General features: G+C 38.2%; 3 protein-coding genes across 15 annotated transcripts; 1 reads left to right on the top strand and 2 right to left on the bottom strand.

The window, feature by feature from the left end:
- Positions 1 to 1,400: 1,400 nt before the first annotated feature.
- Positions 1,401 to 14,533, bottom strand: ARHGAP11A (Rho GTPase activating protein 11A). Of its 2 annotated transcripts, XM_086749045.1 has the most exons (12): positions 14,408 to 14,533; positions 11,846 to 11,916; positions 11,420 to 11,516; positions 10,593 to 10,843; positions 9,891 to 10,051; positions 9,638 to 9,784; positions 7,856 to 7,930; positions 7,025 to 7,192; positions 5,631 to 5,766; positions 5,176 to 5,284; positions 4,236 to 4,383; positions 1,401 to 3,935 (listed from the first exon to the last, which is right to left on the bottom strand). In XM_086749045.1, exons 1-12 carry the CDS (start codon positions 14,531 to 14,533, stop codon positions 2,356 to 2,358), a joined length of 3,069 nt encoding a protein of 1,022 aa, XP_086605171.1. In that variant the 3' UTR covers positions 1,401 to 2,355. The 2 variants fall into 2 exon arrangements, with proteins under 2 accessions (XP_086605171.1, XP_086605172.1); XM_086749046.1 differs by lacking the exon at positions 7,856 to 7,930.
- Positions 14,534 to 55,985: 41,452 nt separating this feature from the next.
- RASGRP1 (RAS guanyl releasing protein 1) lies at positions 55,986 to 100,389 on the top strand. Of its 3 annotated transcripts, XR_015258599.1 has the most exons (18): positions 55,986 to 56,511; positions 58,901 to 59,070; positions 75,528 to 75,633; positions 77,591 to 77,653; positions 79,482 to 79,613; positions 80,695 to 80,848; positions 84,027 to 84,200; positions 84,957 to 85,073; positions 87,431 to 87,706; positions 89,700 to 89,780; positions 90,395 to 90,499; positions 91,550 to 91,659; positions 92,311 to 92,455; positions 93,181 to 93,217; positions 94,910 to 95,056; positions 95,798 to 96,204; positions 97,211 to 97,742; positions 98,320 to 100,389. XR_015258599.1 is itself a non-coding variant. In XM_086747962.1 (17 exons), the coding sequence occupies exons 1-17, from the start codon at positions 56,480 to 56,482 to the stop codon at positions 97,343 to 97,345; spliced, it is 2,358 nt and encodes a 785-aa protein (XP_086604088.1). In that variant the 5' UTR covers positions 55,986 to 56,479; the 3' UTR covers positions 97,346 to 100,389. The 3 variants fall into 3 exon arrangements, 2 of the variants coding, with proteins under 2 accessions (XP_086604088.1, XP_086604087.1); XM_086747962.1 differs by having other exon boundaries at positions 95,831 to 96,204; positions 97,211 to 100,389; XM_086747961.1 differs by having other exon boundaries at positions 97,211 to 100,389.
- Positions 86,785 to 118,541, bottom strand: TSLIG3B (tRNA splicing ligase complex subunit 3B). 10 transcript variants are annotated; one of them, XM_086747965.1, is made up of 10 exons: positions 118,310 to 118,518; positions 117,343 to 117,491; positions 116,370 to 116,504; positions 115,482 to 115,660; positions 108,785 to 108,865; positions 108,266 to 108,382; positions 106,007 to 106,174; positions 104,501 to 104,606; positions 102,470 to 102,535; positions 101,297 to 101,874 (listed from the first exon to the last, which is right to left on the bottom strand). In XM_086747965.1, the coding sequence occupies exons 1-9, from the start codon at positions 118,372 to 118,374 to the stop codon at positions 102,507 to 102,509; spliced, it is 1,029 nt and encodes a 342-aa protein (XP_086604091.1). In that variant the 5' UTR covers positions 118,375 to 118,518; the 3' UTR covers positions 101,297 to 101,874; positions 102,470 to 102,506. The 10 variants fall into 10 exon arrangements, 8 of the variants coding, with proteins under 8 accessions (XP_086604097.1, XP_086604091.1, XP_086604092.1 ...); XM_086747966.1 differs by having other exon boundaries at positions 101,297 to 101,362; XM_086747970.1 differs by having other exon boundaries at positions 104,513 to 104,606; positions 118,310 to 118,516.
- Between the last annotated feature and the right edge of the window lie 24,295 nt (positions 118,542 to 142,836).

Here is a 142,836-nt window from a genome sequence, read left to right as displayed (position 1 = left end):
TGAACAGCATGTTCTATTTTAGAATAACTGTCTATATAAAAGCTCCACACTTACACTCCGTAAACCACAACACATCCATGAACTACACGTTCAAATGTAATTACTTTCTCTTTTTGTGGGTGTCCAGCACATTACCTATGTCTGTAACTTGCAGGATTAAGCGGTAGGGACCTCCGTTGGGCACCCAGCATTTCTAATCTCTTTCTCCAAAACATGATCAACTTTACGTGAACAGATGTGTGCCCAAACTGTTCTGTAAAACCTCCAAAACCAGAGCCTACAGCTTTCTTTGACAATCTTTCCTGGTGTTGAAGGGTTTGTCAGGCTCCTACCAAAATTTCCCTTTCTGATGTTTAAGTTTTTTAATTCAAGACCAGATTGCATTGACGATCAATAGTTCACTGCTCCATCCATGACACACTGTCAAAACTACATTAGCATTCAAAGTATTGGGTACATATTAACAGAAAAAAACCCTCATGTTTTGCTCTTTCAAACACAAAATTCATGTGACAGCTCACGACTACAGAATGAGTCGGATTTCATTTTCTTCCTGACGTTGCCTTTATCTCCTTCTGTCCTATTTCCATTTCCTATCTTGTTGCATCATCAGCTGTGACAGGTGGCATTTGTTTTGCTGAGCCTTATTTGCCTCAGTGAAATGATCCAGTTTAAAAGTTGGTGCAAAACATGGTGCTCTGGTGCCTACACGCAGCCTCGTGAGGGATCAGGCAGCACCAGCTAAAGGCAGAGTGGGAGCACATAGCTGAGAGCAGGGAGAAGCAGCTTCCTCTTTGGATGGTGGTGAACTGTTAAGCTGGCTCCCTTATTTCATGAAACTGAAGTTTCTAATACTTAACCACACCACCAAGTAATCCTGTTAAGATCTTCCCATGGCTCTTTCCCTACTGTTAGATCTTAACAATTATGGAGCAACAGAGTGAGGCAGCTGAACTGGGATGATGGGGGCAGGGGGTTTCTACAAGACCCTTAAGCTGAACCAACTCAGCCAGTAAGCTGGTGGATATGTGGGGATGGAGGCAGGGAACAGAAAGCAAACAGAACTATTTATTTTATTACCATACCACTCAAGAAGTTTATAAGCATACTCCTGCTCATTTATGTTGCACCATGCCTTTTGCTAGATGTGAGTCACCAACATGTATCTAAGATGTAGAAAAAGGAGAGCCAGAACAGAATGCTTTCTGATGGCAGTATTTTCACTTACTCATTTTTTTATGTCCACAGTCTGCATATGACAACAAAATCTAAATTTCCCAGTCATCAGAGAAGAACAGGCTCAGAAAAGGGACAAAAACCAATGGCTTTATTAAAACCAAAAGTATCCTGCACTTTCAGCTCTTACATCTTGCCAATAAGCAATTCGCACACACGGAAAGTTAATGAACAGTTTCAAGTGTTTACTCTTAAATAATTTTACAACTGATGACAGACAAACAGTTTTAATTTCAAAAGATGTAAACATTTGCTTGTGCAAATCAACTTTTAACACACTATGGCTTCTTACATTCGTCTCTTGCAACATTATCAGCATCTGAAACCTGCTTCTGCATCATCTAGTTAACGCTATCGTACTGCTTTAGAAATAAGTTAAAGTCATCCACTCATATTAAGATAAAACATTCTACTGCTCACAACTGAAAATACTTGGTACCTATTGCAGAACACATTGCTGGATGAAGTTTTAAGACTTTTCACTTCTTGAATAAACCTGACATTTATTTTCCATGTGTTCCAATAATTCTCCAGTGTGGGTGTGTACATGTGTAAAAATATAATTCACTTACCTACTCAACAACAAAAATATGCTCCCAATTTACTCAAAAATAATTAAAAAAAATTGTCTTAAAAGAAGTAGAGCTGGTGTAAAGTCCAATTTAAATATCAAAGTAGTGCTACAATACACTTAAAACTAAAAAGTAAATTTAACTACCAATACTCAGCATCAAAAAATTTTCTTTCATGTCTGTTAATTCTCAGACATGTAAAATGAAACTTCTTAAGAAAAACTTGGTACTTAGTCTCAATACTGCAGAAATTGTTTTGGGAGATGCATCATTTTTAGATATTGAGATAATAAAATATGAGATCTAACACAAACATTTGTAAAAAGAGGTTATTTTTGTTTTAGAAGTCAGATTTGGATGAACTAACATTGCTGTAAATAAAGAAAACGTCAACATAAAACAAATTATCATTTGCACAAGTCCATGACTTGTACACTTAAAATAAATCAAAAAATACAAACAATTAGAGCTAGAAAAACAAACCCATTTTAGATTTTCCAAAGGTTAACCAAGTTACAATAAGCCCATTTAGCCATCATATTTGATCTTATAAGTCTACTGGTTTTGCAGTTGGTAGCAGTTTGACTGTAGATATTGGATTCTTTGGAGACCCTCTATAACGAACTCGTCCTTTTCCTGAAGCACTTCTAGTGACTGTAGATTTTTCTGAGGCAGCACCTGGAATATTCATATTTGCATTAACTTTTAAACTGGATTTCACTGCTTTGTGATTGGTTAGATCTTCTAGAACAGACTTTGATGGATGAACAGTTGCTTTCTGTTCGTGGATTCCAGCAGTTTTGACAGAAACATCAGGCTTGTCTGATGGATTTAACGGCCTGCAACATGATTTGGATGTTAAGTCTAGATGCTTATGAGATACAGAAACTTGGTCATATGTACTTTCATTTTTGAGTGGCAAAGCTACAGAATTCTTTGAGGGCTTTTCTGTGCAGGAGAATAGTGCAGAATCATAGCTCAAAGATTTAACAAGTGGTGAACCAACATCGCTTGCTTTAAGCAGCTGAGAGCTTACAGATCGTCTGTTAGCCTCCAGTAAGGAATTAATTCTTCTTACAGACTGTCTAACAGGAGTACGTTGAAACTTAAGAGGTGGTTTAGCTTTGCTTGCAGAACTTTGATCATTTAATGAAAGCTTGTTGAACCATTGTATGTGGTCAGAAACCTTTCCATGGTCAGAAACAGTTGATGTTTTAGTTAAAGTTTTATCAGAATTTTCGGCTTGCAAGTATTGGTTGCCTACTTCATTTTGTGACTTAGGCAACTGCAAAGTAGGAAGCTGTCCTGCCACAGAAAGTTTAGCAGTATCTTCTTCCAAATTACAGCATTTTACCATACCGTTTTCAGCTATCTGAGAGTGTGTTAATTCTATTTCCTCTTTTCTTCTGAAGGAATCTAATTTGTTTAAGCCGTCTTTTGATGAACTTCTGTGAACAGTCAACTTGTCTTCCCTGGTCAGTACTTGAGGTACAGGAAGTTCAATTACATTTTTTATATCTGGTCTTGGGACCTGAAGTTCAACCTCAATAGAAGTTTTGAAGTTTCTTTTCTCCAAAACTTCTTTTTTTGATTGCTGTTTATCAATAGCATAGGATTGATTAAATTGGTGCAAAAGCTCTCTGGATTTTTTATTTGCTAGATTTTCAGAAACTTCTTCAGCTAACAATTCTTTCTCTGGACTGAGCCTTGTGAGACACAGAGTTTTATCTGATGTTTCAGCTGCTAGATCTGAGAAAGAAGATTTTGTATCACCTATCAAATTGTGAAGATTAGTTCCAGATGCAGAGAAGGCTTGCTTAACTTTCAGTAACGTTTCTGCAGTTGAATTACTTTCCTCTTCACAAAGCAGAAGTTCTGAGCTGTTGCCTTGTTTGCTTACAGTTGTGGGTTTGAATTCATCCGGAACAATTTGTGACTTTCCAAATATCAAAACAGATTCTGAAGAACCGATTCCCGTTTCAGAGCGTCCTGGCAGAATTCCCTCATTCCTGCTGATCCCCTGAGAATCTGTGACAGCAGGACTATTCCATGACATTCGGTAAACTGCTTTATCATGACATTTTGGAGTTAGCAAGTTTTCTTCTGACTTGCTTATATTCTTTGAACCTTAAAACAAATATCACAGTGTGTAAGAATAATGTCTTGTGATTTGAATGATTATAGGCAAAATTATTGCTAAAAAAACCCCCTAATTATCAAAGCAGCACTAAATTTAAAGATGCCATTACTCCCTTAAGTTTCAGAGATGTGAAAAAAAGGTCATAATAGTAAGACCTGTAAAGATGGTATCATCTTCTTTAACTAAGAGAACTACTAAAATACACTAGAAGCAAAACAAGACTTTTATACCTTTATCCATAAAGTTACTTTTGCTTACAAAAGCAGATGTTTCTGTTAGATATTTACCTTTCTTAGGGAATTTTTCATTGACACATGGGCTGAAAAGTATAGCTCCTTTTGCACATTCAGTTCTGCTTTCCAACCCTTGTTGACTTGCAAGACGCCTTCCAATATTTTCAGATCTATTACAAACTGCACATCCTGATACAATATTCTTGAACAAAAAAAAAAAAAAAAAGTGTTAATTACTTTAATATGAACTTGTAATCTGGAATCTCATTTACAGAGAAACCTCCAGGAAAAGGCTGTACAAATCAGTCACAGCAGCCTTTTCTTGGCCATACTTCACCTTCCCTCGATTCTCTGTAGACCTAGGTAGGGAAAAATCCTCCTGCAGTAAGGTAGGCCTAACCACACTCTGAACATCATGATTCTGTGCATAGGCTCTGTAATATCAGAATTTCTGGAATTCTGAGCCCTACTGATCACAAGTGTGATGGGTTGGCCCCAGCTGGCAGGTAAGCTCCCATCTAGCTGCTTGATTACTCCTCTCTACTCCCCAGCGGGACAAGGGAGAGAACTGGAAAGGCAAAAGGAGGTAATAAAAACAACCCCAAACCCACAAGTGATGCAAAAGGAATCACTCACAACAAGTAGCTTGATGCACAGCCAGGCCCCAAGCAGTGGCTGCTTAGCAAAAACTTCCCCCATCCCAGTTTTATCGGTGAGCACAACATTATATGGCATGGAACAGTTCCTTGGTCATTTCAGGTCAGCTGTCCCCTCTCCCAGCCTCTTGCCCTATCCCAGCCAAACCAAGTACAAGCTCATCAGTTACTGCTATGAAAATAAACCCAGGGCTTCTGGTACTTGACAGCAGGTTCAGTTATGCTGTGATACCTCCATTACGAAATAAGTCATTCCTGCTACTGAAAAGCAGTGGCCAAAACTTAAGATTAAAATTTGCACAGTAACAACAAGACTGGGTTAGAAGCAGAATACTTACCATTTCTCTGTTGCTTTTCCCCAGACCAAACTTCAAGCGCAACGACCTACGAACCATTTCTTTTCGGCTAATCTTTGGAGAAAAACAACCTGTCTTTCCTGATTCAACCCTGGGATGACAGAGGGGAAGAAGTGACACAAACTCTTTAGGAGGGCAATGAAAACATCCTGACACTTATGGTTATTTCCTCTAGTTTTATTTCTTCTATTGACTTATTGACAAGCTTTTTTAAAAGGCACAAGAGGCTACTATGCCAGATCTTATTTTGTTTTGAGCTCTGTTTTGCCACATTGGAAGTTCTAATGATTTTAAGATTACTATAAAAACCTGGTATGTTTTAGACATTGAAAAAAGATAATTTTAAAGACAGACTGAGATTTTACACATCATTAGTTAAGGGGTCTAGACCTACCTTTCTAATTTTTCTTTGGTTTCTGAGAGTTAAGGCAAATTACCTGTATATTTTTTTGCTTGCATGTCTTTTACTTCTTCTGGTGCCTGTACTAGATAGATGATTTTCACCACCAATTGAAGGAGACAGTGAGGTCTGTGATGACTCAAGAGACGCACAAGGGCTTGCTTCAAACTGAGCTACAGGAACAAAATCATGTTTACATTATTTTAAAATAGTAACTTTTTTTTTTTCCAGATAAAGACTTAACAGTTAATAAAAAAAAAATAGGTTTTTAAACAGCACAGATTTGTTTGCTTATTTCCTGGAGTGCTGGCATGAAATTACTTTGACTTTTACTTAATATTAAATGAAGCTGTTGCTTGTAACATCCATAGAAGCAGCTAGATTGCAATTAATTGCATGCTACTGATATCACTACCTCAATTAAGTTTCCACATTGCTATCATCAGATCAGTTCCTCAAATTTAAAAGCTTAATAAGAAAGACTAGATTCAGTCTTAATATTAATTTGCAGTGTGCTTTTTTTACATACCTAGCCAAAATATTAAAGCAACAATAAAGGAAAGAGTTGCTATTCTACTAAACTTTTTAATGAAACAGATGCATTGCTACTGTCTTCAGAAAATATCATTCTTTGGTTTGGTTATCCATAGAAACAAGAATTTCATGGTAAGCATAAAATAATGTAATAAACAGAAGCAAGAAGTTTTATACCACTCAACTAGGGGGGGGGCGGTGTGTGGAATTATCTTCAGGCAAAACATAGCCAATCTAGAAATTTCTTTGTACTCTTGACTTTAGTTGCCAGCACATTAAGGAACCAAACAAAAATAAAATAGGATTTTGCAGAAGAGCTTGACAGTTGGAAGCACTCTAGTAGATTGAAGTAGTATTAAAGTGTTGTCAAACAAAATAAATTTTTTTTTCTATAGAATTTTGAGATTATTTAGCATCTAGAGAAAACAAGAGGTTGATTGGATTCAAGAAAAAAACCTTTATAATAACAACAGTTACATCTCACATTCAGCTAAGACCAGCTATTTAAGTATTTAGAAGACAGAAGAGGGCTACACCTTTCAGAAGGTTGGAAGCATAGTCAGTCTTCATGGATGTGTGTGCTAAGACAGAAACGTGAGTATAACCTCTGTGATGCAGAGGGACTGAAAAGGATAAAAGGACATCAGGACTGCAGATTTGAGGGATTAATACAACAGAAAACAAGAAACAGAATTTTGCTTTTGCTCAATTCATGCAACATGACAGTCACTCATGAACATAAACATAGACAATTTACTAAGACGGGAAAGTAATGCAAGAAGCACTTGAGTGAAGATCATCAGTGAGTGCCAACAAGAACAAAAGACTGTACATTTAAATTAAAAGCCATAAACAACCACTTCAAGCAACAAGAAAAAAAAAATGAAGGCACTGTACCTGATGCTGGTGTTGAGCTGCTGTTGAAAATACTACTTGGTAACAACTCAAAAGCAAAACCATGCTTAAAAGATCGTCTCTTCTTGCTGGACAAGCCCTGAGAGCAATCCATTGGAAGTTTACGCTTGGTACTTGGAGTAAGAACCACTGGAGTCACTGATGAAAGGACTGAAATTAAGAAAACCAAATTTGCAATAAGAACTTAAAAGGTTGAGAGTTTATTAAAATATAAGCAGTTGTTTGTTTTGTTTTTTCTGAAAGAAAATTGTTGTAAAAGCTTGGCCAAAGTGCATGCATGATGAACAGGCAAAGCAGTCAGTATAGCTTAGGGGGTTTTAAAAATTTTGTTGTTTTTTTTTGCAAGTTTGAGTACCAGAAAGGAAAATCCAAAACCACACATTAATAAAATAATACTGGGGTGGGTTGGGGCAGAGGGGGAAGTATAGTCATCTTCTGTAAGTTTAAGAAGCAGAGTAAGAGTGAAGAATTTCAGTCCTGGCAGATTCATTCCCAAGATGATAAAATGCCGCACGACTGCACTGAAGCCTTAGTGTGCACTAGATAAAAAGCGCAAGTTCGGTTGTGTAATCCTAGAACCACACAGCCCGCTGCTGCAGTGATTGTAGCTGCTCCAAGAACTACAGTAAATGCAGTATCTTCAATAAATATGTATCTATATTCAAAGTTTTAAACAATTTAAATGTAATCACTTATCTTCAACTAAGTTCTAGTTCTTCAGTCAAAAAAAAAAAATAAAAATTGTGGAATATAGTTGACAAATCCAGAAGATACTGCATGGGCTTTATTTAGTACAAATACACCAATACCTACTGCTTCTGTCTTGTTGAGGTGTAGTGGAGGGTGTTCTTTTAGATTTTAATTTATTCAATGCTCCACTAACAATATCTGAAATGCAAGACACACCGAGCAGTCAAATTTAAATACCAAGTTTGTCTTGCTGTATTTTCAACTCAAGTTTAATTTGTCTTCTTTCAGAGAGAAATAAAGCAAATCAGTTTAAGTGGTTGCTTTACATAAAGAAAACTATAATCCAGATCTTCTCACCAATATAGTTTTTGTTGCTTTCACAACAGCTGAAAAATTTATTTTCCTTAAAAAAAAAAAGTATTCATGCATAGATATCAGAAGTTTCTTGTAGAAAATTCTACTAGTCATTATAAAACTCTATGCCTTCTGATTTCTTGTAGACAAACCTAGAAGGTATCCATTGAAGTCTCTCTCACAGAAAGTCTCTCAGACTTTCTCACTTTACTGGACAGTCATCTTGAAGCTGAAAAGCTCTTAGAGCTTTGAAGTTAGGCCCAAATAGAAATATGAAATTTTGGTCTTGCAAAGAAATAACATACGACTTTTCTGTAAACTATGTGTTTTTGTTTTGGGGTGTTGGTTTGCCTTGCCTTTTAAGGCAAAATTAAACCCAGTGGAGTATATGCATGAAGTTTACTGTTTTTCCTGCTTTTGAAAGTGTAAAATGGAAGTATTTTCATTAAGTGCTATTGCAACCTATAGTTGTATTTGCATGTGTTCAAAGCAAAGTTTAGCAAACTACAAGCCTGCAGTACTACTTCTATGGTATCTTGTAGATATCAGGTAGTTTTTAAAAACTCATCGTTGAAAACAGATAAAGTATAGTAATACTATATTTTACTACATCTAGAGAAAGAGTAGAAGCTGGCTACTACCAGAACCTATTCCACTGAATTAACAAATTCTAACTGCTTCTCCTCAAAATTTTAAACACTCACAACTTTTATCACTTTGCAACTCCGGGATGATCTCCCTTCTTCAGAGTAAAAAAGTATATTACACCCCCACATCCCTCCATGCCTTGGCTAAACACGTGCAATAACAAAGCCTTAGCTTCAGCTGCTGTCAGGTTTAATATTCCAGGTACATAAAGCTAAATACATACTCATATTTTTATAGCAATACATACAAGATCAGCGTTATAGTGGATTTGAACCAAACCAAACATACATGTTCCATAGTATTTCCTCAAAGAGAAGGCAGAAGAATAGAGAATATAGCATTTGATTGTCCATATTTGGCAATATCGAATAGCTAAACTGCAAAAAGCCAGCCTGATCCATATCAGAGCACAGAGTATCCAATAATATCCAATTCAGAGTGACACTTCAAAACACAAGTTACTCTAATTCAAAACACACATGCCATTTATATCTTTGCCTTCTCATGACTTGACTTATCAAAGCATGCAATATCTTTAAGTGTCCAAGTATAATTTCAAAATTAGCCAAAAAGAATAATTAAAAAAAATAATAAAAAAAAATCTTTATCAGTGTTCTGCAACAGGATCTGAAGTTGACTCAACCACAAGCTGGAACCTTTATCTGGCTTCACAAATCCAAACAAAGCAAAATAGCTTCTTTGGTAGACAACACACACACAGGAATAAACTTAGAGTAAATATACAATAAAGTGATGTGATTACTGAAGTCTTATACAGATTTCAAAAATCAAACCCAACAGATTTCACAGGCATCTATTCTGCTGCTGGAAGAAGCAAGTGCTTAGGAGCAGTCTCAAAATAATTCTATTTTAGTTGCTGAAACATTAACATAACATACCTACCTCCAACACTCCGGTGTCTCCTCTTCTTACATTCACTGGGAGATTCATTTTCACTGTCTTCGTGGCCCCACAGCGAGGGAGTAGATTGAAAGGCATCAACACCTAACATTCCAGGAATCTTTTCCAAAATAAATTCTGGTACTTGTCCTGAATTAGTTGAGAAATATTTCTTTAAGTCATTCTAAAAGTTGAAATGAAAAGCTGTATACAAGTATTTACAGCAAAACATTTTGATAAACGTTTCTCATCTTACCAATTTCTGCTGCATGGTCAATAAGTATTTGCACAACAGCAGCTTGCAAGCGAATTTTTTTTTCTGTAGTGGCTGACATCTTTTCATTTTCATTCGAGTGGAAGAGGTTGGGAGCAAAAATCACTGCCAGATTACTGCTATCCATTCTGTTTTCACCGGATCTTAACAAAAAAAAAAAGTATTTTTATTACACAAGTTATCACAGCATAAGCAGTGGAGAGAGAAAAGACCAAAGACAAATGCAGTTAAAAAAACCAAACCAAACCAGAGTCATTCACTTTAGTGCTCACATACTGAGACTGATGTGTCGACTTATGCACCTCAGGCTAGCTAACTGCATGACAGTATTATTGAAATCAAGAGGTTATAGACCCCCGTCAGTTTTGGGGAATGCAAGATATCAGATAGATTATGTTAATTTTATCAGTCACTCCTTTTGCTTTGCAAAGAAGAATGAGGAATACAGCTATGAAAGAACGAAACAAAGTTAAGTCTCCAGCCAAATAAGATTTCATAAAGAAAACACTTTGGATTTATAAAAAAAAAAAAAAAAAAAAAAAACCACGGTTGAATTCTAATGAATGAATGTAGAAAAGAAAGTTTAAAGTCACAAACCACTCACAGAAAGTTACAGCAGTTGCCTGGAAAGGGAAGTCATTAAATTAATTAGGAGCTGTTTACAAGCACCCTCTTTACACTGACCTTAGGGACACAGTTCTCAGAAAGTTGAAAAAGTATCTCAAAGCTTCAATTGTTCTGTCAGCCATCAAACACGACAGCAAGACAGTTGCAGTTTTCTTCTCATTTCCTAGCTGCTGAGCTCTGAAAAGGCCTTCCTGCAGGTAAGGTGGAAGGATGGGTTCTGGCAGCTCCCTGAAGAACTGCTTAAGAAGCCCTGCAACATCACACGGCAGTGCAGCTGAGAGGCAGTTTTCACCTTCATCCAGTTTACTCTGGAATTGTTCATAAGAAACATGATTTGAAGTCTTCAACATACCATCAGATTTCTAAGTTTACGCATTAATCCTCTAGCCTGTGTCAAAAAAGACAGTCACATCTTCCCCACTTTTAGTTTCAGCTCTGTCATGTTTTACCTAACTGCAGTATCTACAAAGAGACACAGACGATGTTGTCAGACCACATGTGTTAATTTACAGGTTTCCCATGTACACATCCTTCTGGGAGAACACTGCTAAACAAATATCCTCAGAGTATCCAGTGTGCATAACTGCTAAGAAGTTTGTTCAGTTACAAGTGTATTCTCACCATCTGGAAAGCTGAAAAATTTCCCGGGGGGGAGGGGGGGGGTGGGGGAAACAAAACAAAACAGAAAGAAAAAAAAAAAGTTAAGTTCACCAGCTTCTGGACTACATCTCCTCTTATTTTTAAAGCAGTTAACGTTACCAGTGTACTTCAAATATTAAAACTCAAATACAACTGAAAAAGAGTCCAAAAACTAAAACATGCATATGATCAAGTGAAATATAGCTTATTAAAACAAAAAATAAAAGAGAAGCTTTAGAGAATACCTTTAAAGCTTTTAAACGAACAAGAGATCCAGACTTTCTGAAGAGTCCCTCAACATGAACATGTTCTTCCAAATATTCACAAGTATCAACAAGAAAGCTGAGGAAAGAACAGTAACACACTTCCAACACTCAGGATAAAGCTTGGTTTTTTTTCCAGAAAAACTATTTAATGATAAACAGATAAAATTTAATATATAGGACAGTTTTCCCCAATGACAAGTATAAAGAAATAGAATCAAATGACAGCTGTGGCTCTGAATTCCCAGTCTAACTTCTGCATCCGTCCTTCCCCAACTGAAACTATTCTTATATCCCCATAAATTTTAGCAGGCCTGAAATAAATATTATGTTCCCTTTTCTCACAAGAGTTCAATACTACAAAGAGTGCAAAGTAAGTGTAAATCTAAGTACACAGTGTTCATTTACCTTGGAATGTAACCATATTCTGGCACAAGTGATTGCGGCAATGCATGAAAAGATACTCCAAAGATTTTACCCTAAAATACAAAATTCAATTGATGTTATTCAAAAGTTGATAGGATTACCAACTACATATTATAGAAAAGCATGTATTCCACAAAGTACAAATAGAAGGGTAGTTAAGACAATAAACCACGCCTTTCAGATAAAAGGTATTGTCAGGAAAACCACTATCATCTCTAGATAACTAAGTCTATGCTGATTCTAGTCACAGTTAACACCCTAGATTACTATGAAAGAATAGAAAGGTTTTCTGCAGTACGTTTTGCACTTCTTACTTTACAAGGAGTCAGTTGTCCTAGAAGGCCACCAAATCAATAAGTATATTAAACAGACTGTTCTGAAACCTCACCTTACCTTCTCAAATTGACTAAATCCTATCTTTCTTAAAAGTAAACACAACACATTTGAAATAACTAATAAGTATTTTTTTCTTCCTCTGAGGCAGTCAAGATTGTTGTTTTCAGGAAGACTAAACTCAACAGAATAGCCTACAAAACTGTTCTAACTCTTGTGTTTAACACTTGTATTTAAGAAACTGTTATAACTATTGCCTTATAGCAAGACATCAGAACATCTGTCAGAAAACTAGCAGTTGCTTCAGTCATTACTACTGATGGTCACCTACAGCGGCTTTTAAAAAATGTTTATCTGAGGTTATTGCACAGTCATTTCAATTATAAAAGCCCACATTCAATGTAACAACCTCTACTTTTATTTCTTCACTCCACCTCTTTTCTATTTATATTTACAGAATATGCAAGGCAACCCCTCCCCTAACCAGAAGGGGATTGGGATCATGCCCAAGTTTGGTTATCAGAGATGAATGCAAACTCTTGGTCATTTATACCTGAAATTCAAAGTGCTGACCATGCTGGGAAAATAGTTAATCAGTAACTAACCCAACAGGCCACCTTGGGCTTATCTGTCCTACAGAAAACAAGCATAACACGATAAGTGAAGAGAAGCAACACGTTTGTCATTGTGTTCCAGGCTACTACTAAAAGTACAAAAAGAAAACTAGCTCCAAGATACAATGTTTTTCTGTATTTACAAGACTATGTAAGAGAGAATTCCAGTGTCTTGTAATTCAACATTCAAAATTCATAACTGATATCCTCACTTTACTAGGTTTTATTTGAAATACCAGAGGTTGTGATTTAAGTTCTTAAAGTTACATTTGTTCCCTTACAATAGTAACAGAATGCCCTCTGGCAAAACATGTGTTATTCTGTACCTTTCCCTACCTTGCACACATTCTCTTTCTTGTATAAAATTTAAGGACTACAGACAGCTATATAGACATCTTTTATTATTACATATGTACATTATTCACTGTTCTTATGCCCCCAACTCCCCATTTCAAGGGAATGTAAAGTCTAGAGCCATATACTTGACATTGACAAGGGGGAAGAAACTAATTCTAACTTTACTTTTGCTCTCTCCCTTTCCAAACAAACCAACTCAAGCCTGTGTTTTTGCAACTTCTTTGGCTTATATTGACCAAGGGTTACCACAGCATTTTATAATATCTTCTCAGCCTTACAGAAAGCTCATTCTGAGAATGCTCTCATATTAGTTGTACAGGGATCTTGTTTAGGACTCGACAGTGGTTCATGCTTTATAAATTAGAGTCTGCCAGAAGATCAGTGTTCTGAAATTGACTTCAATGCCATATAAACTGTCATTCATTATGACACTTCAGTAAATAAGTGTCCCAAGACAGAAAACACAGTTTTTTTTTTCCCCTTCCATGAATTCAAAGTAGGTATTTAAGATAACAGGACAGATTTCAGGCAAATCAAGGCCAGATCTGTCCATACCAAAATACCCATAGTCATGCCTTATACTAAGAAACCATGCAAACAAAGCACTTCAAACCAAAAATCTACGGAATCAAGTAAAAAAAAAAAAGTAAAGATTTTAGAAATTACACAGTAACTATGTATTCCAAGAAATAATACAACGACTAAGATTTAAATTCCGTAGTAAGTGACATTAAGCACAGTAAAGCGCAAAAAGCTCTTGCACAGACCCGCGGCACGCATACGCGCCTGAGAGAACACCAGCCACATTAACAAGAAGAGGAACAGCACCTCTTTCACCATCTGGTCTGCCTTACAGCATCCACGTCCTACACGGGCAGGGGACTTCAGCATCACTAAACCCTTCTCTTGCTACATCACAACACGTCAGGCTATCCTGACGACCGCCTGCAGCACTGGCTCGCTGTGGAAAAGGGGGAAAAACCGCCGTGCCCCGCCGCAGGGGTGAAAACGCTCCCCCCCGCGGGACGTCACGCCCTGCGGGGCCAACAGCGCTACGGTGACGGCGCCGGTGCCAGAGCCGGCGGCCACCCGGCGTCTCTGGGGACAGGAGACCCGCTGCCGCGCTCGCGTACGCTTTGTTCCCGCCGCGGCGGCCGCCCTGCTCCCCCATCCCGGCACCGCTGCCCGCCCCGAGGAGCGGGTGCCCCGGGGAGCGCCGCAGCGTGCCCGCCCCCCTTACCTCCGCGGCCGCCGCTCCCGGCTGCTTGCCCGCCAGGCAGCTGCCGCTCTTCACCTTGATGCCGTAAGAGGCCCGGAGCTCCTCCAGCACCGCCAGCCGCACCAGCCTCCGTCTCTGCTCCGCCATCCCAACGCCCGCCCGCCGCCTTGCCCGACCTCTCGCTCCCCAGCCCCCCGCCGCCCCTCAGACCCCGCTCAGCACCATCACCACCTCCCGACGCCACCAGCTACCGCCTGCCTCAAACCCAGCGCCCTACCCCGCCCGCGCCTCTCATTGGGCCGTTTGACGTTCGAAATCAGGCCCCAGCCGCCCAACGGCCAACTGGGGCTGCCCCAGCGGCGCCTGCCTCCCGCACCGCCTCTCAGTCTCCCTCGGCTCCCCGGGCCCTGCGCGCCGGCTTCGGGCGATCGCGCTGGCTACCTAAGGGCCCTTCCTGCAGGCCGCCGCAGTGGGGTGCTATGGCGGCTGCGGATGGGCGGGGTGAGGGGCGTGCGGCTCCCGGGAGCTCTCGGGGCCGGTGGCCGGGTGGCGTCGGCCAGCGGTTGAACGCTGCCGGAGGCTGCCCTGTCTCTGGGTGGTGGGAGCCGGAATGGAACAATGACGCAGCAAGGGGGAGGGTTCTCATCCCTAAACCCACCGCGTTTCCTTCCCCTCTGCCCCAGGAAGTTTCAGGCCTATGTTACCAAATTTGGGGTTGGGTTGGTTGGTTGTTTACTTAAAAATCAATGTCTGTTTGTTTCTTTACATTTCAATTTAAAATAGTAAACCACCACAGTTTTGCGAATAAGCTGCATTCTTCGAGGAGTAACAAATACACGATGAGAACCTTACTTGATTGTAATGGTGTTGTATAGTGGGGTAGAAAAAAGATTAAAGATCTTCACATTTACTTTGGTCTGTGATGCTACGTTCTCCTGCATTAGCTTTGGTCAGTGTAGATCCATTTAAGATGATTCATCATCTTCTGTGGACAAAACCACAATTTAAGTGGCAGTTACACCATTAGCACCAGGTTGGTTTGTACTAAATTTGAGTGTGCTTACTTTTTCCATACTATGTTCTCATACACCTTTCCCAGAAGGGTCATCTGGGGTTTTGCACTATCTTCTAGGAAGAACTGCTTGGATTTGGTTTGTTTTTTTTTTTCCTTGGTTTGGTTTATTTTTTTTTTAATTTCTATTCCAAAAGTAACTTTTCAAGTGTTAATAACAGTCAAAACAGTCAAATTAATGAAATGCAATCTTCCTGTGTAGAGTCAGAAATAAGCGCTATAGCAAAAACAAGCTTCCCAGCTTTTCCTTTATACATCTTCTGGTACTAGTTCTAAAGAGAGTCATACTTCACTGAGAGAAAAGGAATACCTCAAAGCTTAGGGAATGAAATACCACATTATGGTGCTCTGAAGACATGGATGTGAAAACTAGGGAGTAAAACAAAAGGAGAATAGCTAGAGTTTTTCCAAAAGTCATCAAAGTATAAACAGAAAAAACTTCTAGAAAGTTATGTGAAAGAAAGACCTAGCAGCAATAATAAATACCAGATTAGACATAAATTTTCTTACGTAAACCCCCAAAATTTTGGTTATGAATGTCAAAATCGTGTTGTTGAGCAAAAGTAATATTCCTCTAAATGTGACTTTAGTGCAGCCTTACTGTATTATTATCTGTGCTGGCACTGAAATCACATGAAAATACAAAATTCCAAAACCTGAAATATCATGGATGAGAAAAGTAAAAGTAAAGGAATAAAATAAATAGGTATCATATAATTTAGTTTAAACAATCTCTAGCCAACTTAATTTTCTGTAGTAATGATGAATTACACAAGAGGGAGCTGTGATCTGATAAATATTTTAAAACTTTTAATGACAAGTGTTCCATTCAGTATTTACATAAGAAAAAACACATGATGATAGTATGTGCTGCATTTTTTCCCTCAAAAACTGATGGAGGTCATCTTTTTACATTTTGCAGAAGATATTTAAAGCCACAGTATTATCCAGTTATTTTGTCAAAAACATTTGTCAAATATATTTAATACCCTTTAGGTGACTATTTTAGCACATTTCCGCTTTATTTACAGGTAGAGACTGAGGCAGAAAAACTACTTTGTGAATAAGAACTAGGCACCTAATTTTGGAACCAGTTGTAACATCCCAACTCAAATCTATTACACTCTTTCAAAACTGAGTTAGAATAATGGAAGTAAACAGCGATTTGGGCATTTCCCCTGCCGCAGAATTGTCTAAGAATTGATATTCCAAGCTTCTGGTATCTTAAATAATTTTCAGAGGCTATGGGTGGAATTCTGTCCTGAATGAAGTAAATGGCATGATGTTTGTCCTCAGGAGGGACAGGCTTACACTCCTTTTCACATCCAGCATGGAATAAATACACGAATATATTTGTACACACACAGACGCTCTTTTGCACTATCCACATAGAAGTAAATGTTTATGAAAAACCCTGAACACCTAAATTTAGTGCAGGGTTTTGTGAATTTTGGAAGCAGCTCTAGAAATTAGAGCTTTAATAAGAAGTCAAATGTTTACTAACAGTCTCATTTCAGTAACCACTCAGAACAGTCAGTGGTCAAACCAACCAGAAGCTCAGCCAGAGGAAGCAGAAGCAAGCTACTTCAATGAGCAGAGCAGCATCACGAGGAGTATCGAAACCAGACCTTATTCTGAAGTACCCCTCCCTGAACAAACTCAGAACTCAGTGGGAAAGAGTGTAAGTATCCCTCATTCTGGCAATACAAGGGCTAGTTTTGCCTTACTTCTCCAACCAAACAAGCTGAGGGCAAAAAGATCGTAAGGGCAGATTATGAAAAACAGAGATCATGAGGGAAGAAAGCTAGACCATACCATCCAGGAGAAACTGTGAAAAGTAGCTGCACAAGGGACGTTAATACATTGATGTCCTCAGAGTCTGACTGTTAGTACAGTTTATTCTGAACATCCTTACTTGTTCCTGTCTCTTCCTGGCTTTCTCTCTTAATGAGAAATTATTTACTCCAATTCCCAGTTGTCATCTCTCTGTGCTGTTCAGCCTGCATCTACGTTAGTTATGTCCCTTTTCCATCTCCCACTCCCTCCACTGCTTTGTCTTGTCTTCAGTAAACAATTTTGCCCAGGACTGAAAGTGTTGGGGGAGGATCAGTCTCCTGCAATGGTGTCCCTACTTGCAACCATTCAGAATTATGTCAGAAGCAAAACAATCTGGATACTCGGAATACCTTCAACATTTAAGGTTAACTACATCCCCTTGCTCTGTGACTAGCTTGATAAAAACTAATTCCAGATCAAGAAAATAGTAAGGAAGGGGATTTAAAGTGTATTTGAAGTAAGAAAATAAGAATGTCTTCCAGATTGAGATTCAACATGAATTTCCTCTGAACCACGGTTTAAGGATAGAATAATTTTATTTAACCTATGTTTCATTTGGATTATGAATTTGGTCTCAACTTACCATCTTGTCACGTCAGGTTTTTGAAGAGACTATTGCAGAAAATTAGATACAACAATCTTAAAACCTTAGTGTATCAGTTGTATAAATTGTTAACTCTATATCTGAGCTTCTTCCATATACAGATGATTATCAAAGCTAACTCATTCAAGTTTGAATATTCCACACTAAGAATCATCGGTATTTTCTCTGAAATATTCTAAAACTTAGTTTTGTGAAAAGCAGTAATTGAATTTGTTCTTTACATTCACTAGTGCTGTAGTCAAGTAAGTTTTTCTAATGAAATTTTGGGACAGCTCTTGGAGAACAGCAGTATACAGCATACCTTTCCTCCATTTATTCTGTGAGACCACATGTTAGAAGGAATGGAGGAGTCACCGTGTGAGGGAAAAGATACCTGGATCTCTAATTATGTAGGTGAAACTTTGGAAAAGCCTGAAGATTTCATAGGCAGATTCTAACATATATAATGCTAGGATCTTGTGTCAGTGACTAAACTTCCATGCTTATTGCACCAAGGAAGCATTTTACCTATTTTCCTTTGGGGCTGGAGACAGAACTTCTGATACCTTCAAATGCTAAATCAATCAACTGTGAGCAGGTTTCAGGTTCATCACATCATCTGGAATTCCACTAGAAAATAAAGAATCAGAAAATGACTGAAAGTAACAAGATTTCTTGATTAGGCTGAGAAATTAAAAAAAAAAATCTTTTTGCCATACTAAGGAGAGGGAAATATTTTTTGAAGCTACATACTGTCTTGGAAACTGGCATGTGAAATTTGAAGAGTGCTTCTGATTCAAAGCAGCTTAGCTACTGATGATACCACGCTGGTCAACTCAACTCGATGTAGACACTTTTTGTTGTAAGTGCTTGATGTTTTCAAGCATGGCTGAAGCTAAGATTTTATACTTGACACTGCATGACAGTTTACACTTATAATACATTTAATTTTATCTTTAACAACACTAGTAGGAAGACTGTTCTCTCTTTCCTGCTCTTCTCTCCCTCTCAGTTCTTGTGCTTGAGTCGTTGAATGGTCTGAAACTGGCAATTTACCTGTGATAGAATGAAATAACAACTAGATATGCAATCTTCACCCATTGTTTTCAACCCTAAAGCACAGAATTTAAAATAAAATATGTTAAGATACCTCTAACAAGGACAATGCTTTAAGCTGTTCCTCAATGCAGAATATTTTCCGGTAAAAGCAAAACATGGGTCCGTACATCAAGCTGTGGAATATACCTTTAAAATAAAAGCAGAGTTGAACAAGCCATCTAACAGACACAGACTTTCACATCTGCTGCTTAAACCACAGCTGACTTCATGAGTTAAAGTATAGATTGATAACAACCATAACATACTTAGAATAGTTATAATTTCATGTTTTATTCACATCATAGACTGTGGGACAGCTTAAGCAAGGTGAACCAACTGATGGTCTGCTCAAGATGGAAGTAATCCATGAAGACTAACATTCACCTTAGTAGCTTGCAAATATTGTATTAGAAGTTAAAAGATATAAGAAGCAATTGGTTTGCTTCCTACCTTAATGGTAACATTAAAAAGAACGGAGGTACCTATAAAGAAAAGAGTAGAACTGGAAAGGCAGGAGTTGTATTGTCCAGTTTAGATAAGGTTTATTTAACAGAAATCTGAAAGGCAAAAGGAGGCTAAAGCTAACACAGAAGTTGATGATGTGTATTTCCACCTTAACATATATGTACGATGACTGGGAATCTGGGGGAGGACCTTAGTAACTAAATACATCCAAAACCCCAGGAAAGATTTCCCAGAATTCAAGCATCTATCCTGGAATGCATGCTTTTGATTAATACAAGAAAAAAAACCCTTTAAAGTTTTAGTAGTTCTACGTATAGTAGCCTATAGTAGACAGAAAAAACAGTCAACTGCTTTGTGGATGTCCTAGGCAATATTGATAATTCAGGATAAGTAGCCTTAGGGTGGATAATCTCTTATCCCCATTCCATTTTCCTAGAGTGCTCCATTTCTCAGAGAAGACACTCATAGCCGTCTTTTGTTTCTATTCAGGATGGCAATTCTGTTTAGGTTTTTACTTTCAAGATACACAAAGCAAAACCGGTTTGAAATCCTGGCATGATAGATTTATTTAATAACAATTTAAAATAGTTTCTAACTTTTGGTTTGGATGGGGTTTTGTTTGTTTGCTTGTTTGTTTTTGTAGGGGAGTGGGGGAATAGATTCATACACAGAACTTGGTCTTACAAGAGCTGTTATCTACAAACCTGGTCTAAGGATGTAGGTAGGATAATTACAATTACCCTGCCACTAATGTACAGAAATGCTTTTGTTTGTTTCTATCTTTCAGAGATACAGGCTTATTTGGAAATCTGGGTCTTAGCTGCTGCTGAACCTCTTCCTGCGTCATCAAAGACTGCAGACTTCCCTAGCAAGTTCTCAAGGCATGTATTGCAAGTCTGCTTGTTCTCTAAATGCAAGAGCAAGAGCTTATTCATTCTCAAGCAAGGTCTTCAGGGCAGAGCAAAATGGTAATTACTTCCCCTTCAGAGGGAAAAAAAAAAAAAAAAAAAGGAAGAAGGATGCAGTACCATAGATTTAATACTGCTATCAGACAAAAAAAAAAAACAAACTGTACTAGTTTCCTCTAACCAAGTCTGAATCCATAGTGGCATTCAGAAAAAAAAAAAAAACATCTCTTTCTTTCACTTTTCACCTTCCATTTTCTTTTTAAAATTCTACTTAATACGAGCTCTTTTTTTCAGCACATCGCTTTCATAAATTTCTGGTAGGTAAAGGAGAAATTTATTTTTTTCATCAACTGTCTCCCCCTAATATCTTGTGAATCCTAGAACTTAGGGATAATACTCAGGTAATAGGAATTTTAATTTCCTTTTCTCAACTCTAGGTAAGTAGAGACTGCATTTAGAGGATTACAGAATGATTCTGGTAGAATACTTTAATTTTGAAATAATGAATAGTTAACTCATTGAAGGGTTGGAAATTTTATATCCAAGGCAAAATCTGTGTTTTAAAAAACTCTCTGTGTCAAGAATTCAGTTTGTTTGGGTAACCACAGTTTTAGAATACAATTGTGTGACACTGACTTAAGCTGTAAGGGAAGCAGATGCTGGGCTTTATGAGGTTATTAATGGAGTTAAGTCACTGAACAATTTTGTCAATATTTGCTATGCTGAGAAATTATTTCCCATCTGCTCTCAGGAAAGAGTGATGGATTGTGTATTTTTCTGCTTTTGCATAAGACTTTCAAGTGCCTTAAGTCTGTTATATGTGTACTGTAGTTCAAGACATGTATCTTTCCAGTTCTCCCTTCAGTTGGAAAGATAAGGACACATTGCCTAGCTAGCTTGAAAAATGAACCAAAGGCGGGATGGTTTTGTGGTGTGTTGACGCTGGCTGGACACCAGATGCCCACCAAAGCTGCTCCATCACTCTCCTCCTCAGCTGGATAAGGGAGAGAAAATATAATGAAAGGCTCATGGGTCAAGATAAGGACAGGGAGAGATCATTCATCAATTACAGTCACAAGCAAAACAGACTCAACTGGGGAAAACTAATTTAATTTCTTACCAATCAAATCAAAGTAGAGTAATGAGAAATAAAACCAAATCTTAAAACACCTTCCCCATACCCCTCCCTTCTTCCCGGGCTGAATTTCACTCCCAATTTTCTCTGCCTCCTCCTCCTGAGCAGTGTAGGGGGACAGGGAATGGCAGTTGTAGTCAGTCCAGCGTGGGTCCCTTCCACGGGGTCACAAACCCTGCCAGCAAACCTGCTCCACCATGGGCTCCACTCTCCATGGGTCCACAGGTCCTGCCAGGAACCTGCTCCAGCATGGGCTTCCCACGGGGTCACAGCCTGCTTCAGGCATCCACCTGCCCCAGTGTGGGGTCCTCCATAGGCTGCAGGTGGATCTCTGCTCCTCCGTGGGCCTCCACGGGCTGCAGGGGAACAGCCTGCTCCACCATGGGCTGCACCATGGGCCGCACCATGGGCTGCAGGGGAATCCCTGCTCTGGCGCCTGGAGCACCTCCTTCTCCTTCTTCACTGACCTTGGTGTCTGCAGTGTTGTTCCTGTCACATATTCTTACTTCCCTCTCCAGCTGCAATTGCTGTTGCGCAGGTTTTTTTTTTTCTCCCTTTCTTAAATACGTTATCTCAGAAGTGCTACCACGATTGCTGATGGGCTCAGCCTTGGCCAGCAGCAGGTCTGTCTTGGAGCCAGCTGATGTTGGCTCTTTGGGACACAGGGAAAACTTCTAGCAGCTTCTCACAAAGCCATGCCTGCAGCCCCCACCCGCCAAAACCTTGCCACACGAACCCAATACCAGTTTCTTTTCTGAAGAGATAAGATTTTGATTCACTGAAGTAATCATGCTGAGAATGCATTACTTTACTAAGACAACACATTCATTCTGAAGACCTAGAGTTTAAATGTTAATGAAACGTCCTTGGGAGGAAATAAAAGCTTCAAACTGGTAGAATTCTGTACATGGAAAGGAAATTAAGAGTCCTCTTATATTACTCAACATTTATAGAATACTTGAGATCAGAAGTGTATCACAAATGATATATAGGACTCAGCTCACCTGCTGAAATCCTGGCAGCTGGAAGTACAAAGGCATTGACTTGCGCAGACCCCAAGGAAAAAGTTAGATGAGACACTAAGCATCATGTCTTGTGACACAGAATTTGTCACAAATATTCCAGAAGGACAAGATTTTAGTTTTTCATTGTTGCCTTAGAAAATTGTTATCATATTGTGAAAGTAGTCACAGACTCAGACGCAAAATGCCTTATTTGTTTATTTATTTATGGCAACCCATTAGTTTTCATAGATTATCATAGAGTTTAAAGCCAGAAATTATTCTTAGATTGTCTAGTCTGACCTCTTGTGTATCACAATCCACCAACCTATGTACTAAGGGTGAGAACTGATGGTTAGACTTTTTTTTTCTAATGGGAGAATGATGTGTGTTTGACTCTCCTGGGCAAAAAAAAAAAATGGAAAATTGCATTCCTTGGAAAATGCTGTAATCGTTAGGAAATTGTATAAAAGATGGGTATAAACCTCTCCTCCAGCTACACTGGTAATAAAGCAATAATCTGAAATTCCATTTTGTAGTCTACCCAGTCGTATTTTAGTCATATTTTGAGGAAGCCTGTCAGATCATCACTGGAGGAAGGTTTGGACTCAGGAACTAATTTCTAGATTTCAGACAAACTTTGATATGTGGTAAAGTAGAAGGGGAAAAATGCCTCTTCTTCTGTCATATCTTCTGGGCAGGTTCATATTCTAGATGCCTTGAGAGTATAAAAATCAAAGAGCAGGAAGTTTAGATACTTCTAGTCCTGGGTGGAAATTGAGTGGGGGTTTTAAAGTTGCTATTTTGTACTTGTGCCTGCCGTGGGATCTCAGGTGGAATGCAGCTGCCGAAGTCCTAAATGAGGCACCCAAGTCTTTAGTCAGGTATGCCATAGCGTGTTTGAAGTAGGAGCTGTTCTGAAATCTTTAGAAGTTTAACTACAGGCCCAAATCTTGATGTTTTCTCTCCTGACTTTTGATCTCTCCCTTACAATCGGTGTGGGAAGGAGAGATGGTAAAGCAAGCTGTGTATAGGAAATGAAAATGAGAACAAAAGCCTGTCCAAATTATGCAACAAGGATCATTATGCTATAAAATTGCTCTTCAGATGTGGCTGTCATTGAAAGATATTAAGATTTCAACAGTTATTTTCCTGATGAAGACTTAATTTCTTGCATAAAAAGGTTTTTAAGCTTAAAGCTATGCCTACACAATTAGTGTCCTTGGTTTTTGGAATTTTTGAAGGGTGCTAAAGGATTTTAATGTTATAGAAGTATTTTTCATCACTACAGATCAGTTGTCTCAAACTACTTTCACAATAGCCTTATAATTTAAACAACTTAAAAATGTAATGTATCGCTAGATACAATGATCACTGTATCATTTTGCAATGGAAACTCTGTAGTTTTAGGAACTCTGTGCAGGCTTGAGGGTTGTGCTGCTGTATCTAGGGCTAGAGTTGGGGTTGGACAAAAACAAGCGGTAGCTAGATTTCATCTGCCAATTCAAGGGAGAACTTTGCTGGAATACAGCAGAGAACAGAAACCACAGATTCCCTTTTTTAACCCCATTCTGTTTCTCTTATGGAGTGGGGTTTTCCTGTGTGCAGTGAGGCAGAAATAAGCTGTTTTAACATACCAAGAGTGAGAGTGTTTGAAGAAATAAAATTGGTAGATAATATTCATGATGGCGTTGTTTAGTTTCATAGACTGCACAGTGATGTACGTGTCACTGGAGGGCTCTGCTGTGCATATCTGTAATCAAAGTGCACTCTTTGGCCTAAGAACAACAACCTGACGTGTGGTTTTAAGCAAATTTATTTTGAAGGACACACACAGGCTTTCCTCTCTCGGTTTTCCCCGTAGTCATCCTATACTCATCAGTTACATAGTTGTTTGTTGTGAGGTTGTTATGATACCTCAGTGCTTGGGATGGCAAATCTGCCTTACTCTACTTAACTCTGCCTTACTCCTGCTTTGTGGTCCTGGGCTCCACTTAAAGCTCCATCTGTAAAAGGCTCTCTGTCTACTGAATGTTTAAAGGACAGTAGATAATGATTTTGTGGGTTTATTTAATATATTCCTCCTATTCTTTTTCCATTCTCTTAATCTCTGGAGTTGCTTTAATCTGATTTCTTTATAGAAATTCTTTTTTTTTTCCTCCAGTAGAAAAGATAATTGTATATGTACAAGAATATTCACTGTTGGTTTTTTTTAACTGCTTTTTTCCTCCTTCCCTTTCTTCTTACACATGTATATTGCAGATGTGCCTGCTGGACTTAGCTATCACTTTAGTCTTTCTATGCTAGATGCTACATAAATCCAGTAAGAGACAGGACTATGAGGAATAGTTTGGGATCCAAATAAACAAGGCAGCACGTATTATTAGGAAAAGAGGCACAGATTGATAACATGGTTTGTCTAGGAGGGTCAATGGCTGAGCTAAATATAGAATCCAGCTCCCTTGAAGTTCAGTCTCACTAACCACCCACTGACCTACGCAACCTCTTTTTTTCATAAAGCATCAGTAATTCTAACTGGGTAGAAAGAGTGGTACTGTGTGGCTTAGGCATACATTTCTCCTATACAGCCCAGTCCTGTTACCTGTTACCTTTGTAATAAATATAAAGATTTCTAATGGCTATTGAGCTGGTTGTTTTTTTTTTCCAGCTGATATTGAAGAGCAAATCAGTAAAGGGAGCATACCTTCAAATAGGCTTACGCAAACAGTTCAGCCGATGCACCAAATACCTTTTCACAAGTTAGGACTGGTGAGTAGATATGATGGAGAAAAAACCAAACAGACGTTATTTAGTAAATGGCGACTGCTTTAAGAGACCACAGTATAACTTCTTTATTACCCATTTTTGGATCTGAATAGTCTGCTGACAAACTTTTAGAAAAAAAACGGACACAAACATGCAGTATTATTGTAGGTGGCAGCAGTAAGGTCACATTTATTACTCCTATTTTCATTACAGTTGCTTTTACAAATAACACTGACATCTCACTGCCATAAGGGTTATATGTGAATGTTGCTAGAAACATCTTGTTACCTACAAAGCCACAATCCTGAAACCTCTTACACATATAGATACCTTTCTATTATTTGTGGGTGGATCTTAATCCATTTCACAGACTCAAGATGTTGTGAGTGCAGAGAAGCTCAGGTCAGCTTTCTGTGTGTGACTGTGGGAACTGGATCTCTATACTGCAAGTATGTCTGGTGCTGTCATATGTGTCCCAGCCTTGGGAGAGGGGGTTTGTCCCTTGGGAGTGGCACGACACGACCATGGCTCTGCAGCTTCCCTCACCAAGACACATGTATGTGGCATGCCTCATTGTGTGAGCTTGCAGGCTTTTGAAACTGTCTGCACTTAATAGCTGAGCATTGTTCCGTGGTTAATCTTTTCTTTATTTTATCTCATCCTATGTTCTTCTAGCTTTATTACTTAAGTATTGTATTATTTATGATTTAACTGTGTTATCTCATTCCTCATCACCTTAGATAAATGAAAACTGACCATATTTAATGTTAATGTACTTAGCAATCCTATTAAAATAAACTTGAAATCTCATGTAGCAAAACTGTTTATTTTAAAGGATTAGAATTGTGTCTGCTTATCTATTATTTTCAGTTACTTTAGAAGAAAACATAAAAGAGACTAAAAGAGAAGGAGAATAAATACATCAAGAATGAGAACTGAAGAGAAGGCAGCAACTATGAACAAAAAATAACAGAAAAGTTTTCTGAGACAGCTAATGAAAGAGACAAATAAGAACCTACTGCTGTATACTTAAATTTCCCCTGTTCTTTGTGATCTCTGGAATTTTGCACTGTTTTTAACATAACATTTCCAAATTGCCATATTGGACTTTTTCCACAGCTCTACTCTACTAAGCAAACTAGTTCTAACTATGTATATATAGCTGGTTTTACATATATGTTATTTATATGTTATTTAAAAATTTGTTTATTTTTAGTTACTTACTTTTGCTCCTAAAAATACACATAAGATTAGCACTCATCTAGGAAATGCAGAAATTCTTCTGGGGATTTTTTGTCTCATGACTACTGATAAGTTTAGATTCTTACTGCACCTGAAAAAAATTACCTACCTTCCATTTAAAGGCATTCATGCTGATGTCAAGATGTGTCAAGATCTTTTGCTGTGCCACCTCCAGTGAAAGGCTGTCAAGGTGAAAACACTGCATGTCATCCTAGCTTCCTACGCTACACCCAATTTTAATTTACTCTTAAATTTCCACAATATCTTGTGAGTACTGTATTCTACCAAGTACATGTTTATAATCCATGTTTCCTTCAAAAATAAAAAAATAAAGGAATACAGCAAAATGAAGACATACTTCAGATTGTGGTATTTGTAACTGTTTTGAGCAGAAAGGAAAAGTGAAAATGAGACATTTTCAATAGAAACAGACTATGAATTGCACATGCTCTTGGATGAAATTTTGTCAGGAATGGAAGACTGGTATCCACCAGTTTCAGTGTCAGCTGTAGGACTGCTCTTCCCCTTTTCAAATTAGATAGTTTTCCCTTTACCAGTCAGATACTTCTTTAAATAAGCTACATTGTGTAATCCTCAAGCAAGCAAAATTTCCTTGTTCGTGTTTTAGAGGAAATAATGTTGTTAGCATATTATTGCATAAGCATATTATTTCTTTGATTTGGTTTCAATCTTTCATATATACACAAGCTTTCAAGACAGCTAAATGTAGAATTAAAAAAAAATACTGAAATGTAAAGAAATTCTCATTTCAGTAATTTCTACCTCCATTTATTTATAGCTTTATTCAGATATTTTCAGGTAGCTACAGAGACACTTATCTCTCTCCATTGACTCTACACAAAACCATCCGTTTAAAAACCTGCAAAGATCAAACAATTCCTATGTTGGTTACGTTAGCTGCGGAAAAACCACCACCCCTGAAGCTGATTTCCTGCTTGAGAAACCATAAGCTAATTGCAGAACAAAAGGTATGTTTTGCGAGGTCCTCCACTTTCAGCAGTTACTGTGTTAAAGCGTATCTGATGCAGAGCAGCGTGTAAATGTTTTGCATGTTCTGTGAAGAAGATATTCTGGTTGATGTATGCTGTTAATACGTCTGGATGTGATGGTATAGCATGAAGCAAAGCAAGCTACATCCTTTAGTGTCAAAATGTTCAGTTTCAGCTGCTCCAAAGAGCATGTATTTGGGTAAAGAGTAGGCAGCTGCTTTTTTTCAGTCAACTGTCATCTTACCAAGTCATTTTCCACCTGCTGCTTTTTTTAAAAATTAAAATCCTTCCCACTCTCTTCAAGTCAGTTACCAAGATTCAAATCCGTGGGGCCAGGATAATGTGTGTTACATGACTGACAGTGAAAAGAACAATGTGAAGAGAGCAATAGGTAATTTGTGGTGCTGTGTAATTTTTAAAAAAAAATTAAAATATATTCATTGATATTTATTATTCATTTATTGTCTGGTGATGATGACTCCTAGATTTCTACTCATTTTTTCAAAGACAAATGTTCAGTGTATTTAATGTCTAATTTAAACTCAAGTTTTTCAATAATTAAAATGATTATGGTTAATTAATGAAACTAGCTTAGTCTTTTAACACCTTAAAACATATTTTTTTTCAGAAAACAACTTCATTTTCTTAGGTTCTAAAAGTATTTAGGCAATACTGCGTTCAGTGCTGCTAGGCCTGTGTGATGTTGATGAGGAGTTTTGTTTCTGGAATACAATGCCCTTAAACCCAGACCTTCTAACCATCCACATTAAAGGTCTCTTAATCTAATCCCCAAGAATTTTGCTCCATGCCAGGGCCTGAAGTCAGTCATGCAGCTCTGCCAAGCTGCCTCTGTCTCCTCCCCACTACGTGTTTGAAACCTGTCTGTGTGAGAAGGGCATGAGCACAGGATCCTAGCCAAGTAGGAGTAGCTCCGTGGCTTGCTGGTCCTGGCTTCCCATCCATCTGTGCTTCACTTGCTGCAGCTCTGAAATACAGGCCCAGGATGGAGGGACATGACTGCTTCACGGGCAGGGGTGGCTCTATCAGCATTGCATGGTGAGTTGAGGGACAGGGTACAAAGACAAGGTGCACACAGGAGAGAAGAAAAGGGGTTACAGAGGTTCAGCAGGGCTTTGGGTGTTGAAAATCATCTCACCAACAGTTAGCACAGTCAGAGCGTTAAAGTTTACCTTCAACCACTAAAACCTGGGCCTCTAAGTTAAATAGATTTCATAAAGTTGGCTGGAATAGTACTTAATAATTAAAGGAAGTGCTGTAGGTTTTTAGGAGCTGTTTGAATTTAGATGCCATTTTGACTGATTATCTCAAAATATCTGGGACCTGATGCACAGCAATAGTCAGCACTAAGAGTAACTGGGGTAGTCACTAATGGGCACCCCCAGAGCCCTGGGTTTGCCAGTTAAGTGCAAAGAAAATTGAAATATCCAGAGTGACTGGCACTTTTGCAAGTGCGGATGTAGATTTAAGGTTTTAAACACTCTGATTTAATCAATTTCAAGATTTTAAAAACTTGTGAGTGTGGATATGAAAAAGCTTCTCATCCATTATTATCAGCACTTCCATTTTTCCTGGTTCTTACTGATTATAAGCCTAATTAACTTGTAAATCAGCAGCAACTCCATTAAAATCCTTCTGGCTTTGTAATGTTCTAAGTGGTCTAAGATGAAATAAAATACTGTCTAAATGTCTTTCTTTAAATCTATATTAATATATATTTGTATACATACACATATCTAAGAATTTCAATTTAAGCTTAACAGAACTCATAAAATCCTAATGAAATAACTGTAGACTTTACTGTTATACAACCGTGATTTTCTAGAAGTTATAATACAACTTTTGATACCGATGTAACTTTTGCTGTGGAACTAATATAGTTGTTCACAGGCATCAACATTAGACACCTGCTATCAGGAAAGCCAAGTAAGTTGGTTTATATTAACCAGGTAGGACCAGAATTCCAGTATAGTCTGCTAGACTAGAAAAGCCTAGATTATTGGCCTAGAAAAATATAACTCTTAGCTGAAGTTCTCTGCCAAGTGATGCAAAATCTTGTACAATAAGCAGAAATAAATTAGGATCTTCATTCAGTTCTATTGCAAATGTTTTCTCATCATGGAGATTTCACTAAAACAAGTAAACTCCTTATATACTTTTTGTATGGCAGCTTTCCTTCTAAAAGTTCAAAATATCAGACAAATGACACCTTCTACAAAACTAAGGGTTGTCAGCAAGACTGGTGTAAATATTTTGGGGTTTTGTTGTTTGGTGGTTTTTTGTTTGTTTGTTTGTTTTTGTTTTTGTTTTCCAGACAGATTAAAAAAGCCTGTCTTCCCGTTTTATCCTTTGAATCTTACTACCCTTGGGAATTATTTATACTTTGCTGACAGGACAATCCAAAGAGCTACTAGAATGATGAAAGGAATAAAGAGCATGTATCGCAAGGGGAGACTAAAAGAATTGGCTTGTGTGGAAAAAAGGAACAAATTAAATTGTCTAGAAAGGCATTAGTTAGAGAAACCCTTTGGAGATAAAGTAAGATGTAGATTAAGGCTAATGATAGTCAAGACAGAAGTAGATATACGTAGTATGAACACATTTAGGTTGTAAATTAGAAGAAAATTTCCAACCATCAGGAAAGTAAGGTTCCAAAATAGCCTTACAATATGAGTCATGGGGTAACTAACCTCACCGGCTTTAGGATAGCACCTTATTACTTTACAAAAGAGATTTCATGGTTGCCTATAAAAGGGAACTAGACTAAGTGACTCAAAAAGTCATTTCTAATCCTATGTTTCCAAATTCCACTTCTTTCTTTGGATGGGGGGTGGGGTAGAGAAGGGTTTACATAGAAAACGGAATCATTAATGTCATGTCAGATTTTAAAAGGAGAAATAAGATGATGTGTTTATACTCTTAGCCATCTAAACATAAATATGGAGGAGAGCAGTAAGAGAATATACAAGAGTAGGATCAATTGCAAATAAATACAGTAGAGTGAAAATGATGCAGTGGCTTTTATTATTTCATGTATACCTTGTAAAAAGAAATTTTAATAGTACCATCCAATTTATATGCAGCTACCTTAAGTTTCTATACAGATGAGCAGGCTTCCTAAATTGCATGTATTAATGGGGGAAGATGGGAACCTTCTGTAAGGCAATTCAGACCACCTAAAATGGGGCAGCAATTTGACTTCTGACACAGGTGGTCTGAAGAGCCCCATAGAAGCGCCTTCCTTCTGTCATTGACTGTAGAGCACTAATTTAGTCTTTCGAGTTGGGAGCCTAAAATTGGCACTGGAAAGAATTCTGCTTCATTTTCCTAAATAAAATCTGTACAGACATGAATAAGGAAAGCCCCTGCTCTGAGTATCTTATGATGAGAAGGCTGAGCATTTAAAATATTTTATAGAATCATAGAATGGTTTGGATTGGAAGGGACCTTTAAAGGTCACCTAGTCCAACCCCCCTGCAATAAGCAGGGACATTTCCTAACAGGTTGCTCAGAGCCTCATCCAACCTGGCCTTGAATGTTTCCAGGGATGGGGCATCCACCACCTCTCCAGGCAGCCTGTTCCAGTGTTTTACTATCCTCATTGTAAAAAATTTCTTCCTTATATCTAGTCTAAATGTACCTCCTTCTATTTTAAAACCATTACCACTTGTCCTGTCACAACAGGCCCTGCTGAAGAGTTTCTCCTCGTCTTTCCTATAAGCCCCTTTTAAGTACTGGAAAGCCACTATCAGGTCTCCCTGGAGCCTTCTCTTCTCCAGGCTGAACAGTCCCAACTCTCTCAGTCTGTCTTCATAGGAGAGGTGCTCCATTTTGCTTCTTTATGTTCCAGTATGGCTCCAATTACTCTTTATCAAATTAACTGAACCTATACAATATTATAATAAACAACATATTTTTGTGCAAGTACTCTTGTAACAACATCATTACATGCATACTCATGATGGAGTGAAGATGCAGTTTTATGTATTTTTGACGTGGAGAAGTAGTTTTATATACTCTTACAGTAAATTACCAATTTTGTATGTAGTCAAATAATGCAAACAAAGCAACAAATGCATGTTACTGTTACAGGACTAGAACTCTAGCTTATTAGTATTATTTCTTCCTTCTTTAATTAAAAAAATTATATTTTTAAGCCCCTTTTCCTAAGAAATAGCATCCTATTAAAAACAGTTTGCAACTTAAATAGTTGCTTGTCTTTATTTTAAGCTAACTACCACTGAAAGAGTAGGATGAAAAAGGTTTTCTTTGTTTCGCTATGTGTTACTTGCTGGAAAATCAGATACACCAAGTCCTATCATATATACTTTAGTCAAGTGAGTCCTACCAATTATGTTGTACTTTATACAACAACAGAAAAGAAACAGACATTAAAATTACATTATGTAAAACCATAGAGATAACAGTAAAAGAAAGATAAGTAATCTAATTTTATTTCTAATTTTTTTTTTCAAATAATCTAGATACTAATTCATTTGATTTTCTTAAGTATAGGTGTTTGTGCTTGTGTGTGCTTGTGTGCCTCTTCAGTAGCATTTCATGCCCAAGTTGACTTCCTAGATACTATAAAATGCCAAATAACTGAAAGGAAAATGGATTTCACTCTTGTCATCAGAAATGTCATTCACATCTGTGTCTAGTTATGTTGTCTGATGCACATGTGTTGTTTCTCTGCACAGATTTTTTTTCTTCTTCTTCTTTCTTGTTCCTCAATGGGAAATGAACCCCTAGGTCCAGAGCTCAGAAGGGAATGGAATTTCCACCCTGCAGCATTTCTCTGAAACCACTCTTAGGTGGTGAATCTCTCCTTCTGTGCTGGTAATGGAATCCCACACACAGCCAGTCTATACTAATGATTTTAGTTGCCTCCAGCACCGCTTATGACTAAGTGCAAAACCCTCTCTTCTACCTCACTACCCCCCCACCCTGCTGAACCACAAGTCTAACAAGATAACCAAGCCTTTTTCTTCTCAGAACTTTTTCACAGTGGAGCTAATTATACACAAAGACACAAACACTTCCTTTGAGAGGTAGCAGAAAAGACATCATGCTCGTCTGTGTGCTCAGGAGCTAAAACTGCTGTGCAAGTATGTGTGTCCAAGCTAGTTGTGAGTTCTTCCCAGTATTTTTACAATCTGAGGGCTGGAAGGGCAGAAGATGATAAATTTTAAAAATCTGTATACATATTCTATTTCTTTATAATGTTACATATTGCACAATGCACCCAGTGTTGTCAGAGTATAAGAGCCTGCTCTCAGAAATGTGTTCATTTCAACTACATCTGAGAAATTTACAGTATGAGAGTTTTTGTTCTGCAAACTCTTAACCACGAAGAAAGCTTACCTGGCTTTTGAGATGAAAGTTAATTATTCTGTGTCAACAGAGTGCAACCCCAGTTCTAGACAAGGGATCATTCTGCTGTGGGTGTGTCACTCCTCATTTGCAAGAGCTTGGAAAGCTTTTAAGCATTTCTTCACCCCTCACATATTGCACCAAGGATAAGGTGTGGGTTGCTTCTACAGAGCTTCAGTTTCAGCATTCTTATACTTTCCTAACTCATGTAACTATACTTGGACTTTTTAATTAGCTAGGCTAGCAAAGATATCTTTTCCTGATTTTTTTCCCAATTGATTTTTCTTGTCATTTCCCAGAAAGTATTCCTTAGATGTTTAGGCTGTCTAGTTCACCTATTACTTTGTGTGTGAGAGAACTATGCAGTGAATGATGGGCATTCTGCTCGCCTTGAATGTTGGACAGACTCCTACATCATTGGAAATGCTCTACAAATCCTTTACTTGCTGTGTTCTTAAGGGATGCAAAGCTGCACATACATTTCCTGAGAAGTCTGTAGGACTGGTCCTGGTCTTGGATGTAGCAGCATATTATCTTTCCAAATATTTCAGCAAGGAACCTAAGAATGTCAATGCAGGTTTCCTGCACAAATCTTCACTTTCAAAACTGGAGTTTTTTAACCTCAGCGCATTCTCCCCATTCCTCTTCAGTAATGTCTCACAAAACGGGCCTCAGAATCACCCTCACATCACATTATTGCGTGACAGAGTGTGAATGGATATGCTGCAGAACAAGCTCTCAGTAAAGAAATATATACATATATTAGATCTTAGGGCGAGTAGCAAGGTCTTCATACTCTTTTAGTAACTCACATTGAGATAGTTAATACAGGCTATGACAACAAACACTGTAGCTGTTTTTGTTTTAAACAAAAAGGCTAAAGCAAATAATTTCACGTATCGTGAATCAGCCAAGTTCAAGAAACCCAAGAAAAAGCACCAAGTCTGTCTGGCTGCTGCGTGGTGTTGAACTCATTCCTAACTGATAATCTTTTTGATCTTGTGGACACTGGTCCACATCTTTCTCTCTGGTTCCTAGCCTTTTCTTCCAAGTCAAACAATATTTTGCCAGTTTTGCTCAAGGTGGCCAACGCCACACACAGTTGTGCCTTCTGGTTCCCATATTGCTTGTCCAACTTTGTTCCTTGCTTTTTTATCAAGGTGGAGATGAGATGAAGACATGATATTCACTCTGTCCAATTACTTGGATGAGTCTTGCGAAGAACAAAGCAGTCTTGCACCTCACCAGTCACATGTCACCTGGACCAAAATCAGGAAAATTTTGAAAAAAAAGTATGAGGTTATTTTCATTGTGCAGACCAGGTACCATGTAAAATGTCAATTCTAATCCATCCGATGAGGTGTGTATGCTTTTCAGTATAACATGCATTCAAGTTATTATTGTAAATAACTTATTTCTTTCAGCAAAATATGAGTTGTTGGTCCCCTGGCAAATAAACTGAGCAGCCTTAAAACAGCAATTCAAGACAAAAATCGAACTGAGAAAAATAAATTAGGAATTCACTTCTTTACATTTGTATTTCTAAACACTTTGACATTGTGTATTGATTTTTATCTACAGACTCAATTATTCTGAAATATTGATAATGAAAAAAATACAAAGTTAAAACGTGGCAATATCTAGGAATAATTTTTTTAAAAAGCGGCAATTAAAAATTTTTTTTTCTAGCAGTTAATTGATAATATATCTACTAATATTTGAGTTATTAATGTCCTGATTTACAACCAGACTTACTCTGGATTACACACTTCCCAAGTCCAATATTTGAATTTATTCCTCATTTACTAATGCAATTAATTGTAGCCATAAAATAGCCTATTTTTAACACATCAAGCTCATAGTATAGAAGATTGAGAACTAAATAAAAACCCAATAGATTACAGTATGCTATACAAAAAATATCATGTACCTGATTAGATATTCTTTGTGACTGAATTTTCTAAAAAGCCTACAAGAATGAAGAGCCTAAATGGGCCCTTTCCTTCCTTTTGAAATGTGCCCTGCTGTTCACGCTTTGCATCATGCTAAGATTATTTCAGTGAAGAGGAACTGGCATGCCAAATTCTTTCTTACTGTATTGCAATACTGGATGACTGGATAAAGTTGTGTTTTGGCTGCTTACTAGGTAAAGTATTTAAAAAAAGAAGAATGTGCATCTTAAAATGAGTTGAAATTTCAAATGATATTACAATTTGAAAGAGTTTGGATTTAGGTTCAGAATGATACTTTGCATTTTAGGCCATTTTAAAGTTTTCAATACTTAAAAATTTGCCACGTCAATATGTTCTCAGAGAAGTCATTTTTAGCATAAAGTGGAGAGATACAAGAATATATATTGATAGATTTAACTAGGTTCAATGGAAAAGAATACTGTTCAGCAATAACTTTAAGAAAAAATTTATCAATTAATCTCAGTGTTAAATGGTCTGAGTTATTAAATGTAAAATGACCTCATTAAAGTGATATGACTAAAAGTGGTCATTCTTTTATCAACCAATGTTTCCATATAATTAAAATGTTCTCTTTTTACTAAATCATGTGGAGTTTCCAGTGTTCTTATTCAAATGCATTAAAATGGTAGACCTGCTGAACTCTTTTTATCTATATATTTTTTTCAGCCTAGAACAACCAGATATTACCTATATGCAATATATGAACAATAAATATTATTTTCCATTAAAAGTCATAAATTAATTCAGTGAAGTAAGAAATGCTTATTCTTTGGTAACCCCTTAAAAAATAGCTTTTAACTGAAGCAAAACCATCTCACAGGCAAGTTGTCTACAATTTGAATGTTCTGTTGCTTTGAAAATGTAGTCAGTTAGATCCATTTAATAGGCAAATATTATTCTCTATATAGCAGTGCCTGATCTTTTTGTCATATGCTACTGTCTCCTTTTTAAAAGCTATTTCTCTAATGGCCTTTGATGTTTCCTTACAGAACTTTTTGTTCTTTTCCTGTTTCCATTTAGTTCCAATACACATTCAGACTGTAAAAGAGAACATCTTGTTACGATCTCTTCAGAGCCTACGGACATATATTCATCTTTGGATCAATGCCGAGTGACATAGCTTCTTCTTTAATCAATCATTACAAAGCTCAGAAACACTGCTGATAACATCTGAAACTTTATGTACGTATCTATAGTAATCTCTGAAAATTGCGTCTTCCAAATCATTACTCCTTTGCACTGCTGCTGAAAGGTGTATTGTGGAGATTCTCTCTTGAATATGTAATTAAACATGGAATGGAAGGCAACTAAGGCTCTCTCTAAACCGGCTTTTTTCTGTGACAAATATATACATTACACTTTTCTTGTGAGGGGGAAAGACAATCAAATAGGAGAATGTAACCTATGTCTGTTCTTGTCTTAGTTTTTGACATCCTATAGGAAAATAATATTGAGGCCTGTGCATTATCTCATGCACTCAGCAAGAGATGCACCTGATTGGTTACGGTGTTCACCCAAGAGCAAGACAGAGGTCCACATCCCACATTCGTCTGAAAGCTGGTGTATACATCGGTGTGCAAGTCAGAATACAGATGATTACTGTAGACAGTAGGCTAGAGTTTAAGGCTGATTTTTTAATTGAATTTTTAAATTAGAATTCTTATTTATATGCCTAGGTGGCTAAGTTTAAAGTAATCAGTGAATCATCGAGCTTACAAGGTACAGAACTGTTTAGGGATAGACTTAGGGTAAGAAGGCTGTAGTCTCCCATTAAGCACACATGGCATAACACCTCAACAGAAAGGCCACGTAGGTCCTCTTCCTCTACTCTGATGTTGTTTCCATCTGTTCTTTAAAAACTGTATAATTTCTTTATTTTTTAGTGACTTCTTAAAAGACAGCAAATAAATATTACTGAGAGGAGAGGGACAGCATGGAAGAGAAAGGAGCAAAGTGAAACCAAAGCAGTATTTCTAATAGAATAAATTTTGCATTAGGTGAGCCAATGCTTGGGAATTTTTGCAATAAGAAATGTGTTTTTTTTCTTCTCTACTCAGTGGTGCATGCAGCACTGAACTTTATTCCCTTCTCACCCTCAACTAATTTTTTCAATGAGTTAAATATAATTCTCAGTTGTAGACTTTTGTTAAAAAATAAATGTGTTGCCATACAAAAAGAAAGGTAAAGCCTATCTGTTAAAGAAATGTAGATTTTCCATGACACTTTCTTACTGGATAAGTGTTTACTTCACAGGGAGTCATTCATACTTTACATAATTAAAGTAACTTGAAGGGCTATCCTTTAACTTACTGCTCACTGCTCAGTACTCAGTAAGACAAAAACATGGTGTCGTAGTTCAGTAGTTAAGTCTTACATGATACCTATGAGAAGCATAGGCAAAAAGGAAGAGAATTGTTTTTATTATAATTAACTAATCTGCTAACTTCTCTTTGAAAGGAATGGTAGAAAAAGCAGAATTACCCCCTTGGTTAAAGCATACGTCAAGTGAGTTTGATAGGACACTGTAACATGAAGTTCATGGACATACAAATTCTGGCTTGAATCCAAGACTTCAACAAACATCTGAGAGAAAACACTTCTCAAATGCACCTGTGCAACCTGCAGCACCTTACTGTGTGAGAAAAGTTCAGGTCTGACTGTTCAGGAATTCTGACTAAACAGAAACTACTTGCACATGACTGAGAAAGAAAGTTAAAGAAGAAACTGGTATCTGGTGGTGAGATTAATACTCTCATTTTTGTAATATTTTACACTATCACTACCTGACAGGTGCACAGATTTCCCAGAAGCACACTTTGAAAACACCTATCGTATCACGGTTTTTGGAAGCGCTCATACAGGCTGTGTCAAAATCAAAGCAGAGCATGTAAGGAGAGAATAAAACCACAGCTTAAAAACAACATTCCTGCTTCTTTTTTTTTTTTTTTTTTTTAAGTAGGGCAATAATGCAATGCTTATGAGGTTAGCATTTTGTAAGCATTATAATGCTTATAATTTTCCATAATAAGGACTTGCTTTTTCTTGTTTCTAACTAGTAAACTGCAACTATTTGGGCTGACATTTTTCATGCCACTGTTTGCCACTAGCTGGATATTTCTGTAAATCTCAGCTACCGTAACGGAACCATCTCTGAAAGTAAAATTAAGAGCAAACACATTTTATTGTCTGTGTTAAATGACATTCTAGACTTTTGTAGACAGATTAAATAATAGGATCAACCTATGTACAGAACTAGAGGATATAATATTTTCATGCCTTGTTAAATTCATCAAGATGATAGTGTGGATTTGCTTGTCCCAATTAAAAATTCTATAATCTGATAATTTTGTAATGACTACCACACTTCTACCAAACATCAATTCATACAGCTCCTGTATCTAAGTATCACTCAAGACACAGAAAAAAAAAACTGCACTTGTGGTCTGACTTGCAGCAGAGCTGAGTTTCCTTAACAGAAGTTAATGATAAGTATGATTCAAAAATAAATTTTTTAATACTTGGAAAACCAGATTATAGGTACCTTAGATGGGACACCCAACATTACTTAATTGTTTGGATTTTACTCCAAGTACTTTGGTATTCCATATAGACAGCATAAACAGTTTTTCTTTCAATCTTTACTAAAATTAGTTAAGTGATAACAACAGAAATTGTAAAAAGGAAGCTAATTGTTGTGTATTCAGTGCAGACTGAAAAAAAAAGTAAATAATTCATGGAGCAGCATACTGCCGAAAATAGCAAACTGTTCGTAGGACCATATGACTATCAGACCTAAATTATGCTATGGGTCACTAAATCTAATTTCCTGCAATTGCTGCCAACCACATAATCTAACACTTTTCCTAAATGCTCAAAATTTGACTTAAGGCTTATTTAACTGCTTGCCCACAATAGGAGAAGCCATAACCCAGCCATCTCTGGATTTTACTGACCATTTTTGCCAGAAATTTCTAATACTCAATCTGAATTCATTAATGGGAAGCTTATATCTGTTCTTGTGCTAATGTTTTTCTTTAGAACAAAATTTCATCTATTCAGCTAAATGAACAAAGATTCATTGACAGATTGGAATATCGCAGAGAAATGGAGCACCTCCTTCCATAACATTTTTTTCACTCTGAATTCATCTTTCTTGAGCTTGGATGCCAAGAACTATTGTAGATGAGGTATCCATCTCCTGCACATTAAATAAGAGAACTGCTTTCCAACAGTTCTGTAACCAGTGTCATCTGGTACACTTGCCTCTTCCACAGCCATATCACACCGGTGACTCATAAATCATTCTGCGATCAACCACTCACTACAATTGCCCCCACCACAGCTTTTTCCAGTCAGTGAGCTCGCAAATTAACAGAAACTCTCAGTATTAGTCCTGAAGAGTACTTGTACTTTATACTATTACATTTCATCCTTTGTAGATTATTCCAGTCCTTACAGTCATCCAGGTCTTCCTGGATATTGCAGCCCTTTTCTGTGTTAATCATAGACTTATTTTTTGCTGTTGGCAAACTCAACGATAGCACTGTTGCATCTCCATACTAAGCTTATCAAGGAAATTATTAAACAAGAACTGTTTAAAGACTGACCCTTGCAGAGCTCCAGTAATCATACTCTTGTAACAGCACTTTCCCTTTTAATGCCACTTGTTATCTTCCTTTTAGCTAGCTTCCTCCCTCGCAATATAGTGCTTTCAATAATTAGTGAGCATTGATTATCATGCGCATTGAATGCAAAGTCATTAGGCAGAAGTCCTGCAGAAATAATTTGTTCTTATTTAGGTAAAGACTGTTTAATGATGCATGTTTACCTAGAGACTAAACAAAGGATTTATATAAATCTAGATAATTTTCTAATAATAAAAATTATCTTTTTCTACTGTACTAACACTATTTGCAAACACTATTTGAATCTGATACATAATACTGACTAAGAGGCATAGAATTATAGAATCATAGAATAGTTTGGATTGGAAGCGACCTTTAAAGGCCACCTAGTCCAACCCCCCTGCAAGGAGCAGGGACATCTTCAACTAGATAATATGGAGTATTAAACTCTAGTTTTTTGCTATTATTAAGGCAAAAGTTTTTGTTTCACAAATGATGAAATAATTTTGATTTTTGAAAAATCATGCCTTGTTTCTTTACTGAGCTCAATTAAAAACAATTGAAAAGACCCAAATGTTACATGGAATAAAAGAAAAAAATTCTTAATGACTCACAATGAAGTATTTTTTGTGAATCAAAACTAAGAAAAACATATTTTTAGTTTTAAAAAATAATCTGTTGGATTGACATAAAATGAATGTATTTTCTGATTGTTTTGATTTGGCAACAGAACAAAAAAAAAAGTTCTTTAACCCACCTCTAGTTTATAGGCAGCAGGAATTCTGGTCTCATATGCTGACCGCATCACTTTGCAGGTTTAGTGTGCTTTTAACACAGGTTTTTCAGGACACAATTTAAAACTAAATAGCAGTGTAGCAGAGACAGCTCTGGACTTCAAGCTCAGATTGTGTCACACTATCCACGAGCATAAACTCTGGAAGAAGGTTGGACTAATGGAGGAGCGACAGCATCTGCGCATCTCCCCAGTCTCTGCAAGAAAGCATTTCATTCAGGGACAGACACAGTGTCATGTGTGGAAACAAGCCTGTAGTTCCAAGATGAAGTTACAGAAGCATCTATCAAAAGCCATATGCACATTTGAGGTCATGTTTTTGTACTGGTCCTCAGAAAAAGCTACAAGAAGCTTGAAACAAAGATAAAAACAATTATAGGCAAGCAACAATGTTGACAGAGTGGGCCAACGGGGGAAAAAAAAACTACATCAAGGAAAATCACCCAGGAAACTAGTGCATCACACGTGTATGGCAGAAATAAAAAGCTACTTACTCCAATGGAAAAAAAAAGTCATATGTATCAGTTGTAGGAATTGTGTACAATAGAACCAACTCAGTATTTATTTGAAGGCATAAAATGTCATGCTGTTTTGCATAATTAACTACTGGCAGAAATATTTCTTGAATAAAAACTGCTACAGATTTGTTCATTATATACTTAAAAAAAAAAACCAACCTATTTCTAACAGATACTTTATATGTCAGAGTGATCACATGTACCCTAGCAACCAGGATGTTATTGAAATTCTACATATAAGTGCATGAGTCATTTTAAAAGATGTAGTAAGTCTAATAATGAATGCTTAATGAATGGCAGAATCAGTAAGCTACGAGCTAGATTTTATAAATTTGCAATGCTTAATAAATCAATTTTGTTAATAAATGTGCTGGTAAAAAAGATTAATATTTTTTCAAAACAATGTGAAGTAATATTTTCTATGTTGTCAAGTTATTTTTGTTATTTATCATCTGAAGCTTTTTTACACAGCAACTTTGCTTCTCTCAGGTGTAAGGATTTATTCTAAAAGCATACATCATATCTCTCTTATCCTGCCCAAAACCTGAAAAAGTCTTCTCTACTCCACATACAGCTGTGTGGGTATAAGTGTCATACATCTAAGTTACAGAAAACATCCGTGTGGTGTATTTTATATGCCTTCCCTGACTCCAGTTTCCTGATGCTTTGGCTCTGATCATTCATATACAGAGGCATTACCTGTTTTTTTTTTAAAACAGAATGTTCTGTAGTTACAATTTGCACAATGCAGAGCTTCAAAGATCATCACAAGTCATTAGAAAAAAAAAAAGTGGAAATAGAATTAAGCCCCAAAGTAACATTTCTTTCTACCTGGGGGATCTGAAAAGGTCCTGTTTTCATGACAGTACTGCTGCATTCGTTACAAGGTTGAACCCCAGCTACTTGGGATTCTTTCTGAAGCAGCAGTCTGAGTACAAAAAAGCCTAATATAAAAGTCTACAACACCACATGATGGAAATGTGTGCTTAAGCAAAAAGTAAAAATGCACTTTCTGAAAAGTCTTGCTTGATGTACTCAATGTACTACATAAATGCAAAGTTTGAGGTTGAAAGGAAAGAGCATTGAAGCATTCTAGAATGACAGTTTTCACATTCCTAGCACAGGCAACATATTTGCTTCTCCTTATTCCAATGTCTGTTCATCAGCTTAACTACTCATCGCTACTGCACTTCATGCTAATTTGCATGGAGCATCAGTTAATGTCAGCTTAAAGGGGTTCATTTAGTACTCACCCATTAATTGATGCTGTATATACTAGTCATATCTTGTTGTCAAAAGTTTGTTTGTTTGTTTTTAAATTCCTTTTATGAATCAGGAACAAATTCTGATTAGTTATCAACCAGCTAGGAAAATTAGTCAGAAGTTTATGAACATTGGCAGGTCCTAGAATAGTGCATGAAAGAGAAATAGGCCTTTGTAAACCACGCTGTACATAAGAAGAAGGAGACCTAAAAGTAATTGGAGGAAGGAGGTGGCTTTGTCAATATAAAACTTGTTACTGATTTAACACAAACTGAAAATGATGGACATCTAATGATGGACTTGGCTAAGCCCAGGTTTCATTGACTGTTCCTCATAATTTGCACAGGCTTTGTGGGACCACTGTTATATTAGTCCAAAGCATAGCACACATTTTTCATGCAAAATGAGACTACATCAGTTATGGTTAAGCCAAGGATGGCTTTTTAACAGTTCAGAACTCTTATCTGTAGACGTTAAACTTGAGGCACAAATCCATTCTTTTAGTCTGTGCTGAAAGAAAAGCAGAGATAAACAGCATCTCAGAGAGGCAGTGTGAATGAAAACCTGTCCCTTTTTCTGATGTAACTGAATCTAGGGTGTGGTGCACGCTTACTATCTTATCGTAGAACCCATCCCTTGGTCTGTTTACAGTAAGGTACTGAACAAGCCAGGCTTTTATAGCCCTTTTGAACTCACTTTAAAAAGTCTGCTACAGTTATCAGCGCTTGCACCATCAGCAACATCAAAACTTGACAGAATTTCTCAATGTAGTTTTCATTCTCAATTCAGAAAAATGAGAAATAGTAAGTAAGACCGTAATTCACTCTTAAGATCCTTGTGTTTTCTAAATAGCCAAAGAAACAAGTGCTTAAGAGAAGAAACTAGTAATTTGGATTAATTCTTCATGAGGAGTAATTTATTTGTTTGGGGGTTTTTTTTTCTGCTTTTAAATGATGCAGACAAAGATGTACCAGTTTAAAATTGCCCACAGAGTTGATAAACAAATCCTCTTTAATCTACTGGAAGATTTCAAAAAGTTAGCTGTTAACAGCTGTGTTTTCTGGTGTATTGGTGACTGAACTCCTCCAATGTTGTTTCTGTTCTGGTTAATTCTACAATAATTCATTAGAGGAATGCTGCACTACGTACTTGAATTGATTTTTAATCTTTCATGGACTTCAGCATGCTAAGCACTGTAAAGACACGGATGAAGTGCTTGCTCCTGCCTGACCAAGCTGTGTCTGAACAGGCAAAAGGGGAAATGGGAGATGAGAATTTGACCAAAATTACACAACCGACTAATAGCAAACAAAGGAATCAAGATTTCCTGCATTTCAGCCCAATAAGCAGTCGATCAGGCTGCTTTTTACATGTAGAACTCACAGGGGAAACTAAATACTCAATTTTTCAGTTGCTAAAATGTGGATCGCATATTGGATTAGGAGACACAATTTTGAGCTCTCTGGTTTTGCCTCTTGTTTTCAGCCTGGTTTCCTAAGGAAATGAAACTTGTGCAATCACAGTGGGGGTGTATGGGTGCCTGTACTTGCCTTCAAGGAGTAACTTTTGAATCAGTTGGCAAACTGTAGCAAAATTGGACACAAAGTATTGGTCTCAAAGATAATGTAATTCCATGGTATTGGTCTCAAAGATAATGTAATTGAAAGGTATTGGTCTCAAAGGTAACATAATACAAAAAGGGGAACAACTGTAGATGCCAAACTGTGGCCTGAGAGCAAGAAAATTAATGTGATAAAAATCATACTAATTTAGTTTTGACGTTAACAGAACCACTCACTGCCCTCTTCAGTTAGGTTTTAAAGTTTTTCTTAATTAAAAACCCAACAACGAAACAGAATCTCATGAAACAATGCAATATTAGGAACTGGAGCTTAAAAGAAGAAAGCCAAATACAGTATTATTTATAATAAAATAATGAGCTAGAATAACTGCTCCTGGATGGACAGCATGTAGATCTCTCCTTTCAGCCTGCGGGCATCATGTCTTCATGAATAGCCACAAGACCATTAAGATTTCCTCTGTGCTTCAGAGGGTAGAACTGGTGGTAGCAGAAAGCCCCACTGCTATATTTAAAGAAAGAAGGAGGAAACAGAGATGAAAACTGGGGTGAAGCTATGTTCATGATTGAGAATATTTATGTTAGTGATCTCAGGTGTTATAACCAGGCAAGGTCTAATCAAAAATATCAGTGTAGACAAGGCCTCATTGAAGCTCAGGCAAGGCAATGATTCAGCTTCTAACAGAATATGCAGTTTGAGCATCTGTCTCATATTGGAACTTCTTTGCTCATCCACAAGCACTGCTCCTCTTCCTAGTTGGTGAAATACTCTGCCAAGAGTGTGAATGAAGGTGGAGAGAGGCTACACATTTCATTTGAGTACTGCTGAGCAGCTCAGACATTTTATTTCCCTTTTTAAAACAAGGGTTCCAGTATAATTCTGTTTTCCACCCTCGCTAATGTGGGCAGCCTTCAACCAAACCAAAGCACACAATTTCCACTGTGTCACGCACATTCGCTCAGCATAAGCACAAAATGGCAGGAGAGAAGCTGAAACCTTTTCACGTAGGATGAGCTAGGGAATGTTTTTGTTCTGGTTGCTATAGTAATGCATACTGATAAAGCTGGTTGTGCAATCACGGCAATTACACATTGAGAGGGTGGTACTTTCAAACCATCGCAATGCAGCTGCAATGCGCGAAAGTGATGTAACCAAGGAAAGTTGTAAGCATAAGTCAAGAGCATGCTTATGAAGTGTTTATTGGATTATGATGAAATATTCGACAGAGGAAGGCTGGCTCTTGGTTAAGATGTTACCATCAAATCTTTGACATCTAAATTCAGTATTTTGCTCCTCCACAGCTTGCTTTTGGGGCCTTGACCATGTCATGCAGTTTGGATCCAGTGAAACACAGTGTTGACTAAAAGTTATGAACAGTAACAATCTATTTTAGATGCTTGGCCATGGAGCCGAATCCAGAACCTTAAGTTATTCACATCAACAACAGGCTGCATTCTGAGCTGGAAGCAGCTGAACATAGTTAATAGTAATTCCTTCTGAGAGATCATATCTTAAATTACGTCATGTGAGGTGCGTAAGTGGTCTTTGCTGAAAGGAGACACTTCTTTTACTTGAGGTTCTGGAATCTCTCCTCAAGACAGATTCCCTTCAAAGGGCAAGGAAGTCCACACTGTTTTTATAATGGATTTAAATTCAATGGCTCAGATGCTAGGAGCCCTCATAGAGGTCTTCCGGTACCTCAGGGGGGCCTACAAGAAAGATGGGGAGAGGCTGTTCAGTAGGACCTGTTGTGATAGGACAAGGGGTAATGGTTTTAAAATAGAGGGAGGTAGATTTAGATTGGATATTAGGGAAAAAAAATTTACAATGAGGGTTGTAGAACACTGGAACAGGTTGCCCAGATAGGTGGTGGATGCCCCATCTCTGGAAACATTCAAGGCCAGGTTGGATGAGACTCTGAGCAACCTGATCTAGTCGGGCACGTCCCTGCTCCTTGCAGGGGGGTTGGACTAGATGACCTTTGAAGGTCCTTTCCAACCCAAACCATTCTATGATTCTAGATGCTCTCACTGATAGAGTGTAGCACTCATTGTATCAATATATGAGATGCCTAGGTTCAATTCGTTCTGCTGTCTGTGGAAATTCAAATCTTACCTCCCATGTCGCAGTGGAAAAATGTCCTAAATGCCAGGCTATAGGATATTTAAAAGGAAAGGGTGCTCTCACTCTCTCATATTCAATAATTAAATAACTTTGTGTGCACAGGGAATGCATACAACAAACATTAACACAGTTAACTACCACAACACTTTATTGGGAAGGGGAGGAATTAGGTTCCATTTCTGCTATAGTTAATATTAAGTAGTCACTGGATCAAGCTTTTCAAGCAACATAGCCAGAGGAGCAAACAGCCTACAGATTTTGATTGCTGGGGACTTACTAGCTTACCCAGAAACAGAGCTTTAGTGGCTTTTTTTTTTTGCCACCAGATGGAGGAAGCAGCTATTTCAGGGTATTAAGAATTTTAACTTGGATGTAAAGAATTTGGAATAGAAAATACTCTATGGACTGAGATGTCAATCTTGCTGAATAGTTGTCCATTAGTAAAATGACAATGTTGGTAGTTCCCTACCTGCCCCAGGTTCTGGGGTTTAACTACATTAAAACTGTGAGAAAATCAGACATTACCACTATATGGCCATGGAAGATAAAATACAACTGATGAAGATTTAACAAAGTTAAACAACTTCAAATTAAAAGATCCTTTAAAGCAATTTTTCAAAGTATCAAAAAGATTAAAAGAATAGAGCCTGCAAATAGCAGTCAAAAGATATCACAAGGACTTTGTATAGTAGGAAATTTTTGTTGTTTTTCAAAAAATATTCCATAAACTAATTGCAGAGCACTTTGAATACCTGTCTTGTGGCTACATATTAATCTGAACTGTATATAAGTAAACACAGAGAGTTAAAATAAAACATGAAAACAAAAGAAAAAAAATCAATGGAACAACCCTTTCAGTCCTATGTGGTACTACCTAAGCATGTTTTGCAATCTACACAGCTCCAAGGTAACAACTTCCTAAGGAAGCATGGCAAACATGAAAATTGTATCTGTTTATCTGAGTATCATCACCAGGACTATTAGCATAGCACAGTCTTGGAAATTTGTATGAAAATAAAATGGTCTAGCACATCTACATACTTGTCCAACTTCTAATGGCAATGAACAATGTTGTAAAGTCAGCATGGCATGTGAATGCTTCCCACTGGTGGGTCAAACTGAATCCTCAGTAACTATTGCATAAATACACTGTGTGTCAGAGAAATCATAAAAGCTAGGTAAAAAAGGTATTAGGTTCTGAATCTCAATCAGCAATTACTCCTACAGGGTGCCACTATCTATTTTTTGCCACCTATCCTGCCAAAAAGCTGAGGGATCTACAGACCTATTTTGTTTAAGAATTTGAACCATTTTTTCATCGCCACAACCACAGACTGAGATAAAAGCACTTAAACAACCTTCCTGCCTGAATACAAATAGTTTGAAGCTTGTAAAATAGTGATTTGAATATTGGTAGGCTCTGACATGTCCATTTAAGCACCATTTTCCTTCTTTATTGTAATCTCTCTATACTATGGAAACAGGTATTAAACTTTCTTGTCCACATTCTTAAATAATATTCTGTAACTGATGCTGGGAATAATAGTGTTTGGCATGTTCTAAAAAGCCATATAAACCAATCTGCATTAAGAATATTAGTTCAGTTACTCTGACTCATTAGTCACACAATTTATCGACAATGTTTTTCCCTCCTCCTCTTTGTTTTCTGACCTTTTAATGAGCGATACTACTAAATTGAAACTCAAATTTTAAAATGTGCTTGTTTTTGACAAAGACATAGCACACAACAATTTTTTTTGAACCTGTGAGTCATCCTGAACAAACATTAACAACCCTTCCTTTCGAAATTCCAAAGAAGTGATAAAAAGGACAGGTAGATACCCAAACAACCACTTTTCAGACAGAAATAGATTCTCTAACTTTCACCACTGTATTATTTTCAGGTTGTCATAAAACTTCTCTGTTCATGTTTATGCCACAGGATTTTAGAAGCTTTCAGAAATGTTAAAGAAAGGTACTGTTAACTCTTTTTACAGATGATCGAAGGGGCAAAATAAAAAGCTGCAAACTAATGATTTTGAAAAAAACTTCTAGTTGAGGCTACAAAAAGTTTTGGATACTTTACCTAGCCCTCTTGTAGCCTGCCTACCAGAAATCTTAGCACTAAAGGTGCTCAGCATACCTTGACAATTGTGCATTATTTTCTAAGTTGGATGTTTACAGAGACACTGATAATTAAAGACTAAGTCCTTGAACCTAACAATGTGCTGGGGCTAGGGCTTTAGAAGAACCCCTTAATATTGCCCCTCAAGGAGCTCCTAACAAATAAGGATTTCTTTTAAACCAGAACAATTTTCAGCATACGAATTTTCAGCCTGTTCTGTTTGGCATTTTGAAATAAGAGTGGGTTTAAAAGTGTTTGGTGATTGGTACATAAATACCTTAAAATGATGTGATTACTGATATGGTACTGACCATTGGTTTTGGTATATATTCACAATTACATTCTGTTCAGTACTGCTATAGCTACTCTGCCTGATTAAAACTGAAGATAGCAATAGATAATGCTTCTAATCCAGAAAACTGACAGTAATGCTTGACAATACTGCTATTCTGAGCTGTCCTTTAAAGCAGGACACAATAGACATTGCTTTAAAGCAGGGAAAGTAAGGAGGTATGAAACTGAGAGAAAAAAAAAAGATCTTAGGAGTTCAGGAAAACTTTCATAATTTTAGGTCTAAGTAATTTACATTTCCCTGTATTCATTTTACATCTAGCTGCAATGGACCACTGTTGTGGTTTAGCCCGACTCACCGCACAGTTTCTCGCTCACCCTCCCCCTTCCCAGTGGGATGGGGGAAGAGAAATTGGGAAGAAATGAAAACTCATGGGTTAAGATGAAGACAGTTTACTAGGACAGCAAAGGAAAACTACAATAATAACAGAATATAAGGATACTGAAATATACAAAATGAACAATGCACAATTTCTCACCACCCAATGTCCCAATGACTGATACAGCCCGTCCCAAGCAGTGGTCATGGAAACAAAATGGAGCAAGAAGCAAAAGAGCAAAAGGGAGCCAGCAAGGTAGAGAGAGCAATGCCAGCGAGCAGGAGAAACAAGATAAGAGATGGATGCCCACAACATGGGCAACCCCCACTTATATACTGAGCATGACATTTATGGCATGGAATACTCTCTTTGGCCATTTTGGGTCAATTATTCTGTCTGTCTTTCTCCCAGCTTCCTGCATCTGCACATTAGCAGAAAGCCAGACAGTGTCCTTGATCTCAACAACTCATATCACCAGTATGTTTATCAACATTCCTCACATCCAAAATTCAAAACACACCAGCTCCTGAGGGGAAAATTAATTCCATCCCTGCTGAAACCAGGACAACCACAAATGAAGGTGGTCCATTATCTCTCTGCTTACTGAAAATTTCCTTTATTGCATTCATCTGCCTGATCCTGTTCCAAACATAATTTATTGACAAGTGTCTATTAAATCCAGCAAACTGAGGACCAGGTTTTATATTCCCTTCATGTAAGCAGAAGTCTGATGGTATCAACATAGGAGTGCTAACTATTATCCTATAAAGAGTCTGAGTACAGTTTTGCTGGTATTTTGGTCACCTACCCCTTCAAGGTATCTTCTCCATTCCCTCCGAACAACCGTAAGAACTACAGAGACTGACCAGTGCATTCACCTATCCTGATTATATTCTTCGAGGACAAAGTAGAAATTCAACAAAAAATGGGAATGGGTTTGAGGGAAGATGCTCTTTCTCCCCTCTCCTCTCACTTCCTCTCTTCCCCATCTGACTCACATACTGAGCACACCAGGAGAAAGAGGGAGAGGAACAAGCAAAACCTGGTGAGAAGGGAAAAGAGCACGTCCCTTAAAGTTATGTAAAAGGAAGAAGAGTCCCTCAGCAGAGAAGGAGTATGGGCCTTGCCTATGTGGCGTGGTGTGTCATGTCCACTTATATTTTCAGCACTCAATCCAATGCACAACCTTGTGCTTCAGGGTGAAATCCCCTTGGAAAAGGTTCCTGCCCTGCAGCTGAGATCAGAAAGGGCAGAGAAACACCACTTCCTACACACCCACATCCTGTGAAACCCCTGTGATTACTCCTAATTTCTTCTCACCTCAACAGTCACTCCTGCTTCTTCACACAATCCCTACCACTGACTTTCTCACTGCAAATAACAAGGGCAAAATCATTAATAATGCGCTTGAACACTGCAGCAGCAAAATTAAATTTTGCCCAGTCAGTTTGGAAATTGTGAAGCACCTCTGTCAGAAACAAACCACATGGAAATCACGTCTACGTTTCTTTCCAACTCGAAGGAGCACTGTAATTTTAGCTGCTATTTGCTAAACAGAAAATTTTAAAGTAAATATTACATTAAACAAAAAAAAAGTCTACTTCTGTGAGCCCAGCTTTCATCCAGTGATACTTTCAAAGGGACTGTTCTATCCACAACAATGTATCTGTGAAACTACTTTTAAAAGGTTAAAACAATAAACTTAATATATTGCTCGTGAGTGGTGTCTTGCCTCTTGCTGCTGACCAAGAGATATCCTGTAAAGGAAGGAGATAATCGCTGTCTCCTTGGAAAATGTTTACAAAGGGACGTTTGGGATGATGTTATCTACATCCTGTTTAAGTAGCTGCTTTGTTCTTTTAAATCAGATGGTGAACAAAAAAGAAGCATTCTTAATAGTATTGTTACACTTTTCCTTTCAGTATCTTGAGCCTCACTGTTTCTGGACAGTAGTTATTTCAAGGGTACCAGCTGTTGTTCACCTTATGTATCCATACTTTATACACATGCATTTTAAGAAAGAAGGTGTTGAAGCACGGTTGGGGTTTGGGGGCCATGGGAGGAGGAAGGGAAGGAGATTTATTTTTGTGAAATTCTTATCAAAATCAATTGGTGAATTGTATGTACATATAAGCATCCTGATTACCTGAATCAAAACTGATCAAGTACGTTAATTCTGAAAGACCATAAAGGAAAGAAAACTATTTTGCTATGGACTGCTGGAGGAAAATAGAAGTTATGATGGCAATGCTCTTGAAGTAAGTTACAGTAAATAAAAGCTTTTATCTTTCCCTGATGCCAGAATTAAATGAGATTTTGGTTTTAGTGACACAGAATACAGATTTCAGTTAGCAATACCATTAGCTTTCACTGCATATTGCAGTATCATAATAGTCCCACTGTGTGCCACTTCTGAAACAGCTGGACTTTGATGCAAGGTAGGGAGATGATCCGTCTAGGCTTAGCACTTAGATCAGTGCTAGATCAGTGCTTACTGTATTTCAGCATTCTCCTAAATAGGAAAACATCAAAATCTTTAATCCATAGAAAAGTTGAGGTATCACTTGTAGGACTGAGCCTGAAAGCCACACAAATCAAAGGGTGCTTCTACTCAGAATGCCACCAGCTACCAACATTTTCTGACTTACCAGACTTAATATTTTTCTATATTATCACGATATATGTTCATTGTTTTTCTTACTGGAACAATTCATTTTAGTCCACTGTTATTTACAGTCTTCCAGATTAAAAACAACCAAAAAAATCTCGACGGTTTCAGTGACATATAGCTGACAGTGGAAGACTGTTGCCAGTCAGCAGCTTACAAATTACCTGTACAAACAATTAATGATAAACTTAGGCATAGTTCTTAAAGTAAATTTTAGACTCTTTGATGACTTTCAAATCCTTTAGGGAGTACAGGGTGAAAACAGAAGGAGAAATGAAGTTATTAAAAATTATGAAATATATCAATTTTCATGGATCACTTCAATTTGTAAGATTTGTCTGAAAAAAAAGGAAAAAGGGAAGAGGAATTTGGCATTTTTGGGAAGATTCATTTCTGCTCAGAATCCCAGCCAGGGTACCGATGAAACTCAGGTACTGATGCACTGTATGCACTGCCTGATATATATATCCACCTATCAGTGTCAAATTTCCTCGACTGAATGCAAAACCTCTAATTTAGGTTGCAAAATCATGCACTTGTATATACTGTGCATCACTGGAATATATGAGCACTTCCACAACTATAAACGCAATTATTTTCGGAGTATTACTAAGCAGCTGGATAAATTCTCACCAACATAGCTGTAAGTCAAGAAACAACTTTATCACTCATCTTTGTGAAGGACAGCAAGATTGTTTTTCCCATTTAAAAAGAGGGAGAAAAGGCACAAGGGAAAGGCCACAGAAGTTGTGGTACTCAAAATGAGACCACCTCTGCTCAGCACTCTAGACTGAGTTCAGTTCTGGGCTCTGTAGTACAAAAAGAGCATTGACAAACTGGAGTGGGTTCACCAGAAGGCCACTGAGATTGTTGGAGCCTGGAGCGCTTGTCCTGTGAGGAGATGCCTTTTTGCCTGGAGAAGAGATGACCTCGAAGGGGATACTAGAGCAGTTTGACTGTACTTCTGAGAAGGTTATTGAGAAGGAGCCAGGTTCTTCACAGTATTGCATGGCAGAAGTATGAGAAATAACAAATAAACTGAAACAAGAGAAGACATTGATTGGATACAAGGAAAAATCTTTTTTTTTCTTAAGCAGTCAAACATTGCAACTGGTTGCTCAGAGAAGCCGTGCAGTTTTCAGACTTGGAGGCTTTCAGGACCCTAGTGGATAAAGCCTTGAGCAACCAGGTCTAGTCCTTTGAGCAGGAGGCCGGACCTGAGCTCCCTTCCACACTCAGTCATTTTGAGATTCTGTGATTCTCTGCAGAAACCCTCTTCAAGTCTACTCAAAACTTAGTCTTTTTCTAACTGTGCCAGTTGGTCTGATAAAAGATATTGCCTTTACCTACAAACTATGTCTTGCCTATAATTTCCAAGACTAAAAACCACAGATGCTCCATGGAGTGGCAGCATGTTTACACCTACATGGATCACTACTAGGGCTGGACTCATTCAATCCATCCCACAGACCTTTGGCATTTGAACTGACAGAATAACTCACAGTAGCTGTAATGATCAACCTGAGTGTTCACTGAGAGTGATGAGGAACCCATGGCTGGCCAATAACCTAAGAAATGCTCTGGCAAAATCCCAAGCCAGTGAGACCATGTACTCTATGCTCTACTCTAGGTTCTGACAATTTTCCTAAGCTTTTCCTTTTCCTCCTTCATGAATTCCAGTCTTGTATCTTTTCCACCTTGTTCAGCTCCAGGCTGACTGCTGGACATTAAAAGGCTTAATAGAATCAGCCTTTACAGAAGAAATGACAGTATAGAGGTAGGTTGGATGGGTAGATCTGTTAGTAGCATAGCTACTAACACTGTAGTATGTCTTGCATACAATGTACATAAACCTATGGTCCTTAAATGCAAGGAGGCAGTGGCTACTGGGTGCTCTCAATTCCTTCTGTTCTTGCATAAAAGCTAGAACCTTAGAGGCACCTTATTGACAACTCAAAGCACTCAAATAAGATTAGTCCAGTCTTCTTAAACTTGACTTAAAGATCATGTTTAAAAAGAGGATTCACATTCTTCTTAATTTATGATCCACTCTCTCAATCCTACAGTCTTGCACTTTTAGGTCCCATTTTGCAGTCATGAGTTTTATTGCCTCCCACTTATAAATAAAAACTGTAGTTGTCCAAAAAGTTGCCCTAGAACATGCACCATTGAAGGAAGACACTTGTGACAAAGTCACAAAGCCTAACACTGTTATAGGTCACATGGCTTCAGAAAGTGGAATATTCCATCCCTGGCCACTATGGCAAAGGTGCCATCACTTTTCTTCTTTTCTGGAATTGCTTCCTACACTAGATAATCTGCCTTGCCTTTCTAATATTGTCTACTGACCCTGCCACCTAGCAGATGCTCCGTCAGCACCAAGGAACCTTCTCATTCATGATCCCACAAGGACACTGGAAAGCTTTCAGAATCAGGTTGTGATTTTTCAATGATCCACGTAAAATAGATCTAAGTGAAAGCTACTGGAAAAAGGCGTGGTCTTGCTCTCTTGCCATTATTTGGTTGTGGCAGCAGTTGAGCTAATAGGAGTGGGTGGTGAAATCAATGAAATAATTGATACTGTATGGCAAAACATGTATAATTTTTAGCTGTGTTGGGTTTTTTACCTTGATTAATTTTTGTGTGCAGCTCACCACGTTGGCTCTACAAGCTCCACGAGTTGGCCCGTTGTAAAGAGCAGGAATATGGACTCAGGAAAGAATCCAAATTAAATCAGCTTAAACTAGATATGAAACAACAGTTTAAGAAAATTATTTTCACTCTGCTTCAAGGCCAAGCTATGTTTGTGGAATTGCACTAATTTGGAAGGAGAAAGGCATATCTGGAAGTACAATAGAACTTCAAAGATCCAGCTTGCACTGAGGCAGTAGAGCTGTCCCTTCACTTGGTTCCTACGGTAAAATCCAATTTATAAGTTACTGTTGTTGCAAGATCCACCAGAAATCTGAGCACAACAGTATAAAAACACCTGGCTGATCATGTTCCCTTGGGAACAATATGGCCCATCCTAGCCATCATTGTCTTGCAACTCTGCTAGCATGGCTCTTTTGGATCATAAGCTGCAATTTTAAGTAATCGTCTACTGATTGAAGCTCTAAGAACAGAAGAATTATCTTGCCTTTCCACAGAGCAAACCTCTGATTCTCTGAGGACACAAAACAGGCATGAATCTACTTTACAGTGGGAGATCATTTCATCTCAGGAATGTCACATCCAAGGATCAGTATGTCAGACTGCTGTGTGGGCATGTAAGTTACAACTGAATTTATGCATGAGATTGTGTTCCCTAAGATTTGCATATGGATTACCTTCTGACCACAAAGCTAGAGAGTATTCTTTCTGTCAAACTGCTGTTTATTTCTGTGTGCATGCATGCACATGAACTTCTCAAGGAAAACGTGTTAAAGAAAAAGCAAAGATAGCTGGGATTACTTCTCTGAAGTAGATTGGCTTAACAACATAATTGCTACAGGTACTATCACAGATCATATGGTCTTGGATATATATTAATGTATTTGTGCTTTTGAAACCACAGTGACCTTCAAGCTTCATGCTTGGAGTGAGCTTAAAACTTACTCAGAAGATTGTCACCTACTGAATCACTGATGTGACTTCCAGGAGTATGCAGGGTTTTTCCTTTTACCTGGAGGTCTTCAGCAAAGCAAAAGCCAGGTTTGCAAAGCGGCTATTGTGATAACAGTAGTTACCACTGCCGCTGGGAAAACGCCAGTGAGCTGCGTCCTTTGCAAAACTGATCATTTTGGAGACCTAAAGAGAAATGTGCCCTGGTTGTTGGCAGAGAGCACTTTGAATACCTGAACTTTACAAGTTAGTCTTAAAAGTAAGTTTATGAAAACTGGCTCAGTGTGAGCCACAATAGCATTAGGATGGCTAAGTCATTTTTATGACCATAAACTGAGCTCTCAAAATGGGTTGTTGCCAATGCAGCAGCCGAAGTGCCCTGTGACCCAGTACTTTTGTACTGCTCCGCTGAGCAGATTCCTCAACAAAAGACCATTTGGTCAAACTGTAAGTTACAGGATATGGGGCGAGTCTGCCCTTTGAAATTTTCTGCCTGGTCATTTCTCCTCAGAAGTGAAGGAGTTGTGTCAGCTCTGAGTTGGAAGAGCTCTTGGAAACTCGTTGTTATGATACACGGACCATGAAAACTACTGGGTCCCCTTCCCTTGCTCTGCGATTAAACTGGAAGGACAGCGAAAGGTGCCAAATAAGCACAGTGGCTTTAAAATAATAATTGTGAGCGTGGGTACCTCAGTTTTGTGCCCCAGCACCGTGCAGACGCTTACTTCCAACTGCGTGTACTACGGGGCGGGGAACTGAATGACCGGGGCACCTTCCCGTCAGCCCGGCCTCCCGTCCGGCCCCCGCTGCGCGCACCCCAGGCTCCGTGTGCGGGGCGGGGCGGGACGGGACGGGGCGGGGGGGTGCTGGTCCCTCCCGCGGCCTTCGAATCGCCCCGCCGAGGCGAGCGCTGGCTCCTCACCGCAGCCGGCGGCAGGTAGCCGCCCCCGCTGACACCCCCACCCCACCCCTCCCCTCCGCCGGCCGTTGGGGAGCCAGCCAATCAGCGCGCACGGGTCCAGGGCGCGCGTGGGTTCACCCCACCCGCAGTCACGTAACCCCGGGTGGGGCGGAGGTGCCCGGCAGCGGCCGGTGCCGTGACGGGGGAGCCGCCGCGGCGAGGGGAGCGGCTGGTGCCTGGCTGCGGTTCTCCCTCCCGCTCCGCAGAGCCGTCTCGGGTGCCCCGGCAGCGGCTGCCCTCGGCCAGCGGGGGCCGCGCTCCGGCTGCTGTGAGCCCCGGCGGCTCAGCTCGCCGTGGGGAGGGGGCCTGCCAGCTCGGGCCGAAGTGGTGCGGTGGAAAAAGTTGCGGCCGCTGTAGAGCCAGGCGCTGTGAGCGGGAGAGCGCGTTTGGGTACCTGGTAAATCCGGTGGCTTCAGAGAAGAGCAGCCCAGTAGCTCAGCACTTCCTTCTGCCGATAAGATCTTCGCCTGCGCTCGTCACGGGCGCCTGCCGCCGCTGCCCCACTTGAATCGGTTTCAGGCTCCTCCCGAGGCGAGACGGGGAGCGGGAGAGCGGCGAGGCGGGAGGAGGCGATGCGCGGGGCCGCGCTGCTCCCCCCGGCCTCCTCCTCTGCCCCGCGCAGTCCCGCTCCCTGTGCTGCCGGCAGAGCTGGCCGGCCGGCGGAGCCACGGCTGACATCGACATGGGAACCTTAGGGAAAAGGAGAGAAAACCAGTGAGTTCGCCGTTGCTGTTTCATTCCCTCGCTGCCCGCGGCGGCGGGACGGGGCAGGCTGGGGGTCCGGCGGCGGCGGGTCGTGGGGTCGCAGGCCGAGAGCCTGAGGTGCCCACCCGGGACGGTGGGGACGGATGCGATGTGCGCTTCCCCGCGGCGGGGCTGGCGTGGGCTTCCGTGGGGCGCGGGGCGGTAGTCCGGACGGCTGGGGCCCTCCTGGGTGGGAAAAAAGCGTGGGGTGGGGGGAAGAGAATAATTTTGTTTCACCCTTTTGAGCGCAAGTGTGCGCCGGGCAGGTCGGCCGGCACGGGCTAGGCAGAGCCTCAGGTTACGGTCCCGGGGTGAGGGCTGAGCTGGAGGGGCGGCTCGGCCCCCCCACCGCCCCCGGGTTCCGGTTACCTGCGGCGCCGCCGAGCTGGGGGCCGGGGCCGGGGCGCCGGGCTGCCCCCGCCTCGCCGGGGAAGGGCCGCTGCCCCGGCTGCGGGGTCACCAGCTGATGGGCAGTTGTTCGTGGTTTTTTTCCGCACCGCCAAATAGCGCGCAGCGGAAACGCGGCGTGCTCCCCGCCGGCCCCCAGGACGGTTTTAGTATATTCTTCATGTCAAGTAACTGCTGCACGGGGATCTGTTCTATGAATGGCTGGTTTCCGACGTCTCACCGGCTGAGTTTTGCCTGTCCGGCGTTGCCAAGTCGGCCAGACTGTTGTTGTAAACGTTTTGGGGGGTGTGGACGCTTTAGTTTTTGTACACTCTGTTGCCAAGACCTAAAATACCTTCTGCCCTAACTCCTGCTTCACTACTACTGCATCGCTAGGATCCTCTGCCCACTGTGGAAGAGGCAGTCACTGGAATAAAGTTAGGAGAGAGGCTGAAGCCTGTAAAAAGAAAACTCTGAAAGCGGATCGGGCCCTTGCTTTTTTTTTTTTTATACGAGAACAGGAAGTCACAAAGCTAAGAGGGAAATTTGGAGAAAGGGGGAAGGGAAGAGAAAATTCTTTGCATAGCCGCTGTCAGCTTAAGGAGCGATGGTCACTACCTCTGCAGGGTCAGGCCTATATCTTCCTGACTTTGAAACTATGGAGGCCCGGGGTCGGTGTTGGGTTCTAAGTGACATCATGTGCAGTTTCATGGCTTTCCCAGCATTCAAATGAGACAGAAATTTAAGTTAAGGCTTGAAATACACTAAGACGAGGTAGGTTCCAGTCTCTAATTGTAAGGTGTGCATATTTCCAGCTCCAGCCTGGAGTGTCTGTATGGGGATGTTTGTGTTTTTACCCTCTGTATCTGTATGTAATACGCATGCTGGATAAATTTCTGTGCCTTCTCTTCCCAGGACTGTTGGTTTATTAATAAAGTCTTTATAGTGTTCCAAGAAAAGTTGTATGAAAGCTTAAGATAGCATCTTAAAGATGCCAGAGTCCCTTGTTTAGGAAGACCGTGGAGTGTAAATTGTCCCTGAAATAAACCCAAGTTTTATTGAAACAGCAGTGGTTGTTGCCCTTTTGTGGGCTGCATGGTTGTACTCTCAAGTCGGATTTTGAAGTGGTTCCTCTTATTTGCAGGCAAAAATATTTTGGCACTTTTCATCGATATTATAATGTGCCTATTTACTGTTTCATACAGAATGATGAACTTGTATGCAAACAGTGAACAGCCTTTAATATTATCTGTAAGCATACACATTCTTGAAATCTAAGATATTATATGATCAAAATTCAAGCCTAAAACTAGATACATGCTTTATTTTGGTTTCTCTTACTTTTATTATTAAAGACATTCATTTATTAGTGTATGCAATTTGAAAACAATGTATTGTTGAAAACAATGTACAAGAAATAATAGTATAGAATGGTTGCAAACTAATTTTTTTTTAATTGTGAAATACTCCCCTGTAAACTTGCACCGATATTTTGTTTACTTAATAGGGATTTTCCAAATGAAAATACTAAAGCTAGTCAGAGGTTTTCCAATGTGTGTAATATTTGATTATAGTTATATTTTTTTCTCCTTTAATTTTGGTGAGCACACAAGTATGTGGTGGTAGATTACTGCATAACAATATTCCTGTTATGTAGTTTGATGGGGTTTTATGCTTGTGCTGAAATCGTGATGTAAACATAACTCCCTAACAAAGAAACAAGACTTCTGGTAGCATTGACAGATCATTCAAGGAGCTTTATAACCGTGTGTGCTACAATCCATATTCAGCAGGAGGAAAAAAAAATAACTTACTGAGCAGTCTCTTTGGTGTACGTATTAAGTGGGAGGGTTATGTCTTTCATAGCACTAGCTACAGGGAGTTAATTTTCCTTTAAATCTCCTCCTTTCCCATACAGTGTAAAATTTACCACTCGATCTTGTATTTACTTCACTGTTGTGCTTTCTTTTAGGCAACCTGCACAAGCATGCAGCACTGCCCCTGAATCAGCACTTGAGCTGAAGCAGATCAGTCATAGTCCCAGCTTTTCAAATCTTACCCAGGTCACGATGGTGCCATTGGGGCACTTAGCCAAAGGAGCCACTTTGGAAGATCTTCTCGAAACCTGCATTCAGTCTTTTGGTGAGTGTCTGGTGGTTTTTAGAATCGTATTATTGTTTCTGTCCTGGCTACGTTTAGGTCACTTGCTAGTGAATTACATTGATTTATTAGTGGAGTAGAAAGGTGTAACTGAGAATCTTCTATAATCTAGGTGACTACATATTTTTTATACATTTGTGGATATGTTTATGCATATGTGTATAATATATGCTAAGAGATCAGTGTGACTGCTGCCTCTTCTTGAGAGAATAAGACAAATGCCAGCCATCTATATGTCTATGTGTGTGTTTTGGTGTTCCTTCAAGTACCAATTTGTTAAACTTTAGCAAGTAATCATTATATTTTGCAGATTGCAGTAATATTCTCATAATGTGTGTAAACAACACATTTATATTAAACATTTTGAAATAAGCAGGGCTATTTTTAAACTAGGTGAAATAACATTGGTTTGCTTCTTGCATTATCAGTATAAATTTTAAGTTGCTTCTCTACAGGAGAGAGGCTCAAAAAGGTATACAGTTGTGATTTTTGTTTGGATTCTATCAGTTATGCATTTGTCTTTTTACAATAAGAATTGTAATATATGCACAAGGATGACTGTTGCCTGAGTCCTATATCCCTAGTTTCCTTTTCCAACTTTTTTATTAGTAAATGTGTTTATTTTTTATATTATTAAAATCTGTTACTTAGAAGGCACTCAAAATGATTCTAAATAATTTGCTTTTAAGTGGTATGTCTGTTTGTTAATGCTATATCTTTCAGTGCTATGGACATATGTGTCAAAGTCTTAGTTGCAGAGTAGTCCTTAGAAAATAAATGTACTTGAACACCCACTAGGCTGTAAAACAATTAATCTATGTAGTTAAATAGTAACTCATGCTGATCTAATGATACAACACACAAAGACTGTATAAACAATGACAAATCTTTCACATTCATTGGAAATGCTTTTTTTTTTTTTTTTTTTTTTTTTACTTTAAAGCCTTCTAGTCAGCAGGTGCAGAGAAATACATGTCTGAGAAAAGCGGATGAAACATGTAATTGTCAGTAACTTTTTGTTTCTTTTTGGCTTCTTTTCTCCTCCATTGAATTATTGTGAAGAACATACCTGCTGAATTGCAATAAAGCCCTAATTCCTAAATGAATGTTGATTCATGTTTTTATAAGTTTTGATTCACTGGAGGTGAGATAAGATATCTAAAGCATGTGTAAGACCTTCATACAGTTTTGATATTGTGAGTACTTGACCAATATTAATGTGTCCACATTTTTATGAAAAAAAAAAAAGTATTATGAATCTAACATTATAAATATCTAGTGAAATGATTATTGTGATTGATTTGAAGTAGTGTAGGTGAAATCCTGGATGGGAGATTATTGTTGGCTTAATTATGTTAATACTTTTAAAATATTCTCTTTGTATCAGCATACATATGCTTATGTATTCTCAGATTCCTCGGCATCTGTATATTGTGAAGGACTAAGATGACAATGAAAAGCAAGTGTATCTGTCCAGTTCAGCTCTATACGCATGTGAATCTTTCTAAAGAGTTTCATACTTCAGTTAGAAAATTTACCATAGCCCACTAAATAGGGTTTCTTTGAACCTTGACAAGTGGTACGTAGGTCTAGCAAAGTGAATTATGTGCATCTGCAAACATAATCTTAAACTCACTAAGGACTTCTAGAATTACAAGGCGTGCTGCGGAAATTTAGACTCCTCATTGGGCAATTCATAGTAGTGTCCGTATTTGTACATCTGCTATGACATTATGCATGTTCTTAAGCGATGCTGGAATTTCCCAGTAGGGTATTTAAATATATTGTAAAGTGCAACTGTTGCAACTATAGATAACCTAGATAACCAAGTTCCTTAAAGAAGGTTCCTGTAGCTACCAACAAAAGCACCCTGCAAAATTCATTCATATCATCGTGCCAATAAAGGGAGAGATGGAAAAAACTTTAATCTGGGAGTCTGAGGAGGGGTGAGGATAGGGAGAAAAATGGTGCGGAAAAAAGCTTAGTTGCTGAATGATTACAGCTAAACTGAGTGATTGAGCAAACTTCTTCCCATGTGTAGTGCCAAAGTAAAGCTATTACTCTGTGCTCTAGTAGTTCTATTCAGACTGAGGTTCTATCTTGTCTCAGATATGCTGACCTATAAGATTTTGTATATTATTCTAGAAATTCATTATTGTGATCCGAGCAAGTTTTATTTCAATATTAAGAATACAGAAACCCCTAAGACATAAGCACAGACTTCCTTTGTATATTTTAAGTTTATTTTCTGGAAAAAGCCCTTGGTTCATTTGCCGTCTAGGGTTAAGGAAAACAATAGGCAGTAGACAGAGGTAATGGTGCATTGGGTTAATATTCTACTGCACTTGTGAATATTACATGTGCAATTCCTGTAGAAAGTATGCAGCTGAATTTATGTTCCTGGACTCGATTATACAAGTTTCTGAAAAGCAAATAATGTGTAAGAAAGGCTGCTGTCATCAATGGTGTGTAAGGGGAAGTTGGCAACCTTTTGCCATATATGCAGAATATCATGAGAAGGTCTAACCAAGAAGATATTAATACACATTTACAGCTCTAAAGAACACAAGTATAAGTTAGTTATTTTACAGTATGGATAAGGGGAAAAAATGAGAAAGAGGGATATGATAAATTGAAGTTAAGAGTGAAAAGGCTAAGCTTTGCCACAGTGTTGTACATGGATTCCAGGATGTTTTGCAGAAAGACAAGATTTGAGAGCCAAGTTAATCCAAAACCTGTGCTAAGGAGGCAAGGAACAAAGATGGGATCTTGGAGTTAGTGACATTGTCTGTAGGTCTACAGTTGTACTTGCTAATTCCAAAAGTAAAGGGTTAGGAGGCCTTTTTTCTGTTGATGGGTTTTTTTTTTGTTTCTTTTTTTAAAAAAAAAAAAACAAGACCAAAGCTTGTTCAGTGTAATTAACTTAAACATCTACTTTGGGATGATTAGAATGTGCTCTTTCACCTCTCAAATTTGGTCGTCTTTAGCTTGAGCTGATGAATGATAGGCATGTGCTTTAGAGACAGAAACAGTGAGGGTCATATGAGATAGCGTGAAGTCATGTAGATGATCACTACATCTGAGAGATCAGCATTACACCAGCGTTCATTCAATAGCATGATGAGAAGGAGATCCTGAAAAGTAGAGGTTTCTTCAAGTCCCATGAAAGGTTGCATCAGGATGAGTAAGATGAATCATTCTGCAAATGAATTGCCAAAAGCAAAGGCAACAGAAAAGCCAGGATGTAAGCCAGGGCAAGAGCGCAGGAAAAATAGCATAATGAGAGATCGAAGGCTAGAAGTGTCTTAGAAAGGAATATTGTCTGTGAGATTAAGAGAAGATTTGTAGAGACTTGAAACCACTCTCATCAATTTAAAAAGAAGATATTTGGTTATATAGGTCAGTGATTCAAAATGTGTTCTACATGACTGGAAAGATCTCTCAACATTATAAGTAGCTGTGGGATGCTGTTACTGCTATGATCTGGATTGGCAAGAAGAGCTGTAGAGCGTGAGTAAATGCATTACATGTGCTTGCCTTAGAAAAGAAGGGGAAGTGTAGCATATAAATGGAGGTGACAGTAACTTTTAAAGATGAAAAAGTGATTGGTGGAAAGAAAGAGAAGTCGTCACAGGCAAGTGAAGGAAAACTGAAATCAAAGAAGGGAGAAGAGTGCATAGAGAGGAAGAGCAGGAGGTAGGGTGAAGTGATTGAAAAGACTAGAAAATATAGAGGCTGAACTACGACAATTAGATTCAGTGAAACCTCTCCATCAGAGAGGTTAATTCTGAACAGAAAGGTCATAAAGAGAAAATTGAAGGTAGATGTTCAATTGGCAGCAAGAGGGCTGAAGTTGTGAGTTTAGGGAAGCAAAGTAGTAATTAATAATCTTGGCTTGGAACGTAACAGCTTCAGGAGGGAGATAATTTATTCTGGAGGAAACCTTCATTAGTGACTGTGATTCTAGAGTGGAATTGTAAGTAAAGTGGTGACTTTATCCCCCTGCATCCATGTTTTTCCATTATGTAGTATATAAAGTGTCTGGAAAACAATGTACTTTTGACTGGCAGACAGTTCTCTGAAAGACAAAGCCATATTGACTTCTACTTTGTTCCTAGTTGTAAAGACACTTATTCTGTCAACTTTGTTGTTGAAACCAAAACAGCAGGGTCAAGTTTGCTGGCCCACGGCCATATTGACTATTTAATGCAGACAGTTTGGTAGAACACAGGAAACATATCCTTAGTAGCACAGCCCAACTTTGTTGTTCTTATTAAGACTGTGTAAATGCATGTTGACATATATTTAGTCCAGAAAGTGCTACTGATCAGACAGGAAAAATATATTGGCAGTGTTCACTTCACTGGGTATCTTAGCTTGTTAACTGTATGTCTGCTAACTATAGAAATGAAATAATGATTGTTCATAACACTTTTCACCCTTGGCTATCCTCATGCTATTGTGAGGTTGATGTTCTGACTATGTGTTAGCAAGTTAGTTTCTCTTGTAGCAAATTTTCTTTTTTTTTTCTGTTTGTATCATCTCTATATGTTTGTGCATGGTAAGAGGTCCCTGTTTCATTTCTCTGACTGCAAGCATCTATCATTGTCTTATAAATGTACCTTTTTTATTTTTAGTCTTGAGTGAGGTTTAAGTGTGCTTATTTTTTTAAACAAATACACCTTTCAAAGATTCAAGGAAGTATTTTAACATGCAGTCAAGCTTATAGACCGCGTAGGGTCTGAGGGCCTTTTCCTTGCCCACAAAAAACATTTGTTTAAATTGTTTTTACAAGTGTTTGAAAACTCTTGTGTGTAGTGTTTAAAAACTTTCTGTTGCAATCAGGACAAAATGTATCTTCACCATAGTGTCAATTTGCTATCTTCTTGCTTTGTCTGCAGTGAAGTCCTGAAATGTTTATTGTTAATAAACAATTCCAAGAGTGCACTTGAAAGTCATAACTTACACAAACACTTGTGTCTTCCTAAAAACATCTGAGGGTCATTTAAGAGCTGAGAAAACCCTAAGAACTCAAAAAACTAATATTATTGAGGTATTTCTGTCCTTAACCTTTGAGTGCGAGATCTTACTCATTGGCCTTACGCTTGAGTACTGGAAGTATCTTTACCATAGCAAACAGAAGACCTATGCTTATCCTACAATTCAGGCACTTCAGTTACTGCCAGACAAGATGAGTGTGCTCAATGGAAAAAAGAAATAAGGAAACATCATCTTTAAATGCATGTCATCATGCAGTGTCCCGGTGTCTGATTTCTTAAGAGAGATGTAAGTAAAGGGCTTCAGGAAAGCAACCGAAATATTTCTGAGAGCATGTAGTGTAATTCTATGTGGAAGCTCAGCCACAATAAACTGTGCAGTGGAGTTAGTTGTTTATACTGCTATGTCAATCTTCAATATGAAAAAAAAAATGTAATCCCATGGCTACTACTTTTTAAAGAAGTTAAAGGCCATAATCTCAAACATTAGCAATGTTCTTAATAGAATGTATGTGAACCTAGTGCAATTTGCAACTTCTAATCGTCATAATATTCTTAGACATCTAGGTATAAGTGTAGTTGTGATGTAAATTGTTCTGCAGCGTTTGATCAGTGCTAAACTAGCTTCTTGCCTCAATGTGTAGTAAAGTGAGATGTTTTTAAACAGACCTTAGAAATTCTGGAATCCACTTCCAGACTGATCTGGATGAAAGATGCCACAGAATTGTTTTGATAGAAATCAGAAATCTAGCAAAGGTACTGGTTGCCTCTTGGGTGCTAGCTACCTAAAACTGTACAAGTTAATCATACTTAACATTTTTAGAATAAATAATAACTGCATTAGTAGAGCTGTCTAGTTCTATGAACTGATAATATTTTTATAGCTCAATTTTGTATCAATATTATGCAAAAATATATTGAGTCTTAGGAATTCCTTGAGAGCCAGGTAAGTGTTGCATACATTTTACAAACAATGAAACAGGCAAGTTAGAGCTCACTCATTAGGAGAACCATAGCCATCCTCTCCTCTAAAATACAGAAAATCTGAAAGTTTTATCCAGTTTTTCCCCTTTCAGTTATCTAGAGAAAAACACTCTACTGTTAACATAAGTACATTCTTCCAGTCTTGTTAAAATATACAATAACTGGTAAAACAATAACAGTTCAAGTACTGAGTTTTATCTTTATCCTTTTACCCAATTTATCATATATCAAATTCTAACATAGAATTCTGACTCAAAAGCAGTTATGTCTTTCAAGGCATATGCGCCCCCACAGAAGGCAACTGTGGTCATTTACTTTTTTTCTGGTACATTTGCTTGAACAGTCATTTGTTCTTATCTCATGCTCTGCAAACTTGCAGGGTTCCACCCCTTGCCCCTGAAGCCTAGGCTGAATGTTGAGGTCTACTAAAAGTAGTTCAAGTTTGTCCACAGTACTGTTCTTATATTAAAATGTTGTTGATTGATGTGTGTGAAGTAATCTGGGTGCAATTTGGTCAAATACAGTGCAGAAACTTTAGTATTGCTTGGCAACAGGAACTATGTTAATGATCAATTAATGACATTGTGGGAACAGAAGAATCATTACTGCTCTGTAGAATGCATGACATTGTGGGAACAGAAGAGTAGTTACTGCTCTGGAGAATACTAAGTGCTACTTAGCTAACTATTGAAGTTAATTGTGATTGTGCCAAAATGAAAATAGTTTTCTTTTTTAACCTGATGTCTGTGGAAAAAAAAATTCCCAAATAAAAGAAACTTTAGATACCTTTATATATATTTTAAAGTTCTATTTAGCTAATTTGACTTCAGTCTTTTGACTATAATTTTCCAAAGTCAAGAAATAAGTAATATAAGAAAACAAAGGAAACTTAGACTTCTTGCTTTATAAAGCAGTCTCCCATCTACTTATATTTACCATAGGCATGTGTCAGAAAATTCTATCTTCATACGTCTACATGTAACTTAAGAAAAAACAATAAAACTTTTATTTAGCAATGCAGAAAGGCTTGGATAGCAATAGAAGATAATCCATTCTCCCGAGAATGTTGTATGATTTTAATTCTTCTCCTCAATCTATGTATGAAGTTGAAATAAGTCACTTGTTCTTTAGAGTTCCCAATGCATTTTACTTTCTATGTTATTTAATTTGGTTTGTGTATGCTTTGGAGGAAAGTCTTTAGTGTTTTGCTGTGTATTGCCAAGTGTGAAGATCTGTTTTTGCATTGCTTTTTTTAAAGGTCTGAAAAAGAAAGGACTTCCCTTAAACTGTTACATAGTTCAGTAGATCTTTCTGTTATGCAGGACAGGCTGGAGATTAAGAACTAAGATAACTTTCTAAACATGATACCACTTTTCCCGTGTTACTGAGGTAAGAAGGTGCAAGTGCAACAGCTGGCAAAGGGCAAAGATAAAAGAGTACCTGTCGGGAGCTACTAAGATTGCGCTTGCATTGGAGATGACTTTAGGAATCCCCAAACACTGCAGTTTAAATACTCAAATGTATATAGAGGTCATGTAAAGAAACTCAGTGCCTCGTGCCACCTATATTGTGATGAAAGACCATTTAGAGATATACCATAATATCTTTTGAAATATGGAACTTCTCTGGCAGAGAACAATAGTGTGAAATGTCAAGAGCTTCTTTTCTATTTTAACCTTTCTATTTTTTTTGAAAATAGATTCACTTTCAAAATATTTACTTTGGGTATGAGTGAGATTGTTTTCTCCCTTCCTCCAGGATAACCAGTTATGTTTACTGTTGATCTCCAGTTTGTAGTATTAATCTTTTAAAAGTGTAAATTAAAAAGAAAAAAAAAAGAGTACTTGTTTAGGTTGAATAGCATAGAAAATTATCAGATACCTTTATTAGTAATACTAAGAAATGCCCTGCAACAGTGCTTAGGAGGCATAAGACTCCTGCTCTGTGCTAGACCAACTGATTGAATGGAGTCAAAGCTTACACTTGAACACACGTGGGAATGTTTCTCTGATGACAATTTGGCGTTCTGCAACTAGCTTGAATCAGGAATTGGGGAGCTGCTTCTGTATGCAGATATTTGTTAGTGCTATCTAGTGACTAGGTATGTTTTATGTTTGGAGTGAAGCTGTGGGGTTTTTCTAAACTTTGCTTCTTTTGGGTGAGCAACACACAGCTGCTTGCTTATCCTCCCCTCAGTGGGATGCGGGAGTGAATTGGAAGGGTAAAAGTGATAAAACTTGTGGGTTGAGATAAAGACAGTTTAATAAGGGTTTTCTTAAAAAAAAAACAAAAAAAAAAACCCAAAAAAACAACCAAACCCAACCAAACCAACAAACAACCCCCCCCCCCCAAACAAACCCAAAAAACCCAAACCAACAACCAAAAAAACCCAAAGAAATCCAAGAAAAACCTCTAATTGCTCATCACCAGCTGACTGATTCCCAGTCAGTCCTGGAGCAACGGCAGCCCTGGTGAACTTCCACCCAGTTTTTATTGCTGAGCGAGACATGATTTGTCAGTTGGGGTCAGCTGTCCTGCCTGTGTCCCCTCCCAGGGTCTTGCCCACCCCCAGCCCACTGGCTGGTGGGGCAATGTGAGAAAGCGTGCCCAACTGCTGGGTTAGAAGCTAGTTTGTCAGAGAGTCTATAAACACTAATTCCAGAAATTTATTTAGACGCTAGAGCAAAGACTAGGAAGCTGAGCTGTGTAAGGGAGGGAGCCCTGAAACAGTAAGTTGGAAATATTAGAGCAGGAGTAGAGTTGGAGCACGCATCAGTAATGAAAATCCAGGTCAGGAACTGGGATCTAAGCGATCTGCAGCCTCTTCAGGTCCCTGAGAGGAAAGCAGCTTGGTCTCTGCTAGTCTGTAACAGTTTGAACCTTTGGTTGAGGCTGACTCTGTGCTTCCTTGGATCTGGTGACTGGCTGCCCCAGAACCAGTCATGCAGTTAGAAGGACGCTTATTATAAAACACTAAAGTTGTGGGATGAGTAAGTGCCAAGCATACAGCTGAGTTCAGTGGTCAAATAGTGATACCGGCCTCAGAAGTTTCTGATTCTGTTCTGGGAGTCTTATTTGTCGTAGCCATCAGTGCTTACTCCAGCACAGCTGTGTTGCCAGGTATTACACTTGAATTATTCAGGAGTTGCCTGCAGCTCAAAAGCTGCATGTGGCTCCAGTATCATGATTTAAAGCTTTGAAAAAATCTTGAATGCTCAAATTATGTTTTGTAGGCTTTAGAGAAAAAGACTATTTGATTAAAAAGTTCTCATCTAAATTTGCTAAAATCAATACTTTAAACATGGTGTGGAACAATGCATGGAGGGGGGTGTTAACTTTTTATCTTGTTCTGTGTACTTGATCTGAATTTCCAAGGCTAATGGAATGCTTTCCACCCACACTTCATTTGGTTTCTCTCTAAGTACATTTTAATTTCTCAAAATCATCCCATTTCCCCTTGACAAGAGCTTTTATCTCCTTGTTTTCATTTCAAAGAATTACCCACCCAGAGGTCTTTCTGAAAGATGTAGCTTTCCAAAAGCTGTTTCTGAGAGAGTGTAATGGCTTTCCCTTGAGGTTTTTTTCCTCTGCTATTCCCTACCCTCACACAGGAGAGTCTTATTAGCCTTTTTGGATGTGTATTAGACTCACTTGTGTCTTCGATATATCTGCATTGTTAATGAGTATTTGGAGGAACAGCGGTGGGTCTGTCCCTTCCCCTCCGCCATTCTGTAGGGAGTTTGAAGGGGGAAGTAGACCTGGAGAAATGTCAAGTTTATAGGGTTTCTTCTAACTTTTCTGTTACTCGGCTTGTTTAGGGTTCTGTTGGTGCGGGATTGATCACAAAGTAGCATGATTCTTTCCTCTCTGGAAAATACTAATTTGTTATTATTTTAATTTTGGAGTTTTTCCTCCTAGGACCAATTACTTGTGTAAATAAATTTATGTATAAGTCACTTAATAATTACAAGCATGTGTGGACAATACACCAATATATTAAAACAAAAAAAAAACCCCCAGCTTTAGCACAATTCCCTGAGTATTTTGGTGCTGTCTGTTGAACATTATAGCATTCTTGTCACATGAGGGGGAACAGCACCATCTTGTATAGAATTAAATGTAAAGTGAAGAGTACAAGACTCTACCTACTTTCTGCTGCAGCTAAAATTAAAACAGTCATTCTTTTACCTAATTAGTGTGTCATCTTTGTGAGGACATTGTAATTAAGTTATTTCTGAAAGATATTAAGCACTTAAAAGAATGATCTGAAATAAAGAAAAAGTCATGAAGAACAAGTACAAAGTTCTACACTTAGGGTAATCAGTTGTAAAAACAGTACGGTCAAGTCCTTGATATACAGCATTTCTGCAGAAAAGGATCTCAATGTGAAGATTGATTTTAAAACTGAAAATGATTTAATGATGTTGTACCACTGCAGAAACTCTAAGGAGATAAATGCATGCATAGAGGGATGTGCGTGCTTGTTTTAATTTTTAAAAATATATATACATTATATATGTGCATTTACATATTAAAAATTTATATGTATATAAAGATATGTACAGGATATTAAAAATAATATTCTAACTCTGATGCTAAGACCTCCTCTGGACTACTGTATTCAGGTTTGCTTTGTAAAAGTGCAAGCTGCAAAGGATTCAGAAAAGGACATCAAAGTTGACCAGAGATCCAGAAAACCTGGCTTCTGAGGAAAAAAAATTGACAAATTTGGTGTTTCCTAGCTCAGAAAAGAGACAAGGGAAGCAATTTCAAAATAGAGAAAATATATTGATGAGGGAAGAAGAATGTTTTTTCTGTCTACTGGGGGCCAGGCATAATGGGCATAAGCTGCTGAAGTTGCCTGAAGTCTTTGGTTAGACAGTAAGGAGAGCTCTCTAATGATGGAGATGCTCAAGTGCTGGAATAAGTCACCTACAGAGGCTGTGAAATCCTCATCACTGTAGAATTTTAACAACAAATTAAACTGGTTCTGAAGCATACTGGCTTTGAGAAAGCCGATTCTGCATTGGAGCAGGGGAATAGAGTACATTAGCTCCTAGTCCTGATTTCTGCCATCAACAGAGCTTTCTGCTCTCATTAAAAAAATAAAGGCTATTTTCAACTCAAAAAGTAAACCTTAGTTTGAGTGGAATCTGTTTGCTGACCCTCAATGATGGTGTCCTAACTGATGAGCAAGATAGTGGCTTCTTATGAATCTGATTCTGACCAAATGTGATCAATTTAATGAACAGAGCTAAATGACTACCTCTGTTATTCCAACGCAGCAATAAGCCTGTAGTGAGAAGACTGCTATGTGTTGCATAAGTTTTAAGCTGAAGGGGAACAGAGTGTTTCCTGTTTCTGAAGGGAAGTTCCAGAAACTATCCATGAAATAATAATGAAATATTTCATTCAATTTTGGTTGCTTCTAGCCATTCTAAGGTTATCTCGTAGTACTGCACCTCACATGTGGGGCAGACGCATTGACTTATGGCTGCTTCAGTTCAGTCACTAAACGCTAGCGTGTACTCCCACATGTACCTCTGTGTTTCATACATGCCTGTGTGTTTCATCAAGGTCTTTGAGACCTTAAGAACATCAGTTCTCCCAGTTTTCAAATCACATGCTGCTTTAATAATCCTTCTGGACATTTTTAACACCATCCCCACACCACCTTCTTTAAGCCACCAGAACAAAAAACACTTTGCAGAAATCTTGAAGAACTCTGTGTAGCACATCAGTATAGCAACCCACGACTTTCAGCTTTGCCCTTAATGAGACTGCCTGGCAATTGCTTGATGCTTTCTTGCGTTGCATTGTTTCTGGTGCTACTTTTTGATAACCACTGGAAGACTTAAGGGAGTTTACAAGAAGTTATTCATGTTCTTAGTGTCTTAGTCACTGATCACATGATGTCAGTGCTCTGTGATTCACTCCTGATTAATTTCAAATTGTATGCTAGATGATAGAGTTGGAAGCTCCTTATGAAATAAAGACAATGCTTATGAAATACAGCCCTCTTAGACCTGGAAAAGCTAACTTTTTTTCTTGCAAAATTTGGTTCAGTTAAGACATCTGTGGCATTCTTCCTGTTGCTTTATCATTGCACTGATGAGGTCTCAGTACAACAACCTTGTCTGAACATACTCTTTCTTCTAAGTATTAACCACAAGCTTGGTGGCTATCAGGACCTGATGAAAAGCAGGCAGTTTGGTTTATTGTTTATTGGCTTTTGAGTACTTTGATTCTTTCAACTATGCTAGGAACAAGTGATACTTCAGTTATTTCTAAATCATGGATTACAAGGAGCTACCAAGTGGATCGTGCAATCGAGTGGCTGATGGGCCTACATCCTTTGTGTGTTCTGAGTCTTGCATGTGCGATGGAGCTTTTGTAATTGCAGTTCTTAGTGGCTTTGTACTACTACATAGATAATAAAATATTTAGCCCTAAATGTCTTTGTGCTTTCACTCTTGTAGTTAAATACTGGAAAAGTGTACTCAACTCCTGCTTCCTTGTTTGTTTCAGAGAATATTTATTAAAACATCTTGGTACAATAAGAGCATTTACAGGAGGAAAAGCATGTAACCAGTAGGTTATTTGTGTTTTGCTGCAGTGAAACAAAGCTAAGGCTTATGCAGTGTTTTGCAGCTTTCTTTAAGGTAAATTGGCTAACTGAAACACACCCATTCCATTTTATTTAGTATTCACTTAGTGGTTTTTGCTCAGCAGGGTGTGTGGTTAGAAACAGGTATACAAACGGAAATGAAAATGAGTCTCAAAGTTTTAAAACAAACTGCTGGCGGTTCAAGAGAATGCTGCAGAGACATTCAGAGGCACTCTTGCAACATGGTCAGGAAAACCCTCTTACTAGCTCCACTGTTTGCACAAAGATAGTTCACCATAACTTTTGTTCCTTCCATACACATAGCTGTGTTTAACAGCTTAGCTCTCTGAAGAGAAGTGACCTAGTGGTCAGAGATGCGAAAGACCTGACGACAGTTCTGAAACTGAGCGGAAGTCTCTTCTCGCCTGAGGCCCATTTTTACCGGTTTAACTCCATGGATTTTTTGAATTATGAATTTGTGAAATACAAATGGAAGAGGAATCAGACTCAATATTTTTCTTTTTAGTAACATTTGCTGCATTCTGGTGTATGCACTTGTAAAGTGCTTCCTTTTAAAATTGTGCAGGAAGATGACGTTAAATATTTGATATTGCCTGTGTTTGTAAAATTATGTGCTGCTACAGTTCCATGTAGGCTTGCTGTTCAGTGCTGAACTGTACTGGGAACCTCAAGGTTTTTGCTGCAGAGAGGTTTTTTTTGGTTTTTAAAAAGTCAGTAACACAATGTTTTTCTTTGTGGAGATGAGTCTTCTAGTTGGGTGAGAGAATGGCTAGCACACTACTTTAATGTGTGCAAAATAATTCTTGTTGTCATAATGATGAGGCTCTGAGCAACCTGATCTAGTCAGGGATGTCCCTGCTTCTTGCAGGGGGGTTGGACTAGATGACCGTTGAAGGTCCCTTCCAACTCTAACTATTCTATGATTCTATAATGTAGTCTATCTCTGCTGTGAGGTAATTAGATCTGGATGTGGTGAAGCATAAATGCACTTCAGTCATGCAAGAAAATACCAGAAATGTGTTGACATAATTACTGATAGTAGGCAGGACATACTGTTTTTCTCTTCATCTTTGTGAAATGGAAAAAGTAAAATGGAAAGAGACCTTCTAGAGGACAGAAATTCAATCTGGAACATGGTGCCAAGTGGTACCTGTGTCATGTCGTGGCAGAGGATTTTGGAATACACCCAGAGGAGAAGCTGGTCTGAGAGAGAGTTATTTGCTGTCTTTGTTAGCTGGAGATAATCTGTATTGAGCTCTTCTGAAAAGCTGCTGATTTAATTACATCTGTATATACTTGATAGTATGTGTGCACGTAACTATTTGGCTTCCAAGTTAAGCATATATTGAACTGCTTTTCTGATTAAACAAGAGCTGTTGGATGGAGGCTCTGGCAGAACACCAAGTTTTCTAAAATGGGTGAATATTGATACAGGCTTCTGTGTGCAAGGCCTAAAATAATTTTACTTTTCCTGAAGACACTGGAAGAGTACAAAATGCCAAATACTAAAGGCCTGTATAAGTATTAATGCCTGATGTCCTAGCCTTCCTCTGCAAATTTCCCACTTCTCTGGCTGAATACTTCACTCTCTTGCCCTCGGTGCACCTGCTAGAATACCTAGGCAGTTTATATCCCAGAAGGATTCCTTAAGTAATGAATGAAATTATGTGAGCACATGAGCAAGGAATGCATAAACTTCATTTTGTGCTATAGAACTGAGAACATGTAGTATAAAGCAAAAGGCAGCTCAAGAACTTTTAGTTACTTGGGGTCTATACTGCTGTAGGACAAGCAGACTTCCCCCTCCCCTATATCGCTGTAGGTAGAATTGCTCCTTACAATTTAAGTGTAATTACAGAAGGTAGATTCAGAAAATGGTCTCTCATGTTCAGTGTGGAAGATCACCTGATGCATAAAGTTCTTATTCTGGGCTTGATAGTGCTGAGTGGGTTGCTACATGTTCACATAGGCTCTGCTAGAATTTACTGATCAGGATTTTTCTGCTTGTCTTGCCTGAGAGGCTGGCTGTAGTAAGATATTTCAAGACTGTTTATTGTATTGAGTTTCCTCCAAACTCACTATGCTTTTGCTAGAAGAATGAAGTTACCCACACCAGATATATGATACTCAGCCTGTCCTCTGCTTTCAGGCCTTCAAACACTCGACTAAAACAATAACTTCACTTGTAAACTACAGATCTAGGCCATTGTGAGTCATCTTCCTGCTAAACTACACCTAGTCTGCCTGAAATAGAGCCAGCCTGTCTACCAGCTTAAACTAAATCTGATGGAAAGATAGGATTCTCAAAGAATTGCTTGTTTAGAATAGTAGAATGGCTAGCACATAGTAGAATAGAATAGATCAGTGCCCACATTGGTGCAGTGGCAGCATTGATTAGATTTTATTTGCTGTCTGGCCAGTCAGCCTGGATTCAACCACAGCATTATTCCTCTTGTGTACCTGATAGTTTTAAGCGTGAGTGAGGAGTTACGGCATTGTTGTGGGGAAGAGAAGAAAAAGACTTTCTGGGGAGAGTATAGTGATAAAGGGCATGAACAGGACTATTGTGGAGTGAAGAACAGAGGACACAGATCTAGAGGAAATCAGGCTTTGTCAGTCCTACCAAAGATCCAATGTGTTGTTCAAAAGAAAAGGCCTAGGCCCTGGAGTTCTCTCTTTACATTTGGTACCTTCCTGTAGAAAGGGATGGAAACTTGCTCAGTGACTCACATGGATTATATTGTTTTGCAGGTGGGCTAAGTTCAATGTTCCTTTTTGGTGTTGTGCAATTTTAAAATGTCGTGTGTGTGTCCCCCCCCCCCCCCCCCCCCGTAATAGACGCCTTTTCATGTGGTGTAAATCTGCTATTTAACCTACCTCTTCCATTTTGCTTTATTGTGCATTACTTCTGTATATTGTTCCTGTTATTGCTATTGTAAGTGATAACTACATTTATCCTCATAGAAGAGAATGTATTTAAAATTATTCAAAAAGGTAAATTTTCTTTTGTGTTTGAAAGGTGTCTAATTTCAACTCAAGCTACTTAGGTTCTCTCATGGCAGGCTGTAGAAAAACATCGTCTGTTAATATTTACAAACACTTTCACTACTGTGCTTGTTACAGAAATGGAAACTTTTAAAAACATTCTACTACGTTTGATGTCCTTGATCTTTTCTGAATATGGAAAAAAACACCACAAGACCCAGAAGATAGATGTAGTCTAAAAACCTTCTTCAAGGGAAATCCTTGTAATGCGTAGTTCAAGGAAATGTATGAGGACATTTAGGTCCATCACCAGGAGTATGCACAGGTTATCCTCTGAGCTTCTCCATACGTTATATCATGTTCCATGCACATCTAGGTAAATATCCTGACCGGTGCATGTACTTTAGTGTTATGTATGGCAGCTGTACAAAAAGCCTCGAAACCACTTAGAAATATCAAATATGGATCCGTAACTGAATTATTTTCCTCTGTAATTCATTAGTTTTTTTCAAAGGTTATACTTATCTGCCTAAAGCTAAGCAATTAAGTGCAATGCTGAACTAAGATTGTTATGTGTTATTATCTGGATATTTTGTGTGCTTTTGAGACACGGTTGCTTTTTTGCTTACCTTTTTTTTTTTTTTTTTGATAAGGATCTTCCAAATCCTAATAGTTAAATATGGTGGTGGTTATATAGCTCTCATCAGAAAAATGATGCACTTCATAAGTTAGTAAGTTACTGCTGTCTTCAAAATAGCGTAGGTGAAATTAGTTAAAATTAGTATTCTGAAAAAACTGTTGCGAGTTGTTTACCAAGATATATCAAAATACTTTTTTTTTTTCAGATTTAGAAGGAAATGCATATCAAAACAACCAACTGCTAAAGATAATTCTGACGATGCATCAGTTTATCATCTCCTCTGCAGACATGCTCCAGAAACTCATTGATCTATATCCTTTGTAATATTCACCTGCTGTAAGGTAGAATTAGATAACTTGAGAGGTTTGAAATGTGTAAGTAGAGAATATTTAATCTATGGGTGTATTACTGTTCCACTAATTAAACAATATACTACTTCTTTACAGTTTTTGGTTTAGACTGTGTTTTTGTTTGGTTTAGGGTCGGAGTTTTTTGTTTGTCTGTTTGGTTTAGCTTATCATCCACAGGAAAAAAAGATGAAACTCCAATTCAGATTTTAGGTAGTATAAATCACTCTCCATTGGCTGTGGAGGGAATATCTAGCAGGTGTTAGATTTATGTAGGCACCTCAGTTGGGTACTGTGAACCTGGGCATAAGTGTCAGATCTCTTTTTCTCTCTGTCCTGTGTGCAAGTAGAAGAGCAAAGAACAAAAGTGTAAATTTTGAAAATATTCTGATTGGATCATCTGGAGATGAAAATTTTCAGTAAATATTATTTCTCACTCACAGACTCAAAGTTACAATGCACTGACATAAATCATAAGCTTTTCCTTCCTACTTGTTCCCATTTTGAGGTGACTGCCTGGACTCGTACACGTGCGTTTGGTACAATTTAATTTAAATAGTCCTTTCTTCCCCCAAACTCTATATCTTACTGGCTTTTAAAAGCAACATCATTTACAATGGAGCTTTACTGTAGTGTTGGATTCTGACTGTCCTGCCACTTCTTTAACCACATGTTAGATCAAGTGTGCTAAGCTACAACTTAGTTGCATTTAACTTAGGCTTATGCACTCTTTGGAAATGGAAGAAAGAGATTGCTTGCATGTTTCTGAGAAGTAATGTTTTCTACAGTCAGAGAAGTGATTCAAACTTTTATCAGACTTGCATATTTTGTGAGCTTGTTTTTTTACTCTATGTACAGCTCCCTGTAAAGACATTGAAAGGTAAAGACAGTTTTGAAAGGATCAGGTAGTTTGGGTTCTTGTATTTTAAAAAACTGTGCAAATGTCCCAGGTTCACTGTTTTCCATCCCCTAAGTTACATGAGTGATTTTAGATGGTTATGGATGGTTTGTAAGCCATCTAACTTCAAACGTTCAGTGTGGGGCTCTTCAAAATATTTGAGAACTTATTCAAACCTCACTAGTTCATATATTGAGCGTAATTTAAGCACTTAATATGGATGCTTGACTTGTGGATAGTATGTCCCCTCAGTTGCGGTAGATTTAGACTGCAGTTAAGTTCAATCAGGTTGTGGGAGGATCCACAAGGTATTTTCATTAAATTATGGTTTTCAGTACTGAAAATGTGTGTATAGAAGAATTGGGATATGTATAATATATTTTCCAAATACATTTTCCATGTCTTCAGAAGACATTGTCTACAATATCAGAACATGTTTTATAGAGCTAATAGACTAAAAATACGGATGTTTCTTTCCAGTTATCACAGCAAGTCAAATGAAAACTGTTAGGTAGTTAGGTGAGATTAGCAAGGAGAAGGAATTTCGTATTTTTCATAACCACTGTATACAATTGGTTATGTTTAAAAGAAAATAGCACTTTTTTTTTTTTTTTTTTGCAAAAGCTCCAGTGAATCATAATTAACTGAAAAGGCTTTCTTAATAAAAGCAGTAACTGATGAATTTGGTATTACTGTTTCAAATTTTAGTGAGATGTGCAAGTGCATGAGTTTCATGAGAAATTGTGAGGCATGTTGCAAAAAAATACATGTAGAAAGCAGAGTAATTTCACTAGTTAACACTACTCATTACTTGGGTGGCTGCATCAACAATACTCATACTAGTCACATTTACCATCAACTTTTGCTAATTATCTTGGGGTATACTTTGTATATATTTGTGTCAAACCCTAATCTGATATTATATGTCATCAGTAGAATGATTCCTATTGCTTGCAGGTAAGGAAGCATGTTAAATTTCATATCATATGTGAATGGCTATAGTTTTCCTTAACAGTTTTCTACCTATCTTAATGCTTTAGAAAATAAATCTTCCATGCTGTGTGTAAAGATATGTTATTTTGTGAGGTAAGAGTATTCTTGCTTGGTAGCTATTAGTCTGCAGCTATCCATGTGCTATACGTAAGAATGCTTTTGCACATCTTAAGCTGACATTAAAAAGAGAAACAGCTATACTGCTTCAGTTTTTCAAGACTCACTTTAGCAGCTTTACAGAAAGGGTCCAGCCAGCTTTGTGCAGATCCATTTCAGTTAGTGCATGAATTGTTGGGTCACGGTTTTGAACTGAGTCTGTATGAATCTGTATCTTAAACATCAGTGAAAACTGACAGTGCTCAGGAATTGGTAGCATGGTGTCTATTATTATTATGTAGGTTTATTTAAAAAAATGAAGTGGGATATTGCAGCTATTTTTATATTAAGCCAAACTATTGTTTTTGGTAGGTAATTCTCCTTAATAATTCTACTTAGTCACTTGCAATGATCCTGGATCACTTTTTTATTTTTTAATTTAAGTATAGTAAAATTTGGTATCTCAGTTTGGAGAAAACAGAAGAGAGGAAAAGAAGATGCAACTCTGATAATAGATTAGCATATTTTTTTTACACAAAATGGGGAAAAAAAGTAGTAACAGGAAAGTAAAATTTCTTTTAAATTATGATGATTTTATTATCTCAAGGCAGGTTATTGATTAGGTCAGAATGCTTTGGTATTTTATGTGATCTGGGAACATTTTAGGCTTCTAGGTAAATTCATACACACATGCATACCTTTCCATTTTTCCAACAAGCACAGATTTTTACATGCATGAGTATAGTGGATCTGGCTGGGATGGAGTTAACCTTATTCATAGCAACCCCTACGATGCCATGCTTTGCATCTGTGAGTAAAACACACGAACATTTTAGCCGCTGCTGAACAGTGATTGCAGAGCATCAAGACTTTCTGTTTCTCACTGTGCTCCCCCAGAGCGTAGGGGGTGAGCTTGAGGTTGGGAGGGGACACAGCCAGGACAGCGGACCTGAGTTGACCAGAGGGGTGTTCCATGCTATACAGCATTATGTTCAGCAATAAAAACTTGGAGAGTAGTCATTCCAAAGTAGCTGTTGCTTGGATACTGGCTGGGCATCTTGTGGGAGATGGTGAGTGATTGCCTTTGCATCACTTGTTTGTTTGGCTTTTTTCTTTCATTCAGTTCTTAAACTGTGATTATCTTGATCCACACATTTTTCTCACTTTTGCCCTTCCTATTCTCTCCTCCATTCTTTTGCAGGGGGAGAGGAGTGAGCAAGCACCTGGATGGGTACTTAGTTGCTGTCCAGGGTTAACCCACCACAATGGGGGACAAGTCACATATAGGAACTGGAATATAAAATACATGACTGAAACAATTTGAATGCACAACTTAGAAAAGTGTAGTTCTCTGAAAATATTTTGTGCACGTGAGACTGAATAACCTGTAAACTATTAAATGTTTTTAATTAGTAAATTTTTCTTTAGTTAATAGATAAAATTCTGACTAGCATAATGATTTTTTTTTTAATGTCCAGCCCAATAATTTCAAGTTTTAAAGGAATATATAACATTACCTAGAAGTTCAGGAAGAAAGATTCAGCATTTGTATTATCTAGATTTAATATGAAACAAGAAATTTTAATTCTGAATTTACCGCCAATATACATATAGTACAGTTCTATACAGCGTTAAGTCAGGTAGTTTCAGATTTTTGATAAAATCAAGCTAGCCTAGCAAAACCATCTAAAAGCAAGATTTATCCCCTGAAGTTGGTCAAGAAGAAATACAACTCATAAAGAGGAGCAACTATCTAAATTTCAGCCTTATTGATGTTAGAGCGAAACCTTTATTATTATGTTTCTGTATTTTCAATGTGCAACAGGTATTGGATTACAGAGTTCTGGGTTATGTTCAAAATGGACTCTAAACTATGCACAACTATGGAGGAATTTCAAGAACTGGTTAAAGCTAATGGTGAGGAGTTACACTGTCGTCTAATTGACACAACTCAAATGTGAGTGCCAAAGTCTCAATATGCTCAGAAAACAAACTTTTGCTTCAAACTTCCTTTATTTAAATGTAATATCTCTGCAGTATAACAGGATAATGGTCCTATAGTGGGTTAATTTTAATAAGTCATATCCTTAGAAGAGTTTATACTTCATTCTAGATTAAATATATATTACATAGAGGAAAAGATTGCCTTTCAAGAATGGCTTAGGTTGAATTTAACTTTGATGTTGTGCTGTTTCTTTATGCTAGATAAATTTTACTCTATCCAGGGAACTTAGAAAATTTGTAGAGGCCTAATGATTTTGAAATATCACTTGAAATCAATGAGAAAAGATCATACATTTTGACTGGGTAACAGATGAGGTTAAAAAAAATGTTTCTATTTTTAACACCAAAGGTGAGAAGATATAGTTTATTACATTGTCATACTCTTGATACTTTTTAATATTATTTCATTTATAAAACAACTTGTCCTGTCAAGAATAAATCCTACAGCTATCCATCACATGGTTCTTTCTTGGGAAGAGAACCTTCCTTGTGATATGAGAGTAAGATAGTTCTGTGGAACTGTGTAACAGTGTCAATTCAAGCTTTCATTGGAAATGCACAAACACAATCAGAGCCGAATTTGGCATACATTTTCTATCTGGCTATGAAAGAGGATATTTCATTTTTCAAATCAAATTTCATTACACCATAAGCAAATAGCATAGGGGACAGTTCATACTCAGAGACTGGTCAGGGAAATCTGTAAGAATTATTAGATGGAGGAGCACTGTATGTGTTCAGGAAGACAAAATTATGGACAGCAGTTCTGGAAGTGCAATATATAATCTCATGCTGTTTAGTAATATAGTTGTATTGTACTTATGTGCTACATCAATATAATAAAGACTAATAATAAAGCTTTTTTTCATTTAATCTTTAATGCATGAAAGGAGCTTGATGTTTAGAAATTCAAATAATTCACTTTTTATTGCAGTAAGGCATGAAAACAATGTTACTTTCGTGTAGGGAGAGAGGAAAAGTTTGTTCTTTAGAAAATAACTAAGGGTAATTATGTTTTAAAATTTGTCTAAAAGAAATTCTAGGGATTGGTCTAGAAAGCTGACACAACGTGTAAAGGCCAATACCAGTAAGAAACGGAAAGTCTCACTTCTTTTTGATCACCTTGAGCCAGAGGAGCTGTCAGACCACCTTACGTATCTTGAATTCAAGTCTTTCAGAAGAATATCAGTAAGTGATATTTATCTGTCTGTCTATCTATTTATTTATTTACTTTAAACAAACATGGGAAGGACGTAGAAAAGATGAGAGAAGGGTAGTATTACAAAATTAACCGTGCAGTTCAAGCTGTTGGACAAGCTTAGTCTGTGTCCAGACTTTTTTTGTTTGCCAGTGTTGGAGGTGGCCAGTGGTACTTACTCTGACTACATACCCTTTTGCTGCAGTCATTTGAGAGAGGGAGAGTGAACTTTTTAAGCAACTGTGGGACAGAGTTGGGGCAAAATCAGTTGGAAAGAAGAGTCAACAATTTGATCTTCTTCCAAATAATCTCTTTTTGTTAGAACAAGTGGTGTCATTTGGCACAGGAACAAGCAGCCTCCTTTAACTCAAATCAGTAATCAGGCTGAAATGGGATGAAGGAAACTTGGAATATTCTCCTAGAATGCTAACCTCCTGTGGCTGTAGAAAATAGTGTAGCATTCTTGTGCAGTGACTAATGAGCTGTCTGTATAGAAGATGTCCACTGAACTCTGCTTGCCATTTTTGATTGTGCATTACAAAATAAAGACTAGAAAGAAAACAATTGAAAAAAATGCAATTTTTTAATGTAAAGGAGGTTTAAAATATTTTTAGACAAGCTTTCAAGTATGCAAACAATTCTTAAGGATTTATCTCATTTATGTTTTCTTTCATTTGATTTGTTTTCTTAGCTGTGTTAGCAGCTGATAAGATGCTAACTTCCCTATGCAGCTTGGCTTCACTTGCGTCCTTGTGTCCTACAACATTACTTCCACTTAAAGCTTGATACCGTTCATATGTGGAAAAGAAAAGTGAACATTAGAGACCAAAGTCTAAGATGGTTGTGAAGTCAGTGTGATGATAACAGTGAAAGCAAAGTGGATTTTTAAGGGGTTTTTTTCGTTTGTTTTGGTTATTTAGTGTTTTTTTTTAAACACAACAATTTGAAGATGAAGTCTTGCAAGGAAAGGGGCTCTCAATGGGTTGTGGAAGATTCCACAGTTGAGTGTTAGTGTACTTTATTTTGAGCTGACAGTACATGACTTTTCATGTTTTGTGTCACATTCAAAAAGCTATAGAACCAAAGTCATGCACAGATACCTGCCTGTAGGCAGCAATAATATTCAAAGCTTGTGTAACTCTTGGCATTTTCAAGCTCTGTGCAGACATAAAGTAATTAATGATTAATGAGCATAACAAGTATGATTGCAGTCAGAGTGTCAGATGTGTCACAGAGTTCCGACAGTTACACACTTATATACATTTTACATGCAGGGTCTCTGCATGTGTTTTGGTATAAAATAGAGTTTACCGAGACCTCAAATTAGAAAATAATGTGTAATTAATTAGTAGCTATATTCATTAACTCTTTGCAGAATGTGTTCATGATATGTTAAGCTACGGAGTCCTTTTGTTATTCTAACATGGCAGCATATACTGGGAGAAAGACTGCAAATGACCTGCTACATCCCTTGAGTAACTATTCATAGGTTCAGCCATTTGAAAGTCAGAAAGGAATACTGGATCCCCTGATCACACAGCACACAGCAAAATCTTCCATGAGATGCCGTGTATCTTGCAGCATAGAAAAATGCGGGGAGTAGTGTTCACAAAGTAATGGCTGCAGGGATGCTGGTATTTGGAAACCGTTTTAATTTATATTTATAAAATACAGGGAGGCTACACTTTTTTATAAGAATCTGGATTCGGCTTTTCTGTTGAGGCTTATAAGTTAGTCATTGCAATACCAGACTCTTGCATTATTTAAGTACCTGAACTTCTTTACCGTATCTGCCACTAACAATCTTGTTACAGGTGACCTTGTTAATAAATTCTTGCACCAGAATTATTTCAAAACTTTAGGTACTATGTTAGATATAAATTTGTTCAGCATTTTTTAAAAAATTATTTTCTGAAGGAGACAGCTGCTGGGGAAAAAAAATATAAACTAATCAAACTGATTCATAATTGTACTGAAACTCCTATGAAGTCCATAATTATGTAGTCAGATATTGAAAAAATACCTATCTGTGTAGAGTAGTTGCTTAAATTTTCAAGATCCAGCCAAATCTGGCTGGGGTTCAAAATTCAAACAATAATTGTAAGTAAAGTACTATGTAATCTCAGAGACAGCTCTACTTATTACTGTAAATGCTTCTTCCATTTTTAATTTAATAAGAGGACAAATCCAGAAATGTCTGCTGTCATATCTGCTTTTTAATATGTTAATAGTTCTTATTAAATGGATGGAAAAAAAATTTAAAAGTGGAGAGAAAGTGAAAGAGGAAGAGCAAGAAAGAAAGAAAGAGCAGCCTGACAATTTATGACCTTTTCTTTGGGTTCAGTGCCATTCAGCATATTCCTGTGACCTTAAGAAAGGAATGTATGTCTATTACAGCTATGAATGTTTTTGGTAAGATAAAAGTATTAGTGGTCATAGTAAAGAGTGGATGTGTAAATCCCATGTCACGTTTTCTGATGATTCAAATTCTTGTGTATTCTTGTTAAGGGATAAATCAAAAGAATGGATAAACTTTGCATTAACAAAAACAAACGATTGCTTCTCTTTGATCTTAATGAGAAGAATGGCTTTGAAAAAATCTGTTTGTCACATACAGGTATCTACTGAACAATTTTAGCTCACTTTGGTTAAATAAGAGAATCCCACAAGCTATATTAAAAATATAAAGGAATCTGTAGCCCTTATTCTTAACGGTCTTATCTCAGTTTTATATTACTCTAATTGAAGTTGCTTTTTGTGTTAGTGTGCCCTAGGTACGTAAACTGAACTTTAACTTCCTTAAACTATCACAGAGTTACTAGATTACACTTTAAATTCAGTTTAACCTTCCCTGTAGAAGCCTGCATTCAATGAATCTATGGAGCCACTGAGACTGGGAGGAAAACCCCAATTCTACTTATCCTAGGGTTTATAAGAGGCAAAACTCCTGAGTTATACATGACGCAAATGATGCGATACAAATTATAGTGAAAAGATGCTTTCTGTTAATCCAGTTAGTTGAAGCCTTCTACTTTGAACAGAACTGATATAAAATATATCTTCTGTATTTCATTTGAAAAGCAGACCTGTATCTGCACACAGATCATGAGGTATCTGAAGCTGTAGGTGAGTTTTCATTTACACTTTTTTTTTGTTTTGTTTTTGAAGTTCTCAGATTATCAGAACTACATCGTGAACAGTTGTGTGAAGGAGAATCCAACAATGGAAAGATCAATTGCTCTTTGCAATGGTGTATCTCAATGGGTGCAGCTAATGGTTCTCAGCAGACCAACACCACAGCTTCGGGCTGAAGTGTTTGTCAAGTTCATTCATGTTGCACAGGTCAGTTAAATTTTTACATGTGTGGTGTTTAGTTTGCCTTTCTCTGATGCAGCCCTTTAGTTGCTCTTCCCACACTACTACTGTAGGGTCAGCTGGGACTATTGGCACTGGTCTCCCAGTTCAGGAGATGCAGCATGCGTATTTGTGTATGCTGTGGTTTCATACCAAGTATTCAGCTATTACAGTGTCATGACACCATGATTTTCTCATATTCTGATATGAATTAACTATTCTGAAGACATTGTTTTTGCTGAAAAACTAGACTTGCTTTTGAATCAGCTGGTGAGATTCCAAGCTGTGACTGTGTACCTTTCCAAAGCATGAACCACTATCATGCTTTTGGCTGTAATTAGAAGATTTCTACCAGATACACCTTATCTACTGGATAGAAGCAGAGCTATGGTCCTATTGGTATTCTTTGCATACTAATTCAACTGCAGTTGTAACCAAGATATAATAGATAGTGTTTCCTAGTTGTGGTAGACTGTGGGAAGAGGGAGAAGTACTGAGGAAGTACTTTGAAAACTTACTGTATCTGCAGAATTAATATCTGTTTTAGTAACAGTAGGATAAGTACATGTTACACCAAGTAAAATCACAACTCATTGCCAAAATGAATGAAGTCAAATGGATAGTGGCACAAAACTTGTAAAACTTTAGAGGAAGACAATAGAGGAAGTGTAGAGTTTGGATGTGCATATTGAACAACTTGAACCTTTAAATAACAAATACTGATGTTTTTGTATGTCAACACAGAAGCTCCACCAGCTGCAGAATTTCAATACGTTAATGGCAGTGATAGGAGGTCTCTGTCACAGTTCCATTTCCAGACTCAAGGAAACAAGCTCGTGTGTTCCTCATGATGTAATTAAGGTTAGTATTGCTCCTCTTAAGTTTTACAAATAAGATAGCCTTTAACCTTTTTGTCATTGCACGCACAAAAACCAACCTTACCTCATTGGATAAGATGGAGAGAAAGATAGAAAAAAGAGAAAAATGAAGACTTGCTTTGATTTTGGAGGGTTTCTTTTTGTCATTTAACCTCTACAACAGTTACTCCTACGCTTCCAACCTCACCTTTCTTCACAATTTGTATAGCTTCTCTAAAGTTTCTCTTCTGATACTTAGATGCGACAAGCTACATTTTCATTTATATGCAGTACTACAGAATAGCAAACACGAAAGCAGAGAATTGGATCCTAGAACATTTGAGAACAAAACTATTGTTATCCATAGCGACATTGACCATCCTGAGTCTATGAAATGCTAGCACTGAGCTCTACACTTTGAGTTTAAAACTGAAAGGACTGGTTTTGTTCATTTGATCTTTCCCTATGATAGATTTTGTCTAGTTCAGACTTGAACAAACTTAGCCCTAATACATACACATTATAATACAGTGCAATGTTAGGAATCAGTTGTAATTTCCAATTAAATTCTTGTGAAATATAGATGGATGTATTTTTTTTTTTGCTGAGATTCTGGCTACTAAAACTGTGAAGGAAAGCATATTTTTTAGCAGTGAAATGGCTTCTTAAGAGGGTAATATGCTTTATTTTATCTTCTTTGAGGCCTGAAAGATTTCACATAGGTATCTAATGAACCTGTTTTGATCACAGTATGATCAACTTCAATGAACAGTGCATACCAGAAGTATGACCTCCCATTGATAATGGTTGCAGCTCTCGAGATCTATAAAACCAGTTAGCAAGCTTATTTTGGAAGCATATTGTTTTAAAGCTTTTATTGTTATAAGGAATGGACTGCATATGTGTCTGTTGTTTGAATAACTTCTTGCATCAAGAAATTGTATACAAGCACTAACAGAAAGCAGGTAAACAAAAGCTGGTAATCAGAGACACACTTTAAACTTTAACTATAACAAACAGTTTGTGAAGGTTAAAAATCAAGGAGTTAGGAGCTTTCACAAGAAAATATGGGTCCATTAATTTTATAATGTTAAGAGTCAGCTTTGTACCTTTATAGTTTTAAACAAGGGAAATATTTATATTGCTAGACTTAAGATTCGTTTGGCCTTTACGGCAAGTCAAATATATTGTTTTTTCTTTATTTCCACAGAAAAAAAAAAGGTTTTTTTAAAAGTATGAATGTGCCACCTTGAACTGTAGTTGGAGTTCTGGTCACGCTGCAGTGGGACCATAGCACAGTGCAGGGTTTCTCTGCCAGGACTTTCCAAATCCAGAAATTCCAGCTGGTGACCTGGAAGCCAGAGAATTGCGTTCCACATTTTAAGTTGAAGATGATTGCTTTAATGAAGGTCAGAGAGCTTGTGCTGTGCTTATGCATTAACTGCATACAAATCGTCTTGCAGCCCAGACAGCCAATTGTGTCTTGGGCCACATCAAAAGAAGCATGGCCAGCAGGTCGAGGGAGGTGATTCTGCCCCTCTACTCTGCTCTGGTGAGACCCCACCTGGAGTGCTGCATACAGTTCTGGAGCCCTCAGCACAGGAAAGACATGGACCAGTTGGAGCAGGTCCAGAGGAGGGCCACAAAAGTTATCAGAGGGGTGGAGCACCTTTGCTATGAGGACAGGCTGAGAGAGTTTGGGCTGTTCAGCTTGAAGAAGACAAGGCTCCGGGGAGACTTTATTGTGGCGTTTCAGTACTTAGAGGGGACCTATAAGAAAGATGGGGACAAACTTTTTAGTAGGATCTGTAGCAATAGGACAAGGAGTAATGGTTTTAAACTAAAAGAGGATAGATTTAGGTTAATTACAAGAAGAAGAAAAAATTTTTTACAATGAGGGTGATGGAACACTGGAATAGGTTGCCCAGAGAGGTGGTAGATGCCCCATCCCTGTAGACATTCAAGGTCAGGTTCGATGGGGCTCTGAGCAACCTGATCTAGTGGAAGATGTCCCTGCTCCTTGTAGGGAGTTTAAACTAGATGACATTTGAAGATCCCTTCCAACCCAAACCATTCTGTGACTTGAGAGGATCCTATTTCTTTTAATTGAGTAAATAGGGAATATAGGAAGACCAGCATTCTAGATTAGGGTATGGATTAAGTATCTATACTTACATGTTACAGATAGATAAATTAGGTGAGGTGCATACCTGTATTTCATTTGAAGCCTGAAGCTTTAAAATCCCTGTCAAGTGTCATTTTGAGTAAACTCCTTAACAGTAACAAGGGAAATTCTTGTGCTGTATGACCAGAACAAAAACAGTAACCAATTTTGATTTTTTGTTTTCTTTTTATTTTTAGGTGTTTAATGAAATGACAGAACTGCTTTCGTCTTACAGAAATTATGATAGTTACCGACGTGCCTATAATGAGTGCAGTAACTTTAAGATCCCAATCCTTGGAGTCCACCTGAAAGATTTGATATCACTTCACGAGGGCATGCCAGACTACTTAGAGGACAAGAAAGTTAACATATACAAACTATACTCTCTGTATAACCACATAAATGAGCTGATACAACTCCAGGAAATGCCACTTCCCCTGGAGGCTAATATGGACCTTGTTCATTTGCTCACAGTAAGTCTGTTAGATGAGATAAATACCTCTATTTAAAGACTAATTTCATATACCTCTCAAACAACTAAGTAGAGAATTCTGTTAATTATAAATACATAATATTGTAAGATTTTTTTTTCCTTAAGAAACTGTACAGTAATAGAATAAGAGAAAAAGTTAGTGATACTGATTTATGTGGCAGCAAGAGTAGGAGTGCTGGTTCAGCAGCATGCTTCCAATTGTTTCTAAAAGGAAAGGAAACGTTTATTTCTGCTTCACTATAGTAGTATGCATTCTCTCTGTACTTTCACTAAGGATGTGCTCTGAATTCTTTGCTGATTAAGCCAAAATAGGAAGAAAGGTAGAGAGCTTCCTTAGATGCACTTTGAGGGCAGAATATTGCTTCCAAAGCTTCTTTGTGTTGAATACACAAACTTTCACATAAAAGTTTAGTGTCTCAAGATGTGTAGTGTTGAACATACCACATTTCTACCCAAGTTTCTTTTGGTACTAAAAAAAAGCATCTGACATAAAAGTTAGTCAAATATAGTTGTTGTATTGTGCTTCCAGTCATCTGTAGGCAGTGCCATGTTACTTACAAAATTGATGCTACTACCTGTGTCACAACAGTAGTTTTAGCTTCTCTGAGTAAGTTAAAATACTACCTTTTATTAAAATAATAAATCTACCTTCCTTGTTTCTCAGATTTGTTTGGCCTTAAAAAGCACCTCAGCTTGGAAAAACTAGATAGGCTGCTTCCACTTTCTGGTTACAAGCCCTATTTCAGCAAAAAGCTAATAGATAAAAATATGACAGGACATAAACGAAAATAAATATTTTATTTCAAAGCAAGAGCTTCTAATCTGCTAATATTCCAGAGCACATAATTTTCCTGTTTATTCCCTGATTTTTCCAACAGTCTTTCTCCTTCTTCTGGTTCCTTTACTGCTTTCCTGTTAGCAGGCAAATAGTTTGAAAAGGCATTGGTAATTAGATATGTAAGTCGATAATTCATAAAGTATTTTAACATTTGGACTTTTGTTTTCTGAGTGTCGGAAACTGCTTTAAGATTTCCTCAAGAATCTAAAATTATTAACTGTTATGACTACAACAGTAATTCTTGCAGTTGTTCACATAGTTATTGCATATCTGCAATTTGAGTAAATTTATTCATTGAATAAAATAGCATATTTTGATTTCTTAGTTTATATACGTATGACTGCCACGATCTTGACTCTCTGTAACAAGTTTATATTTTCTTTGGATTTGCCATAGATTGAGGCTTGTAACACATTTATGTGTGGCTTTTCTATTCAATCACATGTCTAGTGTGAATATTTTCATGTAAATATTCAAAAAGTGTCATGTTACCAGTCTTCAATCTTAGCTTGAAATTTGTTTCCAATCAATAAAATATTTGTTTCCAGGACACATACAAAAGCAAAGGTGTAAATTTGATAATTTTTTCAAATTCCGTTATTTACCCAATTGTAATGTTTCTCACTTTACATACCTGCTGTTGACAGCCAAAGATTCTCACTAAATATATGCAAATACATTTTTTATCCTCATCATATACTTCTTAGTTCAGCATGGTCACAGCTGGATTGGATAAACATGACATGTTTAAACAAGAGTTTTCTGAGAATTTGAGTTGATGGACAGTTTCATTGGAATGGTGCTTTTGTGCTTAGCTGCAGGATATAAACCACTTTGCTGTTACGGGAGTAACAGTTTTTTTAGGTTACTTATTAACCAACTGCTAATTATGCCTAGAGTCACTTGCTGTGCTAATGACTGTAGCCGTGTAATGTTACAGATTTCCAGATAATGGCAATAACAATCTGTACCCATTTCAAATCACTGTGAACACCTGTGCAGCTCAAGTGCATTTTTTCTAGGTGCGACCTAAATTAAAAATTAATCCACCAAAAAGTACTAATGCATGTCAGGAATTAGTATATCAGTCGTAGTGACTGGTTTGGGATTAAACTAATGTTGTGTTTCTTTTCAGCTGTCTCTTGATCTTTACTACACAGAAGATGAAATTTATGAGCTTTCATATGCACGAGAGCCACGAAGTCAACGAGCTACCGTAAGGGCCTTTCCAGATTCTTAACAAAAAGATATTTTTTATAAGTACTATAACTTTCATTCCTTGGATTAATTTAATTTTATTTTATGCTAATTTGAAAACATTTTAGTTTTATAGACTGAGCAAAATCTGTTAAAGCATGAATTGTTTTGTTGATGATGAAGCCTAAGCTAGAATATATGGGAGACTTGACACCGTGTCAGGTTTTATAATATGAACACAAACACAAATGAAATTACTTGTGTAGAGACATGACATGAGGCTCAATCTTGGCAATTGATACCGATTCTTTTAGATGAAGAATTCTATGTGGTTCAAATTATTATACCCATGAGTATTTGAATAATTTTTTTCGTGTTTTATAAATATGGAAAAGATGGTGAATTTACAGGGCTGTCGGGGAACTGTGACAGTTTAAAGAACAACCACTGTTTTGGACAGTTCAGGAAAGAGCTTTCTCTGAAGTACCACATAATTATCTGAAGGGTGTTGTTAGGCCCAACAGGCCATTTCTGCAGTCCTGTATCATGTAGTTCATTAGCATGAATGACAGAAGTGCAATACTGAACATCTTTCCATGTGGTACTAATGAAGTTCCATTCAATTTATTCTAGCCTTTGACACCTTCTAAACCACCAGTAGTTGCAGACTGGGCCTCAGGCGTAGCCCCAAAACCTGATCCAAAAACCATCAGCAAACATGTTCAGAGGATGGTAGATGTAAGTATGAATGGCCCATTTCCCTTACATATCGGTCGTAGCCTTAATCTAGGTATGAGAAAATACAAAGAAGGGAAAAAGTACTGGACACATTCTGAGCTGTGCTGAGTTTGTAAGCGCTTCTGTCCTCACATGTAGATACTTCTGCCTGCCTGTAAATAGCAGCAGCGGCTCGTGAGGCATGGAAGGGAGTTCCTTAAATGGCCAAGGAGCCAGCAGGGAGTGTGAATGCTGGTTTGTGTACTTCCAGAGTCATTCTTCCAAGGAGCCAGGGAGTCCAGTTCTACCAAGGACTCCAACATCATGTTATTAGTGGAGTCTGAAAGTGGGCCTCTCAACAGCTTTGGTACTAGCAGCCATTGCTTTTTCTCTCTCTTTTGGGTCACCTGCTTTACTAGAAACTATCAGGTAAGCTCAGGTGATTGATTCTAAAACTGATGGAGAGAGAGAGAGAGAGATGTCTTTGCATCCCTGCTTCATCAGTTTTCCTTCTAAACACTTCTAATATTGCTAGGCATTCTTTGATACATGCTGTTTTAGAATATATTTCTAAATTTGGCCTAGGTGTGCTCCTTGCCTTAGGGCCAGAGACAAACATTAATGTCATTCCACAAGTGGAAATAGGTGTCTACATGACAATTCTTTCATGTAACTAGTTTTCACATAACATTGACCTGATGAAAGAAGCTGGGCAGCTAAGCTGATTTGGCTGCAGAGATCATCACTGAGATCACTAGTAGAGTCCCTTAGTACAAGTTGTATATTTAGGCCTGGACATAATGATCTTAAAGTAAAACTGAAAAAAAGCTGTTATTGCATAGTGAAGCATTCAGTCCACCTTATGTTGACTTATGTACATTTTGTTACAAATCAATAAATTATAATGCTTCTTTAGTCTCAAGCAAAAATAAAAAAGCAGTCAGACTGTCGCACGGTTTAATAGATACTGGAAGAAAGTGTGAGAGGAAATCCATAAATACTGTGGAGACTTTCTAAAGTAGTAATTCAGCCCATCCTCGTTATAAACTATTCTACTGTTATCTTGCACAGTCTGTCTTCAAAAATTATGACCATGATCAGGATGGATACATTTCCCAGGAAGAATTTGAAAAGATAGCTGCCAGTTTTCCATTCTCATTTTGTGTAATGGCTAAGGACTGGTGAGTACCTAGTTCTGCCTATCAACTTTGTAGCATCTGTTTTGGGAGTGGTTTTTGTTTTTAAATTTTATTTCTATCATTAGGGTGGTAAAATTATCCTCTTCACCCACAAACAGAAGTGAAAACATAACTGACAAAAGCATCTTCTAAATTTATTGTGAATGACATCCTCATGAGCTTACAGCAATGGTAACCAGGCTGATGCAGAAGGAAGAACAGATAATAGAAAAAGAAATATATTTTTGAATGATATTCGGTATATACTACTAAATAACTTTCCTAAGATGAACCTGTCCCTCAAAAGTAGAGAATTGGCAAATATATATATTTTGGGCAAATTAAGAGCATTTTTCTTAACATATTAAAGCATGGAAAAATACAGTAGTGGTTATTCATAGGGTTTCTGTGAAGCATTTTTGAGGTTGCATCATGTATGCAGATATTTAATTTATCCTTACAGGCTGCATTTTAAATGTGTAGATAAGCTTCTGTAGACTTTGGGAGCCATTGACAGGATTACTGAGGTCACTGTAATTTTTGGCCCATGAGACTATTGCAATTATAAATTGTGAAAAAAAAAGTATGTTTAATTCCCTTTATGCTTTTAAAAAAAAGTATGTCTCACAAACAACTTTTCTTCCTTATTTTCAGGGAAGGTCTGATTAGCAGGGATGAAATAACAGCATACTTTATGAGGGCTAGCTCAATCTATTCCAAATTAGGACTTGGCTTTGCTCACAACTTCCAAGAGACCACTTACTTAAGGCCTACTTTCTGCGACAACTGTGCTGGATTTGTAAGCTCACTTTTTAGTAACTTATGTTAATGTTGTTTGGAGTAATGCTTTTTTTATTATTATTATTCTCATAATCACCCTGTATCATCTACAGAAATGGATCTATATAAAACACCAGGGAAGCTAATGTAGAACACCAGGCTTCTGCCTGTGTAGCTATTGAAGGCAGCCTTTACACCCCTTTTGGCCATCTGTTTAAACATGGCTCCTGCCTTGTGGTGTTTGATTGTGTCACCAAACAGTCTCAGGCAAGACTTCCAAATCCAGAGCCTTCCACGTCATGTTGTTAGAACTCATGTCCTGGTACAGACATGACTACGCCCCCTGCCTGTGGCGCAGAAAGATGTAGTGAGAATGACTGTCCTACCCAAACCCCAGTTTAGCTGGGATCAAACAAGGGTGCTGAGATAGAATTCTCCATCTACTCCAGCTCCACAGCTTCTCTGGGGGCTGTGAGACCTGCTGATGTACTCATTAAAGACTAGCTCAAGGTATTTTTGTTTGTGACTGAGGAACACATATGAAATATTATGTTTACCATATGCTGAAGAGGTAAATAATTCATATTTTGACCTTACCATTAAAAGTGTAGAAAAACAAGATAATTGTGCAGGTGCTCAGATCGTAGAAATCAGTGGAGCTTTTAGTAGATCTTTATATCTGGAAGTATCAAATGTGCAGAGAAATATATTAATATGTAGTCTTTCTGTTTGTTTGAATTTCAGCTATGGGGAGTCATTAAACAAGGATACAGATGCAAAGGTAAGGTACTTTGAGATCCTTTGGTGTGTCTATGGACCTATTTAATCTGACTTCTCAGGGAGGAGAGAAGATTGATTCAAGAATAGTATGACAGACAGATGATCCAGAAGAAATGCAAAAAGATGAAGGACTTATAACTCATAGCTCTGATCCTTTGCAAAACATCACTGAATCCAGAGGGTTTGGGACCAGACCCTTAGTCATAGTTCAGCCCTGATCAGGACCAGACTACGCAGTCTGTCTCCCGCTCCCCCCACCCTCCGAGAGAATAGGAGGAGATGATATAAGAAAAAAAAAAACTCAAGGTTTGAGATAAGGACGGGGAGAAATCCTTAAAGTTACCATCACGGGCAAAACAGACTCGACTTGGGGAAAACTATTCATTTATTTCTAAAATTAGCAGGAGAATGAGACAGGGAACAAGATAACCTCCCCCCACCCCTCCCTCTTCCCGGGCTTAACGTTATCTCTACTACCTTCCCCTCCCGAGCGGCACAAGGGGGAAAAAGGGAATGGGGGTCGCCGTCAGTTCATCACGCGTTGTTTTACGCCGCTGTATCATCGTCGGGGGAAGAACTCCTCGCGTTCCTCCTCTGCTGCAGCGTGGGGTCCCTCCCACGGGCCACAGTCCTTCGTGAAACTGCTCCGGCGTGGGTCATCTCTTCCACGGGGTGCAGTCCCTCTAGAACAGCTGTCCCAGCGGGCCCTCCACGGGCCACAGCCTCCTTCAGGCCTCCACCTGCTCCGGCGTGGGGTCCTCCACGGGCTGCAGGTGGATCTCTGCCCCTCCATGGACCTCCATGGGCTGCAGGGGGACAACCTGCTCCACCATGGTCTTCACCACGAGTTGCAGAGGAATCTTGGCCAGAAGCCGTATTACTCCTCCCCCTCCTTCTTCACTGACCTTGGCGTCTGCAGCCGTTCCTCACAACAGGCTGGCAGACGTCTCTCAGGATCCTTTTTACATCTTATTCACTTCTCATCTCCTCTCCACTTCTTGCAGCCAGGCCGGGCCGAGTAGGGCCCAGTCAGCTGCCCGGCGGGAGGCCAGAGGGTGAGGCCTGCAAGGCCCATGAGGCTCGCGCCTCCCCCTCTCTGCCCCCCGCTCAGCTGCTTCACATCTTCTCCTCCTCTTTTTCCTGTTTTCCCCTACTTAAATACATTATCGCAGAGGCGTTATCATGGGACATTCTGCTACCAATTGGCTCGGCCTTGGCCAGCAGCGAGTCCGCCCTAGGCCCGGCCGAGTCCACTGAACAAAGGGGAGCGACTTCTAGCAGTTTCGTACAGAAGCTACCACCTTAGGCCCCCCCTCACTAACAAAACCAGAACACCCTTCTATTCAAATGGGCACAAACACCAAAACTTTGTGAAAACCGTGCAATGCATTCCCAATATGTATTTTGCAGAGTTTTCTTCCTCACACAGCTGTCTGCTTTGCCACTTTTACAGTCAGACTGCTGTTACAACTGAATGTTGCTATTTTGTATTCTCAAGCTGAAAAGGAACTTTAGGTGTGTATAGCAAAGGGATGTCGTTGGTCTGTTTACCAGATGTATATTGTTACAGGTAATGCATGTAGAGAACACCAAAGAAGCTTTCTTGCTTCCTGAGGAGGCAACACAGCGTGAGAGCTGACTTTAGATGCTACAACAAAGCCACTGAAACACATAAACTTTGTTTTGTTTACAGACTGTGGAATGAACTGTCACAAACAATGCAGAGACTTGGTTGTGATAGAGTGCAAGAGAAGACCCAAAACTTCAGTTACAGACAGCAGCCCAACATCTGCTCTTGCTTCAAGCCTCTGCCCAGTAGGAGTCAAAGAGCAATTCCATGGTGAGAAAAGATCACATTAAAAAGATCAAAGGATTTGGATAATCTTTCCTTTCCTCATTTTAAAGCTGAGTTGTACAGCATCGTTTTAGGTTTTGTTACTTAACTGCAGTGTTTTATCAACATATAAACTAGAACCGAGCGTAACTGAGCCTGTACCAAGTAGCACCACTCCAGTTCTAGTCCGAGTAAGGAAGGACTCCCTTTCTGGGAGACCTCTTGTCCCACTACACAATATGTGGTGCAGAGATTGAACAAAAACTGAAAATCTTCTGGCAGGCTCTCATGAGAACTGGATGCCGTGAACTGAACAGCTGACAGGTTCCCTTAACTCTCTCACCTTGTGACAAGCAGGTCTTGCTACACTCCAGTTTTTACCACTGTTGTCACATTAAGAGACTACTGCACTGTTACAATTCTGACAAGTTGTGATAAGGCTGAGCTAACACCCAGGTTTAATATTCCAGCCCAGTCACTAAGATCAATGGTCTATATAAAACCTCTCAGCCATCTAGAGGTTTTTCTCTAGCTGACCTTGATGGTAGATGAGTTTTCCTCTCACTGATCCATATTTATGTTACTGAGACAGAGCAGAATTGTTTCAAGAGATACAACATTGAGAAACTTCCAGTGACACTCAATTTTGGAGAGCAATGAATGTAAAATCAATAAAGAAAACATGTTGTTTTATTTATTAAAATAATGTTATTACTGTGCCTCCTGTGTCTACTTTCCTGGGATAAGATCTTGCTGCAGTTTACCATATGTATTCTACAGGACAAGAAGGACTGTTCACATTTCCTAATGGAGAAGTAGTGGAACACAATGAAGACAGCAGCAAGGACAGAACCATTATGCTCATGGGTTCCTCAGCTCAGAAAATCTCAGTAAGACTGAAACCAGCTGTGGTTCATAAAGGTACACAGACTGATCTCGTACTGTTGGCTGGTGATGTATCTCGTAGGCAGACAGAGAAGAAAGAACATAAGATGCCAGAAAATCTTTATCTCCAGGCAACTCCACCAAACCCACGTCCAAGCCCAATTCTAGGCCGCAAAAAGGCGTATGTTAAATGGGAAAACAAGGACTCTGGCCAGAGAATGAAGGAGGAGCATCACAGCTGTAAGCCCTCATACCAGGAACTTGAGCAGGTACATACCTGATGAAACAAATTCTGTTTTACACAATAGTACCATAAAGCCGTTGAAGGGTGTGCGGGAGTGGCTGGGTGGGAAGGCGTCACCTTACTCCAGTGTAATTAATTGCCAGAACAATCCCTGAGTGCCATAATAAATTCTTAGCCATTTTAACCCCAGCGACGCTTCACTTCCTGAACAAATTTTAGTACTAGTCTAGGGCTTAGGGAACAGATTTTGAAGCCCTTGTTATGATTACACACATCCCTGTCAGTCTTAAAAGTGACAGGCAAGAATGTGACCATAATTGCGTAGGACAGGATGTTATTTCATGAAATAAGTAACATAGTCATGAATTTCTTCTTGCTTTTGGTGTCCTCTGCTCTCCTAAGTAACAGAATATACGGGGAGCGGGGAGCTCTGCTTTTATTCAGCTGACAGTGAATCCCTTTTTAAAAAATTTTATTTATTTATTTATTTATTTAATACCTGTAATGAATAAATTTTGCTGTGTGAACAGACATGAGGCCTCTTCCTAGATTTCACCTGCATTAGCCCAGTTGTGGCTCCTCTTACAAGTGTTCTGACAAAGTAGCTATTAATAAGACTGTGTCACCTCAGATTTGGCCCAAATTCAGGTTTGTGGAAACATCACCTTTCCAGTCACATTAAGAGAATATCACAATACCAATAATGCAATTGATGGATGGATCCAGACACGATTCTGAGAAACAAAGGTGAACTTATTTTCATACTTTACTCATTACTATCCCCATTCTAAGATGGACCAACATGGAAACAGTCCAATAACAGGACTGTAGCCTGATCTTTGAATGAGTGTGCTCTTTTAAGAGTATACAAAAATGACACGAGTGACTATGGAAACGTTCAAGTTACTGGTTCTGCTCCACTGATGGGAGCTACACCAACTTAAGTTTATTCCTGCCAACCTAAACATACAACCAGACAGTCCTGAAACAAATTCAAAATAAAATACCTTTTTTTTGTTGTTGTTGTTTAGGAAAGAAATATTCTAAAGGCAGACAATGAAGGTTTAAAGATCCAACTGGAACAGGCACACAAAACAATTGAATCTCTCTCAATCCAGAGAAGAAACCATGTAGTCGGCAACTTACAGCACAGAGACTGCTCCTAGCAGGCAAGAGGGGAAATCTCCTATGGAAGAATGTAAGACTGACAAAGGAGTTGTGATAAAGCTGCTTTACCAAGTGAACTGTAAAGAGAGTGTGAAGGTTTTTAAACAGAAATATTCTCTTTAGTCAACACATTTCCTTATTAAACATACACTCCCAAATGTATAAATCCATTCCTTTTACTTTTAAAGGTAATTTAGCATTATCTGTGCAATGAAAATAGGATCTTCTGGGTTTGATTTAAAAAGGAGTGACACTGTTGCTGAAGTTTCTGTTCATGATGAAGACCTTGCGGATTCCACAGTGACTTGGCTGCCAGCAGCACACCTTACTCTACAAGTGTTCTGACAAAGTAGCTATTTGTAAGACTGTGTCACCTCAGATTTGGCCCAAATTCAGGTTTGTAGAAACAAATCTTCGATAAAGCTGAGTACTTAATATTCCATTAAAAGAAACAGTTCCTTCTCGTTGTGGCTGAAACCAATTAAAATAATGAAGTGAACTGTTATCTTTATTTCCAAAGTTTAACAAGAATATTAAAACAGGTAGTTAAGCTAATGATATTGGATTATTCAATTCTTAGACATTGTTAAGATAAACTGACAATTTTTTAAGCCTCTTTCAGAGCTTTAGAAGTCCTGCTGCTCAAATGCTTACCTTTGTTAAGGTAAAATAGATGAGAATATGGAGAGTTTGAATTGAATACTGCTTCCATTTTTGTGTTCCATGCTACAGCTTAAAACACTTGGCCCTCCTTATTTGCCTGAAGTGATAGCTTGTTGTCCGCATATGATAGATAAGGGACAAAGCTGATTGTTTTTTGCTCATGTCAAAGTGGACATCACTGTTAAGTAGAACCTTGAGGGACATATTATGAGGGAAACTGTTCAGTAATCCCAGTGCAACAGTTACGGTATTCCAGAGGTCCTAACATCCTCCGGTTCTAACCAAGGTTTTTCCTTTTTTTCTCTCCTAGATTTCACATGCACTTTAGGTAAAGAGTCAAGATCAGTGTGTTCTTCTATGTGTAAATTTTGTATAGTAAAAGGTGCTAGAGAGGTACCTTAGTCTTCTTAAAACTACAAAGTGTACATAGTGCTAAGAGACAACAAAATATTCTTTCAAGTTTCTGACAAATCTGCTTGTCAGAATAGCCAATTTTAAAATTGCGTTTGCATTTGAAGTGAATCCATACACTTACAGTGGTATAAAATCTGCTTGCATTTATGAAACGGAGATTTGTCACCACACATTTAAACATCAGAAACTGATGACTTCAATGTATTTATTTACAAAGTCCACTTAGTGCTTCTCAAAACTTGTAAGTTAGTTTATAAAGTCCATTACAGACTGAAATTTAGTCAACCTGTTACAGTAGCATGTGTGCTTTGTGTTGAAAGTGGCATAATTGTATGTTCCATCCACAATTTAGTCACTATTACGTATATGAATGCTTTACTTATTTAAAAAGTCCATTTGAAACTATTTGCCAATTTAGTGATTCTGAATTCTTGTTTTGAACTTGGATTGTGCTTGTGTCTCCATGTCTAAGTGAAAACAAATGCAGGGAAATAGTAGTAGTAGATGATCTTGCTACCTTACTATAAATAGAGATAGTATGTACAGAAGAAATGCATAAGACAAACCAGCAGCTGTGAAGATTGTGCAGCTTTTTTCCTCATACACTAAACTCAAATTATTAACATGGAATTGCACGTTGATCAATGAAGCAATCAAAATGGCTTTCAGGTCATGTCTACAATATTGCTTTTCCCATTTTCTGTAAGCTGCTCGATTTTGTCCTCAATTCAGGGAACTAGAGTAAGGTGTATTTCTAAGGGGCACTTAGCAAATAGAAGTCTGCTTCTGCAACAACTAAAATAAACAAGATAAATTTTGAGTATATTTTCACATATCCCAAAAGAGCAGCTAAGACTGATAAATCTTGTTGTGCAGCTGAGGTAACTACTTGCTTGTATTCTAAACTCTGGATTGGATTCTAATAGAATTTGTGTGTATACATACACTTTGTTCTGGGGTGTGGAGATAATGAACTCTTACTTAAAAAGAAAAATTCCCTAATGTCAGGAGCTGGCCCAAAGGCTACTCTGTTACTAGGTTACTGAGTACTAAGTTTGAGTACTTAGTACTCAACATTGAGTTACTGCCATGGATTTGTACAGTCTTGCATGCTGACTTTATGTTTCTCTGCGTTGTCTTCTTGTTCCTACAATCAGAAATATTTAAAAGGGATCTGTTTGCAGGAACATCTTACAGAACAAGTATGTAGTGCTTCACGTATGCTGAAAACTTCCTGCTTCAAAGAAGTCAGTTAATACCTGGAGAATTTAAGAGCTTTCAGAGTACATTCAGGTTCTGTTTGCCCAAAGCCCCTTTACAAGTGTTGTTTGTTTGTTACAGGATAGTCCCTTGTTATTTCTTCTGGGACTTCCTTTTTGCTGCATGAAAGACTAATAGCAGACACTGACCCTACCTAGATACTGCTGAAACTGACAAAGCTACCGAACAAAAATCACTCACAACTGTATTAAGTGCTATTTAGAAGTCATGTTAGCAAACACTGATATTGAAATTTATCTTGTGTCATGGCTAATTGAAATGAAAAGCACTTACCTTTATTCCTTCTCCAGGCTCAGCTGTGTTTCATGTTCATACAGGAAGGAATGCCCCCCCTAGCCCCCTGCACCATTTATTTTTAAAGTCTGAATTCTGATGGTTTAAAGATAAAAGTAAATAGATTGAGTAATATAACAATTAACAAGGCAGGGCTACTGTTTGTATTCAGATTAAACACAACTGCCTTTAAAGTAGCTTATCCATCTTTTTGGAAGTACCTTTCTGTTACAGTAGCAATCTCTTATTTTGTTGTAAGTGATCTCAATGGCAACTTGAAAAAAATTTGTTTTACTGCTGTTAGAGAAGATTGAAAAAGTGTACAGATTGTAAAGATTTTTATATAAATTGTAAGATTTTGGTTTAATATTTATAATAGAAAAAATATTAAAATTGCATTTCATGCCCCTGAGTTTGTATCTCAAAGAAATCTAAACAAGGTCTATTCATCTTCCTTGGCTCTGGCATCTGAGATGCTTCTGCAGGATTAACCGAGTACCGGAGTCCCCAGTCCAGCTTCACCTTCTGTGACCCTTGTAATGTTGCTGGAGAAAATTTAGGAAGCTAGGTATTTGCAGTTTATTCTTTTGGTATTTCAGTGGCTGACAGTACAGACACTGTTTTGCTACTCACTATTCCAGGTATTACAAAGCACAATTCTTCATTAGCACAATTTTGCACTTTTGTTAAGAACACTAATTCTGAAGAGATTTTAGCATGACAGCTACATTTAAACAAGGCTTCTGTAGTGTGTGCAATGCTGGCTACTGTTGTAAACCTCAAGATACCTTATCTCAAATAAGTTTTCATATGGGCTAATGAACATTTGCTCAGTCATCTTCAATCAGCTGAGGGAGGTGAGGGAAGACGACAAGGAGTGCAGACTAACTACTGAAAACACAGTTCCTATTTATACGAGCAAGTCTGCTCTACAGTGTTGCACATACAAAACAAGTTGTGTTTTACTTCGTAATTAATAAAAAATTCAGAAGTAACTAGAGGATATTTCCTTAGTCTATGTAAAGACAAAAGTAATTATCATATAGACCTATGTCATTTTTTTTACTAAGAAAAATTTAACTGAGCTTCCTTAGTAATCCCAGACAATGTGATAGGGATATATAGAGACATGCCCATCTGTTTAAATTTTCCTGTATTGTTACCTCAGCCTTCTCCATTTTGGTCAAAACAGATCTGTTATTTTTCATTACAATAAATAGTTTCATCACTATTGTAAATCACCAGCAGGAATTATTCTTTACAAACACAGGAGGAACATATGATAGTGGATCCAAATCATACTACACAAGAGATGCAAATAACATCAAATACAGTTCTTTATTCCTCAGTGTTTACAGCTGTTAACAAAAGTGTCTCTCTCAAATCTTGAAAAAAAAAAAAACCATCAACCTCTTTTTCAATTCTCAATCAAATAAAACAATATATATTCACTAAGTGAATAAACACAAAAAATGCTCATAAACATATATATGAAAGTCCTTTACTTACAACAGGATTTTTGAAAATACTGTTTTCAAGACAAATGTATAAAATTTGAGAAGAGGTTTAAATAAATTATTTTCATGGTATTATTGCATCTTCTAATAAATTAAAAGCATACATTCTGACAACAGAGGACAGAAAAGGATACTTCTATGAAATGTGGTGGTGCTTACTTTAGTTTTCAGTTACAGGCTTCACATTTTAGAATCATTTAAGAAAAACTGAAATGGCCAGATTAAAAAACAAAATCCCAACCTATTTAGATTTCCATCTTTTACATGGTCTACATAAATATAACTGAAATACTAAATACTGAAATAATTTAACTGTTAGAATTATATGTGGGCACATAGATGGTTCTCTTGATGGTTTACTTCACTCAGAACCATCCTGCCTGCTACAAACAGGATAAACTGATGAGTGTAGAAGCACCAAGGCACATCCACATACACAGCTGCAACAGTTCCACAAAACCAGTGCAGCTTTGCATCTTAACACTGATGAAATCTTTATGCATAGATAAACCACTTGATTTTTTCTACCATATTTCCTTGATGAAGCTAAATGCTTGACTGCTGTTCAGAAATTACTTGTAGCAAAAAATAACATTGGGATGAGCAAACGGAATATTTTATATTAAGGCTTTGGTTGTTACAAACTCTCCATTCCTTTGCTGATCAACACTTCATCTCCAAGGCCAGCGGTCACACTTGGTATGTCATCAGTTTGTGAGCTATTCCAGAGCATTAGGCAAAAATCAAGCTCAAAAGCAAGAAAAACAGTACTGTGCTCCCAAGTGACCCGTTAGAGTCTCTCCATAATGACTGCAGAGGCTAACAACAGCTTAGGCCAGAAAGGAGTGTAGAAAAAAACTGGCAAAGGAACTACATCGCTAGTTGTTGGGTGAAGTTATGCCACTATTTGAAGAGTTCACATCCAAGCTGATGTGGTCAAAGCAAAGCAAAGTTCTGCCCTTTTTTGTTACACACCTGCTGGGACCTTGAAGTATAGGTAAGGCTGTATCTATCACATCATAATCAGCATTCTCAAGCAGACTGTGGTCAGAGAGGAAGTAACAGGAGATAAACTTTTGAAGTTTATCTAGACTGGAATTTAAAATGAAAAGATTGGTGATGGCTAATTAATAAAACCTGACACAGGCTTCAGAAAGAGACAGTAATTTGATTTGGAGCAGAGCTTTACATTCATGCATAAAGCTGCCTATGAAACAGGACATGATGCAAATGTTCCTGAAGGTAAAATAACATTTAAGCATACCAAATATGGATGCCAACAGGAAATTTGTGCAGAAAGAACTCATAACTGTGGAACATAAACCCAAAATCAAATTCTAAAGTTCAACCTGCAGTTAAGCCTACAGCTACATACTCGAAGTACTTCACGGTTTCCATGCTATGCAATCAAAAGACACCCCAGGTTTAGGAGATCCTTTCCCAACTCTCGCTGTAGTAACCTGACCCTGATAAATACTGTCATGAGTATATACAAGGGCATCATCTCCCTGTTCCACCTCTGTACTCACAAGGGACCTCACAGCAGGGGAGGAGATCTAAAAGATGCTGGACAACAGAAACTGTCTTCTTTAAATGACAGCTCTAAATTTAATTCTTGTCTACGTGTATTTACAGTCGTAACTGTAAGAGAGCTGTCTGTGAAGGAGAAGACACCCATACCATATCAAGACAGTTTATTTTAGGCTATCAGACCAACTGGTTGGCAGAGTAAGAGAAAGAGAAGTCACTGAGGAAGGGCAACTGATGGATGTCTTATTAGCTGGGCAGTTAGCAATTCCCAAACACAGAGTAGGTAGGGGAAGAAAAAAAAAAAAGGCGGGGGGGGGGGGGGGGGGGACACACACGACCCAATAGTATGTTCTTTCTCAAGAAGCTCAGCTTATCCAACCTTTACGTCTCAAGGCTAATTCAGAAGGAATATATAAATGAACTCTTACCAGACATGACAGTTGCAAAAGTTTCCTGCCCAATCTTATCTTAAAATATTTTTATGAAACACCAATAAAATGGAAAACAGGTAAAATTAAAATAGACACTATCAAGACTCAACATGATTCTGAGTTTATGTTACATGACCTTCAAATAGTCTCTGATATATTTATGAATACACCAAACAATCTGATTTTATTAGTTTCTCTGGAGTATTAATTCAGAATGTTACTTCTATGTGAAGTTCTAGAAGAAGAAGAAGCCTAACTGAATAATTTTAACCAAAGCCTTAAGGATTTCAACATCTGACATTAAAATTTGTTTACACATCCCACATGAGAACTACATGAAGAGAAAAAGCCTTAAAGCAGTATTCTAAAGTCTTTTAAAAGTGTTTCCAGCCAGTTTTTAGGCCTGTTTTTTTTTTCCTATACAGCATTTTGGAGCAGAGGAGTGGACATGCAATGTGCAATAATTAGAGAGGCCTGGACATTAAATAATAGCTTTTTGTTTGTCTAGAAAGGGTTTTATTCAGTTTTCTGTGGCTTATTTTAAATAAAACAACATACTTTTAAAAAGAAACAACACATTAGCAGTATGAAAAACAAGGACTTCAGTCATCACATTTTAGTATAAAAGTTCTATTCAGGTAACTAAAATAATTCAATGACAACAGTTGGTCTAATGCAATGATTCATATGGTCATATTTAATTCTAACCTAAACCCAAGTTAACATATCTAAATTCCTGATACTAGTAAACACCACCACTGCATTTTGCCAGTTACTCTGTTAGTATTTACAGTATCTTAGTATCTTCGGTATCCTCCCCCTCCTCTGCCGCCATACGGATCACCATAGCCTCCCCTACCACTGTAGCCTCCCCTGCCACCATAATCTCCTCTGCCACCATAATCTCCTCTGCCACCTTGGAAACCACCTCCACCTCTTCCGCCACCTCTGAATGCCCCACCTCCAAAACCACCCCCTGGTCCTCCTCTACCCCCTCCACCCCCCCAGTTGCCCCTTCCACCCCCACCCCCACCTCCCCAGCCACCTCTTCCACCACCTTCTTGTCGTTTTTGCCAAGGAGGCATTTCGGGAGGAGGTGGTTCAATCTCTGTTGGTCTGCCTCCACGGTCAGGTACTCTCCCCATCAGAACCTGTACGGAAAAAGACGTCATTTTTAGTTTAAAAACCAGTTGTAACTTGAAGGGACACAGGGTTGTTCGCCTATGGACACAGACACGCTGCCTGCTCTTTACAAGAAATATGGTCTCCTCTGTGTGGAGCCTCACAGTAGAATCTCTATTTCCTGTCCTTGTAACTTGCCACAACACAGCAGAACTCTGAAAGTTACCATTTTGCACCTGTAAAATTGAAATAACCGCAGCTAGCTAGCTCGTATTACTTTGGTGAAACCTTTATGAAAAAAACTACACACGTATGGAGTATTAGTATTACAATAAGCAATATACACAATTCATATATAAAATATACAAATATGTATTAATACAGAAAAGACTTGTTATGATGCTGCTCTTCTACTTAACTTTCAAAGTTCAAGTTCAAACCTAATCACCTGGCAAAAAACATAAATTGGCAAACTGACGTGCAACTCTAAAAGGAACGCCAGTTTGCCTTAGATTAGAAGCTATGACACTCAGTACAGAGCTGGAATGGACAAAATACATCACACACTGCAGTAACACTTCCAGGAAAAGAAGAACAAAAAAAAAAAAAGAAAAAAAAAAAGAGGATCTTTGACTTTGGTGGAGACTACTCAGTGTACAAAATGGGAGACTATACTGAACAAAGTTACACGAAACATTAAGTTGAAGAACAAAGAGGTATCCAAGTAGGTCTTTCTGTTGTTGCTTTCACATTTCCTAAACGCTCTCTGATGAATGTTACCATACCCTGGTCAGGCCCAGGCATTCCAATTAAAGTCCTCTCAAGAAAAAAAAAACCACACCTTTCTCTGACATCCTACAATAATTTAGAAATTTCAGAATCTTTGGGATCAAAACATATTAAAAGATACCTTAATGAGTCACAGAACTGTAGAAAAGGATTAATAAAAACAGGCTTAGTCATCATACATAAGAAAGCCAAACCAAATAATTTTACTTTGCACCAAAATTACATTTCCACAGAAACTTTTGCAATTGATAATAAACTGATAAACTAAAGATGCTGGTTCACCAACTGAACAACAATCCTGGCAGCAGGTAGCCCAGGAAATGATATCAGACAGACTTACACATATCCTTAACTTGAGGTATGCAATTCCACTGAACTCAAGAGGTCGTTTACACACGCACACGTGCACACTGCTGCTCTTTCTCACCCTGTTGCATGACTGACTGTATAACAAGATAAAAAATAAGTTGTTCCAATGCTTACTGGAATGCTGCAAACCTTCCTTTCTTAAAGCACCAGGTTTAACCAACTTGCAAAAAGAAATTAAAATATTAAGCGAAGAGTATAATTCCAGAATTACTTTTGATAGGTCTGTAAACTCCCTTGCCCTTTTATCACATCTGAAAAAGAATAAGTATACCTTGTTGATAGCACAGACTGTATTTTCCCGTGTTGATCCACTACTTGTTCTTATGATTTTCGACAGATCTTCCCGAGCAGCAAGAAGGTGGGCTAATGTAATAGTTGACTTTGGAGACAAAGCATAGCGCTTGGGCTGATAAATTCGTGCTATGTCATCTGTTTTTACCTAAATGATAAAATCAAACACAATTTACTTACTAAGCATAAAATACACAAACACACCTGCTGTAAAGCCATGCATTTGTCTCAGTAAGTTTCAATTTGAAAACAGAGCATAATGAAAATCTAGGTTACCTTACAAAATACAGTGCCAGTTGTTACCAATTCTCTTCATATTGATGGAGCTATTCTACAAAAATTGCTGCTGATTATGTTTAATTGATGCTGAATCTTAGCACCATTACAACAGAAACTCTCCTATCCACTGGCATCGACAGATTCTTTGGTGTTTTCCAACATGTCTAAAGATCAAAATTTAGATTCTAAACTACTCTCTCAAGAGCTTTATGTACACTTCTAAATGTGATGAAAACAGGGTAGCTTCAAAGTAAGATCAATTTGTGGAAAAAATGCAAATTCTATCAATGAACCAAAGCACTTCTGTAAGCCATGAAGAAGTGAGACTGAGAAGGCGAGAAAATTTTTTCCAAACTCACTTTGACCTTTTGTTTTTTTAACAAAAAAGAAAAATAAATACACTCTCTGGGAACATCTAAAATGATCTTCAGAGTTAAAAAACACATTTGATCTTGGATAGACCAGACAATAGGTGCTGTTCCTTTACATGACTGTTTTGCTAGGCAATTACTACACCACTTCTGGATCCACTTCAATCTGCAAACTTGCCCACCTTGGGGACTGAAAAAGTTAAAAAAGAAACCAACACAACAAACCCCACTCCATAGGTATCAATACCTATTTAAAAAATAGGTGGGAGAAAAAAGGGTGAGTTAGCAAATAACTTTTGAAAGGGTAAGTATATGTCTCTTGGCTTAAAAAAAGAAAAAAAAAAAAAAAAAAGAATTATTTCAATGCCAAAACATTTTCAATCCCCAAAACCTTGGAGAAGTTACAAACAAATATTTTTACAAGAGGAATAATGAAAAAGGGATTAAAAGTCATATGTAATTTTGAATTACTATGTAACATGATTATTTCTGGAATACATATTCATATCAACAATCTTTTTGAGACAGGAAAATGATTTGTTTTACTACTTTAGCATCATTAAAAAATCTCTTTAAACTATTGTTCTATTGTAAAAGTATATTCATTGTTTTTCATGTTGTTCAAATGGAATAATATCAGGTGATTTAAAATTTGTATTTAAGTTAGTCACCAGTTAACATCAACTACATTTTAGAAGTATACTTTAAATCTGAAAATTTATAGTTGTATTGTACTGCTATAAGGAAGTTATACATGCAGGGAAATCTGGCTTTTGTCAGCAAAATGCCCTCCTTTTCCTCTTTTGCCGCATAAAAGCATTCACAACTCCTTCAGAAATTAAATACTGAGCCATTCAAAAGCAGCACAGCAGCACCTAGACTCATGTCCTCTTCCAGCAATACTTTATGAGCTTCATTAAACCAATTTGGTCTGCATGTGTCAACACTAAATTGTGACACCAGAAAGACTTGTAACAATCCAAACTTTCAGTAAGCTTTCAAAGTTTTAAGACATCTTCTATCAGCAGAGAAAAATCCACAAAAGTTATATGGAAATTTTAGCCACCCAAAGGATTACAAGTTATAGTGTGCTTTTCTCACAAAAGCTGCTATTCAAATGACCCTTTGTTTATTCAGTGGCTTTGAATCCAAGATAGGTAGCAGTCACCGACATTACGGGCAGCCACTCTGCACCCAATCTATGTTAAGGTCCAGCTTATGTCTTCTTCTTGTACCTTCATGAGAAATGCTAGGGCTTCCTCCTACTTTACTTGGTTGGAGTGGGGTGGATAAAAGAAACATAAAGAGGAAGTAAGGACTTACTAAAATGAGAAAGCTCAACAGAGGATGCTAGAATTTATATTGGTGAAGCTATAAAGAGTCACAAAAGATGGACTGTGCCATCTAGTCAAATCCTTCCCCTTCCTCAATACTTAGGACTTGGATGTTACAACCCAGGATGAGAAACTGGTTGGAAAGAAGACAGCAGTAATGGAAGTGTATTTACATGGTATGTATATTCGGTAGGAAGACCTGGGGAATTGTAGCAGACTCCCACCTACAGGAAGCAAAAAATACAGCAAGCTTACCTTTGCTCTATCAGACCAGCCAAAAGACTGTACTGTCACATCTAGCCTCTTCATTAACATACGTCGACGACATTCATATTCACTGCGAAGAGCATCATTGATTTTTTCCAATCTTTCCTGCAGTGTTACATTAAAAAAAATCCAAACATTCAAATCTATGAAGTTAGAGAAGTTAATTTATAGTTAACACCATTAGGCAACTAAGATGTCTATCCCCAGGTGACCACCATTAACTAGATAAAATTAGGGGTGCATCTGTGTAGTATGTTGTAGTAGTAGTTTGTATATACAAAATATTTTGAAAGTTAGTAAGTGGATGAATTGACACAAAGTCTGTTTATAATATTAATTCTGGAAGCACCTAATTAGCATTGTTAATATTTAGCAATTGAATTTTAGTATTATTATTTAGCAACAGAACACTGACTGTAAAACGGACAAAGTTAGATGAAGCCATATGCAGTAATTTTTGACCATCCTGTGAAATACAGAAAAGAAAATGAAGAGACTTTTGTTTACCACTTGGTCAGAATTCAGAGGTTTTGTTAGCAGTGATTTTCCCACGTGGTTATTTTGAACTTTTGAGAGAACGTCCTTTATCTGAAACGAAACATATACTACTTCTCAGACACAAATTATATTTACACTTATTTCAGTACAATTTGCTGCAATCACAATTTGCTACTTATAAGCACATACAGCACATTTGTTTTAGAAGACTTACAGATATGCATCTTCTGGCTTATCATCCATTACAAAAAAGATTTCCTAAATACTTTCACTACACAACCAACCTCTGTATAAAAGACTGTATGGCACACAACACCTCCACCCAATTGCAATCAAATCAATATCTATATGGCTAATTTACTAAGTGCATACAGGCACTAGATAAATCTACTACTTTTACTTCTTAGTAAACATTGTGACTACAACTAAGGAAATGTAGCAACTGAAAGTAAGGAGTATTTTTAGCAAATGCTAGACTTGGCTAGAAAAAAATCTGATGATGGGTGCTAGTAAGAAAAACAGGAGATATGACAGACATGCAGTCATTCTCTCATTCATTTCCTTCTAATCCTGTAATTGGTTCCATTTAACATTATGTTATGTGAATTTTGCATTCACTCTAAGTCAGCCTTGCTTATACTTCTTCTATTAGTTTTTGCCCTCAATATTTGGGGATGAAGTATGCTCTCTCTGCCTTCCAAACTCTACTGCATCCTCTTCTCTCATGACAAGAGGCTTCCACCTCCTCTGCTTGAAGGAACTTCCTTCAGCACAGATCTTCTACAAATCTTATCATTAATGTCCATGACAATCCTACATAACTCTCCAGCCAACTGATTTTTTGGCTGGAGTAGACTGCATATTTATTATTGTTCCTGCAAGTTCCTGCAGGAACTGCAAAAGTTCTCTCTGAATGCGAGAACTACATCTTGATTTGATTTTGTAAAGAATCATGGGGAATCAAATTAAACAAAACTAAAAATAGAGTTAATTTTCTCGTACATGTCATAAGGAAGAATTAAGGTAGTGCATGATCTACAGTAAAACCTGTAGCTGAGAAGAGCCATTAGATACATTTGCAAAGATCAGAAGACTTTATGTAGGCATGCAGGCATTTGCATTAAATTTATCATAAAGGCGTGGTTCAAAGCTCACTCCTCCAGTATTATATTAGCTTATCTTCTGAGAGTTTTGAGCTCTACATGTTACAGACATATCACCTCCAGTGATCACTATGAAAAAACTCTAGGTGACAGAAATCAAATTCTAGAGCACCTAGTTAACTGATTAAAGAAAACTACTTGAGAAGGAATAGTTGATATATCAACTCTCGTACTTCAGGCGTTTTGTAATTATTTCATTTTCCTTTTTTGGCACATACCAAGGCAAGAATCTGATCTCAAATTATGTGTGAAAAATCTAGGTGTATATTTTGTTCTTTTTACATCACCTTTGGGCAGCACTGTGGCAAGTTAAAAATACAGTACTCCTAGAAAAAGTTTGAAGTAAAACATGTTGTGCAGACAGCCAATTATGTCAAAACAGTGTTCTGACTCCAGCAGAAAAGACAGCCTAGTAGCATCTAAAAAGTGGCCATGTAACACTGTAATATTCCCTGCTTTTATATTCCACCCATATCTAAAAAGGGGTTATGAAAAGGGTTGAAGTTCAGTTCCGTGTACCCTACTGATCCCTACACTCTTCTTTCTCTGCTAATTCTTGCTTCTTTGCAACTTTTATTTTCTTTACAAAAAGGTTGTCTGAATTGTCTCTCTTCTAAATGTAGCAAATTTTTTTTTGCTTTTAGTGAAGTACATACATGATGCCTCTCATAATCTACTCCAAAATTCAAACGTACTTAAGTACAAACTATGCTTGAATTTAAATAAATGTCTGAAGAGTCAAAACCTAAAGTTAACAATCAACAATATAATAAGATCAGCATGACAGCAAGAGATTAAGAAATCAGTAATTAGTAAAGAAGGAATAAACAGCAGACGAATTAAAGATTCTATTAGGCAAGAAGCGTCTATCCATATACCATTCAGGACCCCTCAAAGGGTCTAAGCAGTTGAAAGGAAGAGAATCCATCAAAATGAGACTGGCTGCAGGGGAAAAAAGACCAACCAACCAAAAAAAAAAAAAAAGGAAACAACAAAAAAACCTCAAAACAAAAGTATTTTACAGCTAAACAGTGGAAGAAAATCTAGAAACCAGTGATACTGAATACTATCTGGAGATCAGAATTATTACAAGTTTGCAGCTGCAAGGGTAGTTGACGCTGGGCTCCACATACAAAGGCCATACGTTCTGCCATCACAAATCGATCACAACTAAAAGACCTAACCCAGCACTATATACTCCTGTTTTCCATAAACTGAAAAATGAAAGGAAGTTTAGAGAGAACAGTCAAGGAAAGGAATAAGTGAAAATCAGAACTAGAAGAAGCACGAGCAGCTAAATGAAACAATCCTTTATTGACAGGGACACTGCCCTCAAATTTCTGCAACCTTTTCTTTCCAAGTTAAAGAGAATATCTATGTAATTTTATCCAGCGACAGGTTTATTAAGTTACATTTAAGGAGGAAGCTTTTCACTGATTAACTGGTTTATGTTTGTGACACACTGCAAAGTCATACCCAGATTCCTGAATCTCCACTCTATTCCATCGCTGCCATCAGACAGACCCCAAGGGCGTACCCTACAACTCTAATGGTGAAATAAGCTGAGCTGCCTTACAGTTGCAGAATACATTGTCCAGCCTTGACTGATGACAGGGCTATGAGCGCAGGAGTTTTTACATACACCCTTGTCTACCAGAGGACAAGCGCACAACCAGTGTGAGAATCTACACTATAACCCACATTCCCAAACACAACAGTTGCCCTAGATTAAGAAGGATAAGCAGGAGTGTAAAAAACCACCACCACCCCCCTCCCCAGAAAGAAGTCTGTAAGTGTAAGTGGGAACAATACCAAAAGCAGTGCCCAGAAAAACACAGCAGTGAAAACATACTCATAGAAATGTCAAACAAATTGTAACAGCCAAATCATCCTAAAGTTCTCATACACTCAGCTGTAAAAAGCAAACCAGTTGATTTAAAGGAAGACAAACATATTTGACCATTTGACATCCTGTGTGACCTTGGTAACACTGAATATTTATGGGATTGCTTTGGAAGTTCATACACTCTCTAAAAATAGTTTTAAAACAAATCAGTTATTGGATTTTTCTGAGACAAAAATACTGACTTTAAAATCTGCTGTATAAAAATATACAGTTACACTATTGTTACCAAATAAAGCATATCCTTATGTACTGAACATGACATTTCTCATGTTTTTTAAGTCTATACCCCTTAAAAAAAAGCTCACATTTCACTACCAAGTTCCTTATATTTATTAATTATCTGTAACTTCTGTCAAAATAGAGCAATAATTTTACACCATTAGCACAGATAAACATCATATATGCATACATCTCCACAGTTTCTAAGATTTTGAAAAAAAAAACATGGCCTGGGAAGAGGTGTCATTTTATTAATTTAAGTTAAACTACCAACACTTTAAGGAAGGAACATGGTCTTAATTAGTCATAAGGTAAACTGCACAACTGCAGAAAGATCACCTAAAATATTAAGCACTAAGTATTTTTAACCCATCCTCTGCCTCTCTTCCGTTTACCTGCAGATCATTTTAATTTCAGTATTTCTGTAACTCTGAAGACATTTTTGTTTGACCTTTATGTCTGGTCAACAGGACAACTCTTTTGTCTTGTTCCCTGCCAACTACATTGATACTTAATATAGAGGCAGTATTATGTCTGCAAAATTATTAAACACTAACAGTTAAAAGCAACAGGCTAACTTAAATATGAATAAATTCTAGGAAGTATTCCCAAGTATTTTAAAGATATTCTTCTCATATTTAATTTAAATATTACTTTAGCTTAGTTTTGATTTAATTTCTTCTGTAACCCTTCATAGTTTCTTTTCATTCTCTACTATTAGCTGACTACTTTTCACATATTAGAAAACAAATAACATGGGAAAAAATTTAGAAGTCTTTCAAATAATATTATGTTAAGAAATCTTTCAAATAAACTCTATTAGAATGTTACTTTTTATTAAGGTGTGAAAATCACACCAACTTGACTGGAAAAAAAAGCCATATGTGAGCATGAATTACAAAGCACAACACCAGCAAAAACTTTTCAAAATCTTTGGTCAATGTTTATTTAGAATTTATAGGGTTTTTGGTACTAAATTGCAGAATGCCTCCCAGTTATCCTTTATAAATATGCTTTACAAGGGAACAGCATCTTAAAAAAACAACAAAAAACTACTACTAGTTTTTCAGTGCTACAGAATAAAACCAAATAAATTTAGCAGTAGGAGACTGTAATACTATCAATTAATCTCCCACATTTTCCTATGTATGTTGATAACCACTACCCCAGTTTACAGGAGATGTAAATTTAAAAGGTACTTCCTGTGATTGCATATTCAAAGTTTGAGCCACTATAAAACTTGTAGCTTGAATGAAGAAACCAGTCCTGATTTTATACTAGTGTTTTAAATAAACTGACAAATTATTAAACATAATTAATGTTCTATGTTCCATACCAAAATACAATGTGTGATCTGTCCCTTTGGTAGATTGCTGCTGCACAGCCAAACTATTCTCAGAACTATTCCCACAGCTACTGACAGTGCTGAAGATGCTAGACAGAGACAAGGAGCAGACACGCTGAAGCACTGCAGATACATTCGCAAACGCAATAAAAATGCTAGATTAAGATGTAAGTTTCTGTAACAAATTATATAGTATAACACCAAAAATCAACAGCGCAATTTTACACAGAACCTAATTAAATCAGAAGCAACAAAATATTTGGAAAAAAAAAATTATAATTTTAAGTGAATTTTTGTGAGAATCTAAAAAATTTAACAAATGGCACTCTGAAAAAAACTTTTACAAAGTCAATGAATTCCAGTTGGTGGTATCATCGTTCTAATGCAGCTACATCGACAAACGTAGGTGTCTAGCTCTGTGCTGTAACAAGCAGTATTATTTAAAAAAAACAAAAAAAAAAACAAAAAAAAAAACACCAGGCTTTAAAGATTCTGCTCATTTTAGTACTCATGAAATTGTAACGGTTTACACAAACTGTAACAGTAACACCCTACACACTAATTCAAGCCTGTAATCCTATTTGAAAGGAAATCTTGGACTTTGTAAAATTGGCAAATACCAGGGACTCTAATAATTAAAAAAAAAAACTTTCCAGGCTCTCTATGTGTGTGTGAAGGAACTGGCCCACTAGCAATAGCAATTCTAAAAAAAAAAAAAAAAAATTCAAGTGAATTTTTGTGATAATCTAAAAAAATGTAACAAATGACACTCTGAAAAAAAATGTTTACAAAGTCACCGAATTCCAGTTCCACTACTCTTTTAACATGGGATGAAACTAAATCTGTACCCAAGAAGGGAAGCAAGAAGTGAGCAAGGCAGGCCACTGCCCATGGCTGCAGCCTACAAACCCACATGGATGTATACACAGCTAACACCCACAGAGGCAGATCAACACTACTAGGCAAGTTTCAATCAATTAGTTATTAGCTGGAACTCTTAATCCTCAGAAAACAGTGCTAGTACTGTTTCCTCATCCTTTCAAAAATACTTAATGGGAAGACTGATATAAAGATTTCATTAGAACTAAATAGATCAGGCATAGTTAATAGTGCAGGAACATCATTTTCACTGTCACCTGGATGCTGCTTTTTATAAATTAATCTCTTAGAGTTTTGTCTTGTCAGACTAAATACGTACAGAGGTAAGAAAGTCTCACAAGTAACAGGCGCTCTCCCCAAAACCTCTGAATGTTTAGCTACCCACTAGTCGATGAGGAGAGGAGGAAGGAAAAAAGAAGCACGATCACATCAAATTACTAAACTCAAAGACTCAGCAGCAGAGGGAGATTAATTCCATGCATCTGTAATTCTTCAACAGCATTGGTCACCCACTCTCTCCTTAAATACTACAGAGAAATAAAGAGTAAAACTTTTAGCTGCCTGACAGAGAAGACAAATTCCACCCCAAGAGCCCATTTACATTCTGCAGTGAGGAAGACAGACTAAGGATCACATCAGTGAAACGAGTTAGAAACTGGTGGGACTCAACTGAAAGAACTATCCTGTTGAATAAGGTTTAAGTTGGCTTATTCACTGGTTATTGGTAATTCAGGCATTTTCATCCTCTTCTGCAACTAAGAAAATTGCACTAATAAATCAGTACTTGCAATTAAGACATTAATAAACTAAAAAGCAAAAATTTAAGTTTTGGATACTGAATTTAGATACATCCCAGAAATGACTAACGGTACCTAAATGCACAATCAGTTATTACCCCAAGTCTTCCGCTTGCTGCAGCACATTTGAACGGGTAACAGGAAAACTATGTTACTTCAACTCACACCTTAAATCTGCATGGCAAAGTATGCCTCATCAAGCATATCGCATCTTCAGGGAAGTGCTGCAAGACTTCACCTTGTAACTAAAACAGCTTAACTCAAACAATAAACTGGCTTTTAGAATAAAAATTCTTTTGCACTTGTCAGGGCTTTTACAGATGACACTGCTGAGCCCTTAACTCTTAAGATTAGTGCTTACAGTTTAACAATAGAGAGAACACATAAAAGCCCATACCTTTTGTTCCACGTTGGTTAACAAGGGAGGAATATCAGAAGACGAGGAGTTTGGCAGTCCCAGCGCATCACAAATAGCTTGCACTTCCTGATAGATTTCATTGTGCTTTTCCAAATGAGAGCCTTTAGTTTTCTTGCTGTGCAATATCTTTAAAGCCTGAAGTTCTGTACTTAGAAATACTACAGAGAAAAGTGCCATAATGGCAGGTTTAGAGACACCTGAGTATTTCTGCATCCATATTTTCATATACAAATACAATATACACATTTATAATAAGACCATGATAAAAGGGAGACTCATTATCAGTTCTCTCCTGGACAGGACAGTATCAGCTTCTGACTCTTTAATTGAACTAACTCTCACCTGACTTCCTACCTCCAGTCTGCACATTGTATTTAACTGCTTAACCCACTTCCACCACCAGACCCCTAGTTCCTTGGGTAGTTTCATATTATCACACTGGTTCCTGCTGCTACTCCTTTGCCCAAGCTTAGCTTAAACCTAGACTCTGCTTCTCTCGATCCTGTTTTCAGCACCTTCAAATCACGTAGCATTTTCTTTTAAGCTGCCCAGAAACCTTTCAGAAACACGAGAAGCCAGGTCTCTGCTTCAGCTGAGCTGGAACTGGATCAAGAGAGGGATCAGGAGGCCTTAGTAGGTTGAGCTATAATTGGCAAAGAAATTTTAGTTTCTACTAAAATAGTTCTCTAATAGTTTTCTATTTTCCACTCCTGCACAAGTGAGCTGATGCATGCTTAGCTAGGTTGTAATGATTGTACACATATACTTAAATACACATAAAGAACTCTTTAATATAAATTTTACAATAATGATAGAGCACGCATGTAAAATACTGTATGATAAATGGGAGAAATGGTTATAACTTACAGAGGAGTTTAAGACAATCTTCTTTCTCTCTTAGTCTGTCCTTGATTTCTCCAGATACAAGTGATGAATATGGACAAGCCATTTCTCTCAGAAAGCCACTAATCTCAAGCTGGAAGCTCTCTATATCTTTATCACCTACAGGAATAAACAAATGCAAAGCAAATGGCTTTTTACAGCACATCAAAGTGTAATCTAGTTTTCTTAACATTTAAATTGCAGGTTTCAATAGCCCAGACAAAAATTTACCACCTACCACTCTAATAACATTTTGTTTCTTCTTAAAGAAGTCCTACATATAAGCAGACACCTTTTAATAGCTACAGCAATACTATACTCATACTTCGAACAAGATAACACAGCAATCTTTGAAGACATGAATGCAAATTAATATCACTAGGAAGTGAACAGCTTATGCCACAAAACGGCATATTAATGTAAGTAATTTTCTTATGAACAAGTCAGAAGACTCATGAGCCCATTATTTTCAATGATCGGTTTTAGTTTTACTACTTTTTTTTTGTGAAAACATCAGCAATATAAAATCTCATCCAAGTTCCAGCACTCAACAGGAAGAATCAGGTAGTGCTAACGAGCAATTCACGTATCTACGCACAGTGCTGAATGAAAAACTGCATTGGACCAACGAGCTGAAAATACCAGGTACTGGAACTTAAGCCATCAAAATATGATTACATATAACAATTACTCATAGGATGTACGAATGTACTTTCTGTATTTATGTAGATCTAGAAACATACTCTAAAGCAGGTTTTTTTTTTGTTTGTTTGAAAGAATCTTCACAAGACAAAACCTTAATCTAAGAGCCACATACATGCAAGTATCACCCTCAGTTTGGCCACCTTTCAGCTATCTTCTAAACTTCAACACTATAAATTCACTATTAGCTGAACAATATGGGTCTAAATCCACTGAACAAATACTAAATTGCTTTAATAAATTAACATTCATATACCATCTCTTGAAGTGATGCTTTCTTCCATATTACAAAGTGATTTTATTTGGGAACCTAACCAAACACAAAGCTCAAAAAATTCTGGTGAAGACAATCCATTTTCTGCTGCTTTGTTCAGGGCTTCCTCCTCCAACAGCGGACCCGTGTACCTGCACAGAGAGTCAGACATTAGTGACAAGAAGCAAGCTTAACATAAAATATACATGTTTTAAAATAATTTTACTACAAGCTGGCTAGTAACTACACTGGAAGAAATTAGTCTCTGTAAGTTACTTTTGTCAACGAACAACTCAGACTTTAAAAAAACACACTGAAAACAGTTTCATGTCTAAAACATGCTAAAGAGACAAGAATTCAAGTATTAATTGAAGTGTTTAGTCAAACAAATTTCCTTCCAACATTAACAACTCACTGCCTCACAGTACTGACAATAAGATTAAACTAAGTTTTACATTGCTTCTGTTCAGTTGCATCTGAAGCACCTTGGCGGGAGGCAGGCAGGAACCGGGCGGGCAGCCCGGCCGGTGGCAGACCCGGACCTCTGCCCCTGCAGCGGTGCTGCCCAGCCAGCCCCTCTGGACAGCCCGGCCTCCCAGCCGCCCCTCCACCGCGACTCACCACCACCGCTTTGACCCCATGCACCCAAAAAACGTCCTCCCCCCAGTACAACCAGGGCAAGCCCAACACAGACACCGCGACACCGCTCCCGCCCGAAGCAAGAGGCCCAGCCCTGGCCGCCGCTGGGCCTCCCCCGCCACTCGCCGAAACTGGGGGCCTGTGCCTCTGCCACCCCTCGGCTACCCGCCGCGGCCAGAGCCGCGCTCCGCTCCTCTCCGCCCCCCACGTCCGGCCCGGCCTCACGCCACGGCGAAGAGTCCCCGCTCCGCGCACGGCCGGGTGGCGCGGCGCCGGGCTCCCCTCGGCCCCTCGCCCCGCGAAGGGGGAGCCGCTGCCGCTCCCCGATTACCCCAAGGCCTCCAGCGCGTCCAAGATGTCACCCTCCATCCTCAGGCCGGGCTCCAGCTCCCTCATCCCGCCGCCGCGGCTCCCCGTCGCCCGCCGCGCCGCCCGGTGCCCTCCTCAAACCGGCCCTCCGCAACCTGCGCCCGCTGCTGCGTTCCGCCGCCGCCGCAGGCCTCGGGCACGGCGGGAGGCCGCGGGCTGCCCCCGCCCCCTCTCCCGGCGGCTGTGCCCCGCTACTCGGGGGGCTGCTGGGACGCCATGTCCCGCCAAGGCGCAGGTGGCTAGAGATGACCTTCCATACCGCCCGGCGCTTGCCTTCCTCCATCACTAAAAAACATCCAAGTTCTCTCGCCCTTTCCTGGCGGGCCTTGTCTTCTGGCCCTACGGCTGTCTCTGCTGCCCTGCTCCTGATTTGTCCCCAAACCATTGCCCACTGCAGTCGGCTCACCCATCACCTACCCCTGCTCCACCAGGTACCAGCCACCTGGAGAAATGCTGGACCAGGAGAGACCACAGCCGCCCTTTTGCCCCCCCAGACATGGCTGCTACCTGGGGAGCTGACTCCGCCACCCACAGTCCCGTACAGCCTGGTCCAGGCCTTGCTGGAGATGTGGTGAATAAAAGCAGGTTTTTAGGCCTGGACCTCTGCAGTATTTCTGGGATCTCTCTGGATTTGTGAACTGTGAAATTCTGCCTGAGGCAGTGCAGACCATGACTGCAGGAGCCCCATAGCACAGATTTTCTGCTGTGGGGGGCCTCAGCCCTGCCCCGAGGCCTGGAAGAACCAGCTCCCGCAGCCTGGCTGAGCTTAAAATCCAGGCTGTTTATTATATTTTTAATAAATTATGGAGGGAAGCTGGGATAGGAGGGTTGCGTTGTGCTGGCAGGAGCGATGGTACCGGCTATGAGCATGACCAGCTGCTCCTGCCCAAGGAATGCAGGGTTTCCAGCTGGAGGTGGCCATTGTGATGAAGTGGCATATAGCTTTGTAGCCTACGTGGGACTGCGTACTATGATAGAGTGCGAGGAGCCGCTGTGTCTCTCTGAGCATGTCACTTTTCAGTCCTGCAGCCTACAGGGATTTCCAGTTTCAGTACTATTAGACCTATTAATTGGTAAACTAGAAGGCAAGTCTCCCCAAACACATGACTTTGTCTAATCTTTGATTTTCTTTGTCTTCTATTTTGAGATGTCTGGGTTCTCATTTCCGATATTTTCTTAGCGACAGCAGTGTTGAGAGAGAGACATAAACTAGCGCCAGCTTTTTTTGCCTATGTGGTATCCCTATTTTATCCCTCACTCACAGCCATTTCTGGTGAAGCATTCTCCAAATTCCCTCTAAAACAATATTGCTTTGGATTTCATCTAGCTCAGCTGTAGATTCCTATCTTTCCTGCAAACTAGAAGGAAAACTCTGTTTTTTTTTTTTTTTACCAGTGTCGTCTTACACAAACCTTCACAAAATCCAGCAGCTCAATCTGTGGTGAAGACCTGTAAAGGTGTGCGATCTAATGGAATTATTTACAACTCATTAAGATATTCTTAATGAGTGAAATCTCCACAATTTCTAAAGCAACTGCTTTGAATCATTTCCACTTAGCAGAAGATGTGGCTTTATTGAGTACTAAGCTTTAAAAAAAATTGGAGGCCATGACAGCCTCCCTACACATACAGACAGAAGTCTAGAAATTACAAAATTATTTATGGCAGCTGGTGGAAAGAAGAGCATCTTACAGTCTGATTGGCCTATGTCAACCAAATGATGTACATCAGTGCCAGTAGCTCAGCAGTCTTTCACAACTCTCAACTGTATCTCGCTCCATGTGACTGAGCTTTAAGAGGACTTTTGTTTCAAATGGGTTAACGTAATAATTTCTCTAAATGAAGGAGCATGATTCTGAGAGCGGAGATCCTGAAAATAAGAACTGTTACTCCTGTTTAAACAACATTAATGTCCAATTAATAAAGTATCCAATTAATAGAGTGGGAAAACAAGACATTCAGAAACAGCCAGTTTTCTTTCCCTTTATTTTTTAAAGTTGTATCTTTATGATACCCAAAGTGAACCATCACTGTACAGTTGTTCTGAAAAACTGAGTAGTTTTCATATCACCCAACAATGCATGCTAAGAAAAAGAGCTAGAAACAACTGGAAGTGAAACTATCATAATATAATCTAAAACTAAAAAGTAATGTGGGAATTTAAGGGGTACTGTGTGGTACAAGTAGTTGGCAGCATTATTCCCTGGATGTCCCTCTCTGTACATTTTACTATGTTAGAAATGTATTTTGCTCGTGTATGTTACAGGACAGTGCATAAAGCAGTAATTTCTTCTGTTGTCTTTTGATAGTGTTGCATATATATGATAGCCAAGCACGTACATCAATCACTGTTTTAATGCCGTAAGATTTTTTTTAAAAATCCCAACTTTTCTGCATAGTAGAGATATTATGTATATGAGGAAATAAAAGGGGGCCTACAGGAAAGATGGGCAGAGACTGTTCAGTAGGGCCTGTTGTGATAGGACGAGGGGTAACGGTTTCAAAATAGAGGGAGGTAGATTTAGATTAGATATTAGGAAATATTTTTTTACACTGAGGGTTGTAGAACACTGGAACAGGTTGCCCAGAGAGGTGGTAGATGCCCCATCCCTGGAAACGCACAAGGCCAGGTTGGATGAGGCTCTGAGCAACCTGATCTGGTTGGAGATGTCCCTGCTCCTTGCGTGGGGGTTGGACTAGATGACCTTTGAAGGTCCCTTCCAACCCAAACCATTCCATCATTCTATGAATTTAACGAACTGTGCCTTGAGACCCGCAAGTGAAAGACGTTTTTGGTTGTGATCATATACTTAGGTTGTTTAACACCTTCTCACAACTTCACCATTCATTCAGTCCAGAACTTTCTCTGTGTTCATTCCTGAGTTTCCTATCTCTGGGAGAGGAAAAAAGTGGTGATAAAGCTGGCTAAAAAGTATTTTGCAGCAGCCTACTCCCACGGGAGTGGACTTTGCCTTTGCCCCATGCCCTCTGTAATCTACAAACAAGAACACCAAAGGAAGAGGTCTCAGCATACAGCTGTTACTTTCACATGAAAGCCATGTGTGGCTTCAACTACATCATTGGCGCTCTAGATCTTTTCAGTTTTGGTTAGGATTTCTTTTTCACTAGTCTGCCAGTTAGCCATCTCTCTGAGCAGTAAGGTAAGTCCCCGTGCTAGCACAAGGAAGGAGTAGAAATACACAGCCAAGGTTAGAAATTGAAGCTAGCTCTGGATCTGTGCTGACTTGGATCTGCGCTGACTTGAATCAACTTGAACAGATATAAAATGGCATCTTAATTGAGTATGCAGCTGTGGCTGTCTACACCTCTCTTAAATATTGGAAAGTACCCTGAGTTGAAAGCAAGGTAAAGATAGGAATTTGAAGGATAGATCTTCTGCCAATTCATATTAAATCTCTACAATTACAAGTTGCCTGTAATCTTACTGAAAAGCAAAATACTTAACTCAGTTTTCTGTTAATATTAAACTGAGGTAAATCTCAACCACTTACCGAACTACTTGTATGACTGTGACAAATCATATGTTGTTACGCTATTTGAAACTGCTCCAGAAGTGTTCCTACTGCCAGGCTTGCAAATGGGCAGCAGCCATTCTCATACTGCCTGGTGGTCAGGGTCAGGTGGAAGGGTCCTGCTTACTCCTGCAGTGGAGCGGTCACCTCCTGGTCTGCACTGCCAGCAGAGCAGGCTTTCGGTTGTACGTGATGTGTACAATCTGTCGGCTCCTAGTAGGGAAAGTAAAACTGCCCACAGATACGCTAGCTGCATGTTTCGAAAAGGTTGGTTGCTTTGCCTTTCTCATATGCAGCATAGGAACAAAAAACACCAGATCTCTTGAATTCAGATGAGGAGGAGACAGACTGTTTTAATGCAGAAGAGGTACAAATAATTTGTAGTACTAAGAAACGTTTAACAGACAATAATTGACCACTAGGGGGGACCGTTGGAGTGGAGAAGGAATTGAACATTCTACGTAATAAATGCCTTCCTCTAACACAAGCTTGCCTATGTGCGATGTTGTACTGTATATGCACAGTTTAAAAATAATTGAGAAAAGATAGCACTTTATGCATGCTTAAGTCAATATAAAAAGCATATATTAATTGAGTTTACAACAGATCAATAACAGGTTTAATTGTTAAAATGAAATAACGTATTTACACACATTTCTTTTTAATCCGTTTAAATTAATACAGGCTAAACCTGTTCAACTTCCATCTGTAAAAAAGTACTAGCCATTCTTTTAACCTGTTTAAAACAACAGGCACTGTTCTTTAGACTTGCTGACATTTAAACAAGTGCAGCTTGCTTGTTTAAAAATGAATCTTAAATTGATCTTAATCCTTCTATAAGCTCCTTCTTATCTTTAAGGATGATTTGGGACTACCCACCCCAGGCAGTATCAACTTAATTACATCATTGTGGAACCAGACTGCAAGTTAAAATTGATCTATGTATAAATTACATCAATCTTGCAAATAAAGGAGATGTGAATGATAGGTGTGCTAACTTCACTGAACCTGAACGGATTTACACTAGCTACAAGAATCCTGCCCATCAATTTAAGGGCTACCCTACAGAAACTGAAGCTGACGTCACATCATAAACATTTGATTTAGAAATCACCCTTCCAACATCTCCCAGAGCAAACCAAGGCACCTGAAGTAGTGACCTTGAAGTTTTAAATCCAAAATGAATTCTTTTGAGAAATTATGCTCAGTGATAAATTCTGCAGAATGAAAATTTCGATTTATTGAAAATGGGCTGCTCTCAAACTACTTTCTGAGGGCACACATCTCTGGAGAGATGATGGAGGAGAGGCCAGAACCAGGCAGTCATCAACACCTTGCACAATGACTGCAACATGCTGACTAGTCCTCTTTTTCCAGTACTGGTCTAAAGAGACAGTGGTTCTTCATTGTCCTTGAGTTGGAATAAAACGAATAAGGCACAGCCTAGCTCTGTAATGTTATAGACTTAATTGCACATAGCTGAAGTTACTGAGGTTTTTGTCATTTACCTTAGAAGGAGTAACTGTGGGGCCTAAATATTTCAGTGAGATGTGCTCATACCTTTTAGCATCACTGATAAAAATAAAAAAAAATCCTTGCAGAGTAGACATTTATTTGCTTCTGTTCTTTTTCTAGTAGTGCATTACAAGAGAAGCATTATGACTATTGAAAGAACTTAGATTTATTTTTTGCTGAAGTGGAGTCTCGCACTGAATATATTAATACACAACAATGTTGCAAGAAAGCTGTTGATCATAAGCAGCTTTACAAAAAGGAAAGCTGAGCGACTCATGGAATTGCCAGCAGCTTTCACCTCTGTCAGGGGACTCAATTTAATTGTCTTCTCACTACTAAGATAGTCTTTACACCTTGAGGACTATTTACTTCTGAGGTTTCTTGTGGTTTTTTTTAAAGAGAAAGTGAGAAGATGATTTAGTCTGTAGGTGCCCAGTGAACATTTGTTTGCAGAAGAGGCTGCTGAGTACTGGTCATAATTTAGTGCACATTATTCCATTATGAATGAGACTGAAGCCTGAAACTAGTGCAACATATTAAGTGAGCAAATAAAGACAGACCTGCAGTAAGTCTGGGCCCTGCTACAGCAAATGTTCTGCCTGGCAGGACAAAGCAATGAATATTCCAAGTTCATATTTCTTGTTCTTTTAAAAATAAACTGTGCCCGTTTTGCTCTTCAGACCATATGGCATGAATCATTTCAGTGAAGCATTCATCACATCATGATATACACTGACATTATTTCTTAGAAGTTAAGCGGCGGGGCTTCACTGTGAGGAGCTGCATGTATTACAGCCGTTCTCTGTTCTCTTTCACTTGTTTCACTGAAAGGTAACTTTATTCATCTCAGCTTAAAACTACAGTTACTAGAGTGAAAAACCAAGCACAAAGTGTTCCTGCTTTTAGGTTTTCTGGTTGAAAATTAACCTCCTCATAAATGTACACAAACTTGAAGCTTTTATACTCATGTATGATGTAGTCCTATGTGCCTGTGTGATACTTACTCTGTTCTCATTTTAAGAAAGTACAGCAGAGAAAAGTCTTATGATAGTTCTTATGAAAATACCAATTTAATTAAAATATGCTGAATATTTAAATGGTGAAGAAGTTATGTGACTAGGTCTGTGAGTTGCCTGAGAAGGATTCTCTGAGGTGAGGAACCTGCTACAGAGTCCCCACAACCTATGGCAATGACACTGAAAGGCTGCAGAATTTTCTGGGAAAGCATGTGTGCGAGGGCACCACAGGCACTGTGCTGCCTCTGTAGGGAAACCAGGCACAGAGATTTGCAAAAGCTCCCTCTTTCAGCTCACAACTATTTTTGTTATCACTACCTGTTTCTTTATTATGGATTTGCCACAGTTAAGTGAATTTTCTGTGGTTTTTTTCCCCTATTAACATCTTTCTGATGAGGAGAACAGAAATCGGAGCAAGGGAGACCTTTTGCATATAGTAAGACAAAATTATTTCTCTGCTTGTCACCTACACAGTGTGACCTTGGGAAAACGCTTAAAACTCTTGTGCTTCAGGTGTAAAAACCAGTTTTATCTGGGTAGTAAAGACAATAGGCTAGAACTAAATATATTTAAGAAATAATAATAATCATAATCCTCTCCTAAACAGATAAAATGTAAATTATCAGAATGTCTGTCCTAGTTAAAATAAAAGTCAGGAAACATGGGATATTATTAAATGATGGGAATAGTTTACTTCCAAAAAAAACCCAACTAAACAAATCAAAACATCATAAAGTGGCAAATGTTGGGTCTTGAATGTAAAGCTGAGACTTTCAAAGCATGAGACATCCATTCCACTGGGGCTTGACTCACAAGTCATACTTCACAATTTGTAGCAAAATTGGATTCCTAACATATTGGAATAAAGATTTTTAACAAGCTTCCATCTGTTAAACCAGCAAGTTGGCTTGGTCTGATCATGCTTGCTGTTTTAATAAATAGCCAGCATCGTTTTCCAAACCACAGCTTTCAAATTAGTTTGGAGGATTTCAACTTGTACTAGTTGTGGCCAGTCCTGAAAGGTTTACATTGCTTGTACATGTGGAGGAGCCTACACCACAAAGAGGGCCCAACCTCACAGCCCGGTGGCTTAGAAGAAAGGCACACCAGTGCCATTTCGGAAGGGTGGGCTGAGAAGTGACCTCAGGATAGCCACTTCCTTGACTAGTGGTATTGCAAATGAGACGTAATTGGTCTCAAACAGGAAGGGAGTGAACCACTAAAGTCCGAAAGCAACTCCCTGTCTGGAAGGTGTGTTTGCCACAGAAAAAAAAGCTACTCTGTTAGCATGGGCAAATGAACTGAGGGCATATTTGTCTTTTTGTTGTTTTGTTGGTTTTTTTTTTTTCAACAGCACAGATGAAAATGTCAACAAAGAAGTGTGCATGAAATGAAATTCTTGCTTTTCCCTCTCTGAAGAAGACACATTTCTAATTTAAAGGCTTCAGTAGTGCTACACAAGCAGTTTTCAGGGAGCACAGTAATGGAAAGGCTTCAACAAGCAAGATTAGAACACGATATTTTACATTCTCTGACAGAAATTCCCTTCTAGGTAGGGAATTAAGATCCAAATCATGTGATCTAAATGTAAATCAGCATAAGCTTGTGATTCTGAAACTGTAAACAGGCTACTCACCTCTGTGCGTACTAACTGGGAAAGTTAATAATGATGTATCAATAATGCATACTTACTGATAATGATGTTGTGAGGGAAAAACCAAGAAACATTTCCCCTAACTTACCTGGCTAATACATTTATCCCAGCACTCATTACTGCCAAATTGTCTTTCCTTTCTAATTACTGCATGTTAAAATAGAGAAAATTAATTCAATATCCTAAATGGTTTTCTCTAGAAAACAGACATCAAATTAATAACCTGTTGTACTTATGCTCATTAAAAATAAAAACTGCCAGAATTTGTGGATAACATGATTGAAAGAGTCTGAAGAGGAGAGAGGCAACAGGAGGCTGTGAGAGGGTAGGAGAAGGGACACTTAGAATATATACATATATTTTTGATCATTTTGTATATTAGTATTAAAGGTTAAAGCAAAGCATCAATAAAGTTAAGATGAATGCTTGTGGTCCAGAGTAAAGCATTCAAAAAGCCATCAAAGAGAAATCATAATGGAAGAGGTGGTTAAAAAAAAAAAAAAAAAAAATTACTAAATATTAACAGCTAAAAAGACACACTGGCTAGAAAGGCTGACCATGCTTTCTTTATGCCCCATGTCTCTCAAGTCTTGAGTGCAAAAAGTATCCAAAATAGGAAGTGGTGAGGATTTGGATGCTGGCCTCCAACCCATACCATTAGAGGTTTTCTTACGAGACAACAGAAAAAATGAGTTGTCCAGTCTATTGTCTCTTCTCCACCTTCTCTGTTTCTACATCCAAGTTCATCAGTTTCTCATGCATGTTTTCCTGGGGTGTTTGGTTTTTTCTCCTCTCCATCTCAATCTTCTCCTTGTCCCAGTTCCCCTCATGAATTTCAAGAGACTGCAAAGCATAGGAAGTGCTAAAGGTTCAGTGAAATGGTTGCTTAAATAATCTAATCTACGTGAAGCAGCTGAGCCGACATGGCTGAAGTAATAAAAAAGCTGAGTAAATTAAAGAAGTGTGAAGCATTTGAGCCCAAATGATTTAAGTTTGATAACATAAGAAGCAATTAAAAAATGAATGACGTGGCCTTTAATGCATATAGTCTTCCTCTCATGGAAAATTTAAAACAAATACAAATACACGCACACATACATACATATACATATGTTATATATAAAAGTAGATCACTAACTTATATTTGAGGTTGGGGGTAGGTTTTGGTTCTTAGGCGCTCTCTTTCAAATGATTCACCTATGTACTGCTTTTGTAAAAAGTGCTTAACCTAATTCTACTGGATCCTTCTAGAAGAAGAAAGAATGTAGTTTTAGAAAGCTTATTTTGCTTCGCCGTGAACTGTAGGCCTTTTTTTTTTTTTAATAGTAACTCAGCCTTTTGGTTTTCTTTCAACCCTTTCACCCCCTCTGTTGCTATTCCTTGAGAACTGTGGGTGGCCGATGAAGCAGTGAACATCACATGATGTCACTTAGCAACCCGATGTTCATAAATAGCAACAATCATTTTTTCTAATGGCTATTTTCCCCATCAGGAAAAATGCTTAGAATCAGTCCATTCTGTCAGTGCCAAGTTCTTCCTCTGACCTTCCAGCATATTTATTGCTTATGCTTTCCTTTTTGGGGGTCTGATTCCAAATGATAACATCATGGCTGATGGTCTTAGAAAGCTTCTAATATGTTTCTGAGCTTACTGGTAACATATAATGACAGGAATTGTTAGCGCCCTTGAAGATCTTTAAGAATAGCCTCCTCTCCCTTTCCCCAAATGTCTGCATTGCATAAATCTCAGATGACCGCAACATACTGGTGGTGAGATGAAATCAGAAGGGTCATCCACAAATGACTGAAATGCCTTCAGGGAATACTCAGGAAGCTCAGAAGTTTTTCAATTATTTCAGAAGGAATCTGGCAGGATTTTTGTGCATCCTCTTAATATTAGTATAATCCTTTAAAATATTTGCTATGCTATGAAGGACTGCCTTTCTTAAATGGCAGATTTTTTTGGCTGATACCATACCTTCACATGAGTTATTAAGACAGAAACCAAAATATAAGATTACTAAGAAAAATAAAATTGTGCAAGACTTTGAAAAGGATCTTGCAAAAATTGCTTAGGAAATATAGCAAAATTATGCAACCGCCTAAGCCCAACTTGTCCCCAAGGAGATCTCTGTCTGAGAGCACAGAAAAAAACCCAGATCCTGTCTATGTAGCATCAGTTCCCCTCTCCCTAACCATATGGCTGCTCCTCAAAGAGTTGGGGGCTCTGTAACTGAGAAGAGGGAGTAATATGGGTGAAAGCAAGACACTGTCATCATGCGTGCATGACGGCTTCCACAAGTCCTCCAGCTACTCTGTAAATACTCTTCTCCCTCTCACCATTTGCATTGCTAATTCATACGCTGAGTAACTAGCGGCTAAACTACGCAGATAGGGAAAAGTATCTGGATTTCTTGCTCCCTTTATTGGCTTTTTATTTGATTTAAAAAAATAATATACTGTAGAACAGAGAAGTAAGGAAGACTCAACTTCCTTTTTATTTCCAAGATATCTTTTGTCATTCATAGCATCTTTCTGTGGCGCTGCATTTCATTTCTATAAAATTGGGAGGGAAAAAAAATCTACGTTTAGCCCACAGAGCCTTGTACAGCTCTCACATAGCTGCACTATCTCGTATCAGCAAATTATTGTTCTCTGAGCCACTTCAGGGACACAGGCTCATATTTGTAAGGTGATAGCAGTAAAACTGCGACAAGCAGTCTTGAAATGTCAACTTCAGTGTCTGGTGGAAGCTAGAAGAATAAGAACTGAGAAATACACCACTTCCTCTTTTTTGAGGGAAAGGGGGTTAGCAGTACTTAATCAACAGCTCTCAAATAGTCTCTTAAAACCTTTAAACTCAGCTTAACACAAAAAGCAGATACAGTGATCCCTGTAATATATTACTTTCTACTGTTTCTTCCCACAAGTAAGCAAAGTTAAGACTACTGTAGTGAGAGACGGGTTAATCCAAGCTGGAATTTGGTGTAAATTATGCAGACAAAGAAAATGAATGAGAGATTATGGCCTCTGCAAACGCATGGTTTACTCTTTGCCAATGCAAAAAGATGATTTTTTTTTTAATGCACATTTTTATTACTATATACATGATGTGATTATGCACAGAAACATCACTTTCAGGACGTGCTGGCTGGAGACCTGGGAAGAAGTCCTTAGCCTGATTACTTCCCAATGTAGTTTTATTTGCCTCGTAGTCCTTTTACACGTTATAGTGTGAATTAAAGTTGGAAGACATAGCTAAATGAAGGACAGATTGTGGGGTGTAACAAAATTAAAATCACAGACAGTTATGAGCTGCAATGAAGATGATTTAAGAAGGAAGAATATTTCATGCTCTTTGTATGTCAGTAGATGATGCTCTGTATATTGTCTACATATACAATGTATGTGCATGGAGTGGTTTTATGGACAATGATTATTATGTAGCCTTCCCTTAGTGGAATGGAAATGATTTATAGGGAGAAAAAGTATATTAAAATCAAGTTATTTATAATTTTAGTTATACTAACTTAAAAATGTACTTTTTGCCCCTTATTTTTTTTCTAACTCCTCTTTCTGTTCAGGTTTGTACTTACAGGGTTTTTGCTTCAGTAGATCTTCTGGCTTCTGCATCAGCATATAAGATAGTAAATAAAAACAAACTAGTGAATAAGTTTGCTTCACAGCTTAACTGGTTTTCATTGTAACCCCCATACACACAGCTACATGTAGCTCCATAAGTAGATCCATTTAGGTCCTTTTCTGAGAATGATATTCCTTAATAGTCTTTCAAAACCTCCATTTTAGCAATAAACTTACTTTTATAGCATTCTATGTTAGCTCTTGATGCTGATCTTCATAAATTATCATTCCCCTTATTTGTTCCCATCATTAAGTGACACCTATACATACGTTAGTATTATTTAAGAGTTCTCTTGTAGGAGCTTTTGCTCATCTTTGCTTTAGTTTTTACAATATAGGCATCCATACAGACACCAGACTACCTAGAAAATCTCCAATCATAAATACAAATGAAAAACCAAATAGTGTTGAGACACAACCAAACCTTGAGGTATGCTGTTTCCTATTGGTTTTACTAAGATTAAGAGTTCAGCATCTTGCAAGACATGAGGCTCTTTCTTTGGGAACAGTTACAAATCACAGCATGTACAAAGTGTACCATTTGTCAAAGGCCCGCTCTAGTCCCACGATGACAATGGAAAAAGCTCCTTTAAGACAAATCAAATACACCACTTGGGCACCCAAGGATCTTTTCACCACTCCTTTCTCACACAGGGTTGGTGCTCCTTGCTATCTTTCTAAACACAAAGATAAAATAAAGGTAGTGAAAAAGTATTTTCAGATGGAAAAACAATTGGTTTTTTTTTTGTGATTCCACTGAGACACTGCTGTATTTCAAGAAGAAAAGTTTGGTGGACAGAAGGGAGGAACTGGGATAACATGCTGGAGCAGAGTTGCCAGGTCATTTCTCAGCTGTGTTAATCTTCTTGCAGACAGGAGGTGCTCAAATCTTCAACTTGCATGCTACCAGCTGTAATGCATGCCCTGATGTAAGCACCCAGCCTATACTCCATAAAGCATGAAGAGACTTAGATGTTGAAGGGTGAAGTTCATAAGACTGAGTGATCTGAGCAGGAGATAGCTTGGCTATCCAGGAGGACACATCAAGGGGCGAGCAAGTGTCACTGTTCTTCTAAGCAGCAGTCAATTTTTTTTTCTATACCTAAGAAAAGAGGGTTGGAGGTGGTACACTTCAGCTCACTGTTCCAGCATTTTGTGGATTGTGGGAGATCCAAATTCAGACCTCTACTGTGTAGCAAACAGGCTGAGGCTTTCTCAGTCCTCAGGCAAGCCCTCTTCTTGAAGATTGTCTGTTATGAATAAATTGGTTTCATAGAGAAATTTCTAGAACCCAGTCCTCCCCTGACCAGCTGCATGCCTTGAAAATGCACCTTTTTGACACAGCAAATATCCTAAAGAATCTTGTCGGAGCATCTGGTGGCTGGAGCAGTCACCTAGGAGCAATCACACCAGTGCTGATGGGGACCAAGCCTGGGACCTACATACAGCCCAAGAGGTTACTCAAATAGGTTGAACTATTGGGACCATCTTGTATGCCCATATTACTGAAGAATTTACACTCCAGATTTAGGTAGTAAATCAAGAATCATGGATGAAAAAGGATGAGGAATCTCTGTTTTGTGAATCCTGGCAGAGCTCTGGAGCTGCCCAGCAGCTGACTGTTTGATATGGTTGCAAACTAATGCACCTGTATGTCTGCCCTACAGATAACATGACTTCACACAGGAAATATTAGCTATTGAGAGACTTTAGGTGCCTTTCCGTGTTGAGTAGATAAGGCAACTGAATGTGTCTGTAAGTGCCTACGGAGACACTTGAGGAAAAAATCCTTGCTCTGAATTTACCCCACAATCCCTATGAGACTCAGTAGGCTGTCAGTGAGATGGGAACACTATCACGTCCTTACTTCCTGGAAGTATTGTAAAGGAAACCACTTGGTAAGACTGAGAAGCGTAGAGGCAGTACAGCTGTACAGAGAGAGGGGGAGGTTAATGTGTTTGATAGAATAAGGCACTTTCTTGAGATATGGACTTCAGGAAGAGAAAATATACTTCCAGATTAAAATGTTAAAAAAGTTTCTTCCTAGATACTACAACTGTAGTAAACAGTTATAAAGAGATGACCAACTCTAGAATCAAAAGGAAGATTAACAGCTTTACTTTTATATGCTAGCAGCCAAATTCTTTTCTCACTGTGAATTCATCCAGGCTTCTACTCTCTAACTTTAGTGAGTTACTCCAGATTTAAACCAGTGTAAGCAAGGGCAATTTAAAAATACTTGTGCCACAATTGGCATTGGAAAATACATTTCTCCATGATAGACGTTAAACTGACTGCTGAAGCAGACAGCATGTCTTGCCCATAGTCATTTTGTATTTGCTTCTTTTCCTCAGTCCTTAAAATGAGTTCATGACTTCATGACTCTAAGAGTAAATACATTATATAATGAATACACTTTTTATTCAATATTTGGAGGAAATTAAAGTAAATGTTGTATGTAATAATACTGCATGGAAAAAGCAATGATAATTATCTGATGAGAGAGTTAATATGAAGAGCACTCAGTTAATCCTGTGGTCTGAGGTAAATGGCAGACAATCAAGTAAACCTAATTAACATCATAAAACAAAGACAAACAGCATTAGCCCACCAGCTCTTGGCTAATCTATTATTTTCTTCAGAATACCATTGCATGAAAAGGTTAGGGCGTATATACTCAAATAAACCCAATTCCATAAATTAATTGTCACATTGTACTGTTGAAAAAATATCAGTAAAGACCTTTTGTTCCATTTATAGAATGTTGCTTATATGGATTTCCTTTTCATTTGGAATAAGAAAGGGGGTCTTTTGTTTGTTTTGGTTTTTCAGTGAAGTTATCATGCTTTAGCCAAATGTGACCCAGACTTTTCAAGCTGCACTCTTGCAAGCAAGTCCTTACTCATGCAGATAGACCTTTGGAAAGGAGTTTTGCCTAATGACATTTCCTCCCCATTATTCTGGTAGATGAGCATTGCACTGGGGAGGCGATTAGTGAGAAAAGAGAAAAACCACACAACTATTGCAATAATAATGATATCGTATTTCAGTGCAGACAGTTAAATGAGAGCAACTTTGCTGCTTTAGATGCACTTCACTATTTGCGTCAGTAGTCATTAAAGGTGAAGCATCAGCACCTGGGAAAGGCTCCTGAAAACAAGTGTATTTTCTCTGGGTTATGTTTTTGGTTGGGGGAAAGTATTTGTGACATTTTCTTTGGGGGGTTTTATAAAGCAAATATGCATAATGTATCATTAAATTTGATTTCTTGTTATCCTGTTCATTCCTTCTGCTGCTCATTAAAACCTGGGGGACTCTACATCACTGTGAATATAACACTGTGGATAAACATTATGAGATGTACTTTGGACATGACAAACATCCAATTACATCGTCATATGTTTATACATGGAGACTTGGACAAAATATCAGAGGAACAATACAAAACCTTTTTAAAACTGCCTATGTCCCCAAATTTACATAGAATTGAGTGAATGGGACTCAGAGAGGTTTTTGAAAAGTGAATATTTCTTTTCCTCTACATGAGCTATCTGAAGTGAACAGAAGATGACTGGAATAGAGAACAGCTCTTCTTCTCTAAACTCAGGATTTGTGCAAAATATTGGGCACTCTGACCATGATTTATGAAATTCAATGAGGATTAGTTATAAATGTCAGAATTTTGTTTTGTTTTCCACAGATGTGACTTTGAGGGATGTTGATTAAACTTTCTATGCATTTTGTGTTGTCATACTTTATTAACTGTATTGCCATTTCCCTGTTAATCCTTCATGTTTTTTTTTCTCCTAATGACAAAGCATTGTCTAGTCAGTTTTTAAACAAAATTTATCCAACTATTAGTCTTTATCGGGAACTGACAGAGTAGAGAACTCACTATTAAGAAATAAAGCAAGTTAAGAGGGGTACGTGCACGTAGTAAAGAAGTGTCATGAAATGACAGGAAAAGGGCAGCAGCTTTAAATTAAGAAAGGAAAATGATGTAATAATGATTAAACCACAAAACAGAACTCCAGCACAGTGAATGAGCAATGAAAATAAGGGAATAAAAAGGAGTACTGAACTAGCTCATGAGACATGTTATTACAGTGAACATTATGCTAGCACTGTTTATTTTGCTTAGCATTATGGCCACCTTCAAGGTTGCTATGACAAATGTGTGTGAGCGTTTAATGGAAAGTGAACACTTTTTTTTTTAGCTAAGAAGGCATCCACCAGCTCACTGCCTACTCAGTTTCCTAAATTACGTGCCACATAAATTTAACTTTATTGGCACTAGACAAACGTTAACATTAACCACTTACAGGTTAAAACAATTTTGGAAATACTCAGTGTGTTTCTCTGTTGACATTCCTCAATTCATATATTGAAATCCATGCAGTTTTGCTTGAAAAAAGTATTCACTTAAAATGTATAGCACAATAACAGCGCCTAAGTAAGAAGCTCTACTAGCTACAGGGCTGATCCAGAGATAAAATGAATATACACAGCTTCAACTGGATTTAAGGGAAATTAAAGTTGTTTTCATAACTGGCCTTTCAATGACATTTTTTTTCACGGCACTGAAAGAGTCTTATTCATGTGTGACTAAGTGACACTAAAATTTATGCAAGCTTCTTACAGCAGAGGGAGTAAAGGAGGAAAAGCACAACAGACTTTCTCCATGCAACTTACAAAAACATTATCAATGTGGTTCATTCATTGAGCAGTGACAAACTCACAGGCCCGTTACCAGCTGGAGTGGATGCACTGGACCAAACAAAGAGCGAAAGTGGAATTGGGACAATGTCAGTCTGAAAGTGAGCTAAAAATAGAGCACAGCAAGGCCGTTGGAACACAACACATAAGAGGGTCACACATTGACAGTGCTGCTTTCCAGGTTGTTACGTCGTTCATAAAGATTAAACTAGGTATTGGGGAGCTTTGGTGGCATAGGAAGCAGGTGAGGGGTTCCCACCTGGCCTATCAGGACATGTAGGGGGAGCAGCAGGAGGCTAGATTAGCCTTGCAGCATTTGAAGCTGTGCAGGTAGTGCTCAGTAATATACTTAGATAATGGAAATACTAAATGGTAATAGAATGGCGTTACAATGGTTGTTCTGAGGCAAGAAGAAAAGCTGGTGAAGAAAAAGAATACAAGATCAGGGACCCCATCTAATCAGACCTCATCATTTTAAAAGGAATGGGTCACATTCCTCTGCTGGGACCTCAAGCTGCCCTTTAACCTGAGAGCTAAAGAATGCTGGGATATTATTGTTGTAAATCTTGATGTACACTTTCTCTTTTCTGAAATACTGTTTAGAAAATGCTTTTTTAGCAACTTTTTTTCCTCTTTTTTTTCCTAGGGGATGTTTGGAAGAAAACCATCGTGTTCTGTACATCGTGGCACAGGATTGCAATTTCATTGTTGGGGTGCCTGATGAAATGTAATGCTGTCACTGCTAGACTAACAAAAAGCATCAGGAGGTTTCAAGTCACACTACAGGAACCTGTCATACCACAAGCGATAGCAATCATGTTCTTGTCTGATGTTTGTTGTCAAAGAGTCAAGCTCATAACAGATCTCCTAAAGAGCTGGCCGTGACCCTGTCAAAAAGACTCTACAGTAGAAAAGGACTCTACAGTAGCATGCATATACAGGAGACATTTCTACAAGTGTTCCCAAAGTTGTGTCCTTCTAATGCTACAGGTGGCAAAGAGATTAAGAGCCTAACCATGTACATTTGCTGCTCAGGGAACACCGTATGTAAGCAAACAAGTGACTGAGAACAAGAAAAAAAAAATAAAAAAAAACCCCAGCCCACTTTTCTAAGATGTACTTGATGACAGGAGAGGAGCAGAATCACCTGGCTGTGGAGATTTTTTTTGAGAGACCACATTCTGTTTCAACATGGGAATGGATATTTTTGCGATTGCTGGGGACAAGCTTGGTTCACTAAACTTTGCCCCAGTGAAAAGAAACTTTTCACGTGCCATCTCTCTGCAGAGTGCTGCATGAGATATTTGTGTTGGTAGAAGAGGTGGAATGGCTGTGAAAATGTTGAATGCAAGAGCAGGGTCTGAGCAAGGTTGAACACCAAGCTGCCAAGGTAAACTCCATCTCAGCTTTCCCATTCTAGTCCATTACTGGCTTGAAAAAAAAGGAAGCAACCTTATACAGTTGATGTTTAGCATCAGCCCTCAATAACTCATCAGGAGCTATTTCCCCTGAAGATGACTGTCAATAAGCCATTTTAAGACATTGTCTGGAGTGTTATCTATCTGACTGATAAAGTAGCTCACTGACATAGCTACAGGATTTAAAAGTCTTCAGCAAGCTAAAGTTTCTGGAAGAAACCAAGACACTGCACTCAGCAATTCTTTGCATTCACCACATTGTATATAGGCCCAGTTAACTTTTAAAACAATTTTACATCCTGAATGCCTAATATCTCTGATCAGTATAAGTTGCTGTATTCCAACATATAATTCACTTGGAAGATGTTAAAAAAAAAAAAAAAAATCCCATTTGGCAGGAATCTTTGCTTCAGTCCTGATTTGACATCACAAATGACTGTCAACTGTCATCTAACAGTCAGTATCATAAACAGAGAAAGGTGAGACGCAATTTTTTCAGGTATTGTGATGATACACAATGACATGGCAGACTTTTGAATACTTGTGCATTCTAGCTATGTCCACTGACACTAAGAAGCACCTGTTGATACCTACCACCTCTTGACTAGCTTTATCCACTGTTGTAACAAATCCAGATAAAAGTGAACTGACCATCTTCCATGATCTTCTTTAAACTGTCTCTATAGATGTGTTATTGACAAGCTACTTACTCTCCAAAAAAAAAGGAAGCAAAGAATTCACTGAAAAATTGTCTTAGCATGTTGTTACCAGCCACATTTCAGAACCTGTTTAAAGTCTTACTAGTGACTGCCCAAACACAGCAGCAGCTGGTGAGATTACTGCAACTAGGGTTGATCTATCAAATCAAAGATATAGTTGAGCCCTAACTACACCATTTAGTGGAAAGAGAGAAAAAAAAATTCATTGCAAGAGGGATTGCAGCTAATGAAGTGCCATCTGATCATCCATGTAAATATGCAAACTGAAATTCCCCTTGGGCTGCATCACAGATGTCAAAGTTCCACCAAGCCCTGGCAGCGTGTTCACCAAATGCTCTGACAGCCAAGACTTTCATCTCAAGTGATGTTGTGATAGTATGTCAGTTGCTCTGTTTTTGCAGACATGAATCACTCATGATGTCAACCTTTCCTAAATGACCTTCGCAACACATGGGAGCAGTTTCATATAAATGTTCTTACGTCCAGTTACCACACACACAGTTTTGAACTGGGCATGCTTAAAGAGCTTTTCTACAATGTAATCATTAATTACACCCAACTGAGATTTTTCACATAGGCAAAATTTTCAGAAGGTACATAATCCCAAAAGAGGTCCATACACATAGCACGACCTAGTTTGACCATTTCCAAATCTGTATCACTTTGATATCCTGCAAAGGACAGTTCTTTAACCAACACCCGCATAAGGAAGTCTACATTTGTTAAAGGTTCATTTGTGGATAAATGATGGTAACACAAACCATCACTGATTTAGTACATGCTACTTGCGAATTGAAGAGCAAGTCCATGCAGCGTTCTGCCCAGGTCTACAAAAAGATCACACTGTATTACCTGAAGATTGCCGGGTCTGTGAAGTGAAAGGCTTCTATATCATCCTGAGAAAATTGAAAGTAGATTTTCATTCTCTTCCTAAGCACATGCACTTTAAAAAAATACAAATCAAGGGATCAGGGTCTTGAAAAAAAAGCAGTTGCCAAGTGCAGGTAGCTTTGCGCTCGAGATGTAACTGAAGCCTAAACCCTAGGGGTATGTTAAAGGTACTTTCCAGATCATACTTCAGTAGATATATAGACAATTAGAAATACCTGCACAGGATAAAGCACATTGTAAAGGTTAGCTTGGAAGATCTGAAACTACTCTAAGTCACCTAGAAATATAAAACTCAACTGATTGAGCCTATTTTCTAAATTCTTCTAAATAATATTTACTTGTCCTAACATACTGTTACAATACCAATCTGCTAGCATTCTCACCCTACTTTTCCCTCTAAATGTAAATGCGTATGTTAAAGAAACTGAAAGGTAGACACAGAGAAGCTGAAGTGAGAATGGGGATAACTTGCAGTGAAGGAGTTTCAGTAGATACACATAGGCCACACATTCAGGGTGTGAAGTCATAGTGAATCTTACAGCTCCAGTTACTGACAGCCGTAACTCTGGTGCCCATGCGAACTTTCCTCCTGCCCAAAGGTATGTTACTGCAAGATTGAGGAGTGATAGTACGGTAAAATACAGCCAACATATCCACTCCCACCTTCTCTCACTTTACTGGAAGGAGAGACCTATTTGCTTTATGGGGCTTTTTTTTTTGTTCATCTTGGGGCAAAAACCTTCTAACTTTACTTACACTACTGTAAGGCCTGAAGGCATTGTTCACCAAGAAATGAGATCTGCAATTAATAAATATAGGAAGACAACACTGTCAAAGGTCAGAACTGCCACCACACTCATGAATGTCTGAGTCAGTTCAGAGGCACCAAGCTGAACAAATGAGGACGGAGAGGAAAGTAAAGAGGTGACAGGTTTAAAGGCAAGAGAGACTTCATGAAATAATTAAGCATTTTTTGGAAAGACTGGTAGATCAATGGAGAGAAAGGCTACAGAGAGCATGAAGTCATCAAGGATAGTGCAGGAGGGACTTGAGTCACGATCAGCATGTTACTGAGTAAGCTGATGAGCCAGAGTCACCACTTCAGAACTGCCTGGAGGCAAACTAGCAGGCATCCATAGACAACAAGATACCCAACAAGCAAACAATGCAGTTCAGGTACTTTCAAATTTTCTAGAAATACAGAAAGGGCCAAGGTTTTTAGCATATTTAAATATTCTAAACTTTGCAAGAGAGACAGAGCTAAAAAATGTGAACTGGCAATTATATAGTTAAAACCTATTCTAGTAACCACTTGAGACAAATGTGTGTCTAAAAACAGGATGGATGTTTGTGTGCAGTAACATTACTTCGATTTTTTTAGGAGAGGCAAGAAGTGGAATGACTCAATCTCCTCAACTCCCCACCCATCCTTTGGCTCTGGCTACTGAGCACAGTGTAAATGCTGTAGTAGGTACAGGGTCCCACAGCCATTTCTAGCTGCTAGCTCTGCCGGCCTCAGGACACCCATGGCCAGTCTCACCCTGCTGCTGATGCTTCAGTCTGAGCATGCGCCTATGCCTTCCAAGCTTGCTCTGCTCAGGCATTTTTGCCTAGATTTGCTCAGGAAACTTGCCTCAGATTCCTGCCAGGTTTTAGAGATGGTTTTAAACTTGATTGGTAATCTGGAAAATGTTTGGAGAGCCTGATTTTTTTTTTTTCCAGCTAAACTACCTTAAAGTTAGTTAGCAACTCTGGGAAAACATTTTCTGTGCCAAAAGAGCATGTGAAGCAGCTGTTCAGTACTTGTGCAAACACCTGTGCATATTTTTAAGCTTACTAACAGTTGGAATAGCTTTCCCCCTCACCTCAATGCTATGCTAATACCTATTACTTATGTTGAAGCCTTTGTTCATGAAATATATTCATATTTTAATAATTCTGTCAGTGAAAAATATTGAGCTATAATGATGACACGACTAAAATGACAATCCTTCTATGGTACTTTAAATATTCAAACATTAACAGTAGGATTTGCCTCCAAATCAGAGATCATATTTAGAAGGCACAGAATCACATCACTTTCCTGAGACTGCTCTCTTGCTTCTTCATTTTCTTGAAAAACAAGCCCCAGAATCACTGATGGTGATTTCTGGAGTGACTTCTGGAGATCGCCTAGTCCAACCTCATCTGCTTAAAGCAGGGTCAGTTTGAGCAGGTTACTCGGGGACACGTCTAGGTGAGTTCTGAACATCTCCAAGGATGGAGACTCATCCACCTCTCTGGGCAACCAGCTCCAAATGCACTGAAGTCTTCTGGATACTCCTTCACAACCATTACTTTAGAAATATAAGTTTACTTTACTAACATAGCTAACACAGAGATGTCTATGCAAGTCTGCCACAAGCTAAAATTATTCAGAAGTCTGAATACCACCACCACTTTAGAACAGAGTATTAATTGAAATGTCTGGAGAGCAGTCAACCTCCAGTATCAATCTATTAGCTATCCATCTGTGTAAATCCCAAACACTATTTATGAAGAGAAGTGTTCTGTACTATAACTTGGTGGATTTTAGAGTCAGTGACTATTATGGAAGAGCCAAGACCTGGACTGTAACAGACTTTACATATTTATTCAGGTACACAATGAGGCTCAAAGGCGCTAGGGAAGTCAGAAGCTGCATAGCTGTATTCAGAAAGTTTGAAATCTCTTGTGAGTACTGTATCATTTGTCAGCTCATCCTGAAGAAATTAATTTTGTGAACAGGGCCCAAACAATGCTCCTCTTCTTCTGCTCTCCCTCTCCATTCCCATTATTCCACACACACAAAATTTAACCTCTGTCCCACACTGTGCCTCTTCAGCTCGGGGATCACCATTCTTACATTTCATGTCTCCACCAATTTCCAGGCTTCTAAGAACTCTGAAGATCACCAAGCCCAAGGAAGAAGAAATAGTCATTTCATCATTCTCATTAAATAGGTAGTCCTGAAAGAAAAATAGCGCTCTCCTTCATAAGCAGCATTTTTAACACATAGCTGCAACATCATGGAAAACAAGAACAGTGGATCCTGCATAGCTGGTGACTCAACAGCATTTCTAGTACTGCTGAAGGCTAACAGTGACAACCCTCCCAAACTAATTTCTTCCACTATGTTGGTTCCAACATAGCTTCAACAACTATTAAAATTATTTAACTGTGTTACTGATATGATTGTTAGGGCAAAAGAACAAACCAAGAGTTGTTTAGAGCTTCAAAGTTTGGTTTCCCACCTCCCCTTGGAAAGAGTTGCCCAATAATGTACTGGAGATGGGATGAACTGTCCAGAGACAAAAGAAAGTTCAGGTAAAAACGTATCATACTCAGAAAACCAATTATTTGGATTGGTCAACCTGTGGCTGGATGCCTGCATAACAGAAAACTCCTCAGCTTTCAAGAGACATGCAATGTTTCATACTCTTTTGGTCCTTGCAATACAACTTGTAAATACTGTTTATAATGGACACTCAGTAGTCAACAGCTATAGTCATCAGATGAACACACAGCTTGTAAAAACTATATGCTGGCTGAGAAAGCTGAAGACAATTTCAGACATCATAAAAGGAAAAAGGAACGAGTTATGGAAAAAACTTAGGAAAGATAAGTCACTGTAACACTTCTCTCATAGGCAATATCAAGCAACAACAGAAAAGCACCTAAGCACGTTGGCAGGTACAAAGGGACAGCCAGCTCTGGCAAAGGGACAGTGATAGCTGCTGACAGCAGCAGTACGTTTTCATAATCTCCTTTTACTTCAGAAATAATGGAAATCCTCAGTTTGAGACAAATAGTTCACTACACAACTTGCTGTTTACATGGGATACAAAATGGCAAGTTGGGGACTAGGAGACATGTAAATAGATTTGTTTTCTACAAATGTAGTAGTGGAAGGAGAGAGCTTATACAGGAACAGCTTGGCAGGTTGCAAGATTGGAGTAGGGGAGATAAGCCCATAATTCAAGGCCAGTTCTGCACACAACAGGAAGTTGAAGCATTTTAACAGGCTTTCTTACAGCCAATTGTAGCATTGACTGGAGAAACAGACTTGATCGATCAATACTGGACCTATGTTTAAATGGATAATTCCTTCTCTTTCAAATATTTATTGTTGATCCCACTAAATACGGTTCTACCATCACAACCTCCCTGCTTTTTCCATTGTTAGCAAGCTCATTAACATCTGCACATTGCACACCACTTCATGGTGAAATCAGAACTGTATCTTAGCAAGGTTCCTCATTATTATGGCAAGCAGTTAAATCTGTCTTTCTATAAAGTCTCCATTTTTAGACAGCAGGCCGTACCACAACAACTTTTGTTTAGTTGACGTTTCACTATCGACCATGTAGGCCTGGCTAGGAACTAAATAGAGCTTCCCTGCTTATAGGGTTTTTTTTTCCCTCCTCTCCACCCATCCTCCCACCAAACACTGAGCTTTTTTGTCAGCTTACCTTACTCCAATACATATTACTCAAAATCGCATGCAGAAGTTTTTTCTTGGTGGTTTTTAAGAAAATAAATAAAAAAAGCAGTAAATGCCAAACATGAAATAATTGTTCCTGTGCATTACTTCAAACTGACATAAATAACTGTACATTGCTAAAAACATATCAGACATAATTTAGTGAGTACTGAGATGTGCCTGGGGTCTGCCAAATCACCACTTAGCTGAAACCACAATTCATTTGGGAGGCTTATTCTGTCAGTGAAAGTCATTATCTTCTCAAATATTCCCAAATTTCTCAAGTCAGGGCATGGATATCTAGTGATACAAGCTTCTTTAAGAACTGACTTATCTCTTTTTTTTTTCCTTCTAGGTAAAAACAAATATTGCTAGTCATTCATGTTATGCAGTACTCAAAGCATAATTTAGTCAGATTCCCATTCTATGTGCATGCACACACTGTCCAATCTCAAGTTAAAGGTATGAAATGTGGAATTATTTTTTAATCTCATCCATTTACTTGTTAATGTCGGTTTCCAAGCTATTAAATTACATTACATAGCTCAGCGTTCCCAAATGATGGGAGTGATGATATAATCCTATAGACTGAAGTCTTTCCGTTCTGGCACAGGAGCACATAGTGCTCCATGACACTAAGCCAAAAGGTTCAATAAACAGTGATACAAAATACCGAGTATTAATGGCTATATAGCAAGGACTAATTGGGATATTTTTATGAACTTTCTTTAGAAACGGGACTCTAGGTCTGTGGTCTACAAACTATGGATTGTGGATTAACTTCAGGTTTTGATTTAATTTATAAACCCCAGCAACTGAGTTTGACTTACCAGTCAAAAAAAAAGAAAAAAAAAAAAAGAGCCCCTTACTTATAATTTTTTTTTC

Source organism: Chlamydotis macqueenii, chromosome 5 (genome assembly GCF_036417535.1).
Source record: "Chlamydotis macqueenii isolate bChlMac1 chromosome 5, bChlMac1.mat, whole genome shotgun sequence".
Lineage (NCBI taxonomy): Eukaryota > Metazoa > Chordata > Aves > Otidiformes > Otididae > Chlamydotis > Chlamydotis macqueenii.
Note: the sequence above shows the minus strand (reverse complement) of the source record. Positions and strands in the feature narration are given on the sequence as shown.

What these genes read in the sequence shown, in the direction of transcription:
- ARHGAP11A (XM_086749045.1), bottom strand. Translation starts at nt 14,533, where the DNA reads ATGGCGGAGCAGAGACGGAGGCTGGTGCGGCTGGCGGTGCTGGAGGAG. An exon ending in TTCGTTTAAAAGCTTTAAAG is followed by an intron (nt 10,844 to 11,419) that starts GTATTCTCTAAA and finishes GAACAATTCCAG; the next exon opens with AGTAAACTGGATGAAGGTGA. An exon ending in TGACCATGCAGCAGAAATTG is followed by an intron (nt 9,785 to 9,890) that starts GTAAGATGAGAA and finishes CAACTAATTCAG; the next exon opens with GACAAGTACCAGAATTTATT.
- TSLIG3B (XM_086747963.1), bottom strand. Translation starts at nt 118,374, where the DNA reads ATGAGGGAGCTGGAGCCCGGCCTGAGGATGGAGGGTGACATCTTGGAC. An exon ending in AAGCATCACTTCAAGAGATG is followed by an intron (nt 116,505 to 117,342) that starts GTATATGAATGT and finishes TTATTCCTGTAG; the next exon opens with GTGATAAAGATATAGAGAGC. An exon ending in AGATTGTCTTAAACTCCTCT is followed by an intron (nt 115,661 to 116,369) that starts GTAAGTTATAAC and finishes TTTTCTCTGTAG; the next exon opens with TATTTCTAAGTACAGAACTT.
- RASGRP1 (XM_086747961.1), top strand. Translation starts at nt 56,480, where the DNA reads ATGGGAACCTTAGGGAAAAGGAGAGAAAACCA. An exon ending in GGGAAAAGGAGAGAAAACCA is followed by an intron (nt 56,512 to 58,900) that starts GTGAGTTCGCCG and finishes GCTTTCTTTTAG; the next exon opens with GCAACCTGCACAAGCATGCA. An exon ending in AGTCTTTCAGAAGAATATCA is followed by an intron (nt 80,849 to 84,026) that starts GTAAGTGATATT and finishes TTGTTTTTGAAG; the next exon opens with TTCTCAGATTATCAGAACTA.